The 144,179-nt window shown below is 45.3% G+C and overlaps 3 protein-coding genes across 3 annotated transcripts; 2 read left to right on the top strand and 1 right to left on the bottom strand.

The window, feature by feature from the left end:
• Positions 1 to 25,148: 25,148 nt before the first annotated feature.
• LOC142585141 (uncharacterized) lies at positions 25,149 to 39,165 on the top strand. Its single transcript, XM_075695667.1, has 4 exons — positions 25,149 to 25,276; positions 30,711 to 31,749; positions 38,442 to 38,508; positions 39,033 to 39,165. The coding sequence occupies exons 1-3, from the start codon at positions 25,231 to 25,233 to the stop codon at positions 38,461 to 38,463; spliced, it is 1,107 nt and encodes a 368-aa protein (XP_075551782.1). The 5' UTR covers positions 25,149 to 25,230; the 3' UTR covers positions 38,464 to 38,508; positions 39,033 to 39,165.
• Positions 39,166 to 50,245: 11,080 nt separating this feature from the next.
• LOC142585140 (uncharacterized) lies at positions 50,246 to 54,600 on the top strand. Its single transcript, XM_075695666.1, has 5 exons — positions 50,246 to 50,382; positions 51,013 to 52,548; positions 52,639 to 52,729; positions 54,008 to 54,074; positions 54,467 to 54,600. Exons 1-4 carry the CDS (start codon positions 50,337 to 50,339, stop codon positions 54,027 to 54,029), a joined length of 1,695 nt encoding a protein of 564 aa, XP_075551781.1. The 5' UTR covers positions 50,246 to 50,336; the 3' UTR covers positions 54,030 to 54,074; positions 54,467 to 54,600.
• An 18,209-nt stretch (positions 54,601 to 72,809) lies between these two features.
• Positions 72,810 to 77,886, bottom strand: LOC142586279 (acetylcholinesterase-like). Its single transcript, XM_075697527.1, has 4 exons — positions 76,962 to 77,886; positions 76,319 to 76,502; positions 74,835 to 74,984; positions 72,810 to 73,053 (listed from the first exon to the last, which is right to left on the bottom strand). The coding sequence occupies exons 1-4, from the start codon at positions 77,884 to 77,886 to the stop codon at positions 72,837 to 72,839; spliced, it is 1,476 nt and encodes a 491-aa protein (XP_075553642.1). The 3' UTR covers positions 72,810 to 72,836.
• Between the last annotated feature and the right edge of the window lie 66,293 nt (positions 77,887 to 144,179).

Below are 144,179 nucleotides of genomic sequence, written 5' to 3'. Positions count from 1 at the left end.
CCTGCCGGAGACCTCACATCGGAAAAAGTCGAGCTCGGACAGCGTAGCCCCCCCAGGGCTCCGTCCTCTCGCCGACACTGTTCAACATGGTGATGACTGGGCTCTCGGAACGCCTCTAGAAGATACAAGGCCTTAAAAGGAAGCTGAAGCGGTTTTAAATTTCCATTAATCGCTGGGATTGGGAAGAACAGGCCTAATAATTTACGGGTTGGAAATTTTTCTCTTCGTTTTGTTAACATAAGGGGCGGAAATCGCTTTCTAAATCACCCCCGCGGACACGCCCCCATCGCTTCCCGGAGCGCCCGGTCAGGTGGTTGCCAGAGGAGAGAACCAGCGAGTGTGACGTCATTCGCGGGGACCGAGCTGCCGGACCGGCGTGCTGGCATGTGCTGGCATGCCTCTTTCCGTCCTGCGCTTTACTGAACGACGCTACGAGAGATCTGCCACCGCCGCCGCTCACGTTTGCTTTCTTTTGCGATTTTCGTAAACTGTTCTTTCGTGAAGCTGCCCGTCGCGGCAGCTTCACGTGCATGCTCGCGCGAGCAAACGACGCTGGCACGCTGCGAAGCTTAGACGGAAACGCGCGCAGTAATAAATTTTGGTGACCGGACTTCGCGCGCAACTTCCACAGCGTTGCACCTGAGGTATGAAATGGAGTATAGGCTTGCCTTGTGACATTCGACGTACGGTTGCAGTTATCGTGTTTACCACACGGCGGTGCTAAAACTGCCTAATATCTTTATGTCAACACTAGCATGGAGCACGCATACCGATTCTTGATCGAGCCACAATCGCAAAGTCGTCGAACCATAGTATGAGTATTGCACATATAATACCCCTGGCCATCTCTGGATGTGTATGATAAGCAACTTCCATGACTGTACCTCGCAGCACTGCATATGCGCGCTTTGAAACGCGGCACTTATGTTCGCGATCATGTATAAACACCCAAAAAACCACGGGACTTTAGACAAGCAGCGGCAAGGTGCTTGACATCGCGGGATTGCACCCGTGTTTACAATCTAATGAGAAGTTAGTGCTTCGGCATTCTTCCAGTAGCAAGTTCCCAGTGACACTTTAGCGCATTTTTTCTCCCGTCATTGGAACGTGCAGCTAATGAAAAAAGCCATACGTACCAGCTAAGATTTCCAACGCGCGAGAAGGTGCACAAATCGCTGTCGCTGTTGGCACACTCAACGTCGTCGTTGCCGCCGTTGCCGCCATCGGTTTCCGTATCGGCTCTCTGTTCGAACATGTACGGCAAAAATACGAACTGTTCGAGACAGCGAGAGAGTTCCACAATGCTTACAACTCAGCTATGAAGCCAGAAAAGAACAGCGTGCTACGTTCTGAAACGGCGGCGCCGACCGGCGACTGCGGCGAATGACGTCACAGCGGCCCCGACCAATCACGGGCAACAGCGGCGTTCGCGCGATGCCCTGAGGCGCTGGTGCGCGTTTTCTTGAAGAAAACAGCCGCTTGCGTTTGTTTCCGCCCTTTTTGAACCAGATATTCGTGTTCAGGGGACTCAAACCTGTAGAATGCCGCAGAGAACTCATTTTTTTTTCGAAAAGTGTTTCAGCTTCCCTTTAACCATACGGTATACGTGGACGACATCACCATCTGGTGCTCTGCGGGGTCAGACGGCTTTATCGAATCAGCTCTGCAGGAGGCAGTTGAAACCGCCGAGTCCTACCTCGACCACACGGGCCTCAAGTGCTCCTCGGCCAAATCGGAGCTGTTGTTGTACTGCCCAAAACGACACGGCAAAGACCGAAGGGATGGAAACCACCGACAGAGCGCAACATCACCGTCCGCGCCAGAGACGGTCGGCCAATCCCCAGGGTCGACTCCATCCGAGTACTGGGAATAATTATCGAGGTGGGCGGATCAAACATCCAAACGGTCCACAAACTGAGGACAAGCAAGGACAACGCAATACGACTCTTACGCAGAGTGGCCAACCAACACCATGGCCTCGAAGAAGACAATTTGCTGCGTCTCGTACACGCGTTCGTCCTATGTCACTTTACATCCCTAGTAGCAATGCACAAGTGGAAATTATCGGAGCGTGACAAGCTCAATACACTCATCCGAAAGGTAGTGAAGCGGGCCCTTGGGCTCCCAATCACCACGCCGACGTATCGACTGCTCGAGCTTGGGGTGCAAAATACGCTCGAAGGGATTGCTGAGGCTCGGGAGAGAGCGCAGATGATACGACTGACGATGACGAAGACCGGCCGTCAAACCTTGCGCGAGCTCGGCTACTTCCCACCGAACACCCAGGATCCACCGGAGTTTACGGCGGTTCCCCGCGAGTTCCGCGACCTGATCACGATCGCACCCATTCCACGAAACGTACATCCGGAACACAATCGAGGCAGGCGACATGCCAGGGCCACTACATTCCTCAGAAGCATAAACAAGAAAGCGGACGACGTCGCTTTCCTGGACGACGCCGCCTACCGATGCAACCGAGCCTTCGCCGCGGTAGCGGTCTCGTCCTCGCAACGGACTTTAAACGCCGCCACGGTACGCACACGTGACTCCGAGGTGGCGGAGCAAATGGCCATAGCCCTGGCAATGCTCGACGATAAGCGAAAGGCAATATTCAGCGACTCGAGACTGGCCATAAAAGCGTTCGAGAGAGGAGTCGTCTCCAACCAGGCGCTACGCGTCCTCCGCAGCGCTGATCCGGGCGCCCTCAAGCACCACACCGTCATCTGGTTTCCCGTCCACCTGTGTCGGATCCCGGGCGCCCCGCCCAACCCTAACAAGACAGCCCACCACGCTGCGCATGCGCTTACCGACCGCGCCGTCACCACCGGGCAACCCCGTCTCGATGAGTTGGAGGCAAACAGGAACGCCCCAGTAACGTATAATGAAATCAACAAACACGTTTACTTGGGACGACGTCTCTCGCCGCCCCCGCACCCCAAATTGAACAAGCCGCAGGCGCTAACGCTGCGCTTGTTACAGACACATACTTATCCAAACCCCACCCCCTTACGCTTCATCTACCCGGACGTTTACCCCGACGATGCATGCCCCTCGTGTGGGGTCCCGGCGACACTCGCACACGTACTCTGGGAGTGCAGAAACGCTCAGCCCGATTCTACCTCCGACAAGTGGGAGAAGACCATACGAAGCCCGCTCCTACAAGACCAGCAATGGGCCATCCAGCAGGCTCGCGCAGCGGCCGCCAGGTACTCCCTGTCGGTCCCGCGTGGGAGACGCCCACTGCGCGCTGACGTACGTCCTGCAGGACCTTTATTAAAGGTTTTCTAATCCAATGATTGCATTCTACCGGCATTAACATACTGAGCAAAAACTTGGAAGTTAAAACAAAAAAAGCGTGAGAACAAGTTCAGGGCCACGTCAGAAGCGATGGAACGAAAAATATGTTAGGTGCAAATTTAAGAGACAGGACTACAGCAGTGTGTATGAGAGAGCGAATGGGAGTAGCCGATGTTCTTGTTCGCCATATATAATACGTAGGGGAGATTACCAGTGGTCATATAATGAAATGAGAAGATTTGCAGGCGCAACTTGGAATCAGCTAGAGCAAAACAGGGATGATTACAGATAGCTGGAAGAGGCGTCTGTCTTGCAATGGACATAAAAAGTAGGCTTATGATGATGATGATGATGCAAGAAGGGAGCTCGTTTCAGACGTGAACTCTAATTAATATTAGGAAACTTACTCTTATGCTTATCTTCAATGTGTGTTTTCACACATTCACCGTTCTTAATGACCACGGGTCAAGGGGTTTTAGCAACGTGTATAGAACGTAATGACTTTCAGAAAAAACAGGTGGTACGTGATCTCCGCGTAGACTCGCGTAGACTCGCGTAGACAAGCAATAAATCAGGTACCAGGCAGGAACTGAATTATTCATTATTTACTGTTCATTTTCTTACCTTTAAGAAGTGCGTGAGCACCGAATATTGTTGCCACCGCAGCGGTCACGATTTGGGCAAATCACTTTTGAAAATGACTTAGTACAAGAGTAACTCAAGTTTGACACTGAAACAATTCGAGCACAAATACCGATGTCTTCACCGCTGTCAAGTAACGTTGGCTTAGACGATGTTTATATGTGCAAAGCTGAGACTCCGTCTTCGAGTCAAGATTTTTTAACTCGATCTGCCACGTGATGTAAATATTAGGCTCAAACCTGCCTGCACTGGACAAGTTTGAAATTAGCAGAATTACTTCCAGGTTTTATGGTCAATAATTTTTACGTTGACACCAGGCACGAACAGATACACAAAGACAGGCAATTCTAGACATACGACGGTACCGTAATGAACAGTTCTTCATGTTTCTTTCCGTGGAAGGCGCCTGAGATGGGATGCGGTGCTCTTGCTATTTGCTACAATCTTTATTTCCGAAAAAAAAAGAAATAGAAGAAGGAGGCGGAGAATAAGAAAGTGGTTACAGTGAATGTAGAAGACGAAGTGTAACCATTTATTTGCTATGATGCCGCTTCCTGCGATCCCGTATTCGTTCTCCGTCCGGGGCTCCCGATGTGACAGCTTCGAATTTTTTCATTGTGAAAGAGATTGCCGTTGAGATCCTCGTGTTTCGTTGCACCTTGCTGGTGGAGTATTGGTCAAGTATTTGGTGGATATGCTTTTCTTTCACAGCGAAGCTATTAATACGACGAGAAGAACTCAAAAAAGTTAAGTGCCAGTTTTAACAATTTTCTACAAAAGTACACGATTCACAAAATTTATATTTCAATAAAATGTGAAAAATGATAAAGGTGACATTCAGTACAATTTTGAAGTGTGCGTGTCAGTCAGGAATTAAATGACAATCGCTAAACCCTTCTTTTGAGGCCCATATAGAAGAGTAATAAAAAAACACTTAAAAGTTACCCCGCTTTTCTGGGAGGCCCGTCAACTTCAGAGAGTTCATAGTTGCTGAAAATTAAGCTAACTCATGGTTGACTGGAACCAAAATATTTGGGTGCATACGGTAATTATGTGCTTTAAAAATAATTACTTAATTCTCGTCTTAGGATGTTACTGTATAACTAATGTCTACTGTAATCGGAGTCACTAAAAGACGTTATTGCCGTAAATTTAGGCACACAGTTGTCACAGCGGAAGAAATTTAAATTGATCAAGGTGAGGTATAAATCATTAGGAAGATGATTGGACATGCAACACAGTCTTTTCATATCACAGCGACTTTGCCACTGCCTTAGTGCTGCAAATTTCACCTGCGTCAGGGACTTGCCTGTAGAATCTTGCTTAAAGCAAGTAACCGCTTGCGCTTTTTCACATTTAGACGAGTTTGAAGAGTACAGGGAAAGTCCACCTTTTAGGTGGTGTATAGTGTCGAATACCAACCTGCGAATCTGGTTCGTGAGCAGAATATATTTTTCGTAAACCTTGAAGCAACATTCGTCCAATCGTAAAACGAAATTCGCAAATTGTAGAAGAAACCTTACGAAATATGCGGCAGAGTTGACAGGTACGATCATACAGCATCAAATTTAAGGTGGAACTACGGTAATAAGCCAACTATTATATATTTTAAAAAGTGCGTATCCAACCGCGTACGAGAACAATGGACTGAAGAAAATGCAAAGCGTCAGAACTTCTCATTCTATAATATAGAAGTTACATACTCCATGCATTTGTCCCACTCGGTGACAGGCAGTTGAACTTGTACTCAATTGACACGCATGCCGCGAATAAAGAACAAAGGAACCTCATGGCATCAAATGTCTTTTTTTTTACTGCTTTGAAGATGTTGCAGTCGGTGAATAAAAATGTTGATCTGCGTTCTCTGCATGGCGCAATTATTTCGCGCCACCTGCAAAAACGTTCAAGGCACTTGAATGCAAAATCATTTGTACAGTAAAGATGACTGAAGAGGGCCAAATGCTAATGCCCGGAGACCAGTGAGTCTGAGGTCGTTCTTATCAAGTATACACTGAAGTTCGGCTGCCTTAGAGGGTACAAATTTATCTGGTCCATTTTCCCGAGTGTTCTAACTTCTGAAAGCGGTGTCGCGGCTAACATGTCACACCTGCTAGAGGGTCATTGTAGTACCGGATAAAGCTGTGTCACTGCCGACGTGTCCATTGGGCGAGGTTCACATTTCCATGGAAAAGAGTAAGGAAAAAAAAGGACTAGCAGGGAGTATGACGTCATACAGCAAGCTTCGTCAAACCAACCTCCGCTAATGCCATCCTTCCATCTTGTTGGAGCCTGTCCGCACGTTGACTTTTGAGGAGTAGGCCTTCCATAGTTGCGGAGTCTTTGAATGCATTGTGTAATTGACGGCAGCTTTTAGGAACACCCTCGTCATGATTAACTACAACCATCTGCTGTCCGTTTTACTCTCCCCTCTATGCACCGCGGGCTCGGCAGCTAGGAATCTCCACTTGCGTATGACGACGTGAGGGCGCATTTCCCGTGAGTATTCTAAATATATATATATATATATATATATATATATATATATATATATATTTAGAACTAGCCTTTAAGATTGGCAAGTGAAGCTCCCACCTAATATATTTCCTCCCTTCATGGGTGTTTGTTCTCACAAGGTGGTCTAGGTAAAGAGGGTGAAAAAGGGACACGATCAAAGAACTGCTGCCTCTGCCGGTGCGATACCATTATTCACTTTCGGTTAATTCATAGAAAGATAAGTCACAACTACGCCCTGACGTCTCTTCAACTTCTATCAAGCTCTTCCGGGCTAGTTCTCTCCATCTGAGGCGTCCTAATTTGAATTGATTCATTGATCTTAGATAAATGATAGAAGAGATGTGTTCTGAAATACATTCCTTGCTGGTAACTTATTCAACCCCTTCACTGTCTTTGCCTGCTACCTACAGCTTAACATCCATTTGCTCACATGCTCATTTATTTATTTATTTCGTATATTTATTTTAGTACACTCAAGGACCCAAGGCATCCTAATTTATATTTTTTCAGCGGGATGAGGTGGGGCGATGCGGTGTTCAAAAAATACAAAATTAATAACAAAGCCTGGAAAAGTGATTGAAATTGGCAAGTTATAGAACATTTAAACCTAAGATACGAGTCACATAGCACATACCGAACCATCACAGGAACATACAAACCACCAAACAAGAAATAATGGTATAAGTCTAGAGAAATTTAATGAAGGATTGAGATTAACCGGTGGAGGTAAATTAATGCGAAAGCATATAACAGGAAACAGAAAAATATCGACGTAGGTGTTGTTGCCGTGTAACATAAACAAAGCGCGGAATATAGAACACGAAAAATAAAGTAGATGTGTACATCTTGCGTTCGCTGAAGAAATCCAGACTAGAAGGCTTAGTTAAATCCTACAACTAAAATGGAGAACAATCAAAGCAACAGAGAACACAGGAAGATGAGTTGATTAAAGTACGCTTGTTTTCGAACTCATTGTAATAAATAAGAGGCGTGCGCCTGTGATAGCACACGTGAGCCGTCAGCACCGGCAAAAGGAAACCATCAACTTGATCAATGCACAGACAATTCACTTTTTCATTGTACTGGTTGCCTACAAGGTCAAATTGATGCCAATTACATGGCTTAGTAATATGTAGCGGAAGCCTTGCTCTCTGTAGTGTTTATTATTTTCCCCTTCTCATTGCTTGTATTGATGCCAAAGCGTCACCATTCAACGAAAAAGCCGGCGGTGTCGGTAAAAGCGAAACTTCCCATTGGCTGCGAGGCGAGGTCACGAGTGCATTCCCATTGGCTGCGACGCCGCGTCACGGGAGCGCCTCGCTCCCTCGTGACGCTGGGCCGTTTAGTAAAGCAATGAACGGGGCTTGTTGGTGGGCGTTCATGATTGTATTGCTCTTTGTATGTAGCGCATGTAGCTGACGCACATAGCGCAAGCTACCAACCTGGTACACGGACGCACGTAGCGCCAACTACCAACCTGGTAGGTTGGTAGATTGCGCTACGTGCGTGCGCATCTTGTCTCTTATGTTCGTCAGTGTAACACTAAGCGCAACACAATCATGAACGCTGGCTCGTGCTTCGATGGAGCAGAGCAGGCAAAAGGGAACACCTGCTGCCGCGTTTTTGCGTGAAGGGAGAGGGCATCGCGGCGGTGCAAGGTCACCCACGCTCTGACTCTCGGAAGCCTCTGTTATCCTCGAAAAAAAAAACATTCGCTTACTAACTAAATTAACAATAGTGGCATATGTAAGCGGGACTCAACGAGGACGCAGAAAGAAACAGGCACACGGAGACAGCGCTGTCTTGGTGTATCTTCTTCTTTCTACGTCCTTCTTCAGTCGCGATTACAAAGTGTATCATGGATTCAAACAAACTCAAGCCCGCCAATGTGTTTTAATTGCTTTAATCAGCACGGTGTCAAGCGCGCAAAGGTAAATGTGAACCCATCTCACTCGGTGAGTGCGGAAACTCGCTATCAAAATTCTGGAATGAGGAATCGCGGCAGCAGCTTCGCTATTGACCTTCGTGCATCTTTCGCTTCAACGCGAACGAAAGGTCGAAAGCAAGCGAATATGAAGCTACCGGCACTACGCGCACTCTGCGAACATCGCAGATGGCATTGAAATGAGACCGGCGCTGGCGCACATTTTGATCACTTCGCAGATCCCTTTCAAGATACACGAGCGCCGGCAACGCGCCCCTACGGCGTCCGCCAAAGCGTCTACTACGGCGTCCGTTATTCGCATGGCCAACGCCTCTTCTATTTCTTCAATGCCAGTGCAATCGCTCGCTCCCCAACGAAAGCCGTTGGTGATGTGCGGCGATGCGACGCTACCTAGATGGTACGACTAAAATCCCTCCGTAATTTTAAAGTACGGAAAGGCTTTGATCCAGCCGACGACGCCAGCAATAGCATAGAGAGCAATAGGCTGATCGGTGATATGTGACCTTGCTCCGCCCTTTTGCCGCCATGAAAATTACTGCGTGCCGGGCGAACAGCGCGCGTTTCGCCTGTTGTTCCAAGCGCATCGCTGCAATAATCTTGTTTTCGGAAGGCCGAAATGTCTTGTTGCTGTGCGGTTGGGTGCCGAAACCGGGCGGAAGATGGCAAGAAGTTATTTTGCATCCTGCGCGGCAACCAGAACCTAACCAGAAGAAAAGTATGGTTGCACAGAATTGGGACGGAAGGACTTTGAGCCGTCGGTAACTGTACGACTATGCGAGGCAACATACAACGATACAAAGGCGCGATAGAAAGTATACACGCGCGTGAGACGAGCTGTTATAATTTCACTCGCGCGCATGAATGTTGATGGCCAAAGTTTGTGGAGATTATTTATTTTAGTTCGTTATGAGCCCGCTGAATAGCTCAGTATGACCTAGGATTCGAAGGACCGAAATGCCTTGTTGCTGTGTGGGTGGGTGCCGAGATCAGACGGAGGACGGCAAGAAGTTATTTTGCATCCCGCGCGGCAAACAAAACCTAACCAGAAGATAAATGTGGTCGCATAGAATTGGAGGGAAAGACTCAACCGTGGGTAACTGCACGACTATGCGAGGAATGTAACGTAGAGCGATACGAAGGTGCGAGAGAAGGTATACACGTGGCCGTGCAGAGCTGCGATAGTATTTCACTCGCGCGCATGAATGTTGATGGCCGAAATTTGTGCAGATTATTGATTTGAGTGCATTATGAGCCCGTTGAATTAGCAAGTGCAGTATGATCTAGCATGCAAGTAAATAGCGGGGCAGGAGCGTATTAACTCGCTGACAGATATCCGCATTGTGTTACGTGCGATAAGAAAAATTACAAATTTCAGCAGCGAATTCTACTTTTACACTTTCCTGTGTTTGTGCGCGCGTTCTTAACTGCACTTTACAATATGTCCAAAAAGTCAGTTCCAACTCTGCATATCCTTACTGTAATTTGTGCATTGCATATGTGAATAAATATATTCCTAAGTGCCTGCATTAGTCTGCTTTCAAAAACAAATACTACATAGCCACTGCTACTGGCCATCAATAAGTATGATACAATATATCAAAGCACATTACATACAGCTTCGGGCTCGTTCCTTCCAAGTTTCCTTACGCTCGAAGATGCTTCATTAATCGGCGATGACATTTTACTTATGAAAAACACGCAACTTCATATTACCATAAAAAAAAAAACGCCAGAAGCGATACACGGACTGCCAGCAAAACACAGTGCAGTAACATATATAGCTAGGCCAATTCACGTATAAGGACCCTCTAATTCTTAAGGGGCTTTAGCACTGCACGGAGGCGAAAAGGCATAAACACAACAATGCGCGTCATGATTCAAGTTTACGTGGCGACGTCGCACGGTTCACGAGAACAGTCAACCGAATTCACGCACGCGCACACACTACGCTCGATGTTCGTGTGACGCGAGATTAGATCGCGCTGGCAGCCCGAACACGATCGAGGAGACTGGCTGAAACCATCCATACCGTGGCTTAATTTAGAATGTCACGACAGTTGCACTGGCTCGTAGCACTGAACCACAAAAGCCAGCAGTCGTCGCGTAATCGCTACACGACAGGCACGCTCAGTGGCAAGAAGACTGTTGGCGCACTCGTTTCCACACACACATGATGTTGTTTAGTTGCCGTGAAGGTCGCACGTTTCAGCGACGTTATGTCGAAAGTTTTTCGGTCCAAGCGACTGCCAGCCTTCGTTTTTACACGAATTCTTCGTTCGAAGTAACCGCTATGCGTATGCAGCACACTTACAAGCAAAAGAATTCACAGAGCAAACGGAATTAAGCCCGAGCACTCACCAAGGCTCGCTCGGATAGACACGTAACACGTCTCGCGTTGTCTTCGGCTCCATGTTGTTCACCCGTCAAGTGCTTCGACTCTTTTATGAAATGCAAGTAAATTAACATTTCACACTCTTCTTAATTATATGCGCATAATTTATGCTGTGAACATGTAATGTAATTTAATACGCGCGCAAACAAACAAAATGTGAACATGCGGAATCGAGGTGCTGAAGCACTCATTCCGCTCTCTCACCCGCCGTGGTTGCTCAGTGGCTATGGTGTTGGGCTGCTGAGCACGCGGTCGCGGGATCGAATCCCGGCCACAGCGGCCGCATTTCGATGGGGGCGAAATGCGAAAACACCCGTGTGCTTAGATTTAGGTGCACGTTAAAGAACCCCAGGTGGTCAAAATTTCCGGAGTCCTCCACTACGGCGTGCCTCATAATCAGAAAGTGGTTTTGGCACGTAAAACCCCAAATATCATCCGCTCTCTTAACCGTTTTTCTTTCAGCGCTTATTTGAAATTAAAGGACCAGTTTTGGCATTTCGGGCCCTTTCGTTTTTCACCACAATCAGGCACCAGTAGGTTTTATTTCCGCGTATGTGCAGATATGTTTTCACCTCATCAATGCCGCAGCGCCGCGGTTTAGTTTGGGCGCCATCTGCTACACGAACTTCCTAGGTGGCGCGCGCGGCAGATGTCGGTACCTTAAAAATTATAGAGGGACCTTAGGTACCACTAATTTAGCTACGCCTGCTTGCGTATCGCGGGCGTCTGAGCGCGCACCGCTACCGTTCCCGATGAGAAGTGTAGACACTCCGTCCCTGCGTCTGTCAGGTGTCAGGTTATTATGTGTCTGTCAGTCTTCCTCCGACTTCCGCTGTGAAGCGCCACCCAGATGGTATCCTCCCCCACGACCGTAAAGCAGGCGCGAATGCTAGTCCACGGGGGAGAGGCTGGAAGGACGATAGGAGAGGGTAGTGAACGGTTGGATCGGCCGCATCCGGCTAGCATTGAAAAAAGAAATGGCGCCATCGTCTGGAAGACGTTGAAGACACTAGCGTTAGCTGTTTGGCTAACTAGAAATGATATGAATGAGATTAAAGTGAGGTACACCAATGGAAACACGAGTGTACGCGTTTATTTTCCCATATGATAAACACACAAACATATAACTTCCACATATTGCAACCATCACATACATCACTGCTCAACATCTTCACTGGAACCTTCATCAACTTTTTCACTTGTTGGTTAGATGATCTGTCTTATTCAATAACACTTTCCTTGTCATCCATGGATTCACATACTTCTCGGCTGTTCTTAATTAACGCAAATACCGTCAAAAGAGGGTGTGTACAGGCCCAACTAATTTTAGTGGCCGCCATCTCGGCTATGATGTGACAGTAGGTGCCGCCATCTTGTATTTGTGAAACCGAAACTATGGCGCCATTTCGTCCTATGACATCATAATCGCATAGTTCCACCTCTATCCGCCATATTGGTCCATTACGTCCTCATTGGCACCCAAATTCGGCCGCCATCTTCGATTTCATATTCCGAAACTATGTTGCCATATTTGGTTATGACGTTACAATCACGTGGCTTCACGTCTCTCCACCATATTAGAGTATGACGTCACCGTTGGCACCCGAATTTGACCGCCATCTTGAATTTTATATTCTTAAACAATGCCGCCATCTGTGATTATAACGTAATAATCACGTGGATTCACTTATATCCGCCATATTGGATTACGATATCATCATTGGCACCATAATTTGGCCGCCAACTTGGATTATGACCTCACAGCCATGTGACGTTACATATCGCCATTTGGGTTGCTATTGATTTACTAAGGGGCCCGCCATCTTGGATTCATCGCTGACCATCAATTGGCGGGCATCTTGGATATATCAGTGACGTCACCAATTAATAACCAATTCGATATACTAATGACACCACCAGTTAATAACAAATTGGGTTGCTATATCGATTTGCTTTGGGGGCCGCCATCTTGAATTCCTCGGACTTTAAAGTTTCACGCCCAAGGGAGGTGGTAGCAGACCCCAAGAAATCGAGAAACGTGACGAGTAAGAAGGTAACGCCCTTAAAATAGAGGATGGTGGTGGTAGAAACATTTTATTCAAGAAGTTAATGAGGAGGCGCTGGCGTGGCCAACACTGCTGCGGTTGTCTGCACTCTGTACGGAGCGGCGGGCGAGGAGGACATCGCGGCAATCTAGCAGCCACCGGAGAAGAACGCTCCTCCTCCCTCGCATGACCCCAACGCCTCGCGCGAGACAAGAGAGGACACGTATCCGGGCTGCGTTCCTCGCAAGATTGAACCACGTTCGCCGGCTCACACTCACACGCTTTCACTCATACGGAACTTCGGGGCGACGGCGACGCGAGAAATGCGCCTGGAGTGTCCATATAATTGCTATCACAAAAGAAAAAGGGCTAAAGAGACGAGGACAAAAAGAAGGAACATGCACGACGGATAGGGGCAAGTATGTTGTACCAACTCCCCCACAACAAGTTCCTGCTGTGTTATCCGCGAGTTCTTTGTCTGCACAAGCCAACGCCTCCTCTATTTTTTTTTTCAATGCCAGTGCAATCGCTCGCTCCCCAATGGGAGCTATTGGTGCGCCTTACTTCAAAGACTTGCTGCGATGCGACGCTACCCAGATGGCACGACAAATTTGGCTACGCCTGCTTGCGTATCGTGGGCGTCTCAGCGCGCGCTGCTGCCGTTCCCGATGAGAATTGTAGACGCTCCGTTCCTGCGTATGTCAGGTGTCAGGTTACTACGCGTCTCTCAGCCTTCCACCGACTTCAGCTGTGAGGCGCCACCCGGATAGTACTCTCCCCCACAACGGTAAAGCAGGCGTGAACACTAGCCCACGGGGGGAGTAGGAAATGACGATAGGAGATGGTGGTGACCGGTGGGATCAGCCGCACCTGGCTGGCAATTTAAAAAAAGAGGAGGCGTTGGCGCCAGCCCTCGCCTGCATTCTAACTGCGCCACGGCAAGGCCAAATCAAAACGCGCCAAGCGTCTCGCTTGCCCGCGAGGATTTCGCAAATCGAAGGAACGCCCAGCGGCGTTTAAATAGAAATAAATGAATGAATGAATGAATGAACTTTATTCCCCTTTTAAGAAAGGGGAGGAGCCGGGGGGGAGAGAGGGAGGTCTAAGTACTCCAGTCCCAGCAGGCGTCCATCACCACATTATGTGGCTAGAAGTCCGTCTACCAGTCGTGGTAGGCCTCCGCTACCTCCTCAGCCCACCTCAGGACTCGGTCCTGTAGGGTGGGATCGGAGCTGCGCAGGGCAGTCTCCCACAGCTCCTCGCTACTAATTAATGGTTTGAGCTTGCGGGGGGGAGTTTTGATGGGGCATTGCCACATGATATGGGAGAGATCTGCTATGGGGACAGGGCAAAAGCGACACTTGGGTGTCGGGTATGTGGCGGGAAAGAATAAGTGCAAAGTGCGCGGGGTAAGAAAAGTGCGAGTTTGTAGTTGTCGCCACAGTATTTCTCTCTGGCGCGTTCTAGACACAGAGAGAGGTGGATACAATAGGCGTTGGTTTCTGTAATGTGTGCAAATTTCATGGAATGTGACGAGTGTGTCTTTATTGGTGTGTTGTTGGGAGTCATTGGGTTTTAGAGTTAGGCCCATATTTGCGGCCACTCGGTCCGTGAATCCTCGAGCAGCGGCATGAGCCATTTCGTTGCCATGGAGTCCTTGATGTGCTGGAGCCCATACGAGAGCGATGTCTTTTTCTGGTGGGTGAGCTACAAGCAAAGAGTGCGCGAGGTTGTTAATGTAGCCGTTACTGAAGTTCCGGATAGCAGTCTTAGAGTCACTAATAATGACGTCGCAATCGGGTAGCCCCGATGCAAGTGCAATGGCGGCCTCTTCCGCGTCCCCCGCCGAGGTGTTCTTGACTGATGCTGAACAAACAGTGTTGCCCTGGTTGTTTACGACCGCTATAGCATAACGATGTTGAGGGGTGTAGGCTGCAGCGTCCACATAGTACACTCCTTCAGCTTGTCCATAGCTGCGTTGTAGCGCCTTGGCTCGATGTTTGCGGCGTTTGACGTGAAATTCGGGGTGCATGTTTCTGGGTAGGGGCTGGATGTGGTATTGGCCGTGTATGTTCGGAGGAAGTTGATGTCGCCTACTCTCGTTGAATGGTGGAGCATGATGAAGTTGTCTCAGGATCTCACGCCCAGCTTCAGTGGTGGTGAGTCTATGGTATTGCGATGATAGATGGGCTTCGGTTAATTCTTGAAGGGTATTTAGTGTGGCGGTGGCCATCACCCTTTGTGTGGATGCTCTAATTGGAACACCAAGAGCGACTTTGTGTATCTTGCGAATCAAGCAATTCACAGTATCCTCTTCCTGCCTAGAGAGTGAGAGATACGGTAGTGCGAAGGTGATTTTGCTTAAGACAAAAGCCTTGATTGGTTGAATTAGCTCCTTCTCTCGAAGCCCTCCGTGTTTGTTGGAGATCCTCCCTATCAGGCGGAGCGTATTATCTACTGTTGTTTGTAGTGTTTGCAAGGTGTGCTGATTTCCTCGGTTGCATTGGAGGTGTAATCCTAGGACCCTTATCCTGTCTACTTGGGGTATAGGGTGCCCTTCAATCGTGAGTTGGATATTCGGGGGTGAAGTCCTGAAGCGTCTTGTGGGGCGTAGAAGGAGAAGCTGTGATTTGGTGGGGGAGCACCTGAGATTCAACTCGTGACCCACTTGTTCGACTTGATCAATTGCGGCTTGGAGGGTGTCTTGGATGTGCCCGTCAGAACCTCCGGTCATCCACAGCGTAATATCGTCCGCGTACAGTGTGAATCGGAGGTCAGGAATCTTCTTGAGAGTGAAAGCTAAAGGTCGCATAGCCAAATTGAAGAGGAGGGGGGAAAGTACTGCCCCTTGGGGCGTGCCAGTACTTCCTAAACTTATTTGGCCAGATTGTTCGCTGCCTAATTGTAGCGTCGCAGTGCGGTTCGTGAGGAAGCTGCGTATATAGCGGTAGATTCGCTCCCCGCAGTTTATACTGCTAAGTTCGCGTAGTATGGCCAAGTGGGACACGTTGTTGAAGGCGCCCTTGAGGTCGAGGCCGAGCAACGCTTGTGTGTCACGGGCGTCGCTCGGTTCGATAATGTCTCCTTTGAGCCTTAACATGACATCCTGACAAGAAAGAGATTTGCGAAAGCCAGTCATGTCCGAAGGGAACAAGTGATTATGTTCGATGTATTTGGAGAGGCGTAGGTGGATTACGTGCTCCAAGATCTTCCCTATGCATGAAGTCAGAGAAATTGGACGGAAGTTATCAATGTGAATTGGCTTATTCGGCTTTAGAATGAAGATTACTTTGGCTGCTTTCCATTGTTGGGGTATCTCTCCCTCTTCGAGACAGTGGTTGTAAAACTCGGTGAGTTTGCTTATGGATTGCTCATCGAGGTTGCGAAGCGTTTTATTAGTCACAGAGTCTGGGCCTGGTGCCGTGGTGGTTCGCACTTGGTTGAGGGCATGTCGAACCTCCGCTTCTGTGATGGGGCTGCAAAGCTCCTGATTGGGTTCACCAGCATAGTCGGGCATGGGTATTTGCGTAGGAGGGGGCATATGTTTGGAAGCCAGGTTGCTGAACATGGTCGGCAGGTCGGCTGCATGTTCATGCAGCAGTTTATTCATCTGATGGTTATTGTGCGTCCTAGACGTGGTGGGGTCGAGCAGGTGCCGGAGCAATTGCCAGGTCTTTTTAGTGCTGAGAGTACCATGCGCGCCTTCGCAAACCTGAGTCCATTGCTGTGCCGTCAATTTGATAGCATATTGTTGTATCTGAGAGTCTAATTTGGCGATTCGGATTCGGAGTTTACGATTGTAACGTGCTGTTAGCCATTTCCTAAGTAGAGCTTGCTTCGCTTCCCACATGTGTAATAGCTTGGAGTCAATTGTGGCCAAGGGTGTGTCTAGCGGGAGAGTGGTGGTATGGGCCTCTACGTCTGCTTGCAAGGCGTTCGCCCATTGCTCGATGTCGGTAATGGATTCTTCGTTAGTACTGCAGCGAGATTTTCTAAATTCCGTCCAATTCGTAAGCCTTAGTGGTTTCGTGGCTAACGGTCTGTGCTTAAAATCTACACGGAGTTCGAGGATGTAATGGTCGCTTCCCAAGTTGTTTTGGAGGTTTTGCCACGTCGCCTGAGTGATGCGGTGAGTTAGGGTGAGGTCAGGGGATGTATCCCTACTGACGCTATTTCCTAGCCGGGTAGGAAGAGTGAAGTCATTGTAGATGGTGAAACCTTGATTTTGTATGTGCTGCCATAGAGCTCTTCCCTTAGGAGTGGATGCGGAATGGCCCCACATTTGATGGGGGGCATTGAAGTCGCCCGTTACGACTAGCGGCTGTTTATTGGCGTTAGCTTTGGCCTGGGCAAGCATGTTCTCAAAGCGGTGGTGTCGAGCATTGGGAGGGCTATAAACATTCAACATGCATAGGGTGGGTTGTGTGCGGCTTTGAGGTAGAATTTTGATGAAATCGTGGGGGATTTCAGTACTGCTGAACGTGTCCCGTTTAACAGAAAGATGTCGCCTTGCAAGTATGGCAGTGTTGGGCTTGTCTATGTGAGGGTCTTGAAACGTATTGTATCCAGGTAGTGTGACTTTCCCGTGTGTTTCCTGCAAGGCTATAATGTCAGGGAGCTCGTTAAGACTCTGTAGAAATAGTGTTAGAGATGCGCGCTTGTTGCGGAACCCCCTGCAGTTCCACTGCCACATGACTAGACTACGGGCTGGCTTCATCATTATTGTCATTTTGAAGGACAGGAATTTGTGACGTCGCGGAGCGTCTTCCCCAGCTGTCGATTAGCTCTTGAAACCGGCAAAACTGTGCAGATGCCTCACAAATAAATGCATCAAGCTTGCTCTGTAGTCGATTTTCAAGGGCAACAAGTTTGTTTTCCAGAAGGTCCATGCGGTCAGTGAGGACAAATATGGCGTTTTCAACGGTGTTCTCGGTGTCTGTTATTTCGGCATTCTTCCTTTTTGCGGGTGGGGGCTGCGTGTGTGATGAAGGCAGCATTGGAGTTGCGGCTTCCGTCGTAGCAGTGGATGCAAGTGTGTCCATGTGTTCTGTCGGAGGACGTGTGAGTGTGGGCGCAAGCGTTTGTGGGAGTGGTTTGGAAGTAGCAGCAGGAGTGTCAGTGATATCGATGGGGGGGTGGAGCATTGCTTTGAGCTGCTTGATTTCGTTTTTAAGCATTTCGTTCTGATTTAGCATGTATTTGATGAGAGAGCTATCAGCATATTGTGAGGAGCTGCTATTGTGGGAGACTACTCCTGCCCAGCTCACCTTTTTATGGTTGATGGGCGGTGTCTCCTCGTTGCGTGGGGTCAGCGGAGGCCAAGCTTGCTTCGATGATGGGAGCTGCGTCGATGCTGCAGTGTTCTTGCGGCCAGAGCTGCTCTGCGGCGTCTCTTGTCCAGTGCGTTGATTGGGGGCCTGTACAGCGTTCCTGGCCGGAAGTGTCAGTTTAGACTCTGGAGGTGCCGGGGGCGGTGTCCGTGGTTTGTAACGAAGTTTGCACTCTGAGGAACCAGTCTCATGTGCTCCGTTGCAGATGATGCAAGTGGGAGTACAGCTGTGGTCCTGAGGAGGATCTGGCGTGCCACATTTTGGGCAGAGACATATGGTCACATTGGGGCAGACGTCTTGGCGATGGCCAAGCTGCCGGCACTTAGTACACGCCTCCACTTTTTGTCGATATGGTCGGCAGCGGAGGTCTGTGCGGAGGTAGTCAATGTAGAAGGGGACCTTTGAGCCTTCGAAAGTGACCAGGATGGAGTCTGTAGAGCCCATTCTTCGAGCAGCTAGGATGTTGATTGCTGGATTGGACTCTCGAAGGTTAGCCAGCACGTTCCCTTCTACCAGGGAGGCCGGCAGCTTGATGATACCCCTACACGAATTTTTAGGGTCTGCCACGTGCGTGGAGACTTCGTAGCTCTTGCCCATGATGGTGAGGGTGGCGATCTTCAAATAGCGTTCAGCCCTGTCCATGCAGGGAGTGCTTATGATGATTGTGTTGTTAATCTCGTTGGCCCGGAGTCGATCTAGTGACGCTGCAGCCGTGGAGAGACCAGTGGACTTGATGACGATGTCGCGGAGAGAGACTGGATGTATGTTGGCGCAGTTGACTCCACCGTGTACACGAAGAATTATTTTGTATTCTGCGGCTGGAAGTGGAGGAGGACGAGGCAGAATGTGTCTTACTTGCCGTGGAGTTTTGAGGGCGCTGGGCGAGGTTGGCGAAGGCTTCTTGGTGTCGGAGTAAATAAATTTCTCGCGCCAATCGAGGATCTCTTCCGGAGTCATGTCGACGCTGTCGACGACGCCGTCCTGACTCATGGCTGCTGCAGCTGCTACCGCCGACGCACGCTGCCGGCGTTGCGCGGCAGGGGCGCAGGGGTTTGGATGTTTCGAATAATTGGCGATGAGCTGAAGATGACAGGTCCAATTTCCGCTGAAGAGGTGTCGTTCGACAGCGGGTCACTTACAGCACCAGTGATCCAAAAATCACAAGAGTCGAGGCAAGAATTTGGACACAGCACACGAAAAAAGACGGAGCCGATGCATCATGCAACCACAGCGTTCGGAAGCTGCGTCTTTTTTTTTTCCTAGAAATAAATGTTTTCGCATTCATAGCTTATAAGAAGTGCTTAGGTGTCGGATTTTTCTTTCTTACAGCGCAGCTCTTTGGCGCCCATTCCCGCGTTTCGCGTCGCCGTCGGCCTCACCGTCGTGCCTCGTCGTAACGAAGGTCATCATCCGCGTGCTGCTTTAGCTGCGCGTGCTCCTGCTGCCATCTCTCACGCGCCGCGAGTCTTGCTCTTGCCTTTGTCCTCCAAAGCCTGATCACGTATTCTCGCCTATCCTCTCACCCCCTTCGGCGCAGCGCCGTTGCGCTGACTCTCGCCGCTACCGTCCACTCCGCCCTCGCCGTCCCTACTCCCGCTGTCGCGGCCATGTCGCGGTGCCGGCGGCGGACGCTCCTTGCCACGGCGCGTGATGCACGGCTCTCCGCTCCTCCGTCTCCACGTCACGTGGCTGTACGGCCGTACGGCTCTCAGCCGTGTCTCTCACTTCCCCGTTTGCGGGGCGCGTTCCTCAGTGGCATTTGTCGCCTCTGGCAGTGCTTGAGCCTGACTGTCCTGCCGCCTCCTGACAGTGCTTGCGGCTGGCTGCCCTTCTCTCGCCTTCACTTTTGCCCTATACCTACCCTTACCTGGCGCAGTGCCGTTGCGGTCACTCGAAGGACAGTTATAGCGTTTCGTACCCTTACTTCTACTTCCCTCCCCAACCTTGTACGGCCACATTGAGGCCTGTCTGGGAGCGAATGAGCGCATGACCTCTGCTCAATACGCCTGTTCTCCACCCGTTTCCTCATCCCACCTCATAAGAAATATTAAATAATAATTGCTAATCTCCCCCCACCCCTGTCCGCGGCGCTGACCCACTATGAGATGGCGCGACGGCTCAGTGCCGGCGGATCCCGGTGTGTGCTGCCTAATCCGAAACACAGAACCGCCTCCGTTCGGCACTGCGTATTCTGTATGTGGTTGCCTGTTGTTAAAATAATGCAATAGCTGAGCTCAAAGCGTAACCTTCAGCCATTTTTCTTTTTTGCCTTCACATATTATTTATTTCGATGTTATGTTGTACCGACCTTCATTCTACTTAAGTCATCCATTTGAACAGTTCAGCCCAGACTGAAACAGATGCCAGGAGCCGTATAACGTAAAACTATTCCAATAGGTTTTTATTCGTATCTCCTGACGTCAAATTTGCATAACCGCCAACGCAAGCATCGGGCGGTCACCCACAGGGTTAGTCTGAACAAACCAATCAAATGCTCCCCTCGTTCATAGGAGAACACTTTTGTTTGCTTGAGAAACGAATAGCATTGCCTGCACTGAGCGAATTGTCTTATCTAATTGGCTCACAAGAGACGAGGAGCATGCTCAAGTGGAGAGGGATTCGACGGGCCCGAGCCACTGCACTGAATATCGAAAACCGGATGAAGAGGTTGGTGTCGACGTCTGCGATTGGTCCACTTTCTCTTAATAGCTTGCGGTGGTTCGCCGACAGTCGCGGCGGCATGCAATGGAAGCTTAAGAATGACGCTAAAACGGATCCTCCGCAAATAAAAGTTGGCAGAACGAGGTCGTAAACGTGCCGAAAGTTCTCGAAAACGTTACGCGGACACGCAAAAAGTTTTATTACGCGCAAAAAAACCATGTTCTCCGGCAGGAGCGATTAGCCAGTGCCGGAGCGATCGGCGGCAGCCATCTTTTATTCCTTTCGGAACGGGGCAGCCTGAGGCTATTCAGAAGAAAATTCAGTTTTGTTCGGCATATTAATGCATCTTTAACGCGTACGCGTCACTTTGACGCGGTAAGTTATTACGGCTTTGTGACGTTGCGTGAGAGGCAGGTGAAGTCGGTGCAGCCCGAAAACTTTTGACCAATAGCCGAAGGCTAATGGCAAAAAGGCGTCGAATCAGAAATAACTATTTTTGTTTCCTTCGGTCAAATTATGCATAATCAGTGTGTACGCGTCATATCAGATGGGGAGCTACCGCGGTTTTCGGGACGTCGCGTGACAGACAGGTGAAGGAAAAGGTGAACATGTGGCTCTGGGTATTGTACATACACAGCGTCCAAAGTCGGAGCGAAAGAGCTTAGCTACGAGCATTATTCCGGTCATATAAAATTTATCCAGTACCGGGCGGAATCATACACGCATCACACGGATTCTACAAGAACAAATGCGCACGGCCAAAAAGGCAACATTTCCAAGTGTTCCGAAGCATCTGCATGCCTCGCACCTCGGAGGCTACGCTCGGACTCCACGGTGGAATCGGTAGATAGCGTAGTATGTCCCTAGCCAAAGGTAAGAGAGGTGCCCGGTCCCTCCGCATTCCTCGTCAAGGTCTTCAATAAACACCCTGCACTTGTACATACCACAATCCTGTCTCCGTATGGTTACTTCCACCACCATAATCAACCAATGACCCCAATAATTGTCAGAACATATAAAACACATAGATCACCAATTACACACCCCTCACAAGAACTATAGCTAATCGCACTAACGTCTCGAATCATCTGAAATGGATTGATAGGCCGTCCATTTTTTGTATGTTATATATGCTCTTCAGTTTCTTTTTGTTTGGTTACTACACCACTGTGGCCTTTCTCCAAGTGCTATTTTAGTAATTTTGATTATTTATTCATAAATATGACTATTTCTCCTCTAATTCTTCCAAATACCATAACAAGGCAAGATTTACAGAACTTACCAGACAGAAGCAGAATGGTCGTAACAATCATTAAGTGCTTCTACAGCAGTAATCTGCCAAAGTGGGAGAAGCATCTTTGTTGAGACCGTCTTAACAGTATGGGCTGAGAGGCTGTTCGAGACCTGCACCGATTATAAAAAAGATAAATCCCTGAAGCAAAGCAGTCTTCCAAGAAGTTTACTTTGCCAGGTCCCTGGTAGTAGTCTGTATACTTTCGTCTTGTGTATATATTTTTTTTGTATTGCGCCTCTAGCTTAAGATGTCATCTTAGAATTAACAAGATGAAACTTTTCTTGCTAGTACAACGACAAAACAGACAACTCAAGCTATGGCTGAAATTGATGGTGTAGGTTTTTTTGTTCAGTCAGGACTGTGCCACGTGGTGATGAAAATTAAATGTCCGAACATATAATCAAGGGCCAATTTCACACGCACTTCTTAACAAGCTCATTCGGTAAAAATAGATTCGTTCTGAAAATATCGTTATGTTGTAGTGACTATGAAGGAAACAGCCGCAAATCAGTGAATGACGAAACTTTTTTATTGGGTGCATCTGGGCGCACAAAAGCAAGTTACACTCAAAGCACAACGACAGCGGCGAACACAGTCAGCGATCGTTGAAATCTGATGTGCGCGGCCATGAGGATAGCTTTAGGCGCTTGTTGGTATGGCGTATCATAATTTGTTGTAGCGCAAGCCGAACGACGAGGACAATAGGAAGGACAACCGAAAGGACGAGAAAAAGCAGGCGCGTTCGGCTTTTACACATCAGCCATCGAAGGTGCAAGATGGTTCGCTGGTGCCAACGTGTCTTCCAGAAAGTACTACATAAGTCGGGTTGCCCACGCAATCAGATTTACGCAAGATTCGGGGACAACAGACCACGGATTGAACCACCCCTAACTTTCGAGTAACTTCCAACACGTGCAGGTGCGTCCTGCGCTGAGCGATAAGGTTTAGCCTTTGTTAGCCGTTGGAAAAGCGCTCACCCGAGAATGGTAAACAAGTAGGGGTGTCGATATGTGTCTGAAGATGTTTTCAGCAGAAAGGTAGACTTTTTATGCCTTGTACAGTAAAGTAATATAGTAACGGAGTCATCTTTGTGAATTCTTTATGAATTATTTGTTATTTATGGAGAAAATTTGTCTAGCGTGCGTAGTTACAGCATCTGAGTGATTGATCTTGCCGGTAAACTGCCAAAATTCTAAAAGCGGTGCTGGCAAGACATGTAAGGACGCTTGCCCTATCCCAGCAAGTTGATCTATGAATTATGCTCTTCAACTTTGCAACGCAATTACGTAAATAATTGAACTGTATTCAAAGAAATACGATGCAGGGCACTTCCCGGTAGCATGAATATGAGTGGTTTGAAATTTCATCGACTCGCGAGATCAACGTCTTGGTGGAAGAGGCCATTCTTACCTCCACTGTTTTTCTAACCAAAACCTATCGCCTTAAGTTGGAGATACAGTGATGGCCTTGAAGTCTCGACACGCTGTACGGTAGCCCGAAAATAAAGGTTACAAAATAAAGGCGACTGTTCCATCTCTTAGAATAATAATATTTGATACCTACATCTGCTGGGGTAGTACGTTCAGAGAAAAGAATCAACAGGCTAGCACTTTGTTTTGCTTGGCGGTCGTGCAACGTTTTCAGCTACGCATATATTTAAATTCATGTGCGCACCACTCCTCTGTGTTACTCTGTTCTTTAGGGTGTTTTCATTATCCATATTCTACTCTTTTCTTGTTTTTCTTCTTCTTAGCATGCAATCGACCGGACCGCTGGACTGAAACGTCCTGCTCTCCAAACACTGCGTTTCTTGCACTGCGGATGACGTCTATGCTAATTTTACAGCATGGCATTGAACATTGTTCTCTTTAACTGGGTCACTTTCTCGTGTTTGCTTCTCACAAAATTTCCAGAAAAAATATTGTCCGTGCTAGAAATCCCACACTGCTTTAACCTTGCAAATACGCTCTTGGCATCCACCTACTTTCCAGAGAAACTGTATGGCTATCCAGAATAGTATTGAAGCTATGCATTCTGAGAAATTAAACATAAGGCTCACAAATACTTTTTTTTTTCGGATATCACTTATTAGCCTATACTTTCGAAAACATTTGATACATATGATTCCCCGACCTGAAACCGCCCATTTCATAGGAACTCTTTTTTTCGGTACAGGCGAAAGGAGGCTGCTGCACAGTAAAATCGTGGGCTACTCATTACAATTTTCAGCATACTAACGTGGTTGTATACGAGGTACGAATTACCTAACGTGATCGCCAGTTAATAAGAAACCTATGAACCCGAGATGCAATAGTTGCGCGTTCACTTCTGTCCCCTTCCAGTGACAGAAGCAGATGCCTAACCGTTAGCCTGGACTTGCCCAGGCTTGAAGTCATAAACAACACGTCCTGTAGCACATATTGTAACCAAACATTATGCCTTCAGGCAAGTCTTCATCTGAATATATATATACATACACATATATATATATATATATATATATATATATATATATATATATATATATATATCAGACAACCGTCAATCGATTGAGACGAGGAAATTCGTTCATTTTTATCATAATACTGACTATACTAATACTCCTGAACAAGCAGATTAAGCTTCTCACAGTCACTACCAGAATCGCCTGATATCATGCTGCGGAAAAGCGAGCGTGCAAAATAAGGACCAGAAGGAACGAGGAGGATTACACTATTCTTGCGCAGGCATTTCTGCACTTGTTTTTCGTAGCATCTTGCTCAGCTTCCGACACTTCTAAAATGACTTATTACTTTCTTTATTCTACAATGTCCTCCCCCTTTCTTGCTGACATTGCCTACCCAAGCGTTTCCTGCGCCATTATTAGACAAACCTGGTGCGGATGGCGTTTCTTTTATTCTTATTTTGTTGCCCTTTATGTTGTGTCGTTGCGTAATAGAGGAACAGACACGAACAATGGAATCACTTCCACGCTGCACAACACCTGAGCCCAGAGGAATGCTGGGATCGAAGTCGATAGATGTATATATATACGCGATGCCCGTGGCCGAATCACACCACAACGCTCGACCTGTAAGCGTTGAAGAAAGTCAGAGACGGGATTCTCCAAGATGCAAGGAAAGGTTCTTGCCACCGCCTTCTACATTCTCGGCTATGGTGAGTATATGCCCCAGTAAGTAGTCTGTGCCCGGGATGTCAACTGTACTTACTGTTGTGTGCTTAAGTTGGCCGTTCCATACCTTTGCATGTTTAAGGGGAAAAGAAGCCGCGTGACTGCAGGCTGACACCGATCCAGCTCTTTTCGCGAAACATCAAGTTCCATAGTTCATATCAGCCTTTCAAATTTTACCGCACCATCCTAACAAGATATGGGGGTGCCGCGACTCAGACGAGTGTTGCCCTTCACATGAATGTAGGGCACAGCACTAACTGCAGGATGTCCCAATGAATTTGAAATTCGAATGGAGCAAAGGAGACATAACAGTTGACCTTTAGATAGAAAGCAAGAATTATTGTAGGGATATTTCTTTTTCGTGTTAGTTTTACTCTTCAGATAATACCAGGTCAATATCAAAGAAATTTGGCGAAAAAGAAAGGCTCGTTACATATAATTCTAACAGAAAGAACTTCCGAAAGCAAGTTCCCAGGTTTCATTTGCCCGCACGTGCTCTTGTTCCACAACTGCCGCTTCAAGGGCTAATGGACGAACTAACAATGGCAAGCCAGAAATACCAAATTCGCCTCGCTGAATCCTGCGGCTTTTCTGCGGTATCATGTTGTGGCGCCCCCAAGCCTGCACTCAAGGAATGCCGGCTGTTTCATCCGAAATTTTAGTGGCACAGCATTGCGTATTCACTTCTTCTCCTGCTACATTTTTTTTATTTACTTGATGCGCAACACATGAGAGGTTTATGACTAGACTACGCTAACCAGTGCCAGTATGGAACACAACAGGTGATGTCCAAAACATGGCTTCCATAACGTCTTCCAGGCTTCGCAATCACTTCAGTCGCATGCAATTCCCAAAAGCACACTATTTGAGATGGGTTTCTGTTACGCAGAGGCGTCCGTCACGGGGGCGTGGATTTTGGCCCGATATATTGCAATCACAAGTGGAACTTTGCGATATTAGACACCTCGGAGGCCCATATGTCACGAAAGAGGCTATGCATGAATTATGGGGTTTTACGTGCCAAAACCGCGGCTTGATTATGAGCCACGCCATAGTGGGAAAATCCGCATTAACTTTGACCACCAGAGGATCTTTAACGCGCCCCCAATGTACGGGATACGGGCGTTTTCGCATTTCGCCCCCATTAAAATGCGGCCATCGCGGCCAGGATAAGCACCACGGCCGCTAAACCACCACCGGTGAAAGAGCCATCATGAACGTGATGCAGCATGTTTAGCATATTCAGGAAATTTAGCAACCAATAAAAGCCCCATATGGTGACGTGGTACAAGCGACGACAGCTCCAACAGAGACCCGTTCGTAAATAAAATTGGCATACCTCTTCTTCGTGAGCCGAGCCAAGAATAACCTGCTCTAGCTGGTGAAAGATTTGAAAGGGAAAATAACGAGATGTATAATGCGAGCGATGTTAGTCACCGCCCAATTTAGGACGGAAAAGACGGAAAAATCCCTGAACTAGAGTCTCTATCCGAGCTAGTTGTTACAGCGGCATCTGAAGGCAGGTAAAGGAACCAAGACAAGCGCTCAGTATGTCCACGTTCGTTTCGCTCTCCGTGTTTTATTTGTGGTTTACTTGCCTCAAGAAAAATCCCGGTTCTCAAGATAGCCCTAATTCCGATAAAATTAATGAGCACACAGTTGCTGGTAGTGCCACAGCATATTTGATTTGACATCTATTTCTTTCAAGCGAAAGGGGAAGCCAAGGGAAAAGGCGGTATGCCTGACTGGGCCTTGGCTCATCGCTACTCGATACAGGTTACAGATGCGCAGTACCGCTTTATGACAGTGAATATGGCGTCTTACGCTTATAATACACAGACACAGGTGGCTGCCAGGTTGCGGTCTCCTGAAATAGCAGCTCACTTACGTTTAAAGCCTTGTGCTGGTAATGGTGACGACGCTACTTCAGCGCAGTGGCGTAACGGCGCAGTGGGGACTGACAGTTTCCAGTCCACATAAGGAGAGAGAGACAAAGGCAGTGAAGGTTAGAGACAGGTAGGTTAACCAGAATGCCAAATCCGGTTTGCTACCCTCACTGGGGCATTGATGAGGGGGACATAGGAAGATAAGAAAATAGAGAGAGAGAGAGAGAGAGAGAGAGGGGGGGGGGGGAGAGAGCTAGCACAGGCACATGGCTACAGCCGGGCAATATCACTGCAGACGATCGTAACATAGCAACATGTGCCGCACAGCGAACACCAAATATGGCTAACGCTGCTTGTGCAGAGCTGCGCCGCCACGATACGACGATGCTCACCAGCTGCCGAAACGCCCTCCAAACGTCAACACTCAAAACTCAGAGTAACAAAATACCACTGAATAATGAGGTGCAGCAAGAAAGGTTCCTGGTATTTAACAAAGCCTTCTTTCGTGGGTAAAATTGACTTCTCAGTACTACCCACCAGTGCGCGCAGATGACGAGATAGCGACTGAGACGAAGCTCGCGAATCGGAGACTTGCGCTAAAGCCTTACCTTCCGCGACTCGGTGGCGCCATCTAGTTAAGGCTTCTGGAGGTGCGAACGTACACGCAGCCACGTTTTGAAATCTATCAGATAGCTTCTTTTTTTTGTTTCGGAGGAATACGCTGGTAAATCAGTTAATACGCAGGGGTCACATGGAGAGGTTCATTTTACACTATATTTCGTGCGTATCCACAGCTCTATCAGATGTTTTTAGCCATTATAAAAAAGTATTGAGCTTACCGCAATAAGAGTTGCAACATGGCCGCGCCTTTTCGGTATCCCCCCCCCCCTTTTTTTTTTCACTAAAGGTAACTCTATGCCAGCCCGCCGCTGCAGCTGGAGCACTTTTCACTGTAATTCTTTTTAGCGCTGACATTACCAATTTAGTGCAAGTAGGGGCTCGCCAACGAAAATAAAGAAAGGTCCGTCATTCTACAGGGTTGTCTACTTGTCGAGATTATTACTGCATAAGGAATACGAAACCCTACATGCGTGCGCAAAGCTTCCCCAAAAAATTTCTATTCTTTGCCGAAACATTCCATCATATTATGATGGTCATACCTGCTATTTTAGGTTAAAATTAAATGTCGCAGGTTAGGCCGGATAGCCTTGCCTGCGGCTGAGATTTGCGGATTCTTGGGAATCGCCTGCACCGAAAGCTTTCTTAAAGAACACATAGATCTTGTCTTGTGGAATGTGTCATTCGAACTCTCGGCGTATTAAAGTGCATTGCAGGGCATAACTGAGTGCCTGAAATTTGTTCCTTAAAACAGACGTTCCATATTGTTATCCAGACCATCGCTACCTCAATGCCTATAATACGATGGCTTTCTATGTCCCCTCATCAAATGCTGATTGACCTGCTTGCATGAAGTGTCAGAATATGTCTTGATAGGCTTAGCACGCGGGATAGGCTTGATTATAGCTCAGGCTAGGCGCCGCACCTTGTAACTATGCAACTCACTTTCATTATTTTTGCATATTCATTAAGCTCATAAGAAAGCGCGTCTCCTCTATCACCTGGATCGGCCAGTTGATGGCCTCTGATGATATGAAATGAATTTATTGAAGGGCAAAAATAACACTGGGGAACATAGGGCCCAACGGAACCGTTTGCTAAAGTTGTTTCAATAAAGGGGTACTGACACAATATTTCCGGCTCTCTCTTTTTTTTTTTTTGCTTCATGTCAGAGTATGACACCTCTAAATCCCAGAAAAAAAAAAACACTGGAGAGCCTCACCGCGCACTAAATTATTTAAGTGCGTTTCTATAACAAGTTTTGGCTGTGTTTCTGCTTTGTTGTGGTGCCAGCACACAGTATGTAGTAATATCGGAGTAGTACGCTGAGGTGCTCTGACTCCGACTGGCTCGGCGGCTCCTATGCTGCTACGTCCAACCTCCCAAGGAGACCGAGCGAGCCGGAGCGAAGGACAAAGCATCGCCATTTCCGGCTCTCACGTCACCCTTTACTGTATCATCATGTCACAGCACAATATCCTCTTGGGAAAAGAAACTTGAACTGGTTGCAGAAAAGTTTCTGTGATAAATTGTTTACAGAACTCCAAGGCTTTCAAATTTCCTTGCTCACGGTTAGAGGTTGAGCACCTTCACGTAATGCAATACAATAGTCAGAAATGTCATGTCAGTATCCCTTTAATGAAACGTTTCGTCGTTTCGTCTGGCAAGCAATGAAAAATGATAATCATTTCCTCCAAGGCACACTACTTGAAAGGTCTGGAGTAAGTTGGGCTATCATCAGCCTATTGTTTCCCAGGAAGCGATATGACACTTCTAACCCGGACTTAGTCTTCTCCGTGGCAGTTGGCCTAGCAGTTTTTTGTGGTTCGGATAATTCCAGCTATTAACACAAAATTAAAGATGCGTGAATATTCGAAAAATTGAAATACATTTCGACCCGCTTCTCCTTTTAATTCGTATTCGTTTAAAATTCACCATTCGGAATTGTCGAATATTCTCTCTTTCGAGTGTAAGTGATAATAACCGTTGTTGGAGTGTACACGGTGATACAACCTAGGAAGTGAGGGTGGTTCCTCATATTTCTACTTCTGAATGCTGCAATGAGGCACCAGTTCCAGCGGGAACTGGTGTTTGTTTCCCAGTCATTTACTTAAAATGGCTCGCTTTTAAGCAGCCTATATACGTATTGTGTCACCATATTTGCATCCCATTAAAACGTGCGGTGCTGCAGTATCCCAGCTTTTTCCCTCAACGGGTACAACACTGTATGTGCATCTGAGTGACACTGCATTATTTTGCTTCACTATTACTATTACCATGACTGTAGTTGCTCGAGCTTTTGTTAAACAGGAGAATCGGGGCCATGTATGTATGAATGTTTTTTTTTTACTGCATGGTGTTAATCTATTAGTTTACCTGTGTGCATATTTGGACGCTTCTCCGGTTAACTAGGCTTAATATGCTTCTGCCTTCGTAGAACGTCTGAGCGATTTTTAACCGGAATGAGCAAAGTTTATTTCTTAAATGTGTGCTGAAATAACCCGCTATATTGTAGCTTATCTTCTAGTACGCCTACAACTACCTATTAAGCACCCATCTATTTATGGAGTGTAAGATGCTCTAAATGAAATTGGTAGCCGGGGATAGTTGGGCACGACGACTAATACAATTCAACCATTCATATCTGCGCTTCGCAGCATAGCCGTTTTCTACAGAAAAAGCAGCATGTTCTCATACATAAAAGGTGATATTCCTAAACACGTAACCGACCAAAGTGGCAACGTAGTCAACTGCTTCAATATCACTAATACCCTGCTATGCGCACATATATTATCGTTATCTCACACCTTAGTGTCAGAAAACAAATGTGCAAGACGTATGCGATATCCTGCTTCTCGGCGTAAGGATACATAAACTTCAATTTACAAAACGTTGTTCTAATTTTTTTTTGCAGCCGCAGTGCAAGGACAGGCACTACTGAGCTTCGGCTGGGGAGGCTCAGGTGGCGGCTACGGAGGACTTCTTGGAGGATACGGGGGACTCGGTGGACTTAGTAGCTTTGGTGGACTTGGTGGCGGCTACGGAGGACTTCTTGGAGGATACGGGGGACTCGGTGGACTTAGTAGCCTTGGTGGACTTGGTGGCGGCTACGGAGGACTTCTTGGAGGATACGGGGGACTAGGCGGACTCGGTGGTGTCTCTTACGGCCTCTCTGGGCTATATGGAAGCTCTCTTGGCGGGTTAGGACTAGGAGGCTTATCAGGACTTTACGGCGGTTATGGTGGGATGAGTGGTCTTTCAGGGCTCTACGGTGGTTATTCAAGACCGATAGTACTTGGAGGATTAGGCTACTCAGGGCTAGGAGGCTTATCGGGACTTTACGGAGGTTATGGTGGACTGAGTAGTCTTTCGGGGCTCTATGGTGGTGGTTTAGGTTACTCAGGACTTGGAGGCCTGTCGGGGCTTCTTGGTGGTTACCCAGGTTATCTCGGAGGTCTCGGTGGTCTTGGGTCAGTAAGAGTACTTGGGAGTTATCCCGGATACTCCGGTTTCCTAGGCGGCTCCTCTGGTCTTAGCGGTCTGTCAGGATTGTATGGAGGTTATTCAGGACTCAGCGGCCTTTCAGGCATCCTTGGAGGTTACTCTGGTTACTCCGGCCTTTCTAGCCTCTTTGGAGGCTACCCGTCTTCTGGCTACTTTGGGATGTATGGGATGAGTCCTATGAGCTCATTCAGATATGCTCCATTTGGAGGCTTTGGTTATGGAAGTTTCAGTCCATTCGGGTATTACGGCTCATACGGCCCTTCCTTTGGAAGCTTCGGTTCCGGCTTTAGGAGCTTTGGAATGGGATCCCCAAGCTCATCTGTTATTTCGACGGCTGCAGCCCCTGCCGTCAGTGGAGTTGTTGAAAAAATTACCGCGCCAGCTACCAACCTCGTCACGCCCGTTAACATGCCGGCTCTGCCCACCGTCACTGTGACTGGCGGAAAGGGGTACGTACCACGGTTTGTTTTATCTTGCATGTACAAGTGCGAGGCTTTGGACAAGACTGCCGAGCTCACTAACCCGAAGGTGGCACTAACAGTTCTGGTGGAGCTCTCAAAGCAAAGAAAACTTTATAGAAAAGTGCATATTGATTGTTCGTAAATTAGCTTTTTTGATATGTAGTGGTAAAAAAAGGCTCAGGTTAGCCTCATATTGTTCTAGGCACTGTCTTTTATACTGTTTTCTACGTACAATTAGATGTTCTTCCAGCACGCATTCTTTGCAGATCCACTTAATGCATATAACACTCTGTCGTGAATGCTGTATGTGACGTATGCAATAGGACAGACGTAATGAACTCCGTTGTCGAGAAATGCAGAGAAAGGGAACTATCATTCATTATGTAGATCGCCTCATAACAAATATTTTACCCATGGCTGCCATGGCTAAGCAAAATAGGTGAGCTAAAAAACAAATATTTTTGCCGAGCAGCATAACGAGGCTAGTTCTGGAAAAAATAATTACATAGCAACAGTCGATTCCTATATTGTTTTTTTTCTTCTTAAAGACGATTGCCTTTGTAATGCCCACTGCTATGCTCTCAATAGAGAGGGGCAGTATTGAAAATAAAATAAAATAACAATATCGTGTGTTACGGTTTAGCCACCACCTGTCACGGCATAAAGCGAAACTTCGTTTTCCTCGTCTGCTAAAGTGTGATAATATCGATTATCCCTCACTTTGGAGCGGTTATAACGGCTAATGAGAGCAGCTGCTGCCAATTAGGACGAAGTTTCACCGCATGAATCTCCCGTCTAAGGACACGGACAAAGAAATCGTCTTGCTAGTCATCTACTCAACGAACTTTATGAGGTTTGTTAGGATTCAAAGAAAAAGTTAGAATCTATCGACTACGGAGACCATATTTCTGAAATGCGGACGATTGTTATACAAAAAACTGAAAATCTCAAAATTGCACTTGAAGCATAAAGCCGACAGCTTCGTAACGCAGTACCTAAAATTATCTCACAATCTTGTCATACGTGCATATTGAAATATCTCAAAGGGAGAAAACTTACGTATTATACACTGCTCTGGAATACATAAACAATACGCAAGTAGGGTTTCTGCAATACCCGCCTAAATATAACACTTTTATGTAACCTGCAAACTTGTAAATGATATTTGTCCGGTGGAGATGCACTAAAAAATACAACTTACAGAACTGCTTCGTGTCTTGATTTCTTTTTGGTGCAGCGTTATGGATTCCTAAAGTTTGTGCTTTTATTATAATAAACGTACTGCTTTTCAGCATTTTTTATATAAGCTTCCAGGACCTTAGTAAAACTTCTTTGATACAGTCGATATAAATAAGCATTATCGCTTAAATGCAACAATTTTTAGTAAAATCTGTTTAGCGGTTGTCAAATCAGAGCAATAATTTTTCGCGTTTTGCACGTTTAGAAACATAAAAATAGAAGTTGTATGAGAAGTAAAGGCTTGTTGTCAAAAGCAGTCTTGTAGTGGAAAAGGAAACATGATAGTACAAGTGTAAAAAGACTCAGATCTCTGCTGCGCTCCTAGTTAAAAGGACACAATAGGTTTCAAGCTTTGCTGTGAAACAGCCGTCCATCTTGCCTCCACTTTATTCCCATTTCCATTATAGTTCTTTCCTCTCCCCTACTCCTCTTCTATACGAAGGTTCATACTGCTTCAGCCTTTCAGGTTTGTTTTGCTAACCCCTCCTGGGATAGTACGTAAAACGTTTCCAATTGAAACACCTTCAACTGAGCCACGTTCACCGATGTACCAGTCTTCAATATTCATTTCTAAGTGGCTGTCTTTGTCACAGAGTAAGGGCCACAAAATTTGGCACTGGAACCTCTTACTCCTTTTCCAACTCGAACAAAGTCGGTGACTTATGTCTGGGACGTCTGAGCGATGTCTCTTGTCAAAATTTCTTTTTCGTTCATTTACGGTACCTTTCGTCCTGGTATTTTTGTTCCTCTCCTAGACGATCTTGAGATTTTTAAGAGCCCCAACTCAGGGTCCGCCTGCAATATAGGAGTTTCTCCTGAACAAGCGAAATGTGAACTGCATCCCAAGCCACTAATGAAGGAGCAATTGTGATGTTTCACAGCTGCTTCTAAAGAGCATCTCCACCCACCAGGGAAATTAACGTACATTCTGATTCACTGTTTCACATATTGTATAGCCCGCTCTGCACACGGATTCGATGAGTTATGGTATGACGCATACAACTTGCTCGACATATTGCGGTCTCGAGCCTATTTTGCTAGTTTTTCACTCTTGAACGCTATACTTTTGTCACATACGATCGTCCTGGTAGTCCTATACATATCCCTTTCGAGGAGAGCGATAGCGCTATTTGCATCTTCTTTTCTTGCCCGTGCCGCGAGCAGCCTGCCTCATTCATCCATGGAAAGAACAAAAGCTTGCGTTTTTTTTTTACTCCCTCTCGTTTCGTAGTTATCTCGGCAAAATTCAGGCGTATAACTCCAAAAGGCACGTTCGAGTGGGAAGGTATTAGCATCGCGTCCGTGGGCTGGTTATACTTCCCTTTGCTGACTTGCCAAATATGGCATGAACGAACATACAGCTTTGCTTCCTTCATACGAAGCCACGTAAATCTCTTAACTAGCTCGTTGTAGTTGCGCCAAAATCGGTCGTGTCCTCTAGATTCCGGGTTGTCGTGGTACAAATGAAGCACATTGGAAACCAGCGTCGGCGCAACTTGATACTGACATTTAATAAACGTCAGTTGTTCGGTGCCTTCCCACAATTTTACTTCATTGATTTCTTTCAATTGTTTTTTGTTGGATTGTTAGATGGTAAAAAGTGTTATCCCATAAAAGATAAAATAAGTCCAAGTGTCGGTATAGTCAGTCTAGACAAAGCATCTGCATCAGTCAATAGCGGTCCAGGTCAGTGGGAGATGTTGAAGTAAAAGTCCTGCAAGTAGTTCACCTACCTGACTATAGGCCATTTAGGTCGAGTCACATTCAAGATTTGAGTGAGAGCCTGGTGGTCGGTGAACAAGGTGAACTTCATACCTTCTAGGCACTTACGGAATTACTGAATTACTTTGAGGACTGCAAGTGCCTCCTTTTCAGTAGAGGTGTAGTTAAGTACAGATGGCTTGAGGGCGTATCTGTAGTAACCTACTAGGTGTCGTTTTTTATGGCTGGATGCTTGTGAGTGTTTTTTATACAAGACTGCACCTGTCACGTCGTGAGAGGACTCGATATTCAGTTTAAAGAGCAAAGTGAAATTTGCTATGTGCAGAAAAGTGTCAGGAGAAATTTTGTGCACTAGATCGCGGCAGACACTCTCACACTCGTCATTTCACTCAAATGGAATTTCTTTCTGCGTTACGTGCGTGAAAAATCTAGTTTTGACTTTAAAGTCCTTTATGAAATGTCTGAAATGTCGTTCTTATCACTAAAACACCCGCAATGAGTGGACGTCTTATTGTTTTACCAGTTAGCAGAGCTTTTCGACGGACTCTTGTGTCATGCTTTTAGTTGTCCCATCAAAGACTCTTCCAAGAAACGCAACTTTTCTTTGAACTAATCACTTTGCTTAAAGATAACCTTAAGGTGTGCCAAGCTCAAGGCATTTAATACCTGAGACAGATGTTCCTGGTGCTCAGCCTTTGCTTTGGAGAACACGATAATACTGTCTACGTACACGTTACAAAATACACCTAGGCAAGGCTTGAGGAGTTAAATAATGATCTTGTGGAACCATGCTGGCGAGTTCTTTCAGCCGAAAGGAAGCCAGTTATACTCATACATATTGAAGGACGCGATAAAAGCCCTGTACATTTTTCTTTCTTCGGTTAGCGGAATCTGCCAGAAACATTTGTACAAGTCAGTACGTGAAGATTGTCGCAACCACCAGTCTCATATATAATTATGTCTATCATTGGCATGGGAAATGATATAACTTCTGCCTGACGATTCAGTAGTCTGTGCACAGTCTGAAACGTATGCAAATCGTTAGTGAGAGGCGAAGGGTGATACCGAAGGTCGAATTATATTGTCGTCGAGCATCTCCTGCAATTTTTTTCTTTAACCATATCGTTTGCTCTCTAGACATGCTACAAGGAGTTAGTTCGAAAGGGACCTTGTAGAACTACATCGCTTGAGGATAGCTTCCCATGAATACAAGTTCATGGCAGGTCGTTGCAATATCCTCCGCGCACTGAACTCGTAGGCTAGCTTGTCTAAACTGATGTATCTCGTCCCTTGGTAGTCCTTCGACTAAAACCGGATCGTTCCAGTATACGTTGATTCTCAGTTTCTTTATATGTAGTCTGGATAGCAGAAAGTAGAACGGCACACCTTCTGTCACTAATACTTCACTCTCTATTTTATGACCTTGGAACTCAATGTTTACTAAGATCAGCTAATTATGCAATGTCACTTTTCCATCGCAACCTTCTACCCGTAGCACTCTACCACTAAGCAGGTGACTTGGATCCACCAGCTTGGAAATTATTATACATAGAGAAGCCCAGCTTTCTACCAAAGCCATCATATGTCTGATTCCCGCTTTGACGGGAATGTGAAGTAGGCTAGAGCAAGTTAAATAAACAATCTCAGCTGTGGTCATAGGATTGGACTGATCACCGTTATTTATGTTTCTTTGTCGTTAGAAACTCTTGAACGTCGTTGTCGACATTATTAACCCGAACTGTGAGAGCGAGCCAACCCAAGTTATCTGTGCTGCTTGGAAAGTGGCTCGCGTCTCGTTGATTACGGCTTGACCAATTCACGTCGGTCCATCTTAAGGGACGGCTTGAGTTAGTAGATATCCTTTTTCTGAAGTAGATGGTGCGTTCTGAAGGCATTCCAGGAGCCCGTCTACAGTTTTAAGTGATCATACTTGCGCATGGCTTAGTAATACAGCGTGCCGTCCGTGCATTAGTATGGCTATTACTGCAGAAGGTGGACGCATCTATGAATATGCTATAATTATGAATATGAATAGACTTCCCATTGCACCTGAAGCGGTTGCAAAACGAGGCTCACCTCTCCCGTCGAATACCGTGATCCCGAGTCCTTTCGACGCATCGGGTGAACTGGTTCTTCGGAGGTCGCCAAACGCAAGTTTACTTTCACAGCACCCTTTCTACGTAGATCAACAGTGTTCACAGAAGCCTTCTCCAAAGCGGGGATAACGAGTTCTATCGAATTGAGTTGACGACGTAGTTCCAACGCTGATTACTAATGAGCTTGGTATCTCGAAAAAATTATCTTCTCTGCGGACGTCTCCTCAAAGAAGAATGTCACCCACATGATTGGGCCGATTGCGGCTGCTCTAAAATAACTTAGCGTTCCTAGTTGAAAGGACACAATAGATATAAAGCTTTGCTGTGAAAGTGACATCGATCTTGTCTTACTTGTCTTGTATCCCAAGTACTGGCTCATACCCACTATGGGGGATTGTCCAAGAAGCCGGCGGTTTGAAGTATGTATGTCTCCATTTTATTCCAACTTCATCCTCCTTTCCCCCATCCTCCAGGCTCATACGCTTCCTCATCTTCTATCCCAAAGCTCATACCACTTCGATTTTGAGAAGACGAAATCGAGCACTGAGCAGTATGTTCACATTTGCGTCGTCATCACGCATAAATATGAAAGCTGCTAATGCAACCAAGATAAAAAGAAAGAACACAGGTTATTTCGAGCATCATTAGCTATCGGACAACCATCCAGATTCGTGACACGTAGGTCATTCTGCTAAAGATATAATTTAGCTGTAAAACTGCTTTTTGCCCACAGGGCCTGATTACATATGAGCGATATCAAATGGGCCAGGCCACATTCCTCCTTTCTTCATGCTGGTGATTAGGCACATTAATAAATTAGTACTGCCGGTGCTAAAAACATGGAGCCCTCATAAATGAAAGGCATAGAAATGAGCGCACGTCTCACTAGTTGAAGGATAATATCAAAATTGGTTTCCATGTATAAGTACGAAACACTGCCAAGGCATCATGACAAGAATGGCAGCATCCGTTGGTAAAGCTGGTCCGAGCACGAGCCGTGATCAGCTTCCTGCACGTGAAGGGGCACATGGTCAAGGAGGTACATGGCGCGCTAATGGCCGTGCACGATGATGATGCCCCAAGTTATGACACTACTGTGAAATCGAACAAGGCAGATCAATGTGGTCGAACAGGCCATGCCTACCAATAACGGAGTGATCAACTGTCGCTCAATAGTGGACCACAAAATCATGCACAAGTGTAAGTTCTAGGGCTTACCGACAAGCGGACGACTTTTTGAATAGTGCCGCAGGTTACCGCCAGTGGGGAGTCACATTCACCCCCCCCCCATAAATTATCGCTTAAACTACGTTCGTTCCTTCGTGACAATAATGCAAATTTTTGTGAGCGCGCCTCGTGCATATCAATGGCGTCGCGCGTAACATCAATTAACCATGCGATAAAACTTTCAAAGTTGTTTTGGCTATTGTAAAGCCAAAATAGTTGCTTTGTGATAATGATTCTCTGAATCCTCACACTTGGAATTCGGCATTTTTGCACCTGTTGGCTAATTCTTAGGAGATGCACAAATGGCTAGTAAAGCCTAAAAGCATCGGTGTTTTTCTTTCTTGCTGGCAGCTAAATTTGAATACTGAAATGAAGCGTGCTCGTTTTTCTTTACAGTATCAAGACTTTGGCGGGATAAAAGATCTACGACTTTCCGGAATATTGTTAACAACACATCGATCACGTACGTTAGCTTTTTCTATAATATATTTATCAGGAGAAAGGCAGTTGCATACGTAAGAAAGAAAAAAATGTTAGCGCAAGTAGAATTCCCGTAAATTCGTTTTGTTTTCAATCGAAGCACACGTTTTTATCCATATCTTCATTAGAAGCTGGATATTCGCTAATGAGATGGCAAGACATTCTAAACTTCAAAGTGCATTTATGAACTGTAACATTTGAATGGTGATTGTTAGAGTAACTTTTGGAAACGGAGGAAAACACGGGGAACGCGGGAGATGGAAATTCAAGACGATGAGCAAAACGTGAACAAGGTGAATGCAGGAGCCAACGTTTCCACAAGTGGACTTTTTCTTCAAGGCCTTGAAGAAGACAAGTCCACTTGTCGAAACGTTCGCTCCTGCATTCACCTTGTTCACGTTTTGGTCATCATCTGGAAACGGAAGCACTCAGGCGAAATTTCTTATTTCCGTTTTACGCGAGTTATGCCTACAAAATCCTACATGTGAATTACGTTTTCTTTTACAGATTCGTAGGCGAAGAAATCCTTTATCGTAGAATAAAAGAGAAGCAACAGAAGGCTTATGGACTTCCCGACGACTGTATAAAAGAAGTACCAATTCTGATAAGATTTTTCCAAATAAAATACAAATATTTTCAACTACTGCGTTTTGTTTATTGTCGTCCCAGGAGAATTTTAACCACTGCAACTACAGAGGCAAGAACTTTACGCAATGGATCAAGTTAACTCGCTTTCACTGGGTTTAGCTTTATGTGAAAAAACAGCCTGACTATGCATATCCAATCGACTGGCTTCACGATGCGCACATATTGAACCATGTATGAGGAGGAGGAGGAGGAACTTCATTATTGCAGAAACTGTTGCGCGGTTTATTCCTGGGTGGTTCCCTCTGACAGGGCTCCACTGGCGATCACGGCTCGCCGGGCCTGGTCGAGGGTCGCCAGTTGGCTTCCCAGGTCCAGTTCGGAGAGTCTCGCCTCTTGTACCAGTTTTAAGATATCGTCCTCTGTGAAACCATCTTTGCTGCGCGCTACTCTGGCGATGAGTGATGCGGTGCTTTGTATGAAATGGCGATGTGCTGTTGAGACTTTCCAGTGCCCTCGTGGCACAACATTCGTAGAATAAAAAGAAAGCGAGCTGCTTCGGGACCCCTGTCATCGGTCCAAACGGTCCTCAGGTCTTTCGATCGCTGACTCAGACATTGCTGTAGTGAACCTAACCTCGGTTCCCATGACGCGTTAAACCGGGCGTGATTTCACGGCGAGCACGACGTCACGGCCACGAAAGAGACACATATGAACCGTTGGGGCCGATGGCAGCAGCCGAAGAAGCGTTCTTTATTTCTTTATTCTTCTATTTCCTTCTAACATCACAGCTCCCAGCACAAGCACGAGACGACCGCGCCGGAGCTCGAAATATAGGAAAGGTGGCCGAGGAAGATTACAATGACTGCTAGTCTAAGAGCATAACTACAGAAGTTAGAGATCTTATGTATCTTCACTTCCGTAAGGTTTCGTGCGCTGTGTTCGCATAAAGACCACCGTGAAAAGGCTCATTTTCGAAAGTGGTTCGTGCAATGAGCTATGCTAAAAGCACTAAACCATGTCACCTGCAGCTGTTAAAACTGAATAATCTTACTGCGGTACAGCCGAACGTAATATATACATATAATAAAACCTTCAAGCACAGTTGCATGCCAGGAAAATACTTTCTCGTTTCACTCTCTGATGACCCAAGAATTTATTTCGTGAGGTCTAACTGCAACAAAACAAAATGAAAAATAAAGGAGGTGGCTTATGTTAACTGGTAACACGAGGTGTTTGCCAGTTAAGGTTTAACTAATACATTGAAATTGCGTGCGCTATTTGTGCATATCTATTGGACTTCTTGCGAATCGTAGTACCGAAAGAAAGTCATAAGAAATCGCGCTGCAGTGCCGAGAAACCACAGGTGCTCGACCTGGGGTACACTCAATTTATTTCACTTTCTGTTCCTCACACGTGGGGGCACCACTATACTATGTAAGAATCTATGTACGCACAGGCTTAAGGGCCCCTTAAAGAATGTTGCGGGTATACACGGCACTGACACATTGCCGTGGGGGTTAAACCTCCTTAGAAGTGCCTTCAGTCAATAAATAATGCCTGGTTCGGCAAGGTTAGGAGCGAAGATAATAAAAATATTGCTCACTTAAATAACTTTCGCATTGTTGTTCCAATAAATGATCTGAACCAGAAGGATCCCAGTTCTGTCTTGCACAAATGGTAGATCTTCTTTGGCAAGGCCCATTGAAACGTAGCCTAGGCAAGCTCACGCCTTTAAGTATGTGGTAAAATTGAACTTTTTCTTATATCACAAGCTATTGCGCTAACGACGATTTAGCAACATTCGAGAAGAAGCGCGCACTGCTGCTCGCTACCTTCGTGACAACAGACTTCCATGAAATTTTTCAAGCGCTTTGTGCGAAAATAAAGAACGACCTACAACCTCCTTGACACGCTCCTTCGAATGTTGCGAAAGTATGTTCGCCATCGTTGCGCTCAGCGCGCGAGTGAGCCTTTATTTTAGAAAAAAAATATCCTCGCTGTCGAAGCAGTGCGCGTAAGCGCGGCAAATTAGAAAACGACTCAGTGACGCTGAAAGTGCAAACCATATACCGTAACAACTCGCGAAAGAATGCAGGCTTCCCGTACATCTAGACATGCTTAAATTCAATTGCTTCTAAAATACTTCAACCACACCATCTCCTAGATATTTTATAATCACCTCGTAGCAGGCGAAAAGCATCGTTTGAAAAACTAAGTGAGCAAGAAAACAAGACGGTGGTCTCCACCTAAAAGAATGCGGCTGCCACAATAAATTGAATCAGAGCCCAAGTAATCGGTTTAACTCTGGCGCTTTCATTGATTAAGAGGTCAAAGAAGCCAGTAATAACCCCCGTTCAGGTCCCCAAGGAATCTGCCAGGAAGATGGTATTGCTTTTTAGTGGCAAATGGTCTATGTACACTGTAAGTTCCCTGTGAAAGCTCTATTAATTACGCTTTATGATTTCAAGCGCTACGATGCTGTACATTATAAAGTACGGTGGACCTTTATGGAAATCAAAATCTGATGCATACCCTCAACGGTATGCCATTCTTTGGAATGTCTTACAACAAAAACGCTTACATTGAATGGTAAAATGAAGCTTTAAACAGACACGCCTATCTTGTTTATATCAAAATTAGCATTTCATTATTAGGGACGTGTATTTGATATTCAAGTGGGTGACATATTACTTCGGCAGGAGCGAGGAAGTGTTTGGTGCTACGTTCCGATACGCACGCAATGTTAGCCTAATAAATAAATTTGTAATTAAGTAAATTGTAAATTTCTTATTACCGAGCTAATCGCCCTTCGTAGAGCAATATACATAATTTGTCTCATTTTCTGTTTCCTCCCACGTATCATTAATCAATTTTATTCTTGCACAAATATCCTGTTATCATATAAAATGTTCAGGAAAAACCTAAATTGTTTTTGATGTATCTAGATTTATTGTAACATTCTTTGTTGCTATATTGACTGTGAAGACATGAGAATCGTCATCTTTGTCAGCGGGAAAAACAAGAGAAATCGGGAAGAATAGTGATTAGGTTGATGTGATTGTTTTGTACTAACACAAGGAGGAAAAAAAATATGTGCTTTGAGGACAAGCAAATCTCGCATGCATATACACCCAGTGCATTTATAAAGTACACCTGCATACATTATCTTGATACGCTTTAAAACAGATTGTATGTGGAATGTCATGCACTTATTCGTTAAGGCATTCTTTTCTACATCTTGCACACAAAACTCAGTTCCGAGAAGTCCCTAGCGGTTTGACAAAAATAAAAAGTGCGAGTGCACAGCAATGCCTGTTAGGTTCAGACATTATCGAAGTTTGCCGATTAATACATCCAAACATCATGCAGCTAAAAAAAACTACAAAGCGGTACGCCTTGACGAGGCCTTCATTATCCAAATGGCGCATTACGGAAAAAGCTATTTTTTCTCGGTGAACTACAAGGAAATGAAAATCGTCATCTACTTGCAAAAGTAAACTGGGCGCTAATGGGTAAATGAAAGCTCGCACCGTCTGTCCGAGATTATAGCTCATCAATACTTTTGTAAAAGATGTACATAGACATGGGAGTTCATTTCAGATGAAGTGCCAGTTGCAAGCTACGAACGGACGTAACTCTAATGCAAACCCCCGTGTGTTTACGTCCTTCCCTGCGACCACGTTTGGGCGCATAAAGCTACGCTTCGTAAGCGTCTGCGTTGGGATGGCCCTGATACCATCCACGCTAATGATTATTGCGACAGGTTGATTTGGAACAGATACTTGGGAGTGATAATTGACGGGCGAGAAAAGTGTTCCCACTGATACTTACTGCTGCCTCTGCGGAACATGCTGGACACCTGCCTCGGTTACGCCCTGGAACGTGTGCCATCTTGCTCAAAACGTTAAAAAACAGCATTAAAGTCCGGTGTACTAGATCACTACGCCCCTTTGGTGACTTCCCACTCAGAGACATCGTACGCTGCAGAGCTGAAGTTGCCGATATCGATAAAGCTCTAAAATGTCTCAGTAAATTTAATACTAAGACCGTCGTCGATATGCAGAGTTGGAGAGGCATATAGCTGAGACAGGCAGCTAAACGTTCAGCGAATTTCAGTCACTCCTAGTTTGCAACAGCCTCAGAATTCAAGGCATCTATTATGTCAAAGGCATGGAACGCGCACGCATTTTCGATAGTTTCGAAATGAAAGCTCCAGTTTAGAAACGCATAGAGACACACAAAAATCTCGCCTACTAAGGTGAATATAGGTAGCACCAATCGATCGCTGTGCTTGTTTTTGTATTTCACTGCAATAATGTAACTGCTGTTTAGTGCTTGAATCACAGGTGACTTTCGTTCAAATCACTTAGAGTTTTGGCACACATTTTCTCTCGTTCCTCAAAACAGCCTGCTTAGTAAGTGGTGCCGCATACATAGGATGGAGGTTCAGTTATAGCAATAACTCATCTCAATCGATGACCGGGGAAACTCACTGCCAAAACGGTGGAGTGGCGACGCGCGGCAATAGCAGCGAGCGAACTGACCTTCGTGCTGCGTCTCGCTGCAACGCTAACTAAGCGTGGAAAGCACAGCGCATACAAAGATACCAGCACTCGGCGCACTTTCCACACATCGCAGATTCCTTTGAAGATGAGGCCTGCGCGACCGCGCACTCTTTCTACATCGCATATCGTTTTCAAGATATGGACGTCCGCGAGCCGTACGCAACAGCCGCAGGAGCCGAGGCACCTGCCCTCCCCCAGGTGCCTCGCGCGCGACGGAAGACGGCGCGCTTCCTCCCTGTTTTCCTCTTTTGCGCGTGCGAGAATGAGCCTCGGTCATCGGCTCACCCTCGCAAGTTTTCCCTCGCACATACAGCATACGGCGCGCGGTGACGGCGTTGTCGCCCTTGGACTTCATACGGAACATAATGGCGGCACCGACGCCAAAAATGCGCCTGGATTGTGCATATATTTGCTCCGGCAATAAAGTATATACTTTCAAGTGGTACGAAGCAGCCTGCCATACTTTATATGTAAATCCACAAGTAGGACGTCGACACAGAATCGCCAGTACACCGGTTTAAGGAGATAGAAAATTATTGAACACGTTTTGATGAAGGCATAGGAACACGATGCATTGAAGGAAAGGAGCACCTCGAAGTGGAGATGGCCTCAGCTGTTTCAGAACATAACCGACGCTTGGACTCTCTGATAGTGAAGTTCCGTCCTACTCAACCATTTGCATAACAAAAACTGATTTGCAAGGGGAGAAAGCGAAGTCGAGCCGTTCATAGTTATGTGCCGCATTCACCTAAAAACATAAAATACGCGCGGACACACTACACCACATACTGAACCATTCTTAACTGTCTCCGAAAGTATGTTTTCATGCACGTCCCAAGCGGAAGAAAATACATTGAGCCCCGGGTAAGGTGTTTTGCGTACCAGCGAAATAGTGACCGAAACATGCTGCTCGAGGGCAAGAGCATTTAGTTTAGCAATAAGTGTGTATTTTTGAAAACAGCTAGAAAGTTAAGCCGTCGTTTTGCATCAGATGGAATGAGAGAAGTGCACATCTTTCATGCAGTTCAAGGGACAGCTTACACGCAATCCAAATGGCTAAAGCAAAGTGCCTCCTCCCCGCCTGAAAAACAACTAAATACGTACGTATAGTAATGTGTCCAATCACCTACTCCACATTGACTTCAACAATACTATAAGAGTGGAGAAGGTGTGGCTAGGTGTTGTATAGGCATAGTACCAACACTGGCTGGTAGAAATATAAAGGAGCCAAGCCATCTAACGCTAACATACAAACTGACTGTACCTTTTTAGATTTCGCTATGGCTTTCGACCGGGTTGCACATTCCCGTTGGTTGTCAAAATTATCTGCTCTTTGCCTTGATTCTCGAACTCTGTCATTGCTTCGTAATTTTCTTTCTTTCCTCCAACAATTCACTACAGTTAACATCTGCACCTATTCACTCTGCAACGTATGTACCATCTGGCGCACCTCAAGGCAGGGTTCTTGGCACTTTATTGTTCTTAATATACATTAACGACTTACTCGCTGATATATCTTCCTCCTTAGGACTTTTTGCTGAGAACAGTATCATTTACCGCTCAATTAATCCTATGGATGATCACCTCGCTCTTCTAAGTGACCTAAACCATATTTCAAACTCGTGTACTAAATGGCAAATGACACTTAGCTGGACTACTTAGCTGGACTAATTCTAATTCTCGTACCCCATTGATAGCACGACAGTATCTCAGGCATCATCATACAAGTATTTGTGCTCACTCACGCATAATCTTTCATGGGCCACGCACATTCAGAACATTTCTGCCAAGGCTTCCAGATCCCTTGGACATCTGCGCCGGAACTTGCGAAACTCCCCCAACGGTGTAAGCAAATTGGCTTACCCAACATCTGTGCCACCGCGACTAGAATTTGCATCAGCTATCTGGACCCCATATCAAAACTACCTAATCACAATGCTGGAATCTGTACAAAATAGAGCAGCTCGTTTCATTACACAGCACTACACTCCATATTCGAGCCTAACGCAGATCAAACTTGATATTATCTCTCGAACTATTAGATTTTCGTCGTTTCATTGCACTTTTATGCCAATTTCATCAATATCATTACAGCACCAAACCATGTCCATTACCTCAGGAAGCACCTTCACGCATTTCGCGTCGACTACATAATCAATTTAGCCTAAAGCGCATGCATGGAAGGACCCTAGCCTTCAATTCATCGGCACTTCCACGTGCCATTGCTCTTTGGAATTATCTTCCCGACTCTATTGCATCCACCTGTGACCACCAATCATTCCATGATCCATTGCGCAAACATTTTTCTAAGGAGCGATGTCGCCACTTGGGTCTCTTCAGCTGGTATGCGTTTCCATTCTCTTTGCTATTGCAGTACGCATTGTCATCTTGTGCATCTTACATCAATAACAGTTCTTCTATGTTCACTGCTTTTTCTTACGATAAGCTTGGCTACATATGACGCATTCATGTTACTCATGGTATTATACAATGTTCCTTGCGCCTATGTATATTTTTTTCTTATATTTGTTTTGTACAAGTTCTCCCTTTAACTTCCTCTTTTGCATCTACCGTCGTCATCTGGTAATTGTTCCTATACTGTTTATGCTGCTTTTGTCCCCCTTACTCAGTGCTCTTCTGGGCCCTGTAAGGTGCTTTAATTAATAATAAAATAAATAAATAAATAAATCTAAAATAAAGTATCATTTCCTTTGAAAAAGGCGCTGCCCCAGTTGCGCTCACCTTTATTGAGCCGGCAAAGAGCGATTCTGTGTGACATTTTTACGCTTAACGGTGAACTGCTTTTTTTGTCATTATTCTTGGAGGGTGGGGGGAGCCATGCGAAGCAAGCTTGTGGTTGCAACGTGGCTACTGTGTACAACAGCTGTGCACTGAACAAAACAAAAACAAAACGACTATGCTTCAAATCGGAATGCAGTCGCACTGTGCGACATTCAAGGCCATCCTTCATGAGGAATTGAAACTTCAGTGCTTTTTTTATCCAAAGCGCCGCACAAGCTGCTACTGCAACCTGTGACGTCACCTGCGATTCGCAGCAATGAGCCATGCCGTAGATCTCGGAGGTCCATGCTTGCTTGGTTGTGAGTCACAGCGCGCTCGATATACGTTAACAGCTACGGCACCTGGAGCCGTAGCTCAGTGGCCATGGGTTTACCCTGCTGATAACGCGGTCCCTGATTTTATCTGCGTCGCGGCGTCCGCATACCGACGGTGGCGGAATGAAGAAAAAGAAAGAAACGCTGGTGTTCTGTGTATTGGGTGCCCGTCAAAGAAACCCAGGTGGTCAAAATTAATCCTGAGCCCTCACTAGGGCAAGCGACAGAATTAAATTTTGGTTCTGGCATGTAAAGCCACAAAGTGAAAAAAAATTGGAGGCTTATCAAGGTTAAGCCCAGTGGATGCGAAGCATCCACTGGGCTTAACCTTAGCGTATGCTTAGCGTTTGGAGGCATCTTGACCGCATACACGCCCGGCGCAAAGACGCTGGCGCGGTTGCGGGCACAGAGACTGACGCGACGGCGGGCGCGCGCCGCTTCATCGCTGGCGTGACGTCACATATCACGTGATGCAGCGATGGTGGCGCCGCCGCCGCGTCGCGCGACGGTGCGAACCGAAGCGTGGAGGCCTCCGCCGGGCGACGTCCGACGGCGCGATATGAGGCCCCATCTGCAGCCGGTGTGACGTCATCATGTGATCTCACTTCAGGGTCAATGGTGGCCACCGCCGGGAGGCGACCGACGGCGCGATATGAGGCCCCATCTGCAGCCGGTGTGACGTCATCACGTGACGTCATGTCACGTGACCTACTTGAAGGTCAATGGTGGCCACCGCCGGGAGGCGACCGACGGCGCGATATGAGGCCCCATCTGCAGCCTGTGTGACGTCATCACGTGACGTCATGTCACGTGACCCCACTTCAGGGTCAATGGTGGCCACCGCCGGGCGTCGCGCGAAGGTCCGAAACCTACGTTAATATGCTTCGCATAAAAAATAAAATGACGCCTATACAGCGTGCATAGACCCGTGCCTGCTGGATGCGAGTCGCGCCGTGTTCGCTACACGCCAAAGCGATGCTGCATGTGAGCCGCAGAACATAAGTTTGCTTAATCCGCGGCTAAATCTTCTCGCCATGGTTTTTTTAGAAATAATCACATCAGAAACGAGACAAAGCAAGTTAAGAAAAGCCCTCGAGAAAAAGCTATATTTGTTGTCTAGAATATTACATTCTTTAAACATCCCTATCATAACAGGCCAAAAACAAAGACACCAAGGGGAAGTTACTTGTCCAACACAGGGTAAATTACTTGTTTACTAATCGAGTTAAAGAAATGATAAATTAATGACCATGAAAGAGGATTATAAAACAACTTGCCGCTACGAAAAAAAGATTTGGCGGCGGAAGTTTCCGCAGCCAAGGTTTATGAATGGTGGGGCTGGCTAACACTACCAGGGTTAGTTCTAGTAGTAAAACAAGTACCCCCGGAAATGAATAGGAAAATGCATGGCGACGCTGTAGCTGAATTGGCAAGAGTCGCACGCGTGGGATCATTCCCCAACTGAGGCAAGTTGTTTTTTCATCCATTTTCATTTCCATTAATTTATCACTTCATCAATTCAATTACCAGACAAGTAATTTCGCCTATGTCGTCCTTGCTGTCTTTATTGGCTTCGTATGTTCAGACGCGTCGGTTAATCTCCTTTGTTCTCGTTTTAACATCCCTGTAGGTACTGGCAAATATTTAATTATCCCGTACGCGGCATTCACGGGAGATTTCTATTTGGAGTGAATGTTGGAAATAAGCAAACATACCTGATGAATTCATTTTGATATACTGGTTTCTTTAACGTATTAACTATTCGCGATTGAGGCAGCAATAGTTCAAACTGCCGTGTTGAGCACCTCTTAATGCGGATCGTACGACGAGTGGCTTTGTACAAAGGCGTATGGTAAGCCATGCGCTTTGACTGTATCTCCACCGGGGTTGATTTCCACTGTAGTCGTCATGCATTTATTTCTTAGTTTTGAAGTAGCCTCCAAGCACCGATAGGTTTGCCCTAGAATTCTGTCATGCTTACTCTGCGTACGTGCTTAGTGTTACTTGTTGGTGCAAATTGCTTAAACCGTTGAGATAACGCCAGTGTGTTTAGCCTACCACGTGATACAAATACGTAATGTGTTGATTTTTATTCGAGATATCCAGAGAATAAATTTTCTGCAAGTGCTAAACTGTTCATTTACACGGAATAAATGAGTCCGAGAAAAGTGTCTCGAAATAGACGCTCTAATTGTTAATTTCAGTTTGACTCGCGTGTTAACAAAGCTAAAATGACTAAAATAGTTAAAATGTATTAAACAAGTGCACACTTAATAACGTCGAGCTCCATGAGATTATATTCCGCCATGTATTGGAAACGTGCTTAAGATGTGAAGCGTCTAGCAGCTGACTTTGTCGTAATGCAGTCCAAAGTACTCAGGACTGAAGAAGATTTTTTTTAGATCTTCGTCACTGTGTTCTCTTCCTTTTTGTTGTGAACTTTATTTCCGTGAACGCTTCTTTCGATTGATCCGTTTCTTTTACGAGGGTTTGATTTAACTGCTAGATTGAAGGTCGCTTCGTGAACCAACAGTGGTGTTGCTTCGTAGTCCATAGCTCAAGCTTGTGACTTGCTTGCTTTCTCCGCGACACCTTAGTGAGTCACTTTTCTATTGAACTTTGCGATTTTGCGAAACGCAAGAATACAATAGTAAAGCAATGTGTTTATGCTGTAGAAACACTCCTGCTACCCACCTGTGTAACGCTCGTGCTACCCACCTGGCTTTTCCGCAAGGCGGGAACCATATGCGGATGGCCTTATCTAAGGACAATGCCCAGGCACTGCGCTCTATAAAAATAGAAAATTGTGCAAAGCAACATTTGGACAGAGCTTTTCATTCTTATGATTTGTTTAATATTTGTCTCCACCTTCCCTGCCATGTAGCCCGCGCGATTCCTCCTTACACGGTCTAAACAACAGCCGGCCGAACACCTTCGTTGCTCTCATTCGAAGGCGGCTACTAATAAAGATAGTCAACGCCTCTCCTTATTTACTGCAGCTAAGCAGTGTTTTATGCAAAAAGACACGGGGTGGTATTTTTGACGTGAAATATTATCCAATGTCATAATCCTCTACACATCGAGTGTGAACAATTGTACACTTATGGAAGAAATCTGTGTAGCATCCGGCAATATCAACACTGCGTTTCTGCTTATTTCATCAAGAATCTGAAAGTTTGCTTACCAGTGATTATCTTACACAGGCGAATGCTTTGCTCATTGTCACATCCATAACTTATCGCTTGATCTATTTTAATTTCTCTAAATGCACGGCCCTACTAATCATTTACAATCTCATTGTTTATATATTGATGATGAAATAGTCTTTTTTTCTTATTCTTGTTGCCCTTGACATTGTGCCATTTCGTCGTTGGAGATATACATGAACAATAAGGAGGGGTTCCACAGCACGTGACACGTAACCGATGAAGGATGCTGGGATTGCAGTTGAGAGACGTATATATACCCAGGATAACGGCCAGCTCAGACCGCAACGCTTGGCCACTAAGCGTTGATAAAGGGGAGAAACGGGCTTGTCCACCATGGAGGGAAAATTTCCGGTCGTCTTCTTGAGCGTCTTGTGCTCTGGTGAGTATTCAAACTCGAAGGGAATTTGAGGTGGTTGAAAATTTATTAAAAGCTTCTACTTTATGATTATCTATAATGAATTTGAAGTTTTCATTACTGAATGCGGCCTGCAGTGTTCGTTCTATCACACTTATTCTGACGTGTGAGAAGCAAAGCCACTCATACGCAATTGGTTGCGTATCTCATTCTAACGTGTAGCAGTAAACGAAATGGTAAACAATGAAACAGTGAATGAAAGTGATAGCCTCTCTTTCGACGTTTTACTTTATTGTAGTCTGTTCAAAGGGGAACAAGACTAAACGTGGGCCCTGAGCACGGCACGCTAGATATTGGTTATACATCGCTCAATTGCTGCTACCCATTCTTCCAATAAAGCGTGCATATGAAGACATTGCTGCGTCCATAACTGAGAAAGATACTATCCATCTTTCTAGATATTAGTTTCAGAAAAAGTAATACGTAGAAATGCATAGAGTTCATGAGCCCACACTGCCTAGCTTAAGGGCGAAGCGGTAATATTTTGTCATTACTTGAAAACTATGCGCAAGTAAGCAAGGAAAGATTTTAGTGCGCGTTGTCCTATATACTAATCAGGAACTGCTTCTTAAATTGCTTTCTTTTTATTTTCAGCCTTTGCAGCCAGAGCTGCTGCATTTCTGCATGGATCAGGGCTCGGTAGTCTCGGGTTAGGTGGAGGATACGGTGGCCTAGGCGGCTACAGTACACTCGGAGGTTTCAGCGGTCTTGGAGGCTTCGGCGGTCTTGGAGGCTACGGTGGTCTCGGAGGCTATAGTGGTCTCGGAGGCTACAGTGGTCTCGGAGGCTACAGTGGTCTAGGAGGCTTGTATTCACTTGGAGGTCTTTCGGGTCTTGGAGGCCTTTCGCGTCTAGGAGGCCTTTCAGGTCTCTATAGTGGAGGCTATCATGGTCTCTCTGGCCTCTATGGAAGCTCCCTTGGTTTGTCGGGCCTCAGCGGAGGCGTCCAAAGACTCGGGGGCCTGTATGGACTTGGTAGTTACAGTGGCTTGGGAGGACTTTCCAGCTGGAATGTTGGGTACCCGGGGTATCAGTCGAGTCTTGGTAGTCTAGGTTTATCAGGCTCGCTCGGGGTATATCCTGGCCTTAGTGGACTGTATGGAGGATACTCGCGTCTCGGAGGACTTTCTGGGCTGGCTGGAGGCTACTCCGGACTGCTCAATGGCGGGTACATGGGTGGTTCTACGGGGCTTCTCGGACTCTCTAGCCCATCTGTATACTCGTATGGCAGCTCACTCGGCTCATTTGGAGGTCTTTCCGGAGGACTTAGGGGACTACGAGTGGTAGGAAGCTATCCTGGAGTGTCTGGAGTGTACGGAAACTCTCTCGGTCTGTCAGGCCTCTACGGAGGTTACTCAGGCCTTGGCGGTCTGTCCGGCCTTTCAGGAGGCTACTCTGGTTTGACAGGGCTTTCAACTTCTTACGGCGGATACCCAGGACTCTTGAGTGGACTTAGTGGTCTCGGAGGATCAGTAGGACTGCTCGGTCGAGGATTGGGACTCTCAGGTTCCCTCACGGGTTATTCCGGCCTCAGTGGGCTGTCAGGATTGTACGGAGGTTCCTCGCGTCTTGGAGGGCTTTCTGGATTGTCTGGAGGTTACTCCGGAATGCTCAACGGTGGTTACTTGGGTGGCACCACGGGGCTTCTCGGACTCTCTAGCCCATCTGTGTACTCATACGGTGGCTCACTCGGCTCCTTCGGCTACCCAAGCTCCTCCGGAAGTCTTTTCGGAGGACTTAGAGGAGCACGCCTTGCAGGAGTCTATCCTGGAACGTATGGAGGATACGGGAGCTCTCTTGGTCTGTCAGGCCTCTACGGAGGTTACTCAGGCCTTGGAGGTATGTCCGGCCTTTTGGGAGGCTACTCCGGCTTGACAGGTCTCTCGAGCCTATCAGGACTTGGAGGATACTCTGGTTACTCCGGACTTTCTGGTCTTTCTGGTCTTTCCGGCCTGTACGGGGGCTACCCGCGCTCCTTCGGCCTCTCTGGGCTGTATGGTAGTGGGCTTGGTAGCTCATCCGGATATGGTTCATTTGGAGGCCTTGGATCTTACGGCAGTTCCTTTGGATACCCTGGCCTATACGGTAACGGATGGAGTAGTTCCGGTTCATTCGGATACGGTGGACAAGGTGGGTACTTCGGTTCATACAGTCATCTCTCTAGACGGCTTGGTAACCTAGGAGCAACTTCCACTTCAAGTGTTCTTTCGGCTTTTGCAGGATCTCTGCTGGGAGTTACTGGACCATCCACAAGCCTTTTCACCTCAAGCATGCCTTATCTCTCCGGCTCTCTTGGAGTCGGCTCTGGCGCGTATGTATTCAGGGTTCTGTCTTTAGTTTTGCATGATATGTACTGATGAGAGTTGTTCCGAATAAAAGGAAGAAGCGCAGCACATTTCCTCTGCTAGCACTAGTGTCCCAAACAACTCATTTAGCGCTAACATTTCATGAAAACAAGGAAAGCAACACGTTGTTGCAGGTAGTTTGATATATGTACAGCTCATTTGGGCTCCCAAAGCTTAGATGTTAACCTCCGAAATGAACACGTGTAAAATGGAGCACATATCACTGATTTTGCTTTAGTTCTCCTCAATGCATCTAAACACCTAATGGAAGTTCTAGGCAGCTCTGTGAACCCAATACGACAAAATGTCCCGATGTCACAGGTTCGGCCATGACATTTAAAGATGCAGGCAAAAAACAGCGTATACAAAAAGCACGAGGCAGATGTATATTTCAGCGCGGCTTGTTGACCTCAGGGAAATTGTCTTCGTGAATGGTGCATCTTTGCACTACCCTGTGCTTTTGCCTCGAGTAGAATTCGCGCACTGTTTATGGCTGCCATCAGCATTACATCCTCTTCTAACATGAAATTCAGGGACACCGTCCATGGTGTACGTGATAAGCCGTGAGCCAGACATGTTAGTAACCTCTTCTATTCAATAAATATTTTCTTAATCATCATTGTAAGCGTACAAACACTTTCTTCTCCTGGCGGAAGTCAGCAGTAACCTCCCGAAAAAGGCATGAATGAATCACTTCGCTTGCAATGGGTTGGTCTTTGGGGAAACACAGCCCCTCATTACAGAGCCCCGCATTTGTTGCAGCAACAACGAAATGGGAACTTTGGTTTGTCTGCAAATGTCATTGCAAATAAAATGCTCCATTACGTTGTACATATACAAAGTGTCCAAGCGAACTTTAGCCAGAGTTTAAAAATATGCGAATGCCATGTAGCTGGACATAACCAAGGTAATGTTGTTTGCCGTAGCTTGGAGATACTCAAAACTCTTTTTTCATTCCACCTAATTAGATAATTAGTCTTAATTAACGTGTTACCTAATTAACTAGAATACACGCAAAGTCCCTCGAGCGGCCAACCCATGGAAATATTGCGCGGATTCGCGGGCTTCTTTCGCGCTCGAAAAAATACTTCTATATCGCACCGTATTGAGCAATTACCTTGGTTCTGTCCAGCTACATGACATCTGCATATTTTTAAACTTTGTCTAACGTTAGCTGAGACACACTGTATATGAAATGAATAAAACCTTCAATCATTCATCACTCATTCATTCATATTTTACAGGGTCCAAAGCTTAGTGGCCTAAGAAGCTGCACATTTGCAAGATACGTTCTTCCGACTCCTTCATGATGTATGTTATCCGCTTTTATTGATAATTTGTTTTTACCATTTCACTTTATCAAGAAGTGAATAAAACTGCAGAGGAGCTGATGAAGACCTGTTAAAGCGCTAAAAAATTTCTCAAGTGTAATTTCAAAAGCTCATAATGTGTATTTCTATTCATCCTAAAGATGGCAATAAATTTATAAAGCTAATTTTATTATTCTTATCCTTCACATAATTACTTAATTAGTCCGTACGGTGCAAGGATCAAACAAACCGCATTGCTTGAAACGAAGTGATTATCATTAACATGTCACCATAGTTAATGAGCTGGTTGGGCTTTTATAGCTACGTACAAACGTTGCTGTGAATACGAGCACATATTTATTAAATATTTCCAACTTGCGTGTTCCGTTACAGATTCGAAATGAAGACTTCCCTAAAAACTAACTAAGCCCTCCGGAAGTGTACGAACGCCTGGGAAACTTCAACAAGGCATCAAATCCTGCTAACTTCCGAAATAAACTGCTTGTGATGTCATTTGTGGACTTCCAGATACGCTTTTCTCATTTTTTTTTCCATCTAACACCACCACTAAATTCTGCGCTGGGATTCAGCGCTTCTATAGCAGCATTCTTCTCCCTTCTCTCCCAAACCTCGTAGATTTAGAACGCTCTATCCCTCGTACAATGACTTTTTTTTATCGTTAAGGGGAGAATATAAGAGAGAGGTGGGGGTTATTAACTTCTTCGTACTCCTCTCGTACATTGACTACCAAACGCAGTGCGAGTACAAAAAAAAATAGTATTGTTGGTTCAATCCACCTGGGTGTAGTGCGGTCACGAGACATGACTATGGTATGCCCATGTAGATCAGGGAATGAATGCACAAAGCTTTAACTTAGTAGGTGCTGTATACCCAAGTCTGGTCGCGTTCTCTAATTATACGTCCAGCATAAGGATTGGTTGGACTTTGTTTTATAAAAAATACTAGCGTCAGAGGTATTTGTGAATATGGGAACAGTCCTTATGCTGCAAGAGTTCGCAAGAGAAAGAACCGGCCTGCCGTGTCTCGTTGTGTTTCCTTCTGATGTGGATGACCATTGTGCGACAGCTCTCTCATGTCAAACACTATGAATGCCACATCGTGCACTGAATTCACAAAATTTTCATTAGTAAACAATGTTTCCCATTGACAGCCTGCAATCGCGAATGGTATAATTATCGTAACTTGATTAGCAGGCAGATATGCTTACTAGACATTCTGACGTAGTGCTTCACGAGTGCAAGCCTATGTTTATAACACTTCTGGTGTTTCATGGAAATGATATTGTCACGTTGTAGTGAAGGTGAAAAACCAGCCAGCGCCAAAACCTTGAGTAACGAATGTAACTTTTCATTTTTTTTAGTTGAACTTACATTTATACTTAGAAAAGCAAGTAACACAAAAAGCACAATGACATTGGCGACCGAAATCATCGACAGTCAAAATTCGATATAGTGGTCAAATGCATCAACTGTTTACACACGAACCATTGTACCTTCCTGTATAATCGCTGGTACACCAGCGCGTCCCAGAACATGTACCACTATTTGCTACGATTGAAAGCTAAATGTCAAACAGTGGCTAGACGGTAAGAACGGATCAGTATGAAAAAAGAAAAATAATTTAGATGCGTCAATATGGCTGTTGGTTTATCGGGACTTCGAGGAAGTCTCAACTTCGAATTTGCTAGTGTTCGAAATATTTGAGGAAGATATGCAGCTTTCTGAAAAGTAACACTTCTGCTCGGGGATGGTACGTTGTGGTTCCAGGGACAATGGCATAAAAAATGTCCGATGATTACCCTACTCCCTAATGCAAAATTTCAGCGCATCTAAATACGTATTTTCATTTCGCGATATATTCAGGCAAAGAAATTGAGAGCGAAATAACCGCACCAGCTGGCAATTGGCCAGTGCCGTCAGCACCTTCGCAGAGGAAGGAGCAGTATGGCAACGTGTCAACGTATGGCATAATGAGCGCCATCGCATCAGCTGTTGAAAAAGATGACGACGAAGGCGCGAGCAGTGGTACGAGCGCGATGGGCAGTATAGGAACGCTGGCATGATGAGCGGCATCGTATCTAGCTGCGGAAGAAGACAACAAAGTTCGCAGTAGGCTTGTAGCCTTTTATCGGTCCTTGGTGCCTGGCTACTTGAGAAGCGTGTGTTTGATTTGGGGCCTGACCGTAAAGGACTAATTATAAATTAAATTTCAGACTCTCTAGCCAAGGCATCGATAAGTGGTCCGATTCTCCCTTTTTTCCCTTTGACTGCTCATGTTACTGCTGCTAGATTTCGAAGGAGCGTCATTATGCAGGCAGTATCAGGCTCCGCAATTGGCAACTCTGTGGATTTCAGACATCTTCTATATCCTTGGCACAGAGATTTTTGCCGAACAGGAAAAATTGAAGTGTCCATCACGAGGCTGTGCAGCCGTATACCTGCGATGAACTTCTATCTACACAGGCCTGGTCTGGTCCCCTTACCGTTATGCTCATTCTGTGGCGAAGCGGAAACAATAGACCATTTCTTGTTGTCCCGCAGGCGTTTTTCTATTATAAGAAAACGACTACTTGAAATCCCGCTTCGCAATGTTGGCCTGAATTTATCAGTGCCTATGATCCTATTTTTTGGAGTCTCCATTACTGAGTTCAGTCACAGAAATGTTTGCTTGGCAATCCAAAATTACCTATTTTAAATCACCCGATTACCGCGTTAGACTGATCGTTCTCCCTACATTTGATTTCTTATCTATTATTGGATCTCTTATACACGGTTTTCTTCTGATTATTTTTTTTATCCACACAAAACGTTTACTTTTTAAGCTCTAACGTTCAAACTGTTAACTCCCTTGTTTTTTTATACACCTAATTTAAACACCCGATTCATGGCCAATCCCCCACTGTGGGTAGGTGCCACAGCCACTCAGGACAACAACAACAACAACAACAAGGTCAAAGCACCGAGCTGTGGCAGCGATAGTGTAGAGAAAATGTGCGGACTAGATTTACTGGTCACCCTTACCGTTTTATGTCATGTGATTCTCTTGATACATTGTGCAGCGTTCTTTCAACCGCGCATGGTGGTAGTGTCTCGTCCTCTTCGTATTTAGACTATTCTCCGCCACGGTCCTCATCGTCTTGTTTCTTTATCAAGTAATAATGTTCCCATGTGCTGGGTGAAATGCAAGTAACTGTTTGACTATTTTGGTATGTTGCGGCAATGAGTGTCGCACGACGAGGCGGCGCCGCCTCAACACAGGTATAAATAGGGCGAATATTCAACATACCGATGTAATTTAAAAGCAGCAACACGTTTCCTTGCTACGTGTTTGTCTGAAACTCATCTTTCGCTGTCAGGCGCCGTGTTTGAGAAGCGTTGCGTTCGTGCGATTCTATTGGCTTCTTCTCACCTTCCAGCCAAGTGACCGATTGATCTGGATGACAGCGTGGGCGCGGTTTGGAGCGAACCAATGACGAAGGGCGGAAAGAACGTCAAATGAAAACAACATTTATAAACGAGGGTTCCACAATGCCTCGTCACATTGCTCTTAGTAGGTGAATGGATGGTGTGTGGCTGTGGGAGTTTCTGGATTCGATAATCACTAATGTTTCTATGTGTGACAGGCTCAGCGTGTACTGGTAGCGCTATTGTTCGTGTTTCTTTGGTACAAAAATGACAAGGCCACATACGTGCGCTGATATATGCACATTGGTTTTGGCTCGAACGTCACTCGTGCAGCATAATCTCCTCAGTGGACGCTCCGTAGCTTTGCTTCTTGGGTTTGGGTGTACATCCTGCTTCCATAGTTTGTCGTCATAGCTAAATGAAAATATTGAAAGGTGATTTCTTGGGAGACTGGACTTGCCAGAACCTTTTGTTATCGCCTTTATGTCTTCACTCTCGTGCGATTATCATAAGTGGCCACGATAACAAAAGAACGCGAATCCAACATGAAGAAGTCAAGTCATGCGTCCATCCACAAGCGACTTCCTCACGTGTTGTGGTCTGTAAAATTCTGGTTGAACGCTGCCTTCTTGGGCGCTCTCTTCAGGTAGTAATTTTGTTTTTCATTCACTATTTTATTGCCGCACCCTGAGAGCTTCACAGGTACATATTTCAGCTATATTTTTCAGCTATGTGTAAACATCACATGACTCCATGCACTTTGCCTGCTATGATTGTTGATGTAAGTGCCCACACTACTGCCGATAATTTCTGCCTCGCAATTCGCAGAATAAGCATCACCGGAGAGAGAGAGAGGTGGGATATGTTAGAAGTTAATCCCCATGATATAAATAGGGCGTTGGAATGGTGCAATCAAAATACCGAGATTTTCAAGATGTACCTTCTCTAGACAAACCAAGATCAAGAATGATGCATAAACATCCCTGTCAGTGACAGGGGCACCATGTCGGGTGGTAGAGGTATACGTAAAGGTACAACAGGTAACCTGCACCCAGTGCACATTCTGGTAGGATGTATATTGGTTAAATGAGAAGTAATAAACGTATTATCGTATCACAATCTGCTGTCAAAATTCACCTGCATAAGAAGTGGCGCGAGGATACAAGCACCTTCAGTGCTATATTTTCCCCTACGCAAACGCCCCCCCCCCCCGCACGTACACACGCACGCGAAGTGTGTGTGGTCCGCAGCAGCCTTTGCCAAGATGACCAAACGGCTCGTAAAATCTGTTAGCGTAGGCTGAATAGCCTTACCGTCGATACGAAACCGTCAATTTCGCAGCAAATTAACAACAAATCGACACGTTTATGAGAGCTTACGATGTTTTGAACGGCGCCTAGCTTCCCGCTTCGCTTTTGTGAAACAAATACACGTGTTCTTTCTGGTGATTCAGTGGGTGAACCGCACTTTAATTTGTTTAGCGAAGCGCTCTTTTCTTCGTGAAGTCCACACCTGTAACTCAGAAGGTATATGATAGCTTTGAGTAGGCAGTTGTGCACTTTGTGACCACTGACAAGGGCGCTCTGGAAGGCGTATATTCGCTTATGTTAAAATAAATATAAATACAATAAAGCGCGCACTATCATGTCGCTGAGTAATTCTACGTAGCCCGTCGAACACAGCCGTGTCGATGTTCTTTATTATGTAAAGGAAATGGTATAATTAATGTGAATCAGCACAGTAAAAAGAAAGCTGTATGAGCTGCAAAGGCTGTTAATTCTGCCAAGTTTACAAGTTTACAAGGAAGTGCCGAGTTTACAACAAACATTAAAGAATCGTAGAATTATAAGCAGTACTTGGGGTCATTAGGTTGGCTTCCGCATTGTACAAAGTACTCACTACGAAGATTCAATGGGAAATCATGAATTGTTTATGGATTTCTCAGGCAAATTACTTATAGCTGTACACAAGAAATGAAACCAGCTTTGGTTGAGGTTTATAAAAGTAAAAAAAAATATTCTCGGGTCTTACATGCCAAAACCACGATCTGATTATGAAGCGCGCTGTAGTGAGTGCCCGCGAATTATTTGGTTATTCGTTTGGTTCCTTAACGCGCTACCAATGCACGTACATTAGTATAAGACTCATCTGTTGCCAGTACTTGAGTATTCTTGTACGAGTGATAGACGTAGACAGCATATAAAGAGTACAATATCTTGAGTGCAGTTTGTTTCTAACAACTCCACTCCTGAATTCAGCGAATATATTACTAAAGAAACTTTGAAATGGAAAACTTTTAAAACGAAAAGAAATCGAAACATCGTTAAAATCATCACCACCATCCACACCACCACCACCATTATATTGTGCAGCGTCCACTTCAGCTCTGATGTCAGGTGGTGCTCCCACAAGCGAGTCAAGAAAGCAGAAGAATAAAGATGAGCAGAGGTCTGCTGGTTTGTATTACGTTGTTCTAATTTTACGGTAATTTGAAGCTTCAGTGGTAAACAAACCTAATAACTGCAGTCCCCTGCGTCCGGTTATTACATTGGAGTGAGCGTCACTCATGCACCTAGGAGGGCCAATCGCTTGTCTTGCGAACACAAAGCGTGAATGCCCAAACGACAGACGCTGAAAACTTGTGGATTTTTTTTTTCTTGCAGGCAATAAATAAGCACGACGGCGGAAGAAAATAGATACAAACGCAGACCAAACCTGTGAGCAAGGCTCCGGAGTGGGGGCTGAAACGTCAAGATTTAAATAATTTTTTTTTACTTTAGTCAGCGCTTGCCCTTTTTGCCATGATTGTGCCCTACCAAACCACATTTTGTCAGACAGTCCACTTCAAGGAGCACAATATGAAATCTTAAAGACACACAAACACAAGCAGACGAAAAAAGGACGTATCTCAACGTCGACATCTTAAGAAAGAATACCACGAGCAAAAAGAGTGTGCGCCCAGTTTACACTTTAAACCCAACTGGTTATCTCTGCCAACAATACGAATGCGACAATTTTCAAACAGAAATAATGCGGCAGGAACGAACTGCTTCCTCCGGTCAATACATTGCCTTCTGTGTGATGTGTCACTCGTCTACTTGTTGCTGGAATATTGCGTCGCGAACTGCTCAGCTGACTTCGATGTTTCTGCGCAACGTGACATCGAAGGGCAGGTTCTATGCGAGAAAATTGTGCGTGCAGATTAAATGTTATTTAAACAAGCGTTGAAAGTTTACATCACAGGAAGTACAAGATACAATAATTTTCGCGGAGAGTTTCCCTAGGCCACCACTACCACAAAAATGCTGGTTGTAGTTGTCCTTAGCGGGTTGAAAGGCAACTATATATGAAGAAACCCGCTTGGCTGTAGCAATCAAAAAGCAAACATGCGAGAATATATATATATATATATATATATATATATATATATATATATATATATATATATATATATATATATATATATATATATATATATATATATATATATATATATTGAGTAGGAGTGGAGGTTATCAGGCGCACCACAAAGCTACCGCCTAAATTTTCGCGGATGAACCTGCAATGACATGGTCACCGGCATTCCTTTCAATGTTGCCTTCAAGCTATGCGCAGCGGGAAAGGGACGAGTACTACTGTTGTCATGTTGCCAATAGCACCTTAAGCATTCGCTCTCAACGTGATGAAATCGTTACATTGCGCGTAGCAGGGCTCACCAAATTTCCCCTTGTTAAAGGATTCCATTTCATTAACAAGCCACCTCATGCTAATAATGTGAGAACTATCTGTCGGCGAGCGTGCGTTCTGCAGGAGCGTTCTTGTTTACAAACGCTTTTGTAAAACGCGATACTGTACGGGGATTCACGAAACAGCTCATACGATAGAAAACCTCGCGAGAAGACGTGCCAGCCAATCGTGATACTGCACATTACATCGGGAAAGGTGATTCCCCAATTAGAAAAATGTTTCTATCAGCGGAAACCCTTGACTGTAGCGGCTGCTGGTTTGCTTCCCAAAGCAGGTACCATTATAATCAGACTGTCGGTTTGGATGAACAATGTTCCATATAAGCTGAGATTACACCATCACAGATAGGTACTACATTTGTATATTTGTATAACACATTGTATATATTCATATTTATCTTGTTATGCCTAAGTGAACAGAAGTGATGCGTGGGTAACCTATAAAAGCATTCCTGAATGCACGTATACTTATAACTGCTGCGATATTTTTGAAAATTCTAATTGACAAAACACTCACGTTGTGTATTTACAGGGTACTTCTACTGTACGCTATAATTTCAATTATTGTCATGTTAAGCAAAGTGCAATGTGTTTGATTCTTCGCCTTTTCCGGAAACTGCATACACTCCCTATGAAAGCGTTATCCGTCTTGTAACAACTCTGTTCATGATATTAGGTGGGCAGACATGACTGCAGAGGCTGGAAGCAGCTTAAGCTGGAAGTTACATTAAAATAATCATAGCACTAATGCATATAAAGGAAATTGAGCACCCGAACAATAACCTGAACGTGCAAAAGAGAGAGGGTAATTAGACAAGACAGCGACAATAAACTCAAGTCACTGCATAAAAAAATGGTCCTAATATTTCGAGCAAATGTGCGTTCTAATCAGAAGTCATGAGACTAAAACCTGGGATGGCCTAATGTAGCACTTCTGTCAAAGTGCTATTTCGTAAAGTGCTTCGGCAACATTCTAAGCGATGCTCCACCTACACTATCCCCTAAAGCATCCGGTTGTGAACGGTGGATGATAAAGAAATAAAATCGGGAAAAAGAAATTCAGTGGGCTCGGCAACGCAACTGGGATGGGCTTCGCTCTAACTCATCGCATTTTTGCCGTGCAGGTAGTCAACCTTGCCCTGGCCTGTTTTTCATCTACCTACGCCTTAACCGGACCCGAAATACCAAGAATTCACCATTCATTTCCCTTGGACTTACCCCCTCTCCCGTCTGATCCGTCACCAGCAGAACGATTGCCCGCGCCCTTGCACAGCAGCCCTGTAGTGTGTTCTTCAGAGCACCCAGTCTGCGCACCGGACGGGCCTCTTGGATCACAAGCCGACAGATCGCCAACAGCATGAAGCGAAGATGATAAATGGCGCGGCACGCTCGAACTGCTCTTCAGTGGGCTCGGCAACACAACTGTGATGGGCTTCGCTCTAACTCATCGTCTTTTTGCCGTGCAGGTAACGAATTGCTTTTCTTTATACGCCCCCCGTACTCGCTACCCTGCGCTCTTAACGTTGCCGAGCCCACGCTTTTGCTTATTCATTGCATATGACTGTGCCGAGGTTGTTCTATCGCTGTTAGTTGTGTCGGGCGATGTCGAACTAAACCCAGGGCCTACTCTTCGTTCCGCATCCAATCGAACTATTGGCAATGAAGCACTTGGCGAAATAATGACCGCGCTTGAAGAACTGAAGTCAGGACAGTTATCGTTACTTAATGAAATAAAACATATCCACGCAAAGTTGTCGCAAAATGACAAAGCGTTTCAAGAAATTCGGAACCGCCTCCTAAATATTGAGCAGGATTGTTCATCCGTTCCCGCACTGAAAGAAAAGTTAGGTGACGTTGAAGCTGTCGCAAACGAAAACGCAGATAAGCTTTCCTAATTTTCGTCAAAAATGGTGCCTACGAAGATAATGCCCGCAGATCAAACCTTCTATTTTATGACATAACCGACAACCCGGATGAAACTTGGAACAAAGCCGAGGGTTTGGTGATTGAACTCTGCAAAGCGAAGCTCAACGTTGATTTACAGCCAGTTGACATTGAACGCGCTCACAGGATTGGCTCTTTTGATGTAAACAAAACAAGACCTATAATTGCCAAGTCCGGCACTTCAAAGTTATAGAGCGCATTCTGGTAAACTCGGGTAAACAGAAAGATACTGATTTCAGTGTATCACCAGACTATTCACCAAACACGCGGCTCGCATGCAAAAAACTTGTTGCATTTGCAAAACCTCAAGGCAGACATTATAAGCTTCGTCACAACAGGTTAATAATGGACAGCTCCACCTAAGTATATGATCATTCTATGGACAAAGTAATCCAACGATCATCATAGCTAAAGAATGATCCTGGTGAACAACATAGGAAATGCCTTCTTTCGATTTTATATACCAACATTAGAAGCTTTCTGCCAAAGCTCGACTCGGTTTCTAACCTTATTTCCACCACAGATAGCAATGTTCTTATTCTAACGGAAACTTGGTTAAACACAACCATTGACAACACCCAAATTCAGATTGCCTTAACCGACTTCGATATATTCCGTTGCGATCGTGATGTGAGGCGAGGAGGAGGAGTGTTAATATCCACTAACCGCAACCTTCATTGCTTCAAAATCGATATCTCCTCTCCATTGGAAATATTGTTTGTGTGCGCTAAAAATTCTCATCCACCCTTAACATTCGGATCTTGCTACCGTCCTCCTGATGCCGATTCAAGCTTTGTTGCATGCTTCCATGAGGCACTTTGCACTCTGGCACATTCTTTTCCTAACGCACCAATCATTCTGTTCGGCGATTTCAACTTTCCAACAATAGTATGGTCTGACACAGCACAAACATTATCGAAGCGCAATGCAGAAAGTGAATTTCTTGACACGTGTCTTACGTTTGGCTTATCTCAGCTCATCTTCAATCCAACAAGGCATATAAATCAATCGTCCAGCTTGCTCGACCTCTTGTTTGCCAGGCATCCTGACAACTTTTCTGAGATAACATTTTTGCCCGGGCTTAGTGATCATGCTGTAATTCACGCTACTTATCCTTTTCATATAGCATATCCCCGCAAAATGAGAAAGGTCATAACGCTCTACAACAGAGGGGATTATGTCGCGTTCAATGAAAAGTTAACTCAGTTCAGTTACTTCTTTCTTGAAACGTTCACTTGTCGTTCTGTTGAAGATAACTGGTTAATGTTTAAATCCAAAATGCAAGAACTAACGAAAGCCCATATTCCTACCATCACTGTAACTGAACGACCATCATCCCCTTGGTTTAATAACACATTAAAACGTCTGAACAATAAAAAGGCTTTATCGTATCGCCAAGCAATCTAACATGTCACGCGCATGGGAAAAGTACCGCTGCATTGACAAAATGTTTCCGTCACAAGCTAACAAAACTAAGCGATCATTCTTTTCAACCTCACTTCCTGATATGCTACGTAATAACCATCGTCAATTCTGGAAGGTTGCCAATCCATGCCCAAAGAAATCGATAAAGATACTTGACCAAATGGCGTCCCTATCTATGATACTGAACTTGCAACAACACTCAATTCAACATTCTGTTCAGTTTTTACAGAAGAATCTGAAGGCAATGTTCCTTATTTCCCTAACCCTCAATATCCTCTCATGCCAGCCATCACGTTTGAACCTGATGGCATTTGCAGACTAATAGAATCTTTGAAGCTAACTTCATCAGCTGGCATTGACGAAATTAACGCGAAAGTGCTTAAAAATACAAAAGATGTCACTAGTTTCATCTTATCACACATTTTTCAACAGTCACTCTCCTCTGGAGTGGTGCCGCAGGACTGGAAGACAGGTAAGATCATTCCAGTCCCCAAAAAAGCTTCTTCAACGTCATGTCTTGACTACCGACCAATTTCCATTACCAGCGTTTGTTACAAACTGATGGAGCATGTTATCTTTCCTCACATCATGAGATTTCTAATTTCTAACAACCTTTTTCATCATAGTCAGCACTGATTTCTTAAGAAGTTATCTTGCGATACTCAACTTGTACTCTTTATAAATGACATCAGTTCTCAATTAGACCTTAATGTACCCGTAGACTCATTGTTTTTAGACTTCGAGAAAGCTTTTGATAAGGTACCCCACAACCGTCTTTTCTTGAAACTTTCCGTCCTGAATCTCAATCCCCTAATTAATAATTGGTTGCGCAGCTTTCTGACCGGCCGGCAACAGCTCGTTTTTGCAAATGACTTTTCATCCACTCTGTCTCCTGTGCTTTCTGGGATTCCTCAAGGTTCTGTTCTTGGCCCCCTCCTCTTTTTATTCTACATTAATGACCTTGCTAATGACATATCTTCTAACATACGCCTATTTGCGGATGACTGTGTTATTTAGCGACCCATTAACAATAGCTCAGGTATCCCTGTCCTGCAGCGTGACTTACAAACAGTTGCAGAATGGTGCAAGACATGGTTAATGTCATTAAATGTAAATAAAACCTCATTAATCTCTTTCAATCGTCGGCATTCTTATGTAGCACCCTCATAACACTTAGATAATTCAATATCATCTGTGACCTGTTATAGATATTTGGGGCTTATCTTAACGCAAGATCTTTAATGGTCCTCTCACATCGCTAAAATATCTAACAGGCTAACCGCACCTTAGGCTTCCTCCGGCGACATCTGAAATTTGCCCCTCCTCCAGAAAAACTCTTGCCTACAAATCTGTGGTAAGGCCCAAACTTGAATACGCATATAATCGATTTGAGACCCTCATCATGCTAATCTTTCTAACATGCTTGAATCTGTCCCAAACCACACAGCCCGATTTATCTTCCATGACTATTCTTCATATACAAGTGTCAACGCGCTAAAGTCTAACGCGAATCTTCCTAGACAAGAAGCGAGACGTTAAGTGTCCAGGCTCATTCTATATCACAAGTTTCATCATGCCCCGATTGGTAACAGCGTCATATCGCCAGCTCACCGCCATTCATCCCGGACCAATCATAAAAAGTCAGTGTACCCCCCGCATGCGCGTACATCATCCCATCTTCATTCGTTTTTTTCCACGTACAGCTAGAGACTGGAATGATCTACCTCAAGAAGCGGCGGACCACTCCAGTGCGACTGCGTTCAGGACTGCCATATAACGCATTTTTCTTTGAAGGAGCCCATCCCTCATGTAAAACACCTCTCCAGGGGCACTTGAGGAATATCATCATCATCGTCAGCCTGGTCACGCCCACTGCAGGGGAAAGGCCTCTCCCATACTTCTCCAACTACCCCGGTCATGTACTAATTGTGGCCATGTTGTCCCTACAAACTTCTTAATCTCATCCGCCCACCTAACTTTCTGCCACCCTTTGCTACGCTTCCCTTCCCTTGCAATCCATTCCGTAACTCTTAATGACCATCGGTTATCTTCCCTCTTCATTACGTATCCTGCCCATGCCCATTTCTTTTTCTTGATTTCAACTAAGACATCATTAACTCGCGTTTGTTCTCTCGCCCAATCAGCTCTTTTCTTATCCCTTAACGTTACACCTATCATTCTTCTTTCCATAGCTCGTTGCGTCGTCCTCAATTTAAGTGGAACCCTTTTCGTAAGCCTCCAGGTTACTGCCAATACGTGAGTACTGGCAACACACAGCTGTTATAAACTTTTCTCTTAAGGGATAGTGGCAAACTGCTGTTCATGATCTGAGAATGCCTGCCAAACGCGCCCCAGCCCATTCTAATTTTTCTGATTATTTCAGTCTCATGATCCGGATTCGCAGTCACTACCTGTCCTAAGTAGATATATTCCCTTACCACTTCCGGTGCCTCACTACCTATCGTAAACTGCTGTTCTCTTCCCAGACTGTTAAATATTACTTTAGTTTTCTGCAAGTTAATTTTTAGACCCACGCTTCGGCTTTGCCTCTCCAGGTCAGTGAGCATGCATTGCAATTGGTCTCCTGAGTTACTAAGCAAGGCAATATCATCAGCGAATCGCAAGTTACTAAGGTATTCCCCATTAACTCTTATCCCCAATTCTTCCCAATCCAGGTCTCGGAATACCTCCTGTAAACACGCTGTGAATAGCATTGGAGAGATCGTATCTCCCATCCTGACGCCTTTCTTTATTAGGTTTTTGTTGCTTTCTTTGTGGATGACTGCGGTGGCTGTAGAGCCGCTATAGGTATCTTTCAGTATTTTTACATACCGCTCGTCTACACCCTGATTCCGCAATTCCTCCATGACATCTTAGGTTTCGACTAAATCAAACACTTTCTCGTAATCAATGAAAGCTATATATAAAGGTTGCTTATATTCCGCACATTTTTCTGTCCCCGGATTGATAGTGTGAATATGGTCTATTGTTGAATAGCATTTACGGAATCCTGCCCGGTCCTTTGGTTGACGGAAGTCTAAGGTGTTCCTGATTCTATTTGCAATTACCTTAGTAAATACCTTGTAGGCAACGGACAGTATGCTAATCGGTCTATAATTTTTCAAGTCTTTGGCGTCCCCTTTCTTATGGATTAGAATTATATTAGCGTTTTTCCAAGTTTCCGGAAGGCTCGAAGTCATGACGCATTGTGCTATACAGGGTGGCCAGTTTCTCTAGAACAATCTGCCCACCATCCTTCAACAAATCTGCTGTCACCTGATCCTCCCCAGCTGCCTTCCCCCTTTGCATAGCTCCCAAGGCTTTCTTTACTTCTTCCGGCGTTACCTGTGGGATTTCGAATTCCCCTAGACTATTCTCTCTTCCATTATCGTCGTGGGTGCCACTGGTACTGTATAAATCTCTATAGAACTCCTCAGCCAGTTGAACTATCTCATCCATATTTGTAATGACGTTGCCGGCTTTGTCTCTTAACGCATACATCTGATTCTTGCCAATTCCTAGTTTTTTTATTTCACTGCTTTTAGGCTGCCTCCGTTCCTGAGAGCACGGTCAATTATATCCATATTATACTTCCTTATGTCAGCTGTCTTACGCTTGTTGATTAACTTCGAAAGTTCTGCCAGTTCTATTCTAGCTGTAGGGTTAGAGGCTTTCCTACATTGGCATTTCTTGATCAGATCTTTCGTCTCCTGCGATAGCTTACTGGCATCCTGTCTAACTGAGTTACCACCGACTTCTGTACTTCTGTTGCACACTCCTTAATGATGCCCACAAGATTGTCGTTCATTGCTTCAACACTAAGGTCCTCTTCCTGAGTTAAAGCCGAATACCTGTTCTGTAGCTTGATCTGGAATTCCTCTATTTTCCCTCTTACCGCCAACTCATTGATCGGCTTCTTATGTACCAGTTTCTTCCGTTCCCTCCTCCAGTCTAGGCTAATTCGAGTTCTTACCATCCTATGGTCACTGCAGCGCACCTTGCTGAGCAGGTCCACATCTTGTATGATGCCTTGGTTGAAGGTATGATGCCATGGTATGATGCCAGAGTATGAAGCCTATTTCATTTCTAGTCTCGCCATTCGGACTCCTCCACGTCCACTTTCGGCTATCCCGCTTGCGGAAGACGGTATTCATTATCCGCATATTATTCTGTTCCGCAAACTCTACTAATAACTCACCCCTGCTATTCCTAGTGCCTATGCCATATTCCCCAACTGCCTTGTCTCCAGCCTGCTTCTTGCCTACCCTGGCATTGAGGTCGCCCATCAGTATAGTGTATTTTGTTTTGACTTTACCCATCGCCGATTCCACGTCTTCATAGAAGCTTTCGACTTCCTGGTCATCATGACTGGATGTAGGGGGGTAGACCTGTACAACCTTCATTTTGTACCTCTTATTAAGTTTCACAACAGGACCTGCCACCCTCTCGTTAATGCTATAGAATTCCTGTATGTTACCAGCTATATTCTTATTAATCAGGAATACGACTCCTAGTTGTCGCTTCTCCGCTAAGCCCCGGTAGCACAGGACGTGCCCGCTTTTTAGCACTGTGTATGCTTCTTTTGGCCTCCTAACTTTACTGAGCCCTATTATATCCCATTTACTGCCTTCTACTTCCTCCAATAGCACTGCTAGACTCGCCTCACTAGATAACGTTCTAGCGTTAAACGTTGCCAGGTTCATGTTCCAATGGCGGCCTGTCCGGAATATTCTGAGGAATGATCTGAGGAATAAATAAGTAAATAAATAAATAAATAGATAGATAAATACCTCCGTTATACAAGCCTTCTCCTTTCACGGGCAGTACCTAGCTTGGACCCTAGTATTGCCGGAAGTGAGAATGGCTGGTTGATCTGCGCCAGAAGCTCGTGGCAGGTGCCGGTTTAAGTTGGCGGGCTGCACCTCGGGACCACATGTCCTCAGTCCATACATAGTTCAACGTCTCTAGGCAGTTTCTCACGTATTTAAGCTATTTGAGGTTTTTGCTAAATTTTGTACGAACACAGCTCGGCCAATTAAGCGCTGTTGAGCGCAGTTGATGTGGTGCGCGCTGTAAGAAATTCTGTATGTTCTATCAAAGGGTACAAAACTTCTCACTGATGTTCAATGTCTCGGTAAAATTATTTAGAATGACGCCAGGGTGTGCCAGCCTACATGTGTAATAATTGTCATAAATACGCTTCATATCACATAGAAAATCTGAACAAATTAGGCTCGCAGTTTGAGATCGCAAGCACCAGAAATACACGAGTATTACGGGCCATGGCAGAACACACTTTTTCTGAACGTACACGTTTCAAACCATTGGCTTGGCGACATGATATCGGCTGCCCATGCAGCTACCATCAAGCGTGTTTTATTATCTTGTTGTGCTTGTGACTCTCAGCAATGTCACTATATGACCTATATGATGAAGAAAACGAAGTGCCACTAGCTTCGAACAGCATGTTCACGTGAGAACTGTGCCTTTCTGGACTTACGTTTTCGTTTTCGCTTATGTTAAGCCGCAGTATCACAACGTCATAGAGATTTTTCAGCGCAGCATTATCCAGCTTTTGCTGATTTGACATCCCTGACACATAACTTCTCTAGAATTCGAAAACTCGCACTCAACTTTCGTGTGATAAACCCATTCTTTCAATCATTAAGCCTCAAGAAGTGCCGATATCGGATATTTAAGTTTTGATGCTGCTGCTATAAACCCATAAAACACTGTGTGAAATGATGTATGTAATTACATGTAGACATCAGGAAATAGTGCTAACTGTTTCAGGACAATATGCTTCCACATCATGCAGATGTCTTCCTTTGGTCCATGCCCTCGAGCAAAACTTCCCCGAACTATGCTTATATATGCAGGGTCGACAGAAGAGTACCTTGACCAGGCTTCCTTAGACCCTAGTATGATTAGTTGCCTGAAACGAAAGGAAACCGTGCGAGGTGCATAAAGCAAGGCTTGGTGTGCTCCACCATCATGAAATTACGCCATTTTCAAGTTAGCTAACTCTGTGACTATTATGTTTATCTTTTGCAGTAAAAAAAGACAGAAGGTGCAGAAGTGGATGCATGTTGTAAAGACGGAGTCAACGCACTCGAACTCACGGGGCACAGCTGAAGTATATATTCCTTATTATATCGGCAAAGCATTCATTATTGCGGAAGCGTCAGTGTATGAAAGCGTTAAAAAAGTATGTGCGAGAAGTATGGAAGCCAGAAATGTGACTCTCAATGAGTATATATATGTGCGTGTGCGTGCGTGCGTGCGTGCGCGCGCGCACGCGCACACGCACGCGCACACGCACGCACACACACACACACGTGTGTGTGCGTGTGTGCGTGCGTGCGTGCGTGCCTGTGCGTGTTTGTGTGTGTGTGTGTGTGTGTGTGTGTGTGTGTGTATGTGTGTGTGTGTGTGTGTGTGTGTGTGTGTGTGTGTGTGTGTGTGTGTGTGTGTGTGTGTGTGTGTGTGTGTGTGTGTGTGTGTGTGTGTGTGTGTGTGTGTGTGTGTGTGTGTGTGTGTGTGTGTGTGTGTGTGTGTGTGTGTGTGTGTGTGTGTGTGTGTGTGTGTGTGTGTGTGTGTGTGTGTGTGTGTGTGTGTGTGTGTGTGTGTGTGTGTGTGTGTGTGTGTGTTTTTCACGAAACACTGACGCTGGTTTAAGAACATTTAGCTGACGGCAGTTTTCGGAATGATCAGTGTAGTAGAAGCTCACCTCATCAGTATGGTAATGGGAGTACTGTGCACACGGCTTGGGCTTCTCAATGGTGGCCTAGATTCCACTCCAAGAGTCGAGACGTGCTGGCTTACTGAAGTTGGAGGTTTTGGGCAAGGGATGCCGAGATACATATGCACATCTTCGCCCCCGATGGACGTGCGCACCCCTTAAACGAGGTCATTCACAGATTTGATCACCTGTGCCAGGCTCTCTTCGGCAGCGAGAAATATTGAAAGCGTGGCAGCAAGAAGAAAAAAGGCGCTGAAATCCACCATTTTCACGGGCCCAAAAACTGCCTCCGTCGGATTTCGCCTCGATAGTAAATCATTTCGAACTGAAATCATACATATAGGTTCGCTATTACTTCAGTATCCTTCTAAACTTAGAACCACTGCGTCGGAACTTCAAACATGAGCCAAGTTTTCGATATCGTCGCGATCAAGGCGTTCAAGGATTCCTTTTAAAGGCAGGTACCCCTACGTGGCCAGCGCAACAAGGTGGAAGCCTGCCAGGAGACAGCAGCTCTTGATAAATGTCTTCGTTGCGTTTAGTTTTCGATCCAGGTGATAGCTTTCCTGAGAAACATGGAAACGTAGTATTTTACTGCAAACGAAGCATGAACACTTAGACAACGTGAATACAGGTGGGATATTATTCTAGGTCGATTAGAATATTATCACGCGATATATCACGTACTTTTTTTTCATGTGCGTACTGTGGCGAGCGCTAATGACACAGAAACGCACAGTAAAAAAATATAGCATTTACCGCTGATTTCTTCTTGGTCAAATTTTTCAGCATCGCATTTTATGACCCGGCTCATTCAATATAAGTCACGGTACTGTTTCTAGCCGATTTGTGAAGAAACAAAAGATGAATTTGCTTAGTATGCGCCCCTCGCATTAAGTAATGTCCAAAACATAGCGGCTTCACCGTTTTTTCTCCCACCTCCTTCACCTGCAGCGTGCACGGCGAAGCATTTTCATTTCATTAATACGCCACGTTTTACGCCTTACCCAGGCATTCTTACATAAAATTACTATTAAAAGCGTGTACAAGGCATGTACAAGCATGTACAAGTTATTTGAACTGTTTTCATACCTGCTGCTTAAAAACGCATCACTTGCTCTCATGAAGATTGATAGCTGCGCTTTGCCGGTTTGCTTGTAAAAGAAAGTACACAGATCATTAGAGGGGCAAAAAAAAGATCAAGAAAGGGACGGCACGTTTCCCCATGGATGGCTCAGCAAAACTGAAGTTGCGTTTCTCACTGTCGCATGTCATCCAGTCTTTTTTATCGAAGAAACTGCCAAAAGTCTGGCGGATAAAAAAAACCAGATCAAGTTGAACGAAACACTTTCCCAACCCTTATAACATAAAGAAGACATTTGCGCACAGTCTCGCTTGAATGCCAACTAAAGGTACACAAATTACACATGCAGGATAGCTACACTCATACGAAATTTATTGACCATTCATCAAAACAGAAACTAAGCTCGAACTCTACCGGAAGCGATGTGCACAGAAAGTACAAATGCGGCGCTTGCCACGGACAGGTAATGGCCTAGATAAGAGCTTTCCGCGGACCCCGAAACGTGTTTCGCAGATGGTTGCTGCGCCTTCTTGTGGGCTACCAACGTGGTCTTTCGCGACGTTTTCGAAGGAGTACGTTTTTCTTGCGCTTCTCGGGTACCGGTGTCTGGCTCTCTGGAAGTAAGATTTCTAGCGTTAGGTTCATGAGCAAGGTAAGGTGAATTATGCACATACGTCAGTTTCAAAGATATTTGGAATAACAGGTTGATTTGGGCTGCGATGTCGTGCGAAGTTGCCGCTCTTTCGAGGTTCGACTAGTGTCTTCGATTGTAAGATGGCTAACGTGATCTGTGACGTCGTGGGCTGGACTTCGTTTTGTTCAGGTCATCTGAAGGAACAACACATCATTCTTCATAGTAGCACCTCTGTGCACACCGTGCCTGCTTTTTGTTTTGGTCTTTTTCTGTGCCTAGCTTCCCTTCAGTGACGATGTAGCAAAAACCCATAATTCTACGTTTGTCAACAAGCAATCAAGCGATGAACGACTGACCAGCCGCTATATAATTGACAGGAACTGAGGAGAACCAACCAAAGGGAGCCATATTGAAATCGTTATTCTACAGAGTGGCCCACGTAACTTGAGCCAAACATTAAAAATATGCACATGCCATGTAGCTGGACAGAATCAAGGTGTGTTGTTTTCCGTCGCTTGTAGATACTCATATTACTTTTTCATTGCGACAAATTAGAGAATTCGTCTTAATTAATTATTCAACTTCTCAAATATTATAATTAGATGAAAAGTGCTAATGAGAAAATTGCACAGCAACATAAAAAACACCCGATACAGCTTTTTGTTGCTCAAAACCTGCTACATAAACGTGTTTCTCCTGCGTAAAATTGCCGCGCGACTGGCATTTCGGCATTTTGCGCGTATTCCAGGGCTTCTTCCACGTTCGGAAAAACAATTTTATGTGGCACTTATTGAGCAACAGAAACCTGTATCGCGAGCTTTTTATGTTGTTCTACAGTTTCCTCTTTGACACTTTTCACCAAATTCAAATATATGAGAAGTTGATTAATTAATTAGAACTAATTATCTAATCTAGGCTAAATGAAAAATTAATCTGAATATCTCCAAGCAATGACAAGCAACATTACCTTGGTTCTTTCCAGCTACGTGGCATTTGCATATTTCTTTTTTCATGTTTGGCTCAAGTTACATGGGACATCCTGTATAGCCAGGAGGTACGGTCAGCAACGGTGGCCTGCTTCCGTGCTGTCTTTTTAAAGTATTATGTATATAATATTTGAAATTACGTTGGTGACTCAAGAAGCCATATATTCCAACAATCCATTTACCTTTCCGGCATGTGGGCTAGTCACCACGACATCCCTGCTTGCGCTAGGACCAACCACGCGATGAGGCACGCGATAAGAAAATAATAAGAGGCATCGATAACAGCTTGAGAAGGCAGAAGTCTGTGAGGACGCTTGTAAGCAAAAAGATGGCTCTTCAACTATCAAACATGTAATAACCCTCGAGGCAAGTTATCCCGTTATGCAATGGCTTGATCTTATAGCACGTGCATATAGAACATGCGTATTCACTGGGTGCTGATGGTTAAACAGTTGCAAAAATTTGAAAGAATATGCCGCTATTAGAGTTTTTTTTATAGAGACAAAAAGCGACGAAAGCAATAAGTAAAATGCAGGGAGGTTAATTAGAATGATCTTGGTTGATCACTCTGCACTGTAGAATGGGAAAGAGGCAAAGAAAAATTAGAAGTATACAGTATGCACGCACACACACGCGTATTGTTTGTAAGTTGCGCCATGTCTTATTGGGAATTAGCCTGGCGAACGCCTTGGTGCTAACTTGCTCAAGAGGAATCAGTGGTACACAGTGTACGTATCGCGTACAAATATTGTAAACTGAAGAATTATGAACTTACTCTTTCATGAGAACGCGTCGCCAAACCTTACAGATGTCTATGTTTGGCCCCCGCCGCTTTGTGGTGTTTCCAGGCCGGATGTTTATGTACTGTGGATTGGCAGATGAGTACCTAGGCCACACCTCCTTTGTTTCTGGTATTGTTGGCTTTCTGAAACGACGTACCCAACGTAATGTACTATCAATACCTGCACTCGAAATGGGATAGTATCTGGCATAACGCAGCGAAACTCGGAAACAAGATGAAAGACAGGCCGACAAAAGCGCTGTAATGATGTACCGGTTTTAAGATTGTTTTCTTGCGGTCATGTATCTGACGGTTTGATATTGCTGTGCACGCAGTTTTGTGTGGGTATAGGTAAGAGCGATTACGGAATTAAAATTTTAAAATTTCGGTGTGGATAGTCAGCGCTTGTGTCCGTCTGTCATTTATTCTTGCATTCGTGTTTTGCTGCGCTATGCCATGAACGATTCCATAATGACCGACCAAACAGCCGATATTGTCACACTCGTTGTATTCTATAACCCGGTCAGCCGTCCTGCCACACTTATCAGTAAAGGAAATTAATGTTTCGGTAACAGCGGCACTCCCTTCATTTAACATGGCACACTGGTTTTGCTCGAGGTGACAGCAAATGACAACCAATCCCAGCCCTGTGAAAATGCAGTACGCTTCATACGTCGCCCGTTGCATACAAAACTGTAAGAATCCAAGTGACTACTGAACTATGAAAAAGCGAACTGAATATATGCTGAGGAAGAACTTCAGTCTAAAGGTTGTACTTTTATGGATAACGGAACGCCTAGTTTTGTTGAACAAGAAATGACACACGTTCGGTGTACACATACCTTACGAAAAAGATGCATATGTGTCGTGCACGTACTTGTAGTGCTTCCATTTTACGTACCACGGAGCATTGGTTTAAAGAGATCAAGGCATTTTATCTTAACTTTATGTTAGTTAACGGAATACTAGAATACGCTAGGGTACATTACATTACTAGACGATGGCAGAAACTTGATATTCAATCCTCGCCTCCACAATACCCTACCGTCATTGATTGCTAAGAGAAAGTTTCAGTAAATGTCTTGGCACAGACAGGCTTTTTATAGGCTATAATCTCTGCATAAATTGTTTCAGATCGCTTCAGAACGGCCTGCCGTATTTTCACCATGATAGTGCACAATAAATTGCAGTCTCATCCAGAAGAGGGTTATAGCGCCGAAAAAACACAACACGCAGCAAGCGAGACGGGACAGGCGCAACTTTGCGCCTGTCCCGCGCCTGTCCCGTCTCGCTTGCTGTGTGTTGTGTTTTTTCGGCGCTATAACCCTCTTCTGGAAACATGCACCAACTAGCCCCCCAACAAGTATTACTCAGTTACCTTGCAGTCTCATGTTTACAATTTTAGCTCACGGATATTGTGCAGCAGTTGCTTTCACATGCAGCAAACGTGGTCAAGTTTTTCGGTAAAACAAACTCACCCTGTTTTGACGAATTCCGACATTGACGCCACCACCGCTTTCATAAAGTTCTTTTCGGCGCTGCTGTACTTGAGCTGCTTAAAAAAATCGTAGTCCTCTTTCCGAATTCCGGGTTCGAACCTGCTTTCGTCTCCATAAAACAATAAAGAACCAAGAGTGAAAGGGAGGTCATCTCCATGCGCAACTTGAAACCAGTCAGGCCAGAAGCTGAACGAGGGTCTATAGTCGAAAGTATACCTAAATACTGGAATTTTCTGCTCCGATGCAATGTCTGCGAAGATCGTAGCTGGGCATACAAAAAGTCCGTCTCCTAGAATATTACCAAGGACCTGGAGCACTTCGTCTTCAGTATGCTCTCCCTTCCAGTCTGCGAAATAAGCATTGGTTATTTCTCTCGAACCTTTAATTGAAATTCCTAAAGTCGTACTTATTGCGATGGTAATGGTCGACCTATACTCAGCTGCAAGGAGACTCTTAAGCTGTGGTACAATCTTCATGGCACCATAAAGAAACATGGAACCTTCGTTTGACGTAGTTCCTATCATGATCTCCTTGCTTTTGATTTTTTTCTTCCAGCTACTAATTAGAAGCGGGTCATTGGGAACGTATTCATCTCCGTATATTGGCCCGTACAAACTCTTACGTAAGTCGATGCCACTCAGTTGCCCTAGCAACAGGTTTTTGTCCCTGCCTCTCAGACAGTCCATGACTACACCCAGTTTCCGTTCTCTCACACCTTCACACGCCAAATCTGCACCTAGTTCCATAACGCTTCCAATGGTACGAGCCGAGAGGCTGGCTATGGCGTTCATGGGGCTACCGCTTTGAAGAATCATCCTCTTAAACAGACCGACGCTCTGCGGAGAAACAGCGTGAAAACCAGCAGAGATGCCTCCGGCGCTGTGACCCATAATGGTGACTTCCGAAGGATCACCACCGAAGCTATTGATGTTCCTCTGTATCCACCGCAGCACAAGATTCTGGTCCCAGAGGCCCCAGTTACCGGCGACTTCTTCGTTTCCAGCAGAGAGGAATCCGAACACGTTGAGGCGATAGTTGAAGCTAACCATGATAGTGTCGGTGAGAGCAGCGAAGTTTCCGCCATCGTGCATGAAAAGACCCGAGTCGCTCCACTGAAAGCACCCACCGTGCATGAAGACCACCACAGGAAGCTTGGAGGTGCAGACGTTGTGCTTGCAGTCGGACGCCGGCTTGCGGACGTTAAGGTAGAGGCAGTCCTCCGAATTCTTGGTGTAGTAGAAGCTCACTTCATCGGTCAAGTAGTGAATATTTTGAGGACACGGCTTGGGCCTCGTAGTGGCCTTGAGCGTTCCGTTCCACGGCTTGATCGGAATGGGTTTGCTGAAGCGCAGAAGGTCTGTGGGAGGCTCTGCGTAGGGAATGCCCAAGTACATGTCGACTTCTCGGCCATCAATTGCCTCTCGCACACCGGAAACAAGGCCAGAGTCGGTGCGAATGACGGGAGATTCACGAATTGCGGCGTCGACGAACCAAGCTGTCCACACGAGCACGACATATTTGGATATGTAGGAACGGGCAGAAACCATATTCACTCCCGGACGAACTTCTGCTGATGATGTCAATGCGGACATCAAAGTCGGCTGCTCCTTTCTGCAGACGTCATCCGTACTCTTGCGACTATGTCCTCCAATTGGGTCAATGTCTAACCTCCCATTGCGTAGGCCAAGCGGCTATCACGAATATCAGAGTAGCAGGTTGCGCCGTCTCGGCAAGGTCGAATATGTTTTGGTTCGTGTCGGGTGCGGCAAAAGCAAAGCGATATGCCGCCAAGGAACTCCTGTTTCTGGCTTACGTGCCAAGACGTTTGCACTCTGAGTGGCAGGAAGCAAAAATATAGGAAGGCTGAAGAAATTTATGCACCTTCTGGAATCGGAATCAAAAAGACACCGGCTGCTATGCTGAATAAATTACCTAATTTTATATTGAATGAGCAGGGCCTAGAAATAAGGAACACTGCATGATTTGAAAGAAATTTCTTTGTCACTACAGAGCTGGAATGCTGCCGACAACAGAATCTTGACTTTAGTGAACATATAACATTGTAAAATAATTGCACGGTTTAAAAAGGAAGCCACAAAAATATCTTAGGTGTGCGGCGAAAAACCTCATTTTCTTTCCTTTTAGCTCATCGCTCGTGCCATTCCAATATTAGGAGTGAAACAGAATTCCGAGACCCCTTCATTTCTACGAATCAGCGTATTGGTTTTAATGATATAATTCACGTAGTATCTGTATCGCGTTGTTCGTTTTATATCACATTTTGTTTGGATGCTTCTCTATTCAGATATTTTCGAACTCACATGCTGTAGATCAGATGTTAAAATGAACATTACAGCAAAATACCAACTTGAAAAATAAAAACTTTACACTTCTCCCTTTGATATAAACTAGTTATATTGTTGTAGTTCCCGGAAGCAACCATGCAAATTTGACTCATTGGCCGGGAGATCTGAGGAACAGATGCAACTAAAACTGATTGAAATCTCCTAAACATAACATACCTTGCCCGAATATGCTGAGTAACATATCAAGCTGATTCTATTTGATGGGAAACTATTTTCGTGGGCGTATAGCACAGCATAGCTCATAGGAAAGCAATGAATTCAGAACAGAGAAGTAAATGAACCACAGATGTCAGTAAGTGCGCTCAATGATGCTCATGTATTTAGGGCCGTTGTAAGGGAGTTATTGTTTTATCGTGCAGATATACTTGTGAGGTCCCCTGAACCAAGCTACGCCCACGTTGTGTTTAGCTCAAGGACATTTCGATGTTGCGGTTACGAACAAATGCAAGGCGTTCTAATTTAAACGGCTGCTTTGTTATAAAAGTGAATTCAGCACTCTTATTAAAACTGACAAAGAGCGAGTTATTGCTTCACAGGAATAACATAGCGTGGTCGTGGCAGATATCACTCCGATTCAATTTCATCACAGAGCCCGGAGGCGAAATGTAGGTGGGACCTTCATATGGCATCGCAAGTTCCGTATCATTGATCTGCTCGCTTTATCCTACAGCGATCTTCTGAGACCTCGTCCCCATCTGCTGAGCGCAATGGCCCGGTTTCTGCAGTGAAGGTCAAGCCAAACGGGCGGCCTTGTTAGGCACGTGTGTGGCTTAGGGCAAAAATTATTCGTGAAAAGGCGATGTAACTGCCAAATGTGATAACCCAAGCGCGTAAGATATTCCAGCGTATGTATTAACAGGCAAAGTGAACTCGCCTCTGAAATATTTCTTGCTCAATATAGTTACTTATAAAACACCTTCAACTATTAACATTAATTTGTAATAGAACTAAATGGCTGCTGTCCGTTGCTATCCCTAGTCTTGTTGACTGTTTAGAAAATTTAGAAACTAATATCTGTTAATCAAGCCAATTTCGTTGGCACAAAATGAGCAGAAAGGCACGGCAACTTTTTGCGGCTGATTCCTTCCTTTCTCTGAACTCTTCAGGGATTCAATAATCATCTAATGAAGGGATATCTCACAAGAATTGGAAACAATCATTTGTGTCAGTGTAGCTTTCAGCCTCTAGCTTTGAGTATATCTGCACATAAGCTAATAAGTAGGTCTCTTGGTTCTTACTAACGCATTTTTTCGGAGAAATTTCCGAACATTGCAAATTAGACGTTTCACAGAACTCGCTTATTATAGCACGCAAAGTATTACTTGACTAAACCATGTTGTACAGGGAGTTCTGCGTAAACGGGACTAAACATTTTCATTACTTTACAACAGTTTTTTTTCTTTGTGCATCTCAGCATGCGCGATGAACGGAATCTGTCAGCGAATTAACGCAGAAAGTCGGGCTAGTTGGTGTTGATACATTTGCTGAGACATAGTTACTAGCGCTAACAAGACCAACGGAAAGAAAAGTTGGGACAGGACTAGTTCCTTGTCATGTCCCAACTTTTTGTCCGTTAATCTTGTTAGCGCTAGTAACTATGTCTCTCGGCTAAACTAGGGCGGCCTAGTATGCCGGTGGCCCTTAACGACTGAACGTCGATTAAAAACGACGATAGCAGTTGTTAGTGCCTACCAAATCGAGAGCAGCGTTGGCAAGCGTAGTAGCATGGCATGCAGGAGTGTTGGCTCGAAACTTGTTGATAAGAAATCAAGACATCTGTGCGACGAACGTTCGTGGCTCCCCAGGATTTTTGTCCCAGTGAAACAAATCAGCTTTGAAGTGTGATGCAAGAAATCAGCTTCTATGAGCTCTCGAGGTTAGAAAAAGCAACTTACATAGATATACGGTACATCGGTTTGAAATGAACAACCGCTCCTTCCTATAAAGGTAAGGCTCATGTAGTTCCAGAAAAGCATTCGGAGGGACGTCGCTGGCTACCGTTTAGGCAATTGCACCTGGTTTTCGTTTATCATGTTTCTTTACTTCCAAACCTAGCACTGGAAGCAATGCCGGTAATGTAATAAAACACGAAATAAAGGTGACAATAAAGTTTTTAGAACCATGCCTCTACCAAATGCAATGCGCCATCGCTTTAGAAGGCTATTTTGTTTGCGCGGTAGCACAGTGCGTAGTAGTCATGCCGGTGTCACAAGTTTCTGCCTGATTAAGCTCTGTTGATATGAAGATGGCTTTAACTGTGTCCCAAGTTATCACCCAAGAATTTTATTTGCGCTGAAACCGGCCTATTCATGCGCAAAAAGGCTTGCCATGTAGCATCGCAGTTAGCCCAGATATGGTAACTCATGATCAACCAAGCTTGCGTTGTGTTTTGTGCTTCTTTGTCTTCGTCCCAGTCGCACTGCGCCTTTTGAATAACCATGAACCAGCTCGCCCAACTCAAAGTATCACCCAAGAAATCAGGAAGGCTGCCGTGCAGAAGAAAAAGAGCAGTTAGGAAGTAAAGGCAAGAGGGAAGTTGAGGTACACTCCGTCCAACAGAACTAACAGACGGACTATTGCATTGGTTCCTTATTATACCGGAAGCGCAACAAAAACAAGGACGAAGAAATATTGTGGCATTAGAGCCAATTAAGCTGTACTTTGACACACAAATTAATCTGTGAAATGATATTGCGAATGTTCAAGAATAAAAAACAAGAAAACGGTGCATCGTCAATAAAAACCATTTGCTGTGTATAGAGTGAAAACATTGGATATTATTCGTAGATGAATTTTGACCATGAAACTGTACATTTGAAGCTACCAACTATGTCGGAACAGCAGCAGCGACTGTCAAACGGCGCCCCCAGTGGAGAAGCCCGCATCAGATTCGACCGCACGTTATTCTAATAAGCTGAAAAATCAAACTATACAAGCGTTTGTCTATTTACCTCCCCTCTCTCCCCTTATCTTCTGAGTCCACCCCTTAGCAATGATTAAAAGGAAGCCGATGTTTGTTTGGGCAAGTGCAAGGTCCGCGCAGAACGCCAGCCATTTAGTATATGCTTGAATGTTCTTTTAACAAGTATTTTCGTAAAACAACCTTAAATAATACAATCCATGGGCGCAACCACAATCAGCCTTGTAATAACTTTTACTCCTCCGCATTCGCACGGGCCCTACTCGTACCCCTGCTCGTACCCCTGAGCGGATGTATAAGACTGGCCCGGCGTTGTCTCCATTATGTTCAACGTGTGATGTGTGCGGTTACATAGAACATTACCTTATGTGCTGTACTCTGTATAACGCGGAAAGGAGTGTGTTATTCGGGTCCCTCAAGAAGACAGGAATTCCTTAGAGTTCTCTTCAGGACATTGTTTTCCCGCGCGGGAACCAGTTAGACAGGAAGGAGGATTCTCGCCTTCCTTTAAATTACCTGCAGGACACAGATCTGGCCTCCACATGGTTACCTTAGGAGTGACTATGTGTAGTTGTGAGGTCTGTGTCTGATTTATATGATTTATGTATTTTAAGTGTCACCACGGTGGAGCGATTGCCGGCAGCAACTGCAAGGCTAATCCCACCAGTAGCCTACAACCACTCAACAACTCAACAACAACTTTAGCGAGTAGCTCTGGATATAATAGCGGCCGCAGAATACATAGCTTCTTATCTATGTACATAAAGCTAAATCTTGTTTTTATTCTCATAAAACGTGTCAACATATCACATTTCGCCCACAATAGCCAAAAAGCCTACATTAAATATTCAAAGGAACGATTACACTGCTCATAGAAATGACCAAGTATTAGTAGCTGAATCAACATGGAAAAGCGGAAGTGGGACATGCTTCAACGCTTGCTTACGCTGTATAAAGATATTGTAGTTATTTGGTCACAACGTGATGACAACGACTGCCTACACGCAGCCTTGAAGTTCTTCCATGAAGAACGGCACTTGCATACTGTGATCTCGCGCGACAGGAATATCACGTAGCAAAACGTTGGCCTGAAGAACGACATCGCCAGCAACTTTCGCTGATCTTCGGTGATCTACGCCGCCTTAAGGCACCTAGGTCCAACAGCGCAATGGTTGCTGTCTTCCACACATCTTCAAGAAATCCTGGCATGACAACATAGTCCCCGTAAATTGGAAGTGTAGCCGCCTGGCGTCTCTGCTGAAGCCTCCACTGTGCCTTACATCCTACTGGTCGATTGCACGTGCGAGTTCTGTTGACAAGATCATGGAGTGGAACCTGCTGACACGTATGTAAGGATTCGTAGAGTATCAGAGGATATACCCTGGTTCTGTGACTGGCTTTCAACGCTGATAATTACCATTTGGCAGCGTCATTATTCTTGTGGGCACCGTAGAGTGGCACAAATCTCTGAAGCGTCTCTGGGTGCCACTGTTCTTAGACGTAGACTGCGGAAATAATAATATAACCCACGAAGCCATCACTGAAACTCCTGAGGCAGCAGAACTTAAAGGTGACGTCTTTCAATAGTTCGAGAGCTATCGTGAGAAACCGTGAGAAACAGTTTGAGAAACCGTGAGGAAGAACTGACAAGAGCTATCGTGAGCTATCGTGATAAAGAGCTTGGGTAAGAAACCGCTCACCCAAGCTCCGAGAGGAGATACCCCCAACGAGCTGGTCACGCAGCGAATCTTTCTGGGAATGAAATGAACACGTAACAGGAATGTCTCGTAATGCAGTAAGGTACTCATTAACTGATTTACCAGCTTACTAAACGCGCCGAGCGAAACGGTGCCGTTTGGCCACAACATTACTTGCAGTCGTCAAATGAGCATGCAGAGCTACGACTGCGATGTCGTAGGACGATGCTTCACGCCATATGTCTACAATGTCCTTTCTATCTCCTGATAGTTTATCAGTAGCAGTTGGCTCACCAAGCTTAGCATTGTCCGAAGATGGAAGAGGCAGGGTTTAAGATATGCGCTGGCGATCTCCGCTCAGACTTTGAAGTAGTAGGGCCTTGCGACGATCTGGCATTCAGTCGAAGGCACCTGAAGCGAGCAGGAAGTTCTCGAAGATGAGGAGCCATTGCGCCCACGCAACAGCAGGATGGCCAGGCGCGGGCAGGAAAGTGGGCGGCGGGGCGAGCCCCAAAACGCTCATGCTGCAGGACAGCCGCTGGCGGAAATCACGCTCCCTGAAACCGACTAGCCCTCGTTGAAAATGTATTGGTGACGTGTGTCACCGACGAATAAAGAGTGGTTGAGCAAACGACACATCAGCAAAAATCACCTTTATTCAAATGTGTGCAATCTTATATACACTGGGAGACACCAGTACCACCAGTGGTAGTGGTCAGCAAACCAAAATTTGGAGGACGCTTAAGCTTCGTCTTTAAGAGTGAACCGCGATAAATTTAAAAGATCCCTGACTGCTTGTCACGCTTCCAGGCAAACGCGGCTTTCTTGCGGATGCGCGGAGATGAGCACGATGGTGTTGTTGCAAGGAACCGGGCGGGCCACACCGCTGGGAAAAGGGGTTTGTTTTTGAGTTCCCGTGCAACAGAATTATATTTTTGGTATATTCAAATTAAACTCCGACGCTATCATCTCTATGGGTTTTGTTTAGGGTCGCACTTTAGCATTTTTCTGACGCATTTTACTTTGAGGCATTCAATTAATTCAGTAACGCACCTGCGCCACGCGGAGGTCCTGCGGGGTTGTTGTTCGGATAGATTTTTCAGCAAGCGAAATCCGACGCCGACATGGGATTTTTTACTACACGAGTCGCTTAAGGGTATCGCGTTAAAGCCAAGTATACAACTGCGTTACAGCGGATCCAGATTTTACCGGTAGTCCCCATATCTCCTATCTCACAAAAAGTCATTTTTATTAAGAGTGTGTTTAAGTAGCTAGCTCGAAAATTGTTGACTTATCCGTGCAGTTCATATTAGAGCCATAACTGGCAATTTTCCTTGAATTGCGGATGCCCCTGCACTACGGAGCGTGCAATCCAAGCACTTCTAACATGTCCTCGCCACACTAGATATTTTTATCAGTGGAACTGTTCTAAGTCGAGCCTTCGCCGTCCGGCGTCCGTTGTCAGGCAGGAGGGCAAGTTAGTGGCACAAACCCACTATGTGGCATAGGCCATAGGAGGGGGACGAGAGGGGTATAGGAGCAGTTGTTTAGCCAGCGCGCGCCCTTTCACCCTATGGATTCCATTCGGCGTGAGCGGCAGTGGGAGCTCGCACGAGAGCGGCAGCGCAGACGACGCGCAAATCCCGAGCTTCGAGAGCGAGAAGTGCCAGCAAAGCGCCAGCGCAGGGAAGCTGCTACAGCCGAGGATCGATAACGGAAAGCGCAAGCCAAGCGCCGGTGGAGGCAAGTCAACGCCCACTTTCAAGAGAACGCAACCGAAGCCAAGCGCCAGCAGAGGCATTCCTTGCTTATGTCTGTAACTGTCAGTAAAACTGTAAAAAAAAAATCTCGCAGTTTCGCCCGAAAGGCGAAGCGTCGATTGAGATAGCAAATTAGTAGACAGTTATACGAAGTAAGGGTGGTAGTTTTATTGGCCGTATAAAGTTACAAACATTCGCCTACTAACTATGATAACAAGCACGCTCTCACGCGCGCACAGGTAAACACCAACACATTGCGCTCGATGACCACGGAAACTTACTGTCAAAACGCTGGAGTGAGGAAACACGGCAGCAGCAGCGAGCGAGTTGACTTTCGTGTTGTATCTTGTTTCAACGCGAACTAAACGTCGAAAGCACAGCACATGCGAAGCTACCAGTACTCGGCGCATGCACTTTGGCCACATCACAGATCACTTTGAGGATGAGGCCCGCGCGGGTGCGCACTTTGTCCACAGCGCCGATCACTTTCAAGATACGGCGCCCGCGCGGCCGATGCGTGAACAGCAGCCACCGGAGTAGAACGCCTCTCCTTTCCCTCACATCTCACCCTTTCCTCTCGCGTGACAGAAGGCGGCGCACTTTCACTGCTCCTTCCTCCCTCGCGCGCAGGAGAATGAGCCACGATCGTCGGGAGACCTTCGCAAGCTTTCACTCGCACATACAGCGCATGTTTGGACATTATACGGAACATCACGGCGATGGTGACGGCGACTGCAGAAATTCATTTGGGGCGTCCGTGTCCCCCCCCCCATTACTAGCACAATGAAATAAAAATATATGACGACATTATCGTTAAAGACCATCATACGCGCGCTGAAAACAAGCCAACCCTTGGAGCCCGAACATAGGCCAGGAGTGCTTTATAAAGTACACACACACTCATTTTCTTACGACGCTATACAGATTTATTGTACATGCAATGCCGTACACTTCTCATTTGCACATTTTTTTTCTAAAGCGTACACCCAAAAATCAACTTCATGAGACAAATACTAAGCGTGATCAAAAAATAAACTCAGCGCACAGCAGTAATTGTAAAGTTCCATACTTTTCCAATTTTGGGGATGAATAGCTCAAATACATCATCCAGCCGAGAAAAATTAGAGTGTGGTTGTCTTGGCAAGACCCTTAGCAAGCTGGCATATTAAGGAGAACAACCGCAGTAAAATTGTGGCTCTTCAAAGTGCAATCAATTACTTGTTCCAGCAAGCATCTACCCATTGGGCCATTTTCTGCGACTTGAGTGTAACCCTACAAACACTGCAGCTTGTCCTATTTGCATGAGCAGCTACTATACGAAATAAGGCACTCTCATCACTAGACACTCGAATAGGGAGAGGGCATTAAACAATAATTGTTGCTGAGCCACAGCGCCATTGTGGCCCCCGACAGAGCAAATGAAACTCCTGCGCCGTAACTTCATTCACTTGATCACTACATTACACTTCTACAATGAAATTCATTGAATTTCACCAACTCTCGCTTGTATTCGCGTGACCCTAACTTGCGAATTCGCCTGCCAACGGGACTCTCTCATCGCGAGACAACTTTATTACGTGGCGTGTGGTTGTGCATTGCATTAACTGATAGTTGTTCATTCCTAATCGGAATGGCCAACAGTGCGACATGGAATAGTTTTCGGTGCTGCAAGACAATAGAGCACCTTCTGTGCCACTAACAATTCTTCGACAATCAACGATGTGATGTACATCGTAGACTCCACCGCTTGGATGACAGACCGTTTTTGCGTCCACAAGGCCACAAACGCCCTCTTGCACTTGTAAAACCGACTAGACTGAACATAGTCTTGGGAATGTTAGCGAAGATTCCACTGCGTGTGTGTTCACATTGAGTGCCTCTCTTTTTTTCTCATATTTTTATTTCACTGTCTATTAATACCCCTCCCCTTAACCAAGTGTAGTTTAGCTTAATGGGCACGTCCTTTGTTAACTTCTCTGTCTTCCCTTCTGCGTCTCTCTCTCCTGTACTTATCCTTGTGCGAGATCCTTAATTGGAGATTAGAAGATTCAGTGCACAATTGTGCTGGTAAAGAACGGCACCTTCAAGGAAAAATTTGGAGGACGCTTAAGCTTCGCCTTTAACAGTGGAACGCTATAGCATTGAAAGATCCCTGAGTGCTTCTGAGGCAACTGCAGCTTATGTAACCGTAATGTTTACCAGAAAACGTTGGCGGTGAATGCTGCGCATGAAGGCGAGCTTTGTGGCTCTTTTTATGTATCCATTTTTCATGGTGTGCAGGAAACCGAGCGGGCCACGCCGCTCCTACTAACACAGACCTCAAATGGCACCTGTAAAACGCTATAGCGGTAAAAGGGGTTTGTGTTTGAATTTCGGCGTAACAGAATTGTTTCCTCGTATATTCAAATTACAATACCACGCTATCATGTCGGTAGGCTGTGTGTAAGTCGTACTTTACAATTTTCTGACGCATTTTGCTTTGAGAAATTCAATTACTTCAGTAACTTCTTTACGCTACACAGAGGATCTGTGTGGTTGGGTATGCGCGGTTTGGAATGATTATTCCAGAAATAATGGTCGACACTGGACGCGTGGCACCGGAATCCGACGCCAGGTGTTGTTAACGCTGTCGCGTTAGAACTTTCTGGGAAACGTTTTTTTTCACTATCTTTATTTCACATTTCTTTCTCGTAGTTTCTTTTTCATCTCTTCATCCCCTTTTCCCCTTAATCAAGTGTAGTTTACCTAGCTATACACGTCCTTGGTTAACCCTCTGCCATTCTCTTTTCGTCTCTCTTTATTGTACTTATTCTTGTCCGAGATCTCTAATTGCAGATTAGAAGCTTCAGCGCACAAATGTGCTAGTTCGGAAGTGCACCCTTTTAAGGAAACTTTTAGCTATCTTTATATCGCATAGGCAACATCCAGGGCCCTGTAATGTAGAACTGTTCCAATATGTTTTTATTCCAATCTCCTGACGTCAAATATGCGTAACCGCCGACGCAAGCATCGGGCCGTCACCCGCAGGGTTCCTTGACTAGACCAGTCAAACGCTCTCCTCATTCATAGGAGGTCACTTCTGTTTGCTTGAAAAACGAATAACATTGCCTACACTGAGCGGCTTATCTTATCTAATTGGCTGACAAGAGGCAAGGAGCATGCTCAAGCGGAGATGGATTCGATGGGGCCGAGCCACTGCACTGAAAATCGATAACCGGATGAATAGGCTGGTGCCGGCGTCTACGATTGGTCCGCTTTTCCTTACTTAGCTTGCGGTGGCTCGTCGACAATCGCGGCGGCATGCAACGGAAGCTTAAGAATGATTCTAAAACGGATCATCAGCAAAGAAAAGTTGGCAGAACGAGGTCGTAAACATGCCGAAAGTGCTCGAAAACGTCACACGGCTACGCAAAAACGTTTATTACACGCAAATTAACCCATGCTCTCCGGCAGGTGCGAGCAGCGAGCCCCTGAGCGATCGGCGGCAGTCATCTTTTATTCCTTTCGGAATGGGGCAGCTAGCGGTTATTCAAAAGAAAATTCAGTTTTGGTCGGCATATTAAAGCATCTTTAACGCGTACACGTCAATTTGACGCAGTGAGATTTTGCGGTTTTGTGACGTCGCGTGAGAGGCAGATGAAGTGGGTGCAGCCTGAAAACTTTTGACCAGTAACCGAGGGCTAATGGCGAAAAGGCGTCGAATCAGAAATAACTATTTTTCTTTTGTTCGGTCAAACCATGCATTATCACAGCATACACGTCATATCAGATGGTGAGCTATCGCGGTTTTCGTGGTGTCGCGTGACCGACAGCTGAAGCGGGGGTGGGCCAAAATGTTTTCGACCAATCGCGGAGGGCTGATTGCAGAATTGGAATAGAAAAGTTTGGAATAGTTTTACGTTATAGAGCCCAGAATTTCATACGATAACGAAGAACCCTTTACTGATATGTAAATCACGATGCTTACGGCCAGGCGTCATTAAATAATCGACAAGAAAGATCCGTTAAGTGTATGTTCGCCTTGGTATCTTGGTACAGCATGGTTGTAATTTTGTCTGCTACATAAGCTAAACCAAACCCACAGGCTCGTTTAGGCCCTAACTGATGCTTGATGCTTTACTTTGAGCACACCAGCAAATCAACTTAATGCGTTATTCGAAGTTCTATGCCTATTTGACGTAAGCTTCGGAATATCTAACTTTCGTGCATGTACGTAAAGAGAAGGTGCAGCTCCTACAGATGCCAAAACGTGTTTGTCAGGTTTGAAGATTTTATTTCCAGCGATGCGCATGTGGTGCTTTACCAGTACTGCATGGCTAAGTGATAGACTGTTAGTTCAACATCGCGAAAACATTGGCACTAGCACAAATTTGACTCTTATCTTCACGCCAAGGAAGCTGGTAAAAATATTTCACCGACCATTATGATACTCCCTAATGCGAATTTCGGGCACAGCTGTTAGGTGTTGTGAATTCGCGATACATTGGTAAAGACTTTCATTCTGAAGGACAAGGTTGTCTCGGCGCCAACGCTGAGTCTGTGCGTGGGCAGCTCGTTTAGCCGCAGAGACCAGTCGAAGCATTTCCACCACCAGCGTCGCCCACTGTTCCGAGGAAAGTGTGAACGCGGGAAAGCGCGGCGTGCTCGGAGCGTATTTTCTAGAGGCGGGGACGGCGCCACAGGCGACGTAGCTTATGCGCAGTGGGTCCGATGCCCACGTCAGCGCTTCGTTTCCGCGCTGGACGCATGCCTGGTCGTACGGACACTCCGCTTTCCTCTACACCATTTTCGCCGTACCCTCTCCGCTTTGCGCCTGCTGAGTGCGCTGCGCCACGGTGTGTTCTTACACCGTCCTCTTCGCTTTCCTCCTCTCCTCTTTCGTCCCACCGTTGCGCTTCGCGTTCGCCTCCACCTTTCGCTGTGCTCGTTCGCCTGGTTAGGCCGGCGCCGAGGCCTACGCAGACACTCTCCGCAAGAACGGGCGCCTAAAAGCTGCGCTATAAATTATGTTCTTAGATGTAGGGTACATCCAGTCTCTTTAATGTCTATGTTCTCTTGCAGAGATACTTCTACGATTGCTCTTACCATGTTTGCATTTGTGCAACGAAAAATCCACTGTATCAAAAAAGTAAAGGGCCTCAAAACCCAACACCGATATTGCTGAAGTGTGAAACTTGAGGCAATGAAAGTAAATTTTAAATAAATATTTATGGTAGTGACATCTGCGTCTTTGGCAAATGATAGGAGGAATGACTATGCTTATTTACGCATAATTAAGTGAATACTTTATGATACAGTTACCTCATACTGTAATTATGATAATAAGGAAATTGAATGCTATAATCATCTATTATGTAAGTTACAAGACATAGTCATTAAAGAAAAGCGAATTTTAAAAAGTGTCGAAATATATAGTGCACGTTCAATTCCCAATATATTCAAGGGGTGAAAAAGATTATGATTTAAGCCATTAAAACGGAGAAAAACAAACGCTGCTTCGGGAAAGTCGCACCACCTTATCAGCTACATGTAAGACGGTTCGGGATAAGGCAGAAATAAAGTTGCACATTAACAGTGATTCAACGTTAAGCGTCTCTGCGAAAGTGTCACTATCACACTGTTGAAGAGTGTTAATTCCGCTGCCGAAGAGAAAGATAGCATGCCGAGGCGGAGCTTTGCGAGCAGCCCTTACTCATCGCCAGTCGCAAGATAGCGTGCACCAATGGCGTGAGACGGCGCTTCCTATTGGTCGGTTCTAGACAGCCAGTAAGTGAAACGCACGAACAGTTGTTTTTAGATACACGCCGTGCCGACGCCAAGAGCTGTAGTTTATTTTACCCTTTGCTCTCCATAGAATGGGACAAATGACCTTGTTATTGCACTGGCCGCTGCGGTTACCTTGACAGTGCAATGCCGTTTGACAGAACAATTGCCGAGAGGCAGGCAATACGAAACACTGCCCAAATACTGTCGTTAGACAATTGAACGTGAGCAGCCAGCTTCGAGAGCTTTTTAGGCAAAGCCTATCTTTGTTTCCAGAGAGACAAATCGAACGCACACCGAGGAACACCGAATGTCACTGAGTTGCTTGTTTCTCGTCCTCTGCTTTGAGCTTTTTTAGCTATTCTCTTTTACGGCCTTGGCCAAAAACGGGAAGTGAACAGCAAGATTAGGAAACTTTGCTGTATTTTTATCTGCCCTTTTTAAACTTTGACTGCACCAGCAGTTCTACGTGAAACTTCTCAGAAGAAAAAACTTTGAGACCATTGTTCTCGAATATGGAAAACGTGGCTCTAAACCTATATTCTAGTGCAGCAAGGATGGTTGTGCAGGCTGTGCTATAAACATCATGATGTGCATTTTTCAGTACCCATGCGGCATTTGATCGGGCATTATGCATATAAATAAAATTACAAGGCTCTTTGCATTATTTTGAGTCTGTTTGTTGCATAGCATGGGCGCAAGCTTGTTTTTTACTGCGCGTATACGTTTATAAATGCATTTACCAGCTTGAGCCGTCTAGACCAATCTGAACGCACCCGCCGTGGTTGCTCAGTGGCTATGGTGTTGGGCTGCTCAGCACGAGGTCGCGGGATTGACTCCCGGCCGCGGCGGCCGCATTTCTATGGGGGCGAAATGCGAGAACACCCGTATACTTAGATTTAGGTGCACGTTAAAGAACCCCAGCTGGTAGAAATTTCGGCAGTTTTCCACTACGGCGTGCCTCATAATCAGAAAGTAGTTTTGGCACGTTAAACCCCGTAATTTATTTTTTTTTTCAATCTCAACGCATCTCTTACCCCATTTGGTACGTTACCTTGCTTGCTAAGCAAACAACAATAACTGATACCACGATTTAGCATCAGTGAATTTTATGGCTATTCATAGCTCATAATTCATAATGGCGTCATTGAATAAAATGACATTTTTATACTAACGACTATATTGACACTCTTAAACATCAATAATTAAAAATTAACTTTGCAATGGAGATAGGATTAAAATGAAACTGAGAAGCGCTATAAAGGGTAGGTCGCTGAACATATTGAAATATACTACAGAGTGTGTTGTAGTTTATGTAGTGACAAGCAGTTGTAAAACCCTACCAGTTGGAGCGTTTGACACAGTTTCTTGACGTACAACCAGAATACCCGCGCATAAAAAATTCTTGGTCTGAATGAAATTTGCAGCAATAGGAGGACATCGCAAAGTACCAGAAAGGTAAAAGTTCAGTGTGGAAGTCCATTAGTCGATTCACAATGTATCAAGGCGTAATGTTGGGACTGCTGGAACACGTGCAAATGAATAAATATTGAAGAAAATAGATGCTACATATAGAAAATAGGTGATTTTGATCTGCTACAATGCTGTGATATAATTGAAATCCCCTAGGAACCGATACAGCAATATTATTATTCGGTCCGCAAAATCTAAAATATTTAATTTTGCATCCTAATCATCTCGTGGTGCACAAAGTAGCAGCGGCCGCAGAGGAGAAATCGCGCGACCAGCGCATATTATCGTGAATACGAAATAATATCCAGAAATATTGGACACGTCTTCATGGTAGCATTACCCTATTTAGCAGGAAATAAGACAGCCTTCTTGCTGCTTTATTATTGGTCCTAGAAAGCACGTAGGGTCCACTAATTTCTTACTTTTCGCCAAACCATGCTTCGATTTGTGGGTTAAGAGCCACTGATGCCGACGCACCGCTTGCATGGGTATATGTACGTTTTAAAGCGCTATTAAACGGTCACTTTGGAAGTGATTCTACTCAATTACCGTCCTCATCACTTCTCGATGCAATTAAATTAGGTCTTAAAGGGCCATTCTAGTTTGCGACTCAAGTTCATCCTAAATGGCATCAGCTCACCGGACGACAACAAAGAAGGCAGCGACAGAAACGGCAACCATGACCTTGTCGTACACAAAGACGAAGGCTATGGCTCAATCAGAAGGACCACTACAATTCTACGACTGCTGAAAAGTCGCCAGACTGCAGCTTGAATCCCACAACAGAGTTTGTTGTTTTCTCTGACAAATTCTGCGGGAAATCATTACAGTAAACATCATGATAATAATTTTGACAGGCCCTACGAGTGCTCCATGCTCGTAAGTATTGCTTCTTGAGGAATATGTAATAACAAAAAACGCAGTAAAATTTATTGTACTTTTCCCTTGAGCTATAGCACTCGCCGCGATATCTCAGTGCCCATCGCGTTCTGGTCTTGAGCACAGGGTTGCCTGTTGGTTGCTAGCTCACTGCATCCGCATAGTGATGGGGGTTAAATAAACACACATTATTTCGGGGCCATCCAAGACGGCGTCTCTCGCAGCCCCAGCGTTGCTTTATGATGTTAAAATTCAGGAATCAAACAACCTCGGTAGAACGTAGTTGTGGCAATACTATTTTCTTAGTATCGTGCAAATTATTTGTTTCTATTTTTTCTCCTATTCTTTATCACCATGTTGCTGTTCCGCGAATGCTGCCGGTGAGGAATGTGGCAGTTATGATATACTTCCTGAGCACTCCAATGAACGCTTCAATTTCGTAAAACCTAGAAGTGATGCCACTGTATTTCATTCAGTTTTGCACTTACCATTGGCAGAGTTCTCTGCTCTTTAAAGAAATGGGAAGAGAATTCACAGGCGCACCCTACATTCGTCGCAAGCAAAAATTTCTCGCAAATTACCATAAAACAGCTATTTAATATAATTTGCAGATGTTGCACTAAATGAGGCTTTGCTGCCAGAGACAGTGTTCTCACAGTTAGGGGTCTTTCATTCTTGCATCATTGAAAAAAAGCCAGTCGAGAATTGCACTCAAAATTACATCCATCAAAACGCAAGGAACGCAACATACTGCTTTCTCTTCTGTAAACTGGCTCAGGAAAGATTGGAATTATTCTACTTTCAAATCTTCTCAATACGTCCGTTCTCTTTTAGCTTAGTCGCGATTATGCGCCGCAGTTGATCTTCAGCTGAGCGACGCTTTGAAACAAGGCTGAGTCATTGTTGTCGGGAACCGTGACGTCCTCTTTATGCGCCCAGTCTGGAACGAAAGCAAGTAAACGACCTCAGGTTTTCTGGTACTGGCACGAGCTCGCACACAATGACCCACGATCAGTTATCGTTTATCCAGAGCAGCAAAATGCACTTGCCGACGCCTACACTCTACTTGGAAATGCCCGGGAGTTATCAGCAGGTCTGTAAATTGAATATTTTATTATCGGATGATGGGTTAACAAATATAAAAGCACTTGTGGTCAGTGTTGTGTAAGCTCAAAAATAAACTATTTAAAACACACTTACACCTTTGGCTGCCACAATCCTCAAGATACACACTTCTCTGTAGTGAAGTTTTGAGCAGGGTGCTTGACCTGACACCCTTTCACGAGAACTTCAGTAAATCAATGTGTGTGTCAAGATGTAAAAGTTCGTGACTGAAAAATTCGAAAGAACACACATCAGGCAATATCGTCGGCGAACACAATTATTATCGGCAAATTTGACCGATAATGCCTCACATTTGTTAAGAAAGTAAAGCATATTGAATTTATCCATATGCTGCGTATACGGAAAATAATTCGTGCTACAAAGTGGTTCCCTAAAATGTCGCTCCAAGACAAAGAGGCCTGAATAATAGCAGGCGCTTTTATTCTACCTCTGGTATTGTTCGGTTTTGGACCTTATAGATGGGAAAACAATAATGACCTGCCGCGGTCGCTTAGCGGCTAGGGTGTTGCACTGCTAAGCACGAGGTCGCGGATTCAAATTCCTGCCGCAGCCGCCACGTTTCCACGGGGGCGAAATGCAAGAACGATCCCCAGGTGGTCAAACCAAAACTTATGGAATTACCCATTCCGGCGCGCCTCATAATCAGATCGTAGTATTGACACGCGATGCCGCAGAATTTAAGTTATTGATGCTATAGCATCAAATGCCCTATTGAGCGAAAACGCCGGCGTCTGTAGCAGCGAAACGGCACCTCAGTTCCGTTTAAATGCGACGCCACGTCATGTGTGCGCTTCGACGGACGCGGAAGGATACACCGACGCGGAAGGATACACCTGCTGCCGCGCTGGGGCGCCAGATCTTGCTCGAGGGGACAAGGCATCGCCGCGACACCACGTCATCCGCGTTCTCGTAAGCCTGTGTTATCCCTGCGTTCCCTGTCCGCGCAAGCTATTTTCAGCGTTCTAACTTCGCCTCCGTTAATCGCTACAAGAAACTTAATGTATAAAAAACAGAATAAATTTGAAATGCAAGAATGTTGGCAGTAGTGAGTTTCGAACCTACGATCCCACGTTCAGAAGCCGATGTCTTACCCCCAATGGGGTAAACCACCAAGCGTCTCAATGGGCTTCCTTGCCCGCAAGGACTTTATAACGCGAAAGATCGCTCAGCGGCGTTCAACTGGCCCGTAATGCTCTCGCATTCCCAACTCATAAGAAATGCTGAAGTGTACTGGGACCTTTTTTTAACAGTAATGGCTTATATATACGGCCGCTGCATTGCAGCGAAAATCAGGTGCAGTGCAGACAGGTTTCTATAAAAAACAGCAACAGTAGAGTAAACATGGCTGGAGTAGTTTTGGAGGTAATCGTGCATTTACGACGAAAAGTGCATGACATTCGTAATGCATTACCACCCGTGTGTTTGTGGTCACCTGTATGACAAGCCTAATTTGTTGGACGTCGTATTGCTAACACTCGCATGGAAATAAAGGCAATGCATACTAACACGTAAAGAAGCAAACAAAAAGTGCGCCATTATTCTGTCAACGGCGCTTTCTATGCGACCAGTAGAAACAAGCAGTGCACAAATGCAAACCAGGAATGATTCGGACGCCTAAGAATAATGCGATCAGTGTTATTTGGAAATTTCACCTAGTTTTCATTATGTCTACTTGCCCTCGGCCAACCTTTTTCACGCCAACATCGTTTCGAAGCATGGATCAAAACCAACCGCTCGACCAGCTTTGTTCACTACGTATGTGACACCGGCTATACACCGCTCTTCAATTAACCTCTTTAACGCAAACTATCGCCACTAGGTATGTGGGACTTGCAATGCGCTGTCCTTCACAGAAACTCTTTGACGCTAATTCGCGTCGCTGGGTATGTGCCACTATATACATAGTGTCCTTCAACGAACCTCTTTGATGCCAACTTTGGTTGCTTGGGACTAAGAGACGTGCCAGTCCTCATCGTCCGTGGACGAAGAGCTCGCTTCTTAGCACCGCCTATGGGCCATGTTATATATTGGGTATGCGCACATAACCAACGCACCATTTACATCGAATGCACGCCCATCATAAGATACATTGCTAATCGCATTAACGTCGCCACTCATGGCCGAAGGTCGTCGTCATAGCGTCGTCGTCAGAGTCACCGTGATACCGCGCCGGTTATTTGATCTTCGTCATCCCTCCATCATCGTCGTACCGTTGCCACCCCTGCCGACTCCTAGGGCAATTGGCCGATACCGAACGTAGTGCGGTACTTGCCGCGTGGGATGCGCGCATTTTCCTTTTTTTTTAAATTATCACTGTACCATAGAAGTATTGCGACAAGCGCAAAAAAGAATATGCTGGTCCCGTGCGATATGGGAGTCGGTTTAAGCGAACCTTTCAAAAGCCCTTGCGAAAAATTCTGTTCTTGTTTCGCGACCATTTGCCAATGTAGATTACACTACAACCTTCGAAAAAATTTCATAGGAAATGCCGCTTCCCCCGAAATAAATTTGGGGGGCTAAAAATATCAATCTCACGCATGACTACGAAGGAATGACGATAATGCAATGAAGAAACAATACCGACGACAATATAGGCACGACTGCATTCTGACAATAGGGTGACGACGACGGCATGACGGCAACGGGATGACGATACTATTATGCCAAAGATGATATGACAATACTTGAATGATGGCGATAGTATGATGAAGAGGCCGTGACCACGACGGAAGGACGACAATGGGATTACTAGGATAAAATGACGACGAGATCGTGATAAGGATGGTACGACTCTGACGGCATCACAACGAAGCTGTGACCACAAATGCGACGACTGTATGAAGACGATTCAATCACAACAAAATGACGAAAGTGCCATGATGACAGTGTGACAATGGCGGTATCATGACTACGGTGTAGCGATGAGTGCATAATTACGACGGCGTGACAACGACGGAAGGATGCCTACGGAATTACGACAATGAAATATCGATAGCAGCGTGATGTCTGCGACATCGCGCAGTGACGCCACCATCGCCTAACATTGTGAACAATCACAATGGCAGCGCAGTGACGACGACAGAGTGAAGACGGCGGAACGATGAAGACGCCAGGACAACGAAGGAATGATCAAGATATAATGAAGTGGGTGAAATGACGAAGACGACATGATGACAACACGATGTTCGTGTTACAAACTCACTTCCGCGCTTACGTGCATTAGCTGCCACCCCGCATCACCTTTGTTTGAACTTTATTTGTTGATTGTTCACACTTTGTCCAGTAAGGGCCAATTATGCACGAAGCCAGGAGCCAGCCCCCGAAAATTGTGTCCACGAAACAGTTAACGCTCCGCTTCAGAAAAAAAGAAGCAAGCCTGCGTAGACGCGGGAAAGGTAGGAGAAATATCGGATGCGTCGTATACTAGAAGAAACTATACTGATTGATCGACTATTCGTTGTCTCATTTATTGACTGATTGTACCACACGACGAAAAGTCAGCACTACGCTATTGTAGAAATGAAAATGGCGAGTGTTTGATTTTCGTTCCAAGACCCATAGTTCCATTAAAGTGCAGCTGCATCTTAGCATACAGGCGCCCTTGCTATGCGTTATTATTACAAAAAGCATGACTTGATGCTCGGCACCAGAATACCACTCACTGCGCAACTGTGGCATATCGTGGATGACAAAGATGTGGTATTATTAGCAGAACCGCCTTTCAATGTTTCAAAATTTCTTACGCGTATCTTTGACGTCGCAAATTTATGATGAAAATTATTTCACTTGAACAATCCTGAACAGTTTCGCTCGAATGTAGTCGAAGATGCTACGATATCTACGTTATCGGTCCACAAGTTACAAACATGGACATGTCATTATTTCAATAATGTGGCAGTACATTCAGTAGTTCATGTCCATGCTCTTTAGGGGCCTTATTCTACCTCAGATACCATTTTGACGGAAGTCATTCCAAGGGGTGTTTTAAATGTAGAGTTCGCAAAGCAGATTTGAGGTATTATTGATGTAGCTCAAACAAATAAGGAGGTTAATCAGCAGAAGTAAGCCAGACAGAGAGATATGACTTCGCTTTATTGATCGGAGTATAAACATTCCAGAGCGATACAGCTGCTGTGGGAAACGCCGTAGCCCAGGGCTCTACGCTAATTTTCACAACATTATTATGCACACAAATTATGGTACACGAGCATTTTTCGCTTCGCATAAACCTGAATGCAGCTGGAGCAGCCTGGAATTGAAAGTGAGATCTCGCTTAAGCTTCGTAGTACAGGCATATAGGTGAAAGGGAAGCACCTATCAGTGATTCACATAACTTTCGCTAGCTTCTGCTTTTATTCGTAGGACATGCCCTAAGGCTTAAATATAACCATTGAAAAACCTGCTATTCCAGTTCTAGCTTGAAAGGTGTGCCGATTAATATGTGTAGACACAAGCAGCGTTTCTTAGTTAAGAGGTTGCGTGAAACTCTAACAAAAAAATGAGAGAGCGCTCGTGGGTGCCGAAGTATTTATTGCCAAGAATTCGTTCCACTCAAAGCAATACTTCGTCTTTGCACTACACATTGCGCAATCAGCAAATAACTAGTTTCATAAGGGCCTGATTCCTCCATGTAGCCTAAGCCTTATTGTTCCGATGATAAAATTGCTTTTCTTTGTCAAATGATCTCGGTACTCAAAGCCGTGCGTAGGCCAAGTGAAGGTGTATAGCCATGAACACAAAGTTTCACGTCAAGCTGGTTGTCCTGCAGTTTGTTTCAGAACATACGATCATCTGCATTTGATCAAAGTCGGACGGCTATTGTAAGTGAGTACCTCTATTATTGAAGGTATTGCGATGCAGGCCCTGCCCGAACTGAGGGTTTTATGAAGATGACTGAAGTTTATTGGCGCAAGGGCATCTAAGGCCAAAGAGGGTACGCTGCAGGTAAGGGAGGGTACGCTGCAGACATGCCACATATATGAAGAAAGATGAGTTGTGTCTGGGAACGTACTACGTGAGAGAGCGATGAGCTACTACGTTATTCTCCACTACACGGACTTCTCGTACCTTCATTCGCAGCAATGACACTCCGGCGAATGAAGTGTCACAACGCAAGCGAAGCGCATAGTCAAGTTACCTTGACATATTTTCCAGCATAATCGCATTGTCCAAGCATTAAGCACAAAGCCTTCTTTCATTACCTCACATTCGCAAGCTCTCATTCCTTTCATATTTCCTACAAAGATATCGCTTAGGAAACTGAGCAACTCACTATAGGTTTTATGCACGTTGTCTAGCAACCAGGGGCTATCTGTACCCATTCACTTTGGGAAAGAGGCAAAATAGTTACAGTCCTTGCTAGTGGGTATTATTGTAGACTGTACTAGATCTAACCGTAGAAACCGCTAAGCAGGCATCCTTGGTCTCAAAACCCAATTGAACCGCTAGGTGATGCAGGTGAGACTTGCTTGTCGTTCTTCACGATGAGTTCTGACCTGTTATGACGAATGTACAGGAATACATGGAGCTGGTCAGCACTTCGAACTTGGGCCTTCTGATCATTCTGCACGCGACAAATTGCTGTTTATCGCTACTACATCTCCACTCCACCACTTGAAACTGCAGTTTAAATGGTGCTTCACGTTAACTTCTACTCATTACCCAAATCGCACAGTCCTATCACTGTCTGCAAACACGGACGAGCAACGTAATTCTTTGTCTCAAAGAATGTGCTCAGCTGCCATATTGGGGTTTGATTTTATCTGCGGTGATTATGCATCGCAAGAAGAGGAAGGTATGCAACTAGCACAAACTGCTGAATTCTTTGCATTGGGATATTGCACCTAAACCGGATATTGATGAGTGGAGTTGCGGAGTTGCGTGCAACCTCGGTGGCTCCCTGACCTGCCGTGAAAAGGAAGAACCAGCCGTCAGCTGTTTCCAACATTCATTGTGTTTGTAACGGCGGCGCTAACTGGCTAAATACAAAATGTGGCAGTTTATTTGAATTTTCGCCTGTAGCTATCTGCCTCCTCCCGAGATTTGGTGCTATTACAGAATTGAAGTTGACACTTGGTAGAGTAGAGCTTCCTTAGTTGATTTCAATAAAAAAAATTTTGTTCTATGTATGTGTTGTAAGTTGGGGGCTTCTTTGGGCCTCTTGAAGCTAGGGCGCAAGCTTTAATGACGGAAGGCGTTTCCGCACAAACTAGATGACGAAATTTGCATTAGTAAGATCTTGATGAGGGGATGTTGGTTCATATTTAGAACTTAGGTTGAGCAGCACGAATAAAACAAGGACGCAAGGACCCAAATACCACAGACAGCGCTTGTCTGTGGTTTCTGTTTCCTCGTGTCCTTGTTTTGTTCCCGCTGTTCAACCTAAGTTGTAGATGGCGAAGACTGCAGGCTTGACAAACGCAAGTTTTAAACTTATTCAAAACGTAGCAAAGAAATACTCTCAATCACACGAGGCCGCCGGCGCCACGTTGAGAAAAACAACTGATACCTGCACAGCACTGCAGCAAAGGAACGAAAACAATTCTACAGTGGGAAGAGAAATTCTGTTTTGCGAACCGTGGAACAATACTTGATTGTTCTGTCAAGGCACACGATCCCCGAAAAAAGGGATCAACCGAACAAAATCGATGCCCAACTACAGCTAAAGAGCAAAAGTCTCGCGATGACTTTTTGACCCCTGCATCTGCCTAACGTCAAGATTCAGCACGCATTGTTCCCAAACACCGTCACACTGTCGTGACGACAATAAGGGCAGCGCAAATACTTAGGGTTGCATCGAGCCGCAGAAAAATATAACACCACATTTGGTGACGTCATCTCACTCTCTGCCTTTTCACATAAACGATTTGGTCTGAATATGCTGGCGCCAGCAGCCGTATGGCTTTCTTTTTCCAGGAGAGAATGACCAGTGAAGGACAAAGAGGGAACGCTACAACAGCGGCGCGAAATTTATTTTTTTCTGCAGCGTTAGCACGTGATTTAAAGATCACCCGTCCTGTGGTGCACCCTTTCGGTCGCTGCAGGAAACTAGGTAGTGTATTCTTTCGCACGAGTTGCCTCAGGTCGCGTCGGCGGAACGAAATTATTAGAACACAGATACTGAACCTAGTGCTCGAAGCACGAAGTACATCGTCTTCGGTGGAAGCCAATTCTCACTTCAGCCTCAAAGTAAATTTTTGACAAAGATGACAGAATTTTCACGTTTCCTTTCTCAACAAACACAAGAAGGTCCTAATTTCCAAAGCAGCATCTTGCTGAGTAATTTTTGACAGCAGTAATAAATACTTCAGAATCATTCAGTTCATCTCAAAAAAGATTGGAGTGTTTTAGGATAGCATTATTTTCAACAGGTCATTTTCCATAACATAATAGAGGACTCCTTGGTCACCATCCCCGAAAATAAAGGTAATCATTAAACATTGCTTTTAGACGTTTCGCTGAGTTCTGTTGAGTAAACGTAAAGACAAATCACATGCATGAAAATTCACATAATGGCACAAAATATATTCGTTATTCTTGCCTATTTGTGAATTTGCCAAGAGCTGCCATCGAAATTTTAAAAAAATTCCTTTACCTCTTACTTCTGAGGTGTCAATATCTGGGAGTGATTTCAGCTAATGCCTTGTTTGGTTCTTCGTCCTGGACACCTATAAAAACGACAATTAGTATTTACATTGCCGGGCTTCATGATGACTCCTGCTAAACATGCAGCCGTATTACGGTCGTATATTTCAATTGTCCAATAATTTGATAGCTGAAATTCTTTGCGTTATACGGACTATAAAATGTCGCGAACAAGGTAGGTAACTTTACAGGAGAATAAAAATGAGGTGACAGCAACCTCTCTTGGAAAATAATTGATCATAGATGGCTCCTGTAACTTAACGTGTCTTAAAACTCAACTATCACCGATGAGTATACCGCAAGCATGTAGCGCCATACTTTAGTTCGGTGCCAACGTTCCAACGTTTGACTTTTTTTCGAAAAACTGAGTTGATCAGTGTTTGGTGACACAGATTTGCTAACAAAGTGCGCAATTCATAGGCAAAAAAAGAAAACAAGCGTGCCAGCGAACGATGCCAGGCATGCCCCGCCTGCTGCAATACCACCGACGTTCCATCCAATGATTTATCAAAGCTACTTTTTTCAATCCATTGACAAAAATTAACGTAAAATTATATGGACTGACACGATCCCAGAGTCTCTCATTCGTCAGCCTTTATTGGGATAAACTTCCCAATATAAAAAAGCTTCGGTTTCTACTTTGGCTACAGAAAATTTGCAAGTCAACTAAAATTCCGCAGCAGCTTCTTCACAAAATAACTCATTGCTCAGAAAATGAAAGTCAGTATTTTTTGCACTCAAGCCGAAATAAATATTGCTAAAGAAGGTACTATGTGTTCAATATTAACACGCGTATTGTTTATCTTTCACGTCTGACTGTTTTTCACCGTCTAACAAATGTTATCGGTGAGCGCAGTACGTACCCGTATGTATCGGAAGTTTCTCGAATGTTAACGATGGTTCTGTCCGCTGTCTGTTGTCACCGAACCTTGCGTAATCTGATTGCATGCGCGACACGAATTATGTAGTGCTTTCTGGAAGACATGCGGGCACCGGCAATTACTTTGGAACGTTCGATGACTCATGTATAAAAGCCGACGCACTTGACCCGCTGATCAGGTTTTCGACGATCGCCGACAGTGTTCGCCGCTATCGTTCTTTGAATGCAGGCTGTTTTTGAGGGCACAGGTTCACCCAATAAAACACGTTTCGTCATTCGCAGTTTCACTGCTTTGTTCACCATCACTACTACGTGACAATATACACTCTACACTCTTTCACTCCACACTCTTAGAAATATTTACACCCTTTGGGGCGTATCTTGTCCCACAACAATAATCGTCATCTGCCTTGCCCGCGTTTCCTTTCTTTAACGCAGCGAGCCCGGTACTTCCCAGTCACGAACAGCGTGCGCGTTATCAGTGTGACGCAGCTTCTCGAAAGGAAAGTAGCGAGCGCCGAGCTTTCAAGAAAGGAAACTCGGGCAAGACAGATGACGATTATTGTTGTGGGACAAGATAAGCCCCAAAGGGTGTAAATATTTCTAAGAGTGTAAGAAAAGTTTACACCCTTTGGAGAGTATATTTGCCACAGAACAATAATCGTCATCTGCCTTGCTTGCGTTTCCTTTCTTGAAAATGCCGCGCCCGCTGCTTCCCTGTCGGGAATGCCATGTCATGCTCATAACGCGCATGTCGTTCGTTACTGGGAAGTACCCGGCTCGCCACGTTAAAGAAAGGAAATGTGGACAAGACAGATTACGATTATCGTTCTTTGGCAAAGGGGTGTAATTTTGCTTAAGAGTGTAAGAAAAGTTTACACCCTTTGAGTCGTATCTCTCCACACAACAATAAACGTCATCTGTGTTGTCCGCGTTTACTTTCTTTAACGCTGCGAGCCCGGTACTTCCCAGTAGCGAACGGCATGCGCGTTATCAGCATGACATATCATTGCCGACAGAAAAGTAGCGGCCGCGGCATTTTGAAGAAAGGAAACACAAGCAACGGAATTACGATTATTGTTGTATGGCAGATATACACCCCAACGGGTGTAAACTTTTTTTTAGAGTGTAGTGTATTTAATTATATAAAAGGACGCAACATGTAGAGAATTCTGCTGGCCAAAATGTGAAGTTCTACGCCACGCAAAGGAGGCCGCAGTCTGATGGCGGTTTGATTTAATAATGCTCGCGCAGTATCTGGTCGGGAAATAACGCAAGATTCTAGCACATAAATGATAGCTTTCTATTTAGGCCTGTCTCTTCTGCCCTCACTAATGCGCCTCCGCTTCAACGAAGCCACCATTTTCCTTAGGAACAATCTGACCTAAAATCACTGAGTATAGGGTGAGCGTGTTTTCCGTACTGACGAAATATAGTGCGTTAAACAAGACAACTTGTTTGTCCCGCTATTCCTCGTCAGAACAATCTTCGGAGGACAATCATCCCCTATGAGAAGTTAATATTCTTGGCCTACGGTTTCCAGTGAAATCAGAACGAATGCCAATGCTGCGTAACGCAGAATAGACGGAATCGTGCGAGAAACTGACAGCGTGGCACTGTAGACAATGTGTATTTGTGACAACGCCAGTGAGATCTTGTCATTGACAACGTGTTTTCCGTGGGAGGAAACTAGCTTGTCTGAGAGTTGTTTGATTCCTAATTTACTCGGTCAATTTTTCTACACATATAATCTTATATCATTAAATTGCACTAAACGAATAACTGAATAAGTACATCAAAAAGCAGAAAGATGTAAAAAAAAATACGTTTTCACTTAAGTTTTGTCGTGCACGTCAGTGGCTAGCGAAATGAGATAAGTCAATGTGCAGGAGATATAAAGAAACTAGATGCTTTTAGTAGTCTATGATAGACGTATCTACTTATCAGTTTTGTGTTCTTACATTAAGCGAAACGTATTAAAGTGTATAAGCAGCTTGTAAATGCAATGTATGCGAAGTCATTTGTAGGAGGCACCTGGTTCCTTGTCTCTTAAGTTTTTCTTTCCGTGCAATTAGGGCGACGAAGCAGAAACGAATCGCTCTTCACAGGCAAATTTGGTTAATAGGTCTTTCGTTAATAGTTCCAAAATAATTGCGGTTCAGATTGTTATAGTTAAGCCTCAGTTTTAACCACCACGGTGGCTTAGCGGCTATGGTGTGGTACTAGGTCACTGGAACAAATCGCGGCCACGGGGGCCACATTCCTATGCGGGCGAAATGCAAAAGCACCCGTGTCTCATGACCTGGGGGCATTTAAAGATCCTCTGGTGGTAAAAATTATTCCAGAGTCCGTCACTACAACCTGCGTCATGATCAAATCATGATTCTGCCACGTAAAGCCTAAGAATTATTCAAGTTTCAGTTTAGTATGCTGCAGCTTCAGTTTGTTACGGTTCTCCTTTGTTAGACGTCCAACGCATAGCAAAAGCAGCAACATATTATACGCTATACCCCCCCCCACCCCCCAATACGCACAAAATGCCACCAAAACCTCACGTACAGCTATGTTGAAGACAGTGTCCATAAAAGGGCTTTGCCATAAATTTGTTTATAACAGTCTTCTTACGATGTCAGCAGAACTGATCACGGCCACTTACTCCACACCACCCAAGGGTTAAAAACCATTGAAACAGCAATTTGAGACCTCTCTAACATCGCCACACATATGCATACATTATCGTTGCTAACGCCATGCCAGCTGCCACGGACTCATTGACAAACATTTTCCCCAAAACATAGCGAAATAACTGTGTGAACACTTCTACAACACCTTGGGTATTGTCTGGGTTTAGGGACACAAGGTAATACCAAGTAATGAAAGGTCTATACATTTCGCTAGCGAAACCAAATTTTTGGCTCCTCGCTTTTTCCAACTCTACCACGAACATTCCAGCTTATTCTTATCACAATTTCCCGCGGATAGGAATTCAGGAAGGGTCTTCCCTAAACTAGACTCCGCGATCACACCAATATAAGAAGTCCTCATGTCCAGGCACAAGCACACGCACCTTCCAGCTGACTGCATTCGCCTCCTTACAGGCTGCTTCACAAGCAGGCCCCGTCCTGCGAGTACTGCGACGTCTCACAACCCCTCACATGACAACCCTGGCAACTCCTACCACGTCCACTTCTGGCAAATCCTGCCAGCTCCACCGCGTCCCCATCAGCGAACCAGTACATTCTCCCCCGACTGGCTCACTAGTCCTAGTACCTACCTGCATCGTATTGCAGAAATTATTGAGTATATTATAGGTACAGTACAGAAAATTGGGAGGGACATGAGTAGACACACACACAACTGTGTGTGCTCATTCTTGCTTCTCTCGTACTCCTGCATGTCTCATATTCCTGAGAAGTACCTATAATCTTCGCTTATATAAGTTCGACGCGAGCGGGTTGAGCGAGTCAGCCAATCCCTTGCAGACAGGTTCGCCGAGCTCACCTCAACGCTCGCTCTGTCCTACCTGCTGGCATTTACACAACACGCCGACCTGTTTTAGGCCCGAAGAGCCGGCTCGAGACTATTTCGTTAGCATCGTGTGAGCGTAGCTTATTCATAAACCACAATGAAGCCAAACTTTTCGTCTTATCTAGCACGGTCTCCAGATTGCTGCAAGCCAGGCACTTGACTGAGGCAAAGAGGCACAGCGCCTGTACCTTTTTAAAACAAAAATTATTTAAAGTGAAGCTTCCTTGGCAGTTTCTTCCGCTTTGAGGGTGCATCAACGATGGGTTACGAAACGTTAGGAATATAACTGTCCTCGTTGGTCATGTGGCAGTGTTACTGGGCTGGGTTCAACACGGTTGCTGGCTGCTGTTTTTTGTGCAACGGCCCGGTACCGAAGACAGTGCCAACGAGCTTAGCGAAATCAGGGCATTCTATGATGCTCTCAGAGATTAAAAAAGTGCTTTAAGATACTTTCTGAGGTTTTAGGTGCAAACAATAGGATGTGAATGTAAGGCACGCCGTAGTGGGCGATGATAAATTAATTTTGGACACTTAGGGCTCTTTATGCACCTAAACATAAGTGGCACGAGCATATTGCATTGCATGCAAGGCGTTTCCCAACTAAAACTTATGCCCAGTTTCGTCATGTGCTCTATATTTACAAATGCTCGCTCATAACGCATGACGCTACACGGATGCCCACAAGGAAGGGTCCTCTTGAACCGGATTCCCCAAACGCGAGATATGCACATGTTTTTCTTAGCGGGTCACTATTGGCATTGATCCCCACCTTTCTTAATCAAACAAGCAATAGCGACAAAGAAAATGAGCCGTATAACGTCGCCCTATAGGTACCTGTGAAGTGGTCAGACCTGTTCCTATAATAGCGTTTGATATTGAACGGTTTCTCTGATTGGTTTAGTGCCTTATATTTGGGGTATACTTACGGTTCTTCGTTTTCGGGTAACACCCAATAATACCCGATTATTGCACCACAAAAAATTACGCAAATCAGGTTACACGCATATCTCCCCAAAGTTTGCCCCTTCCTAAAGCATTCAATGAAGTGCAGTTGTTACAAAATTACTAAACGCCTGCCAACCTTTCGTGAGCGAATAATGCATAAATGTGATAATATTATTATTACTTTTATGTGAATACAGTATATATACGCCTCGTTTAGCGCGTAACCCCTAACAGGCAGCCGGCTTACATAAAATTTTTATATAAGCAGCTGTTGTTGCTGATCAAAGGAACGCTTAATTGTTGCTTTTTTAGTAATCGCGTTTACATAAATACGACAAGAAACGCCGGTAATGCTCTAGAAAGCGAACTAACGCCGCACTGACCTCCTCGAATGTGCGAATGGTAGTATGACGTCGAGAGGACGTTTACCCAACTACTTCACATACAAAGAAGTGACCCGGTTTGTCAATATGGCACATCATTAATATTGTTGCAAGAGTATATATTGAAATCAGTAAATCAGGACGACAACAGACACGGAAGAAAGGCCTGATAGGTTCAAGATGGACACCGAAATGCACCCATTACACACGATAATTTACGTGAACAAAGGCTGGTAAAATAAAAAAGAAGACTCGCAGCTCCTACGTAGCAAATGCCTGATGTTCCACTTTTCGTATTATTTTGATTTGTAGGAAAAGTTCAGATCACTATGTAAAGCTGTAATTTCCAAAACCGTTTGCTTGTCGTTATTACTATGATTTCTTTAGAGTAATAATAGTGCCTGGAAAGTTTTGCCGAGATAAGTTAGCCATATTATTTGCGAGCGGCCGCTTTTGCAATTAATTTTCCTATGAATAATTATGTTTGTTTAAATAAAATGGTTGTGCCCAAAAGAAGGCCATTGCAAGCTTGTAAAGGTTACAAGAATACATGCAAACATTGGGCTGCCTGAAAACAAAACGGCCACTTTATTCTCAGCTTTCCTTTGTCAAAATCACGACCGATGTTTACCGCCTGATTAATAAGTATAAAAAACCTGAAGATTAAATGCCCCAAGTACATCGCATTCTTCGGTGACCGGGTATTAGTCACCGAATATGCGCTAGTGTGCACGTAAATATTTGTGGCCAATCTCTCTTAAAGCGCGACTGCCTCACAAATCGTATAGAATACTTAAGCATATATCTATACGCCAAGAGTGGAAATAGAGCCCATTCGCACAAAATTACGACAAATGTATATATATATATGCATTCGTCGTAATTCTGTGCGTATGCGCCTCATTTCCACTCTTATTTATATTTATGCAGGAAACGAAGCTACCTACTCAGGTGTACGACTGTTTCGATATTCGAAAGGTAAAGTAACGTTTATGAAATACCGATACATGATTTTGTATCTTGATTTCAACAAACATAAGTTACAGATTTTATATTTTTATTCGCGACAAGTAACGAACGGTCTGTTAACACGACAGTTAAGCATTTAGGCCGCTTTCCGCAAGATGGCGTTGCAATCTTTCGCGCTTTCCTTGGTTCGCTCTGCACAAGAACGACCATCAATATTATCTGTCCGCCAACACTTGCGCATAAGGCATAAAAGCTTGTTTCTCGCTTCAGCGAACGGCTCTATTGTGTTGGCATACCTTGTCGCCAGTCCTTCCAGACACTACGTTGGGACTCGTGTGGTCGTCCTTGGGAAGCCTACAGACTGCATCAGCTTTTTCTTCAATGCTAATGCACCTCAGTATGCTCTGCACCGCCCGGTGCTAGAAGCAGCATTGGCAAGATCTGCTGACCACCAACGCTGAACTTAGTGCACATGGGGATGGTAGCGTTTTTGTAGCCACCTTTGAAATGGGTCAGTATCTGGGGAGCAACACAGAATACAAGGCAAAATATAACGGCAGATCCAACGAGTTGCTAAATTCAGTGTTACATGAAGCCTTCTTCAAACTTTTAACTTGCAATATATGCAAGGAGACACATGACGCTTACGCGTTTGCAGATCCACTGCCTGAAGCGAAACGGTCATGAAGCCGGTAATTAAATGGTGTAGAACCTACCGCAATACCCATGTACAACTGCGTTTATTTGAATTCAACACCCCATGCCAAGTCGTGCAGCATTTATGTTTAGTAATCGCACAGGCATCACCTTTATTGTCATGTATTTTTTTAGGCTTATGCACTACAGCGTTCGTAAACTATGCTTCATGCGAATGCACAATGTGAGACTTCGATGCAGGAATGAGAACGGAGGCAGTTGGACGCTTTTCGAGAGGTGAGTGCTGAGGAGGAGTGTAAGCCTACAGAAATGACAACACATACATGAGTATGTTTCAGGTTTTACGTTCCTGTTTCTTAAAGTGGGCAAACCCTATGGCCAACTGTAAGAAATAAAAAAAAAGTCGTCAAAACTCCGTGCTATATAAGCCCGATCATCCAATGACGTATAGATAGTTCTTCAGAACAGGGTAGTCAAATTTTAAAAAATCAATTATGCCATTCAAATTCACATGGTATTCAATCCAGATGTCCGACTGCTTTTTAGATACATATGACGGCGGATTCTAGGTACCAATTTTATATCGTGACATGTTCTTTGATTACGTAGAATCAAGAATTGTCGACAACAACACTATAGTTGAAATTAAATAATCTTTTTCTTATTTAAAAATAAATGGGGAAGGTTGCAAAAAAGCAACAACAAATGGCTTGAAGAGTTCGCCACCTCCAATAGCCTTGGCAGCGGACGTGCCACATCTACTGTGAAGGCCGTAAGTGGTAACACCACGTCTAACACTACCAAGGTTAACTCTAGTACACATACATAAACACGCAAGAAAGTGGACTGGAAAACGGCACCACCGTAGCTCAAATGGTAAGTGCATCGCACACGCAATGTGCAGACGAGGGTTCACATCCCATATACGGGCTGTTGTTTATGCATCCACTTTGATTTCATTATTTATAAATGCCACATTTAAAATTAATAAGCAAGTAATTTTCCCTATACCAGTTGTCACTGATTATAGGCTTTATGCCTTTGTTGTATGGTGTCGAAAGAAATGTCAAAGAGTCGAGTAGCTTCCAAGCCATTCTGACCTAAAATATATACCTCTTCCCCTCGACGATTTTCTCGCGACACATGAAAAATCTTCATGTCAGGAAGCTCGTAGGCATCGAATGCACAATGCCCACCCACATGTTTCTGCGAGCATCACTATTTAATATAGCGCAGTCAATTGCTAAACAAACACTACTGCGTATTGATTGGACGTTGAAATGTAAAACAACCAGAGAGAGCGGCTTTGTTCGGATAAAGCCTATTAATGAGGTCTCGAAAATATATGTGACCTAAGTCTGTCATTTACAGGGCTGGTAACTAAATCACATCACCGGAGCTACTCACTCGCTTAAGGCCGACAAGCCGTCGCATCTTCTAATGGCATGCGCCCATTCTCAACACTGTTTTTCCGTCATCACTTTCCCTGTGTTAACTCGGCAACCTGATAGCCAGGCTTCATGACTAATGCCTTAACAAGTGACCATGCCCAGAATCCTTCAATCCTTGATCATGTTTGCAATAACATACACGCTGCCAGTCTGCTGCCGCGAAGCCTCCCTTCACTTCAACCAGATGTCCCTCCCGTCGTCTCTTGTAAACCAAACAGCAACACTAGGCGCGGGTTCCGGGCCCGGTGGCGATGCCTGTAAAGTGCTGCAGTGTGAGCGTCAGAAAGCTTTGCAACGCGTAGTTTAGCTGCTATTTCCTTAACATCGCTCAGAGGTAGTCTTTGTAACAGGTATACCGTGAAGTCCTTTGTTTGGCCACCCGCACCACCATTCAATATTTAGTAGGTGTCATGTGATGTAATTGTTTTGCTGTCATATTAAGTGTCATCCTATTGTCGTCATGCTGTCGTCGTGGCGCCTTGGTCGCCATGCACTCGCGGTTATTGTGTCGTCATTACTGCGTCATCGCCATTTAGTGATGGTAGTTTCATCTTCTTTCCAGTATAGCCATGCCACAGTCGTCATGTCATCGTTGTCATTGTGCCGTTAGCACAAATTCATTGCCATGTCGTAGTCATTCCCGTGTTCTCGCGCTGTCGTCGTCATTCAATCATCATTATGCAAGGGATTCGCATTTGAAGCGCCACAAGTGGTGGCGCTTTAGAAGCGGAGCTAGTGCCTGCGAAATTAAGCAGAGTTGTGGCCGTCACCATGCTTCGTGCGGATTACTCCTGGCGTCGTCTACTAGCAGTCAGTTTGTACACGAGCGTGTACGGCACTGGTTTTTGTCATTGCTGTTACACTGTCGTGGATCACTCATAATGATTCCTCGCCACTTTATTGGCGATGAACTGCACCATTTCGCCTTTAGCTACTGTGCCTGCGCTGTAACGCTGTGTTTGTTTGTCCAGCGCCAACTGCGTGTTTGGTGTATGTGAGCAATTTTATTGAAATGATATCCGGAGGCTTTACTTTTTAAGCCAAGGCGGGCCGCTCCCACGTTGGTACTGTCAGGCCAAGCCTTTCAGCGACATCATGGGACCTCCGGACGGCCCTTAGTTGGTCTTCAAACAATGGGCTTCGAATATTTTATGCCCACTGTGTCCATTCTTCAACGATGTTGCTGAGAGTCGTAGGACACCCCGCCTGCATATGTCCGATTCCAGTGATGCCATTACAATTGTTGCAGTTCATCTTAATCTCCCTCTCTGGATATATTTTATTAATGTGGTACGGCATGGGATATGTACCTGTTTGCAATAAACGCAGTGAGACTGCCTGAGCCCTGTTCTGTTTTGAATGTGGCAATGTAGTTCGGTAGCTCGCTCCGTTGGACACAGATAATCTGATTTTGTTGCATGCCAGAGCGTTAAAATATTACAAAATATGTTTGAGGCCCTTCTCAGGAAACTAGGCGGTCGCAATAACTTTTCGAGCATGCCACTACACTCAGAGAATGAAGTCTCTAAATAGCCATTAAATTTAGCCGCAAAGTCGCTTAATCGCTTTCACTACCATGAATGGATTTTAGCATCGGAATGCAGGGGGCACATGACAAGTATGCTTTCAAGCCAACGACTGACATTGCTAAGTTCTGAATTGAGCACGGCTTAAAGAAGCACGGCTAACCACATTTTCATAGCACGACAATGTCCTGCGCAACAATTTTATGCCATTCGGAACTTGCGCAATGAGTGCTACATTCAGCGAAACGTGATAAACCATGTTAACACGGTGATGACAATTACCTGGCAATTATGTGGGTCAAACGGTGCGCTTCCGTCCCTTAAAGCGCTAGAGTTTCCGTGAGCTTTGTGTTACAAAGACCAGTCCCTCCAATATGTACGCCTTTCTACAGTTCATTTGCCTTATTATCGGCCTGCTGCATTGCTGCATTCTAAATCTTCCCGAAAACATTTGTTTGAACCGCATCCGGTAATTGTGTGTGTGCTGCTATACTTGCGAATGGTTACGAAGTGAACGTATGAATATACAGTGAAATTGTAGAAGCGGCAGTGTTAATTAGGACCCATTATAACGCGTTTTGTCAGTACAACTACCAGAACAGATGTTTTTTGAGCGCACTCTAACGCCTGTTTACTTCAGCACAATTAAGCATAGCGTACGGCTTTTATGACTAAATACACCATTGCTTCGTCAAAGTCACCGAGCCCATGCTCTACGCAGCCAATTTCGGGCACCTACAAACAGCTGTTGGGGAAAACGTGCGTACTATAGAGTCATTTCTGAAGCAACTTCTTACCTTCAGTGTCGCTGAAGAGTCGATAACTTGTTCTGTCATATCGCTAAAAACGTCCTCGGTCGCTAAACAGAAAAAAACTGTCATTAAACAGACAGAAGAATTGCTAAATCTGGTGACGAAATCGCTAAAACTGTAGCACTGGTCACTGCGGTGCGTTAGTGTGCGCACTGCTTTAGCAAACCGCAGAAAAAGGCGACAGCAAAGACCGCAGCAAAATGCGGTCTGGAACGTCTGATGAAAGGGCGTACAAAATTAATTAATGAAGGCAAAGTAGAAATATAGTAATGCGTGTACTGAACAAAATGCTCCAGATTAATTCAGTGTTCTTATGCCGGAACCTGACTTATTTTTATGAAAGCAGCACGATTAGTAAACTTCAAGTTAGGATCTAATTTTATGTCGCGAAACGACACACCGTCACTAGCAAGAATAAGGTTACTGTCGAGGGTTACTTAGGGTGTACACAGCAGCAACCTGCACAACCGCGGCCCCCTGCACAATCTGTTTGCTCACAGTCAAGCAATTCTTTTGGAAATGCTAAGGCTCTACAGTGAATATTTAAAGCTGGAATTCAATAGATGGCCCTTGACATTTTGAATATCCCCTACAGCTACTTGAATAAACAGTGGATTTTCTTTTCAGCGTATCACTTCTGTTAGAAGAATTTCTTATACAAGAAACAATATTTCTTGCTAACTTATAACTTGTGTTAACTATTGAGTCTGCTGTATACGAAACTGGCTTCATTGATCATGTGATTAGGCCCTTCAAAAAACCTCTTTAACGTCAACTTGGCTCACTGAGTATGTGGTGATGATAATAAATTTTATTAAACGAAAGTTAAGACCTGGCTGGGGTATGTACCACTCTTCAATGAAAAAAAAAGACTCCTCAAAAGTTATGAGGCGCTTGCCAGAATTAAACCCAAATCATATATGTATGCTAAGACAATATGTCCTCAAGATATGTCTTCAGATAGGCTCGACGCATGGACATCGCGGCGGTGGCGCTTCACGGCGAAGCCTGTTCAACGAAAAGCGCGAAAGAAGAACACGACCGCATACACGCCTCATACATAATACGTTTCGACGATGGCAATAAGTAGCATCGCTACAACTCCGTGTATTAGCAGGCTTTGCACTGGGTGCACTGGCTGTGTACCGCTTTCAATGGGCGCCTTTCGCACCAACGTGTAAGCGAACTGCGCCATGAATGCGAAATGTGCCGGTCTTCTATGAACCTCTCGCCAACTTGGGTCACTGAGTGTGCAACACGAGGGAACGATTCTCAGCTTTCGCAGGCACCGGTGCGACACGCTTCTCGTCTCGGAGGACACACGCGGACTTCTCTACAGTGCAACCAGATGGCGCAGTAAGAGCACGAGCGAGGAACTCAGTTGGCGCATGAGGCATTTCTGAGCGTTCGCACGCACCGGCGCGTCTTGCGTTCTGGAGGTTACACACAGGTTTCGCGGCAGCGGCGGTAGATGCGCCGAGTGTCCTTAGGGCGGCAAGGGAAAGGAAACCTGCCATAAGTAACTACTTAAGACGAAAAAACGAAATCAGGAAAGAAACAATTTATGATAACTCAAAGGGAAGCTCATTATTTTTCGAAGCGAGATCGGGATGCCTTAGAACCCGCACCTATAAAACGAGAGATAAGAAGAAACAAGAAGCATGTGCTTGCTGCAGTGAAGCTAGGGAAACTATGGAGCATGTTTTATTAGAATGTGAAGACGTCTACTCAGCGGTAGATTTAGGCACCACTGGCCTCCTTGAAGCCTTTGGGTTCAACGGAAGCAGTGGAAAAGTAAACATGTCCGTAATAGGCATCAGTAAGAGGCGATTGGAGGATTGGTGGACGAAAAGCAGGGAAACGACAAAAAACGGAGACGTACAAAAGCGCAGTTAGCAATAGGGGATCAGAAAATTTGGGTGTGGGAGTTCATAGTATTTATTTTTTTATTTTTTATTGTTTAACTTAGTTAGGACATTAGACAGTATAATAGCAAGAGGTTGGTGGCGCAACCCACCGCCCTGTTCCAAAGCGGACGCTCAAAACATCCATCCATCCATCCATTTAAGTGCGAAAAAGAAATCCCGCTGCAGTACACGTCTCATACCTAACTCCTTACGACTGTGGAAATATGCTCTCGCTATATTGATTAAAATCCCAGCCAATTACTGTCGCCAGTCATCGTGAGATGGGTTCCTCCGCTTTGTTTATATTTGCCGTTGGTGTGAGTAGAATGAGACGTGTGTCATACGCTCTAAAGTGCAGACACTGTTTGCTAAGTTCTAAGCATCTAACATCATTCTGGAGATTCATTACTACACGCGACATCGTTTCCGAAAGTCAAGATGTGCCAGTAGTACAACGTATACATGCACAAAAAAGCAAACAATGCAGGCCGTTGACCTCGCGTATAAGTTCTAAAGCGGCCATGCATGAGCGCATAAAAAAAAAGCGAGTGCTTACTTGGCGTTAGATCCCTGAAAACACACAAAGGAAACTGCCTACAAAATGCACATTTGCGTAATCAGAACGCTACTGCTAAGTCATGGCCTACCTCTGTTGAAGACAGACATTGCTTCGTACGAAAATTGTTATGAATTTCATGGGAGGATCTAGTTTAATGCTAGGAACAACAATAGATCTTCATACTCTTCTCAATGCCAGTGGTCTCGAAACAAGGCTTTGGGATGCTTTCATTCACTGAGGTTAAGAACCGCTCACATGAAAAATATTTCTGTCATGAGGACACTGTCCTCTCTGTAGTCCCTGGAACTTTGTTTTCTTAATGTGGCACTCCGGTTAAGTGAGTTCTTTTATCACTGCATGAATAACTTCTTTACTGTATATATACGCGGTCTTGCTGTACAGAAGCTAGGTTTCTGCAGGTTGTCCACGAAGACACACTGAGCAGAACAGCCGCCATGAACGCGTTTCTCGTCAGCGTCGTTTTGTACAAAGGTGAGGATGTGACTATATTTGTTTAGAGATGTTTCTTTCCTCCCCAGCACGCGAACAAGCCCTTTAATGCGATTAGCATCCTTGGGGTAGCTCACGCACCTCCAGGGATCTATCTATCTATCTATCTATCTATCTATCTATCTATCTATCTATCTATCTATCTATCTATCTATCTATCTATCTATCTATCTATCTATCTATCTATCTATCTATCTATCTATCTATCTATCTATCTATCTATCTATCTATCTATCTTATCTTGGCTCGCATCATCTAGCAAGCAAGTCCTTGTGTCAGTCCCCCAAAAAACAACAATCGACTTTGCTTTTCCTGAGGAGGATCCTATTACGTCAAACCTAAAAAGTAGAAGAGCAGATGCCTTACAACTAAAACAAAATTATTTCGCCGAAACTGATAATGCGTAGTATAAACTACTGAAGCAATCACGGTTCACCTTCAAGGCTGCTAATTGTCTAACTTTCTTATTATGAGTCTTCAAAAAGAACATACGCAGTTGACATGCGCACAGAGTGCAAAGCTGTATCACGATAGTCCCAGCACGTCGCTTCCGAGATTTTCCAGCGTGGCGCCGGCAGCCGGTGGCTGTGCCTTATATCAAAGCTAATGGCGGGGAGTCGCACGTTGTGATTCACGCATCACTTGCAACGCGCGGTAACGGTAACGATGGCCCTATATTATTGGGATAGCAATTACATGGAGACTTCAGGCGCATTCATGCCGTGGGCGTTGGCGGCGCCGTGAGGTTCCGTATAAAGTCCTGTGGAGATAAAATCGTCGCCACGTGCCGTATGCTGTATGTGCGAGTGAAAGCGTGTTAGGTTTAGCCGTCGATCGTGGCTCAATCTCGCGCACACAATCGTGGAAAGCGGGGAGCAAGCGCGCCCCTTTCCTTCCGTCGCGGCCAACGTTTCGGCACGAGGATAGGAAAGGAGAGGGGGGGGGGATTTCTACTGCGGGCGGCCTGGGCAGCCGCGTGCGTCCGGCAGCGCCGCTATCTCTTCATAGTCAGCTGCGACGGGTACAGAATCTGCGCTGCGCTGTGTTTTCAAGGCATAGTTCGCGTGCATGCGAGCGGCTGCATGGAGGTCATTTCACTCGCTGCTACTGCCGCATTTCCTCACTGCAGCGTTTTAACAGCGTGTTTTTGAAGTGATTGAGTGAGATAGGCTCATGCTGGCTTGTGCACGCGTGACACCATTCTTGTTAATTTAGTTATACTCTCGGACAATTTTCTGAGGCTATGAAGGGAGAGCTACGGAGGCAAAAGGCGCACAAGTGAGAGTGCTTCTAAAAAGAGTCCCGCATTTTAATCCACGTTAGTTAAGGCTGGGGAAGAGAAAACATAAGCACTATATTAGCTACAGTTAAGTAAGACAGAACACACCACTGAGTGTAAAGGTTTACTCATTTTGCGGCTTTTCCCTTCTCCGGCTGACGAAACGGGAAATCGTCGCACGTGGAAGCTGCGTTGATTCAGTGTCTGTTCCGAGCAACCAAAAGCACTGCCAAACGCTGCCGGACTACTTGACGCGGTAACACATGTGCAGCAGCCCCACGCCCGTAGTTTTCCCATCATAGCCACAGAAAATTGTCCGCGAGTATTGTATGCCTATGTTCACAAGTTTATACGGCCGATAAAACTACTGTCCTTACTTCGTATAGCTGTCCAGTAATTTGCTATGCAATGAATGCTTCGCCTTTTGGGCGAAACTGCGAGTTTTTTAGTTCGGGTATTAAAAACGTCTACTATTGCGAGAATTTCGGGGCACATCCACTCGTAGTTAATAAGTAAAGCCTTGCACGGTTGCGGCTATAGATCTATAATATCTGGTACTAGGCTTTTCACGCATCCCCAAATTTTGTGGCTGTTGGCTTTGCACAATCTGGGTCCGTATCCACAAAAAAAAATTCTTATTGAAGAATTTTTTTTGTAAGACAAGATTGCAGCCAATCCTGATTCTGGACACACTAGCAAAGGCGACCGTGCAAAGATCGCTTACGAGGGAAAAACTTGTGAATTCCGAGTCTGAAACTTCACAAGCTCTAAACAATATTTAAAACGCAATAAAGTTTCACGCTTATGTCAGTTAAAGTTATCAAAAGATGTTAATTTTCTTGGAGCGCAACACCATTCTTTAGAAGCACCAACGTTCGGAAAAAGCCTGCTTAAGGACACCTTTCTTTTTTTTTCAGCATCCTTATCGAACGCTTTAGACAGCGTAGTGAAGTCGCACGACAGTGCTGTCTTGGCAAGCCTCCCGTTGCCTTCCGACCCGCCAGCGAGTGCAGGCGTATTCAGTGACTTGTCGAGCGGTAGCGCTTTTGGCGGCGGTTACAGTGCCAGTAACAAGTTCCGCGACGGCTTCTATGGCGATGGCTCATCCCCAACTAAGGTGTGGGCTGCCTCTGCAGGAGGCCATTCATCCACAGGTGGCTGGACGGAGGGCGGTTCGCTGAGCGGTGTCTCGGGTGGTAGCCGGCTCGGCGGCAGTTGGACAGGTGCAGACTTGATCGGCACTGGTTCCTTCAAAGATTTGCGGAACATCGGTCCCTTAAGTGGGAGAACCTTAACTGTTAGGCCAAGTGCTGCTTCGTTCGGCGAATTCGGTGGAGCCAGTTCATGGCTTAGCGGGCCGTCTATAGTAGCGTCGGGGCCTGGCGCGTCCGGCGGTGCAGCCTTGAATGGAATGCCGCCCAGTACTTTCGGTTCCATTGTAGGTGGCGTGTGGGGTACACAGCACGAGAGCTCCACAGGAACTACCTTCAGGGGTAGTAACTTGTTAGGAGATACATCAGTGGGTCGCTCGATGACTGGCTGGACAGGCCATCGCATTCGGGGTGATGTGCCATACACTGGTGGATCATTCGACGGTACTCCTTCGACGGACGAACTTAGAGGCAGTAGTCCGTTCGGCAGTTTGTCAAGTGGTAAGTCATGGAGTAGCGGTTTGTTGGGTGATGGTTCCGTCCTAAATGGCAATAAGCTGTTTGGTAGCGGCCCGTTACGAGGCCAGTTCGGTGGTGTTTCGTGGGGAGTGAGCAGCCTTGGAGGGATGTCTGGAGGGACCGGAGCCTCGAGGGTACCAGAATACCATAGTATGAATGGAGTTGGTGGCGGCGGGATGAGTGGTGGAGTTTACAACTTCCGATGGTCGTCAACCGGCGGTGCAAGCAGTGCACATACCGCCTTAAGTTCTAGACACCACTTTGGCGTAGGTCTTGGTGGCCTGGACAAAGCCTCATTCGGAGGACAACAATCGGCTGTTAACTCCGTAATCGGTAGTTCGGGATCTTTCGGTAGCGCCAGTGGCAGATACCCCGGGCGGAATTTTTATTACACATACGGCCGCCCCGATAGTAGTTTCGTGTACAAGTTAGGTAATGGTGGAAGTTATAGTTGGTCTAGCGGCCCTCGAGACTTCTCCTTTAGGTTAGGTGGTAGTGCATCATCGAGCCAATTAGCAAACACTGCCAAGAAGTTCATCAGCGGTCTCGGCGAAAGTCGGTAAGAATTTAATTTCTACACGTTTTCTTGCTTGAAATTAGGATGATGAAGCATCACGATGAGAGCGCAGTAAACATTAGACCAGGCTTCTCTTGTGTTAATAGCTGCAGAACAATAAGAACACTGCGCGAAAGCAAAAATGTCCAGTTGTTCCTGAAAATAAAGAAGTAATCTATTTGAAGTCAGCCCCAATTAACAACCATCTGTTGCTTTTACATTACTTTACCTTTCAAATATGTTTTGGTCGCATAACACCCAGTGATCGTCAATGTTTGCGAAAGTGACTGAATTCAGCTCAATTAATCTCCCTCTAACTTAACCATAAAAATATGCTATATGAAGCGCGCACCAGAGCCAAAAAAATGCCATACGACTCGTCGTTCTCGTCCCTTATGCACCTCCTTCGACAATTTTTGCGGCTCTGGCTTCGACAGACAGAAAGCGGGTGGCCTGTTTTGAGTACTTGCAAGACTGATGATCCTTACCGCGTCGGGCCGGCTAACTTCATAAAAAGCGTAAATTAACTAAAGCATGCTGGCTTTCTAAGCGCCGCTTGGCAACGAAAGTTACGACTAGTACAACAAATCTGCGAAAACGATTGTAGCCTTCTGTCCACGCGCTTTCTCCGTAATTACAAGCTCTTGCGGAGAAGACATAAGTGTAGCATTGTTTTACTGTGTACCAAATGTTCGTTCCGGACTCTTCCCTTACAGCTCCCCCAACACACACACAAAGATACACATATATTCTACGTCTCCAGCTCGTGGGAGATGGATGCGATAAAATACACCTACGCGTAATAAGGCTGCCCGCTACAAATTCCAGTGAAATGTTTTTTAAGTAATAAATACCGCCGACATGTCGCAAATTTTATTGTTCTCAATATATATTCCCTTGAAACGCCTGATAACTCTTTTTTGTGTGTGTATTTACAGCAGTAATTGATATCAAAACCGGACACCTTGGTCAACTGAAGAACTGCAAGATGGCACCCGCAAGTGTGCTCAGGATTGTTATCTCTACATATATTACTTTGAAGATGACCACATGTTAACAATATCTGAATAGTAGTGAAGAAGAAAGTTCTTTGGAATTCGTCTCCGCTATATAAGAAAAAACGGGTGACTTTCGCCAAAGCATGGCAGTTATGTCATCATTAAATCGATCCACGTTACGAAACGCGCTCTATTGCATATAAAAGTCAAAAATAAAACAAATGAAATGATCGTCCGTATGCGTGCGAACATCGCCAACATTCTGCTTGACCTGAGAACAGTTTCTACATATTTTTTACAGCGAAAGCTGCATTGCCTAACCTACGGTATTTTTCCGGCATCCGGCAACAGAAATAAATCATGTAGGCCGATCCTGGTGATAGTGCGGAAAGGGTCCAAGCTCAGTGCCACAAACCCTTATGGGCTCGCGAACCTGTAACGCGCCCTTGAACTAGAAAGAGGTTCCAGACGCACGGGTAAGAACAGATGCTTTTGAAAAAAATGTTTCCAACAAATTTTTCAAGAAGGACTTGAAAATTCTCAGCGGCCACCTCGCAAACGCGCTAGTGCCACAGCTCGCGCGTTCGTCATCGTCTTCTTCTGCCATAGCTGGCTCCGTTGTGCAAGAAACTTTCATCATCAGCAATGGCGTCAGCATCATCGTCTTCCCCAGCTGGCTCGGTTACCGCTCATGATTCCAGCGTAGAATTCACTTCTCTTCTGTCATCGTAGTTGGGAGGCCGCGTCTAGGGCGTATGAGCCATTGCTTAGGGGTGTGTGAGCCATTCATTGTTCTTGCGTGACGGATATATCTTATAACAGAGGTGATGCTCCAATGTGTGTGCATACCTATATCGCCACGATGACCACAGATTGGGACAATAACTATATCCGTACCTTTGTTCAGTATTCTGGGTCACCTCTGCGTCTTGCGCTAAATAGCTTCGCTGGTCATCCCCCTTCACAGAGTGAAATGGCTCATGGTTGGTTTTTCTTACTTCACATATGACTGGGCTCGTCACCCGCCCAATTGTCCGAATTGTTGAAACCAAGGTATTACGTTGCCCAGAGAAATATTATTTTCAGAGAATGGCGAATGAAAGCTGTTGGCGTTCATATTATACAAGTAATCAGGGCGCTGGTTTGGGCTAGTCGGTTACAATTTATAATCAATGTTATCTGCGCACCATTTGGAGTTAGGACTGAGGAGGACGGACATGTTGGTCAAATGATCACTGATAATAAAAGTTCAATGAGTGGTCATTGAGTGTATTTTCGTCATGAGTAGCCAGGTTAGGCCAAAATATTTGCCACTGAGTTGCTGAGGCGCCTACATTGAAACAATGCCCGCATCACGGTTTGAAACTACAGTACCGTTTCCGGCCTTCCAGTTGTGGTGGACGAGGAAGCTTTGCGTTTAATGAAGCAAAAAATAAGAACAGACCACTGATTACAATTGTTATAATTATACCGGGACAACTTGCTTGCGCCCCCAGCAACATGCCATTGTCAATCACATGCTTAAAACACTACTCCGTGATTTAAGTGTCCCTACATATTATGCGCACGGCGTGCAACATGGGCAATACGCAAATTAACATCAAAGAAATACAACCCTTCGTTTCTGCGGAAATCAGCACCCCCGGCACAAGCAATGAATATGTAGTATGCAACTGTACATCGTGTCTTGTAGCTATCTTCTCCAGCAAGCACTATAGTGTATATAGAGACTGCTGTAAGGAGACCCAACCTTCAACAAAAGTCTTCCAGCGCGGTTACCTTTCCAATGCTGAAAACTATGTAGGCCGGAAGCCTTAATGGGCACACGCATACGAGACGGGAATTAACTGTTGCTGCTACTGCCCAGACTTTATTCCCGAGGATGGACTTATTTGATCAAATACGCGACCATTCGAGCCGGGTTTCTGTCGTCAAGGTCGTCGCCGCCGTCCCCGCCGTGCTCTCACGGTATCGACGACGCATGCGCAGACCGCGCACGTTAGTTTAGACGGTCTGGAGAAACGCGAGCTAGTTCGTTCAGCTGCAAAAACGACCAAGAAAAGTAGACGCACCGTCACGAGCGTCACGCGCACACCCATGCGCGTTCGTCCTGGTTAATTGTGGCGCATAGCACACCGTGGGGCCCACACTGCAACACCACGGGCGGCGCTCCTCTTCAGGGCAGTGTACAGTTACTGTACATGGCTCCTTGCGGTAGCCATGTACAATAACACTAAGGAAGCGTTGAGAGGTGCCTGATGACTGTTTATTGTGCGCGACAGGGCATTAGATTGTGCAAGCTTGTTGGCCCCGCGTATTTTTTGAACACCGTTCTAGGACCTCGAACGCAGTGCTAAACCTTGCTGTCACTTTTGGTTGTTCGCCTTTGGGGCGAAACTATTTTCACCGATGGGCTAATTCATTGCTTTGGATGTTACGTAGCCGCAATTGGGCTTTGAAAGACTGCGTAGTGAAAAATCCTGAGTAATTTCGGGTCCCTGCATTTTATTCCCGTGAACCTTAACTGAAATAGTCCAGCATTCTTGCATAGATCATGTACATTGCTCACAGTGTAGAGGCTGCAACATCTTGAAAGAAAGTTGGCCGAAGATAAAACCTGTAACTCATCCCATGGCAAACTAAAAAAATTAGCGGCCCAGATGTCACGTCTTATTGGTGTATCCTTCGAAGTGATGCGCCAATTTTAGTATTAGTGCTTGCTTTGGCAGCACACGTAGGGAGAGTTATAATCATACTGCCGCGCCTGTACTCCGTTGAGGAAGAGTAGAACCCGAGTGGGCATGAGCGTATCTGGGAAAGCGCAGTGAAGAAGTCGCGGTTGCACTCATAATTAAAAAAATTGGCAGTGGCTTAGCTCGGCTATGCCAGGATATACGTAGCGAAAGCTAAGGCATAGCATGGTTAGCCTTGGTTAACCTTGATTGCTAGTCCAGGTTAGTCTGGTTGTCTAGCTATGTTGCGGCGTTTAGCCAATCGTTCGGCGGGCTTTTCGTCTGTTTCCTGGGCGATTCGTTTCCTCTTCATCTCGTTCCGATTTCGATTCCAGGCCTCCTCCTGCTTGTGAGAACTGTGGCCGTCCATACTGCCGCCTCAATTATGGTTGCGGCGCACCCGAGCTCTCCTTTTCAATCCTCCGACATGTTATCGCGCATGCGACGCAGCTGGCGAAGGGAGCGGAGGCGAGCGCAACGACGAGAAACGTGGTGTGACGTTATGCCAAATGGCGGCGCGGAAAGACGCGGCGCTGCGCAGCGGCGGAACACATGTGGCGCGCTGCCACTAGTGGCGCATGCGCAGTAGTGACTAGGGAGCGAGAGAGAGAGAAATATCTGCGGCGAGGCGCCCGCTGTGACATCATGTGCCTCCTCGGAGCACCGCCATGGCGTAATCGCAAGTTCGCGGCCAGTGAAGCGTTTGCTTTAAAACGGCAACCTGATGCTGTGCCTCCTGCTCTACAACCGCTGTTTTGACGTTGCGACACTGGTGGAGGTGCTGAAGCCTACAACTCCATGCGGGCAAGCCCTATTCGGAACCGTACACCCAGTCCCGAAGCTTCCTCTGTTGACGACTCCAGTGCACCGTTTCGGTCGGCGCCTGCTCGGCCTGAGCCCAGACTCAACTCAAGTTGCGACTCTCACCAGCATGACTACATCATCGGCGCTTCTCCCTCCTTCACAGACGGCGGCTAGCATTTCCCAGGTGACTCTTGAACACCCTCGTCTCCCCGAAATATTCCACGGCGATGCCTTTGAAGATGTCGAGGAATGGCTTCACCAGTACGAACGCGTCGCTCTGGTAAATCGCTGGAACGAACAACAAAAGCTAGCCCAAGCTTATTTCGCGCTAGAAAACAGCGCTCGTACATGGTACGCGAACAGGCAAGCGATCCTCCACATGTGGGGGAATTTTCGTCGTCAGCTCCTCGACACATCCTCGAGCTCGGACCGGCTAGATTATGCACAGCTTATTGAGGCTCAGGTACAGCAACCCAATGAAACCGTCACCATGTTTGCAGAAGATATGGCTCGTCTGTTTCGCCAAGCTGACTCCGATATGACCGAGGCAAAGAAAGTGCGTCATCTGATGCGGAAAACTAAAGAACCAGTCTTTGCCGGTCTTTTCCGAAACCCGCCAACAAAGGTCGACGGATTCATCAAGGAAGCGACTGCCATCGAACGACCGCTTCAGCAGCGTTGCCGCCACTTCGATCATCAGCCCTACACGCGGGACGCTCTTTCCTTGCTGCAGGCTTGGTATCTACGGAGGCGCGAGGCCCGTCTACAAACCAGACTCTGTGCCTGTCATTTGGCGTCGGTGGGAGCAAGATCCCTCCCACGATTTTAGAGGGCCTATTTAAGGGGCTCCGAAATGTGCTTTTTGATCACTTCCTTTTCTTCTCATCATCTTTCACCAACCTTTGAATAAAACGTGCACGTTTCGCACTAGAAATCGTCTCGTCCTTGCCTGGTCGCCATGGTCTACCGGATGTCTGAAGCCCGCCGACAACGCCACGCTACCCAATAGTAACGTTTGTCGAGCGTCGATTAACAGGCGTCGCTACAACTCGGCAGCAGCACGAAACGCTACCCTGGAGTACGCAACAGTACTTGGTGTTGGTGCTAGAGAAGTTAAGTGTGATTTGCGGGCTAATGAATGGGGTTTTGCATGACAAAACAACGACCTAATCTTAAGGCATATCATAGTGAGGGATTCCGGATTCACTTTCACCACCTAAGGTTCTTTAACGTGCACCCAAGGCAAGGTGCACAGGCGTTTTTGCATTTCATCCCCATCTAAATGCGACCACCTTGACCGGGATTTGATCCGCGACCTCATGAATAGCAGTGCTGCGTCAAAGCCACTACGCAACCACGACGGCGTGTGGGGCAAATGAAAGACTGGGTCACAGCGTTCTAGGAAACATGCTCAATGGTCTCAGCTTTTTTTTCACAGTAGATAGATTGTCGGATAGGGTGAGAACAGACTTTTTTTCTCAGCGATGTTGTCACTAGAAGTGTTCTCATATGTAACTTCAAGAAGAATGTTTATAAAGCGAAAGCTTTACTGGCCGCGAACTTGCGATTTCGCCGTGGTGGAGCTCCGAGGAGGCACATGACATCACAACGCGCGCTTCGCCGCAGATATTTCTCTTTCTCTCGCTCCCTAGTAACTGCAGCGCATGCGCCACTAACAGCACCGAGCCACAGGTGTTCCGCCGCTGCGCAGAGCCGCGCCTTTCCGTGGGCGTATCCGCGCCTTTCCGTGGTCGTTTGGTATGACGTCACACCACGTTCCTCGCTGTTGCTCTCGCCTCCGCTCGCTTCGCCAGCTGCGTCGTATGCCTGATAACATGTCGGAGGATTGAAAACGAGAGATGGCGTCCGCCGCGACCACAGTTGAGGCGGCAGTATGGACAGCAACAATTCTGATAAGCAGGAGGAGGCCTGGAATCGACATCGGGACGAGATGAAGAGGAAACGAATCGCCCAGGAAACAGACGCACAACGCGCCGAACGACTGGCTAAACGCCGCAACATAACTAGACAACCAGACTAAGCTGGACTTGCAATCAAGATTAACCATGGCTAACCATGCTATGCCTTAGCTTTCGCTACGTGTATCCTGGCACAGCCGAGCTAAGCCACTGCCGATTTTTCATGTTTGCCTTAACTGGCATTTCTGTATGGTATGGTATGGTATTCCTTATACGATTGCGCACACCCACTGTGGGGGATTGGCCAAGATTTGGATGAAATTAGGCTATCTTTATTAAAAACTGAAAATGGTAAAGCTAACTGGAGGAAATGAACAAAAATAAAATGTTTAAGAATTCAAGACAATCTCTTTGTAGCAATTATAAAATCCTCCACGGTTGAGCAAATATCCCTGTGGCACTGTCCAAGAGAGGAGGCTCCTAGAGAAAGGATATTTTTAATTGAAAAGCTCAAACCAAGCTGTGTAAATCTTGATTCTAGATTTTTTCTTAAAGAAGTGAAACGGCGGCAGAATAAGAAAAAATGCTCTATTCTTTCATCTTCTCCACAGACTGGGCACAGAGCGGAGGGCACCAGACCAGCCCTGTGACGATAGAAGTTTAACGCTCACTACTTCTTTTTCTTTTCCTCCACGCTGTGCTTATTCATATAGAGGGTGCCGCGACTAACGTTAGCCTAGCTATTGTAAGAAAAAGGAGAAGTAAGAAGCATGGCGCAAGATACTGTTATAAGACCTATGGTGTTGATCAGCTGATCTGTCACGATCGAACACCGTGAGTTTTATCATTGTATATTGCACCGCGTTTTTTTTTCTTCCATTTTATCTTTTCACCCTCTCTCTACCGCGTTTTCTGGCCAAGAATAATACAGAAATACCGATTTTTTTGGCCTCAATATTTATACGGATTTTTAAACAACAAGAAATATCCTTAAAAGCATTTTATAAGATACACGCAAAATATTTTTTGAAAGCATGGAGAGAGGATTGGCTTCCCTGCACTGCACAGCAGAAAGTCTCGGAGTTTCTGCAGCCCACGTTGCAGAAAATGTATCTTTGGAAATGCAAAAACAATACTGTGACAAGCGGGGCTCATGCTTGTGGCAAGGGATGTCAGATCCCTAAATTGTAGACTAGGTATAGTACATTTGAAAGGACGGAGTAGTGCAGAGTGTTACTCCATATTCTTCGGACCAGGTACAGGCGCCCAAATCTTTAACTGGCGTGCGCGAGCGGTGACTTTTCCGTGCGTCAGCGCCGTATGACGGGGCGCAGCTGGAAAGAGTCTGAGGCTAAGCGCATGCGGACAAAGCGCGCTCAGCTGGGCCCATCGTCTGCTAAGCTGTTTGCAGCCTCGCCACGTCATACGGCGCTGACGCACGGAAAAGTCGCCGCTCGCGCACGCAAGTTAAAGATTTGGGCGCCTGTACGTCCAGCTATTCGTTTCTCGGAGAAAGAAATCTGTTGGTTCATTCGTTAGAAACAATTCAAAATAGTTCCCGTCCTCCGTCACAGGTACCTCTATGCCAGGTGCGGCCGTGAAAGCAAACTTTGTCGTCTGCCGACACGTTGAGACGCTGTCGTCGTCTGAATCCGACAACTTGATAGTGATGATGATAGTCATCTATAGAAAGGAAGGACGCTTGATTCTGCAACCCATGAAAAAGATATGGTACTCAGTATTGTCGCTGCCGTTCTCGGAGATTGGATTGGATTGGATTTCCTGCAATCGACAAATCTTCCCCAAACAAACGTTTTTTTTTTTTTGCTTTGTTCCGGAGCGGAGCCGTTGCCAACGTGCGCACGCACAGCGATGGACGCCATTTTAAAATCACAGTGGCCAGCATCGAAGCGTTACTCGGCGAGAATACAAATTTTAATGCGTTTTTTTATATTTGTTGCGCCATCTGTTGAAGCCAAAAAGAAATAAACAAAATTAATTAATGTGGCATGACTGCGCCAGTGAACAAGCTCTTGTTCCAGAGTAGACGAACCCAGCTCGTCTTCCGTGGGCGTGGTACATACCACGTGGAAGAGTTCAGCTGGTCTACGGCAGGGAAAGGGTTAACAGCTTGTCTAACGTTAGCTGGGGCAGGTGGTAGAGGCTCTGCCATGATCGTATCAATAAGGTCCATGTACAATCCTTTCTTAGAAACGCTGCCCAATATGTTGTAGAAAATGTAACAGTCAACATTTTGACAGAGAGCCTTGCTGATGTCAATATACGCTCTGTACCTGAAAACCGTACAGGAAATGCTGTAGAATACAAACAGGTGTATAAGCTGTTGCCCGAACCGCCTTACTGAAATAGTGAAGGCAAGGCGCAGAAGACCAGGACTCAAGAGGAACAGAAACGACAGGATCGGCGCCTGTTCTTGTGTTCTTGTGTTGTGTTCTTCTTCCTAAGTCCTGGTCTTCTGCGCCTTGCCTTTACTACTTCAAGCATGAACCAACTAGCCCAAGCAAGAGTTTTACTTGAGCATACGCCTTATTGAATTGCAGTGCTTGATTACTCGGTTGTATTGAAGGACTTGTAATTCTGTTGTGTCCGCAAAGATGGGTTGACTCTTCTTCAACGATTGCACTTTGTTTTCTTTTGCTAAACGGCAATGAAGACAAAAGCGACTCTGGGGCCAATGGTAAGAGCATCGAGTTGCTGAACTGTGAGTCCGATATTTGAATCGCGCTGCCGGATGGGCTTCTTTTTTTAAATTTCTCAAGAATTAAAAGTAATCTACTCGGCGAGAAGCTGAGCGACAGACCGACCGATTGAGCAATGCAAAATATGTATAGCATTAAATAATACACCTTTTGGCCGAGTGTTGTGTATACAGCCAAGCTACCAGAAAAAAAGCATATACATTTCTAGGTGAATTTCACTTTTGAAAGTGGGATCAGCACTAAGGATACGGACGCAGATGAAGGTACTTGTCAAAATATACGGTGCGGTGTCCCATGTTCTTTCCCATGTATCCGTACTTCTAGTGCTGTTCCAACCTTGAATATGGCCAATCAATTAGCCAATGCTTTCATATTAATATACATCAGCATTAGGTATGCAACTTCTTGCCAAATCTATTCGGCAACACTGAATGGCAAACAGCAAGCGTCGTTTGTTGGTTCAAAGCAGGAACAGAGGACGAAGAAGAGATATAGCACGCGACTCGCTCTCTGTTGAAACCCGAGTCAAAGGAGACAGACAGTCGCAAGGTGATCATCATCATCATCATCATCATCAGCCTGGTTACGCCCACTGCAGGGCAAAGGCCTCTTCCATACTTCTCCAACAACCCCGGTGATGTACTAATTGTGGTCATGTCGTCCCTGCAAACTTCTTAATCTCATCCGCCCACTTAACTTTCTGCCGCCCCCTGCTACGCTTCCCTTCCCTTGGAATGTAGTCCGTGACCCTTAATGACGATCGGTTATCTTCCTTCCTCATTACATGTCCTGCCCATGCCCATTTCTTTTTCTTGATTTCAAATAAAATGTCATTCACTCGCGTTTGTTCCCTCACCCAATCTGCTCTTTTCTTATCCCTTAACGTTACACCCATCATTCTTCTTTCCATAGCTCGTTGCGTCGTCCTCAATTTAAGTAGAAACCTTTTCGTGAGCCTCCACGTTTCTGCCCCGTACATCAGTACGGGTAAGACACAGCTGGTTATACACTTTTATTTTGAGGGATAATGGCAACCTGCTGTTCATGATCTGAGAATGCCTGCCAAACGCCCCACAGCCCATTCTGTTTCTTCTGATTATTTCAGTCTCATGATCCGGATCCGCGGTCACTACTTGCCCTAAGTAGATGTATTCCCTTACCGCTTCCAATGCCTCGTGACCACTTGTAAATTTCTGTTCTCTTCCGAGACTGTTAAACATTACTTCAGTTTTCTGCAGATTAATTTTTGGACCCACTCTTCTGCTTCGCCTCTCCAGGTCAGTGAGCATGCATTGCAAGTGGTCCCCTGAGTTACTAAGCAAGGCAATATCATCAGCGAATCGCAAGTTACTAAGGTATTCTCCATTAACTCTTATCCCCAATTCTTTCCAATCCAGGTCTCTGAATACCTCCTGTAAACACGCTGTGAATAGCATTGGAGAGATCGTATCTCCCTATCTGACTCCTTTTCTTTATTGGGATTTTGTTGCTTTCTTTATGGAGGCCTACGGTGGCTGCGGGCCCGCTATAGATATCTCTCAGTATTTTTACATACGGCTCGTCTATAACCTGATTCCGCAATGTCTCCATGACTGCTGAGGTTTCGACAGAATCAAACGCTTTCTCGTAATTAATGAAAGCTATATATAAAGGTTGATTATATTCCGCACATTTTTCTATCACCTGATTGATAGTGTGAATATGGTGTATTATTAAGTAGGCTTTACGGAACCTTGCCTGGTCCTTTGCTTGACAGACGTCTAAGGTGTTCCTGATTTTATTTCCGATTACGTTAGTAAATAGCTTGTAGGCAACTGACAGTAAGCTGATCGGTCTATAATTTTTCAAGTTTTTGGCATCCCCTTTCTTATGGATTAGGATTATGTCCGCGTTCTTCCAAGATTCCGGTACGCTCGAGGTCATGAGGGATTGCGTATAAAGGGTGGCCAATTTCTCTAGAACAATCTGCCCACCATCCTTCAACAAACCTGCTGTTACCTGATCCTCCCCAGCTGCCTTCCCCCTTTGCATAGCTCCCAAGGCTTTCTTTACTTCTTCCGGCGTTAACTGTAGGATTTCGAATTCCTCTAGACTATTCTCTCGTCCATTATCGTCGTGGGTGCCACTGATACAGTATAAATATCTATAGAACTCCTCAGCCACTTGAACTATCTCATCCATATTAGTAATGATACTGCCGGCTTTGTCTCTTAACGCATACATCTGATTCTTGCCAATTCCTAGTTTCTTCACTGTTTTTAGGCTTCCTCCTTTCCTGAGAGCATGTTCAATTCTATGCATACTATACTACCTTATGTCAGCCGTCTTACGCCTGTTGATTATTTCGAAAGTTGTGCCAGTTCTATTCTAGCTGTAGGGTTAGAGGCTTTCATACATTGGCGTTTCTTGATGAGATCTTTTGTCTCCTGCGATAGCTTACTGGTATCCTTTCTAACAGAGTTACCACCGACTTCTATTGCACACTCCTTAATGATGCCCATAAGATTGTCGTTCATTGCTTCAACATTAAGGCCCTCTTCCTGAGTTAAAGCCGAATACCTGTTCTGTAGCTTGATCCGGAATTCCACTATTTTCCCTCTTACCGCTAACTCATTGATCGGCTTCTTATGTACCTGTTTCTCCCGTTCCTTCCTGAGGTCTAGGTTTATTCGAGTTCTTACCAATCCTATGGTCACTGCAGCGTACCTTGCTGAGCACGTCCCCATCTTGTATGATGCCAGGGTTAGCGCAGAGTATGAAGTCTATTTCATTTCTAGTCTCGCCGTTCGGGCTCCTCCACGTCCACTTTCGGCTATCCCGCTTGCGGAAAAAGCTATTCATTATCCGCATACTATTCTGTTCCGAAAACTCTACTGATAACTCTCCCCTGCTATTCCTAGTGCCTATGCCATATTCTTCAACTACCTTGTCTCCAGCCTGCTCCTTGCCTACCTTGGAATTTATAGTCGCCCGCTCGACGCTGCGATATTTTCTTCCCGCCGATCAACTTGTCCAGGACCAGACTGAATTACATACTCCGCGATTTGTCATCTTGGAGTAGAAGCTCGAGAAATTCTCCTGGCGCTCTACAATTCTACGTGGGACACAGCAACTGTGCCTAATCACTGGAAGTGCAGTAGTCTTGTGGCTTTGCTAAAACCTGGGAAATGCCAGCATGATCTCTCACATTATCGGCCAATAGCCTTGGCAAGCTGTGTCGGTAAAGTGATGGAGCGGATGGTACTGAGCAGACTGGAATGGCTAGTCGAGAAAAGTGGTAGACTTCCTGATTTCATCAATGGATTCAGAAGAGGCCGATCATCCATTGACGGTGTGATCGACCTAGTATCTTCTGCTCAACAGGAAAAGAGACGCCGTCGTCTGGTATGCGCAATATTTCTGGACATCAAAAGTGCCTACGACAACGTCTTCCACCATTCGATTCTACAGGCGCTTGAGGATATTGGTGTTGGTGGCCGGATGTATGCATGGCTGCAGAGTTACCTCAGTGGCCGCACCATTTTCATGTCCACTTCGGATGGCGAGACTGATAGACATGAAGTTCGCAGGGGTGTTCCGCAGGGTGGTGTCCTTAGCCCAGTATTGTTCAATATGATACTGGTGGGCCTTGCAGACGAGCTACCTGAAACAGCGCGTATCAGTACGTACGCGGATGATATCTATATTTGGTCATCCGGGGTCACACGTCCACAAGTGCGTGCAAGGCTTCAACGTGCGGTTACCATAACGGCGAAGTACTTGCGCCGTAGAGGCCTGCAACTCTCAACAACTAAGTGTGCAGTCATGGCATTTACGCGCAAATCGATGTCAAATTATCCAATCTTTGTCGACGGAACGGCGCTTCCTTTAGTCACCCACCACAGATTTCTTGGCGTGATAATAGACCGCAGTCTTTCTTGGACCAAACATGTTACTGCGCTTAGGGCTAAACTGACTAACTTCATACACGTTCTTCGTGTAATATCAGGACTGAGATGGGGCCCCTCTGAGCGAAGTTTGCTCCAACTGTACCAGGCACTTTTTGTGGGCTACATACGCTACAGCATGCCTGTGTTATCTAACATGGGGTCATCTTGTATACGCACGCTGGAGAGCCTTCAGGCTCAAGCACTACGGCTATGTCTTGGCTTGCCACGCTGCACGTCAACTAAGGGCACAATAGCGGAAGTACGGGTTTGTCCTATCGACATATACAGGTCTTGTGAACCTGTGCGAACCTATCTTCGCCTGCTAACCAGACACTCACACCATCCACTGTCAACGCTTCCAAGCATCAACCTTAACTGTGCTTTTTCTAAAGCTATTGCATGTCACGCAAGCATTGTACCTGCAAGATTCCAGGCAACCGACATCCCCGCGACACCTCCATGGACATTGCCAAGACCACTAGTGAGGCTTCAGATACCCGGAATTAGAAAGAAATCTCACGTTTCCTCCATTGGCTTGAAGCAGCTCACCCTGTCCCATATATTTACTTTATATAGTGGGACTGTACAAGTATATACCGATGGTTCGGTCACGCCATCTGCCACAACGGCCGCATATGTCATCCCACAACTTGGGATTACTCAACGATTTCGATTAGACCACAAATCGACATCTACGGCTGCGGAACTTGCGGGAATACGGGAGGCTGTCCGTTTTATGAGAACGCAGACACCCCATAAATGGACAATATTGTGCGATGCCAAATCAGCGCTACAGGCACTAAAATACTTTTAGAGCGCAGCTCTTTGGCGTCCGTTCCTGGGTTTCGCGTAGGCGTCGTCGTCGGCCTCGTAACCAGCTCCGCCCCCCTTTCATCCCCCCAGCGCTAGCAGCGATCGACTGATACCGCTGGATGCCGCTGACGCCGCTAGAGAGTCAAGATAACGTGACTGCATAGAACACCGTCGCCGCCATGCAGAAAGAGGAGGAAAGGGTCCCCCCCCCCTGTTCTTGTGTGGCGGATAGGGTGCTCTTCAGTTGCCGACGCGCCGGTTATTCGTTGTCCCTGAAACCAACTCCGCAGCTGGGGTTGACTCACTATCGGCGTCAGCGGCATCAGTCAGTCGCTGCTATCTCTTCCCTCCTCCCTTTATCGTGTTGTCCGCTTGCTGCGCGCGCTTCTGCCCCCATCGTTTGCCGCTGGGTGTACACGCCGCCCCCCTCCCCCCTCTTCCTGCGAGTCTCCGGTTGTCAAAGCGCCGGCTCGAACTTAGTTCCTTTCTTCGCTCCTCCTCCAATGCAACCCCTGTGCGGTGGCAATCAGAGAGCCAGATCGGTGGCGGCGGATCTGTATATGTGCACCGCCCGAGCCGAAATTGCCGCTGCCGTTCGCCCTGTGCGGTGGCAATCAGAGAGCCAGATCGGTGGCGGCTTGACATAAAGACAAACAGCAATTTCCTAACACTTATGCGGGACAACATCCCGTTCCTCTCGCTCGTAACGCGTCCCACGGCTGTGACAACCTCGCGAGGCACTTGTATACATCTCGTCTTTGAGAATCAAGAATTGGTGTACCAAGTCGAACATATATCAGTCTATTTCTCCGACCACAAAGCTTCCTTCATGACTGTCAAGAACTGTTAGTGGAGTCTTTGTTAAAGGAATACGTGTGAAAAATAAAAAAAAATTCTGTCATAGCGCATACATGTGTTGCTAGATTTCTTTGCCTCAATCTATCGAAAAGGTGAAACAGCTTATTTGCTGCGCTCACATTTCGCATTAGGAAGTAACGTAATCGTCGGCAATTTTTTAAACAAAGGACCATACTATCTGCTCGTGCTGGAAATCGTCGAACTTTATCACAGTGCCGAGTTAAGCGGCCACGTTATCACCTTTCAATGGGTGCCTAGCCATTGTGGTGTTTTTGGTAATGAACTCGCTGACAGTGAGGCAAGATCGGCTTCCTCTTCCTCTGATGAAGTACGGATTGCCTACTCGCGACCTGACACCAACTCCATGATCAAGGCACTCATGCAGGACCTTACAAAGGCTTACAGAGCCCACTCTGATAACATTCACAGACGTCTACATATGATTGACCCAGACGGTAAATTCTGTTTGCCCCCGAAGCTTACACGGAGCAAAACATCATTGCTACACAGGATTCAGCTCGGCGTTGCTTTCACCCGTCGCTATGCACACCTCATCGGCCAATCGAACAGCCCTGATTGTGTACACTTCCAGGTGCCCGAAACACCGCAACACGTACTGTGCGACTGCCCAGCATATATGCTGGAGCGAAGGACGTTAGACAGTTTCTTAGCCAGCGTTGGCAGGCAACTACTGTCGGAGGAAGCTATCCTCGGCCCATGGCCTGACACTGCAATTTCAATGCGTGCAACAAAAGTATTGTTGGAGTTTCTGCAGGACACCAAGCTCGACGAGCGGCTCTAGCGAGGCAACTGTCTCATGTACATAAGCACTCACCACTTCTCTTGTCATCATCATCCATTCCAATACTTTCACTCCCCTTCCCTCTTCCCCAGTGCAGAGTAGCAGACTAGAGCGCACTAGCTCAGGTCGACCTCTCTGTCTTTCCTATCAATAAATTCTATTCATTCATTCATTATAGTCGCCCATCAGTATAGTGTATTTTGCTTTCACTCTACCCATCGCCGATTCCACGTCTTCATAGAAGCTTTCGACTTCCTGGTCATCATGACTGGAAGTAGGGGCGTAGACCTGCACAACCTCCATTTTGTACCTCTTATTAAATTTCACAAGACCTGCCCCCTCTCGTTAATGCTATAGAATTCCTGCATGTTACCAGCTATATTCTTATTAATCAGGAATCCGACTCCTAGTTCTCGTTGTCTCCGCTAAGCCCCGGTAGCACAGGACGTGCCCGCTTTTTAGCACTGTATATGCTTCTTTTCGCCTCCTAACTTCACTGAGCCCTATTATATCCTATTTACTGCCCTCTAATTCCTCCAGTAGCACTGCTAGACTTGTCTCACTAGATAACGTTCTAGCGTTAAACGTTGCCAGGTTCATATTACAATGGCGGCCTGTCCGGGAGTCGCAAGGTATCCTTCCGCAATGGTATCATATACTCAGTGTACACCTATGATTCACGTATGGCGATAGGTGTGTGAACAAGTTTCAAACGAAGCTATGGATAGCTTTGGGTGAAGCCTAATTAGAGTTTTCTGCATGGTGGTGACTTCCAGCGCTCAAAAAGTTACTGTGAAATACGTTTTTTTCTTTTTCATTGGTTATGCTAACTCTCAGTGTATATGGCACATTTGCATAGAATCGAAACATATTTTCACATATTTATATGTATCGTTCCCAAAGAGATAACGATCCATACCGAGATGCTTAAGTCCTGATACTTAATCTGCAGTCTATGCAACAGCCAGCCTATACAAACGCAATATGTCCATAACACATGCGCAAGTTCAATTTTAGTTTCAACTTGCTGAACCTTGCTATGACATAGATACTAGTGAGAACAAAGCTAACAAAAAAAGTTGGCACAGGGCAGCACTATGTCCTGTCCCAAATATTTTCCGTTAGCTTTGTTCGCTCTAGTAACTATGTCACCGCAGTTGCATCAACACCAAATAGCCCAACTCTCGTCCTTGATTACTCAGCTGGACTTTCTTGAACAGCATTGCGACAGTGTAGACTTCGTTCTTTCTCAATTTGACGCATGAAATACCTTGGCGTGAGCAAAGCACCTGCAGTCGAGCATGGAGACAAGCGCCAAGAGACCACTTCTAGCGTTGTTTGCGAGCGTAAACGCGGGACCTCGCTTCATGTGTGCAGCATGCGTATGTCCACAGCCTGCCACGCATCTAACCTGCAGTTACGCCTGTTACGACATTTCGTGCCACTGAGAAAGATACTCTTAAGCAAGACGTTTGCGTGTTCTGTTGCTTGGATGATGATCCGTAACCGCTATTATCCACATGCGGTACAATCCGACGTCGCACGCATCCAAGCGCCACCATAGATAGCCCTCCCTGTAGGAGTCACTTCGAGAGCTCGCACGCAAGCACGTCGCAGACAATGTGCTTAAAAGTGACGAGCGAATGCAATTGTTTTGCAGATCCCTTGTTTGCGTCAGTGCTCGAGAAATGCTTACCCGACAAATGCTAAGCAGTGTTTGCGCTTCTCTGCCACCAAAAGTGAACGAACGCTAGAAGCCTATGCCTAGCTTGATAGAGTCACACAAATATTAGAATAAAAAAAGAGAATTTGCAGACCAATGTTAGATTCATTGACGTAAGCATTGGATAAAATATTGCAAGCAACAGCTGCGCGTGTGCTCGCATGGGCTTTCAGCTTTGCCGCAGTGGTTCTTTTTAGAAATTTTTCCACATTAAGGACCTTGACTCTCAGTCTGAGTGCGAAGGCCCCTTCGCAAGTGACTTTGCGTGAATTATTTTGGTTGCTGCTCAGTCCCAGCAGCCAGTGTTTTACCACGACACTGCAGGCCAATGCTACTAGCGACTGACGCAGATGTCCTAGCCAATTTTAGCCACGGCCTAATACTACGTCCTTGTACTTTATAGCAGAACGCGACTAAGTTTACCTTGCGGCTCAGCATATAGAGAAAGTCACCCAGTTCTTTATCCTGCATAATTTCACGATCACTCGACTATTTAATCAACGTTGGAAGCCTCACATTCAAAAATATTTCGAATTCCGAAGCTGCTTTGTTGCACAAAACGTTTTACTGCTTACTTTATAACTCCCTACGAGTACGCAATAATATTTTTTTTAGTTATTTAAAAAGCACCTGAAATATTTTGAACAAAATCCGAGGACACCTTAGCAGTTCTTTCGAGTTGTGAAAGTTGTGAATGCGAAAGCACTGATGTCCAATTGAGCACCGCAGAGGGGTCCTTCGAGTTCTAAAACTCCTTGCGGGCAAGCGAGCGCGTTGAGACGCTTGGCGCGTTTTGATTTGGCTTTATCACAGCACAGCTATAGCGCAGGCGAGGTTCTGTGTGGACAAGGAAGGCGCGGATCACACAGGATTCAGAGAGCAAAGGCGAGGGTGAAGTGGTATCGCGTCGATGCCCTGTCTCCTTGCGCAACACCTGGTGCGTTATCGATGCAGCAGGTTTCGATCGCTCTGCTCTGTCGAGGCGCTCTAGTGACCTGGCGTCGCAGCTAATGGAAATTTACCTACCGTTTCGCTGCTACAGACGACAGACGCCGCCTTTTTCGCTCAATGTGCCATTGGACGGTTTCGCATCAAAACACTTGGCTTTATCTCTGCGCGACAGTCGCATTGCTCTCAGATGTACCAAGTAAGAGAGACAGAACACAAGCAAAGGTGAAAGGTAATGGACGTTTACAGACATACGTCTGGTTGGCTAACCTACACGTGGGAACGGAAGGGAAAGAAAGATTGAAAGAGAGAGAAGAGAAGCACAAGGGAGAAATTTCACGCGCACAGTAGCAGACATAGGGTTTAAGTAAGCGTATTCTAGAGTTACTTGATTTTAAGTAAGTCATTAAATTACGAACACCTTTCTGGGGAGATAATAGGTGATGTTTTGCACTATGCACGATCATTGCCTCTGTAAATTGTCGCCCTTTACCGCTACTTTTCGAATGCTACTATCAAATACTACTAATAAACCTTCAACTCCTACCGCTATCGCTGCAGTAGTTCATAGCTATTACGGCTGCTTAGCATGTGTCAGGGTAGGGACGATTTCAGGTTCTTCGGGGTGCTGATCGCTGCTGATTGACTTCAGCGACACAAACGATGTCTATCGCTGGTGTGATTTCCGCAGCCAACGCCTGCCACTGTTAGCCAACGCCTCTAATAATAATGTGTTTGGCGGAAAGAAACTTGTGGTAAATTCTATTTATGTGGGATCCCCGCACAGTCTCCAATTTTTTTCTGAACGTCTCCACTGACTCGCTTGCACTATCGTGCCTCAATGGCATTATGATAAATGTTCTGCCTTAATTTTCCTTCAGTTCAGGCACTCTCGTTAAACAAATTATATATATATATATATATATATATATATATATATATATATATATATATATATATATATATATATATATATATATATTGCTATCGTTACGCTTGGCAAAGTGTAAAAAAGAGAACATTGCCTAATGAGTAGAGCATTAGGATTGTGTGCTGCGGAAACCGAGTTCCAAGCCAACCATTGGAAATGTATCTTCTTCGTATGCAGGCACGCGCAAATGTCACTGTCAAGGTCATCATCATCATCATCATCATCATCAGCAGCAGCAGCAGCAGCAGCAGCAGCAGCAGCAGCAGCCTTTTTACAGGGAAGCATTCTTATAGTATTGTTACAGGGCCATCTACAGTAAGGAAGCGGCTGCAAGCATTCAGCAAAGTGCTTAAATTGTATCTAATCACGCACACAGCATACAGGACCGCATGTCGAAAACTAATCTTCAATGGCTCATACCCCCATGAGCAATGGCTCATACCCCCATAATTAAGGAAAAAATGCAATGGCTCACAGTCCCGTAAGGTTCATGGCTACTCACTTTGCGTGAATTAGCTGCGATGACACTACCCCTGTTGTCGTTGTCCGTGATTTCAATGTGGATGTGTCGGTACCGAAAAGGTAGTGCCTTACGCGTTCCGTTTGTAAACCGGAACGTACCTTTCGTCGCGATGACCACCCATCAAGACAATAAATGAGTTCGCGCCATTGTTCAAAATTATGTGTCACCTCCGTGTCATGTGCTAAAAGCTTCGCTGGTCAACCACCTTCACAGAGTGGAATCGCTCATGATTTTTTTTATGTTCACTGCAAGGCGAAGGCCTCTACCTCCGATCTCCAATTGCCCCTGTCTTGCACCGACTGATTCCAACTTGCACCGGCACATTTCATAATTTCATCACCTCACCTAGTTTTCTGGCGTCCTCGACTGCGCTTCCCTGCAACTTGGCACCCATTCTATAACTCTAATGGCCGATCGGCTAACCACCCAACGCATTACATGGCCTGCGCAGCTCCATTTTTTCTCTTAATGTCCGTTAGAATATCGCCTATCCCCGTTTTCTATCTCATCCACACCGCTCTCTTCTTGTCTGTTAACGTTACGCCTAACATTCTTCTTTCCATCCCTCTTTGCAGGGTCCTTATCTTGTTCTCGAGCTTCTTTGTCAACCTCCAAGTTTCTGTCTCATATGTTAGCACCGGTAGAACTTAGTGATTGTAGACCTTTCTTTTCGATGATAGTGGTAGGCTTGCAGTCAGGATCTGGCGATGTCTGCCATATGCACACCAAGCCATTTTTGTTGTTCTGTAAATTTCCTTCTCATGATCAGGGTCCCCTATGAGTAATTATTCTAGATGAACGTACTCCTTTACCATAAATGACTAGAAATATACAAACCGCTAAGTGAAGAGAAGCGCCAATGAAAGCTATCACTTTAAAATAAAAGCAATGGCTTGAGTTGCCCAGTTCTGATTTGAAGTTTATTGGAAATACCACAAAGAATGTTGCCATACCTTCTCTTCTACCTGCACCACTAACCGAGACGTCACGGATGACTGCGGCAGTTCCCATAAGGCTTCAAATTTTGCTTAGCAGATGTGATTTCCCTGGTGCTTCAACTTCGCTATGAGAACAAGTGCTCTAAAGCGAATAAATAAAACGACGATTAGTGAATCTTTTTTACCAACCTTCTTGGAGATCGCGATTTGTCACGGTAATAACGTCCACCGCTTCGGAGTATCCACCTGAACGTGGCGAAATTGGCTATGTACTTCATGCAACTTTCTAAAAAATTTTTCGACACATATCGTACAGGTATATGGTATGCACCATCTGAACTACCCAGCCCTTTTTATTAAGCGCAAAGTGTGAGTTGAGTATTTTGTTATGCATAGCTTATTTATTGCTGAAATTTTTATTCTTATAAACTCGTACGGCCTACCCAGAAATTTGGGACATTGGTCCTGCGGCTATCTGTCGAAGTTCATTGCAAATACCAGCGTAACTCAGACTGTGACATTAGCAGAAATGATATTTCAAGCGATCACCAGAAGTTCAACAACTTTCATTTAGCAACGTCAAAAGCCCTTCCAATACCGTGCATAATTGCAGCCCTTAATCGTGAATTACTTGCCGCGTTATAGGAGCGTCTAATTCCTGACCCAAGCATCTGCTTACCCAACAAAGTGCCGTAAGTACACATGTTATTAAAAGGGCATACCCTAACGGTGTCGCTGGTTGAAAGTTGTTAGAATTCGGGCGGCCTTCTGAACTACTACTTTTGGAAAAATCTGCCCACTGAGTCGCGCTGTTGTGCTGCGCTGAAGCTCGGCACATAGCCGAAAGGGCAATGTCCAAAAGTCCTGCAACGGAGCATTAAGGCATTGAATTGAAATGTAAGAATACAAGCTAAGGCTCTACTTGACGCAGGTTGATCTTTGTGACACCTCACTGTGGTTTAATAAAAAGTGAAGAGCAAAGAATTGTTGGCGCCTCGCGCACACCATAGGACGCTGAGCAACGTCAGCGATTGCGCTGCAGAAGAATAGCGATTGGCCTGCGGCATTTTTATTCATCTAGTTCTCGTCACCGCTTAAGAATGGTGGGCAGTAAAGCAATGAAGCGCACGCCAATCACTACATCGCGCCGGACCTGCAATGATTAGCGGGACTACGTCAAATGCAATGTTTCCATTTGCATACGTCACGTATCCAATGGAAACCACCTTCACCTGACATGGCGGCACCTGGCCTGCCTAGGCATGCTCGCTTCAGGCCGAATCGGTAGCTGTTTCTACTGCGCTTGCCTTCTCCACCGGAATTGAATGCATGCTTTCGCTACGCTTTATCTCCCCTTGGCAGCAAACTTAGGGCATTATCTCGGCGGTATTCTTGATTGGTTCATGATATTGAGGGATGAAGGACTATCCAATGGTCACGCACAGACAGCTGGCAATCTCAGCGCAGCGACAAAACGTGGAAAGACAATGTGCAGCGACAGAGGGCGCCACCGTTATACTGCAAAGAAATCGGTATCTTTTGAGCCTTGTTGCTGCACACGACACGCACTTGCCATTGCCTTAGATTGGCGTGATTTCAGGCAACTACGCCAGCACAAATGCTCTTCATTCAGGCATCAGCGCTATAACAGGTCAAATCGGTTTTATAAGTACTTCATGAGGCTATGCGCATCCTACATATGGGAGTGTTTGGTGGTTAAACATGATTTTCCTTGCTTCAGCAACATGTCTGACAACCCTACAAGCCTCTGTCATCTCCGATGATTTCACTGACGGCAAATAATTCAATGGAGCTCGCAGATGCCGCGTTAACTCAAATTCTTTCTGAAACCACAAAGTAAAAAGATTTCCTAATGTAGATGATCCATAAAAACGCAGAAAAGCATTAAAAATCCCTATCGGTCTACGCTAGCAATATGCACTGTCTACTTATGAATCATTGGTGCATTCTTTTATAAAAATGCACCAATGAGTGCATAGAAGACCAAAATTGAAATATCCATCCCGATTACGTTTAAGCGCCGAATATTTTTAATTCATAATTTCTTACCGTACTTGAGTTCCGTGTTCGCCTTAGAAGAAGTACGGTAACTAGGTGGACGAATCGGTAAATCTACATGTTTACTTATAGCGGGAACGAACCAACCGGTACAAAGACAAAGACCCTACATAAGCACTGACTCACGACTGGAAGTTTATTTCTTACAATATATAAACGTGCTTGAAAGAAATAAACTGTCCATCGCGAGTCAACGCTCGCGTTGCCTCTTTTTTTTTTCTCCCTATTGGTTTGTTCGCGCTGCAAGTAAGTACGCCCTAAAAGAAACTTAGGGTGCTTCTTTTTCGGCTGCTGCATATATCAAATCCAGCCTTATTATTCCTTGGTTATTGTGATTGCCTACACGAACTTATCAACACATTTATTTCGCCAACCACTGCTGTAGTAAGCATAAGGTGATAAGCTACGTTATCTTTCACATCCTTATCGGCTTAAGATTGTTGTAAGGGTAGATAGTGCAAACATAGGTGGTACTCTTGGTGATGAAAATGTGCTGTCAAACTGGGCTCTGCAAGAACGTAGCTAATACAGCTCATTAAATTCAGTTAATGTGTTACAAATGTAGCGTTAAGCTTTGCCAGTGTCGTGGTGAATGGCATATCTGCTGACTTTCGGCTATGTTTAATAGGCACATTAACCGGTTAATACACTGCATAAATTGGGACTTGTATTGCCTCATTTTGACCAAGTCACAGCCGGTAAAAAGCAACAATTTCGTACTACAAACAACTTGGAGCTATAATTGAGGGAAATGCGGGTTCTGCACTTTACACGCATAGGTGAGTAAACAATCCGAAGCGAAATTTTCATACCACTCAAGTTTATAAAATTCAGCTTCTATAATAATGCACTGCCTCTTCTGTGTCCCGTGTTTCCGGAAACACTAAACTTACCATAATAAAAAAATTTACCTAATAGGTTCCGCAACCTCCCTATGATGTTTTTCAATTCGAACTAAAGACACTTAAACTTAGGGGTAATGCTTGCTAATCTTAGCATTGTGTGAGATGTAAAGGTGAAAGAAAGAGGCAAATAGTGCTGACCACAATAAAATAAGTGGGCAGTTAGTGCTGATTAAACAGAAAGCTAACGGTGTTCGAAAATAGCACGCCAACCTGTTCCTCTTCAGGAGACCGGTGAAAGAATTAGGGCAATTGCCCATTAATAAATGCCCCGTCGTAGACCAGCCGTAAAGGTGCATAATTTCAACCATCATGCAACATTACCCGAAATAACCATATAATTATTAAATAATGTCGGCGCTCATACACTATGACAAAAGAACTTGTTGACTTTCGCTAGAATGTGCGACCTAGAAGAAACACCACATGATGCTTATTATCAACGAAAGAGGTATTCTATGAAGATAGGTAATGGCTAACCATTCACGATAGAACATACACCATAAAGGACTCGTTATTGGCCAACTAAACAGAAGTTTCATGTTAGTCCTAATAACTTCATTATTATCCACGTTACGTGTGCGATGAGCATATTGTAAAGAGGTAGTTTTACATCTCCTTGAGCGAGAAGACAGAGAGAGATAAAAGATATGAGAAAGGCAGGGGGTTTAGCAGGAAGATGGATATGCAGTTTGCTACCCTGCAGTGGAGAAAGTGTAAGGGGAGACGGAAAGATCATTTAAAAATGCACGCACATCAAAAGAGAGGAGGAGGAAGCTCCTGCGTTCCCTTGTGTGTGTTTCTTCAGTGAGAAAATGTAGTATTAACAGCTGAAGCTGATTCGGTAATTTTTATCATATACTAAAGTGTCTTTCCCAGGTAGCAGAAGCAAACCCTAATACGGCTCATGAAAGCGCTGCACTCTATAGTGAATTTTAAATGTAAGGTTATTTTAGAGCGCA

Source organism: Dermacentor variabilis, chromosome 6 (genome assembly GCF_050947875.1).
Source record: "Dermacentor variabilis isolate Ectoservices chromosome 6, ASM5094787v1, whole genome shotgun sequence".
Taxonomy (NCBI): Eukaryota; Metazoa; Arthropoda; class Arachnida; order Ixodida; family Ixodidae; genus Dermacentor; species Dermacentor variabilis.
The sequence above is the reverse complement of the archived record's forward strand: the minus strand, read 5'-3'. Positions and strand labels throughout refer to the sequence as shown.

Coding starts and splice junctions, on each gene's coding strand:
- LOC142585140 (XM_075695666.1), top strand. CDS start 50,337: ATGGAGGGAAAATTTCCGGTCGTCTTCTTGAGCGTCTTGTGCTCTG. Junction 50,383..51,012: donor CTTGAGCGTCTTGTGCTCTG/GTGAGTATTCAA, acceptor TTTTATTTTCAG/CCTTTGCAGCCAGAGCTGCT. Junction 52,549..52,638: donor ATTCGGATACGGTGGACAAG/GTGGGTACTTCG, acceptor CGGCTTTTGCAG/GATCTCTGCTGGGAGTTACT.
- LOC142585141 (XM_075695667.1), top strand. CDS start 25,231: ATGCAAGGAAAGGTTCTTGCCACCGCCTTCTACATTCTCGGCTATG. Junction 25,277..30,710: donor CTTCTACATTCTCGGCTATG/GTGAGTATATGC, acceptor TTTTTTTTGCAG/CCGCAGTGCAAGGACAGGCA. Junction 31,750..38,441: donor ACTGTGACTGGCGGAAAGGG/GTACGTACCACG, acceptor TTTTCTTTACAG/TATCAAGACTTTGGCGGGAT.
- LOC142586279 (XM_075697527.1), bottom strand. CDS start 77,886: ATGGTTTCTGCCCGTTCCTACATATCCAAATATGTCGTGCTCGTGTGG. Junction 76,503..76,961: donor ACTGAGTGGCATCGACTTAC/GTAAGAGTTTGT, acceptor ACTGGTTTCAAG/TTGCGCATGGAGATGACCTC. Junction 73,054..74,834: donor CGACGCGTTCTCATGAAAGA/GTAAGTTCATAA, acceptor TCTTACTTCCAG/AGAGCCAGACACCGGTACCC.